At 38.2% G+C, this 123163-nt stretch overlaps 3 protein-coding genes, 1 long non-coding RNA gene and 1 pseudogene across 6 annotated transcripts; 2 read left to right on the top strand and 3 right to left on the bottom strand.

Annotated features, from left to right (window-relative positions):
- Positions 1 to 16815: 16815 nt before the first annotated feature.
- On the top strand, positions 16816 to 20197 carry LOC143885019 (scarecrow-like protein 6 pseudogene; annotated as a pseudogene). Its single transcript, XR_013253114.1, has 2 exons — positions 16816 to 19710; positions 19901 to 20197. The product of XR_013253114.1 is annotated as a scarecrow-like protein 6 pseudogene (transcript).
- Positions 20198 to 53402: 33205 nt separating this feature from the next.
- LOC143885018 (phosphatidate cytidylyltransferase 4, chloroplastic-like) lies at positions 53403 to 85969 on the bottom strand. Of its 2 annotated transcripts, XM_077388963.1 has the most exons (7): positions 85151 to 85964; positions 78382 to 78677; positions 76537 to 76724; positions 73851 to 73975; positions 67634 to 67767; positions 65679 to 65794; positions 53403 to 53818 (listed from the first exon to the last, which is right to left on the bottom strand). In XM_077388963.1, the coding sequence occupies exons 1-7, from the start codon at positions 85418 to 85420 to the stop codon at positions 53727 to 53729; spliced, it is 1221 nt and encodes a 406-aa protein (XP_077245078.1). In that variant the 5' UTR covers positions 85421 to 85964; the 3' UTR covers positions 53403 to 53726. The 2 variants fall into 2 exon arrangements, with proteins under 2 accessions (XP_077245078.1, XP_077245079.1); XM_077388964.1 differs by lacking the exons at positions 53403 to 53818; positions 65679 to 65794 and adding an exon at positions 66147 to 66312 and having other exon boundaries at positions 85151 to 85969.
- A 3748-nt stretch (positions 85970 to 89717) lies between these two features.
- Positions 89718 to 94965, top strand: LOC143883517 (uncharacterized). The gene is made up of 2 exons (XM_077386862.1): positions 89718 to 89993; positions 94581 to 94965. Coding segments are annotated over exons 1-2 (171 nt in total). The 5' UTR covers positions 89718 to 89823; the 3' UTR covers positions 94582 to 94965.
- Positions 91457 to 92501, bottom strand: LOC143883516 (uncharacterized). Its single transcript, XR_013252403.1, has 2 exons — positions 92260 to 92501; positions 91457 to 92097 (listed from the first exon to the last, which is right to left on the bottom strand). It is a non-coding gene; the product is annotated as an uncharacterized LOC143883516 (long non-coding RNA).
- A 574-nt stretch (positions 94966 to 95539) lies between the features above and the next one.
- LOC143883515 (uncharacterized) lies at positions 95540 to 97785 on the bottom strand. Its single transcript, XM_077386860.1, has one exon. The coding sequence runs from the start codon at positions 97712 to 97714 to the stop codon at positions 95840 to 95842; it is 1875 nt and encodes a 624-aa protein (XP_077242975.1). The 5' UTR covers positions 97715 to 97785; the 3' UTR covers positions 95540 to 95839.
- Positions 97786 to 123163: the final 25378 nt, after the last annotated feature.

The raw sequence follows: 123163 nt of genomic DNA, 5'->3' as shown, positions 1-123163 counted from the left end.
TTGGAGGAGGATGGGGTGGGGGGAGAGACAAATGGTCTTTACACTGCTTTTTGATAGTCAACATTATCCGCTTAGCCAGGAAATAAAATGAGGTGAGAAAGAAGGGAAGAAAACGGGAAAGTGTATGAGAGAGGAGAGTTGCATGTAATTGCAGTGTAGGAACAGGTAATCATACTTCAAACTTAAAGAAAGGTTTGTATCCTTTATATTTCAGTTGGACGTTCTTTATGACTAAAAAGTTAATGGTTCCAACGACAGCACTACCCAACATCACGCAAACAATGAGAAAAAGAAAAAGGAACCTCTAATCTTACGTTACCCATTAATTGATTTGATTACGTTAAGATGTGACTCCTAAGAAATGGCAAAAGAGAACTTTATTTGAGGCTCCGTAAAATTTGTTTTATGTTGTAAAAATGAAAACGTAGAACAGTTATACATTGTATATTCTTTCAGCCAACCATCAATTCTGTTGAGAAAATCCATCCGATCGTATACAAATAAACAACAAGGTAAAAATAAACACAAGCGACGAGATCCATACCGGATCAATACCGAAATTATAAGTGGTTAGGCAAAGATGTCTACTCCCATGACTGAGAACCTGATCTTCACTATGGCTCTGTTCACTTGCGTTCCTGGGAAAGCAAATCCCAGGAAAACAACCTCTTTTTTCCTTGACAAGACATAATTTTAGTGTTCACTTGCTTTCCTGAGAAATTAACAAGCCTAGGTGGAAAATGTCAAATAATGACATGGAAATTACCAAATATATGTGGAAATGTCTCATTTTCCTGCACAGTTCCTGCGCACGTGAACAAGCGCGGGAAACCTTTTCCTACACAGTTTCCCTGGATTTATTTTCCTCATGCCACGTCAGATTTCCGGGAAACCTTTTCTTTTCCTTTCCCGGGAAAACAAGTGAACAGAGCCTATGAGAAATTAAAATACAAGGATTACAATTTGAACACCAAGATTTTAAGTAGGACACCCACTGTACAATTTGCTGATAGGGTATACGCTGACGAAATCAGTTTTGTTTATAGTATTCTTCTTTCACATTGAGGGTTGATTTTCTTAGCACTTTTCTCTATTTTAAACTTCCACATTTTGAACCCTACTCATAAAAATATAGGAATTTATTGGCAAAAGTTTACACTCCGGTAATTTTAGGTGATCTGTCAATGGCAATGATTGCAAATAAATACATTAATATAATAATATTAAAACATAAAGTCTAACTAAAATAAAATTTTATATGAAACTGGCAATACATTATGATAAAATGTCTCTATAAATTATTAAGGGAAATGTTATCAGCACTAATGTATTTTGATGAGGGCACTCCTTACTTTATTAAAAGTACGGTATGGCCGGCACCATAGATGATCCAAACTGTCCATTAGATGGGCCACAGCCTAAATAGGTTGTGTTCCAAAAATCATTTCCATAGATTGATCATAACCCTCCGATCTGAATATTAGAGGGTTGATTCTAACCCTCAATATATCGGAGGGTTGATCCTATGGAAATGATTTTTGGGGCACAACCTATTCAGGCCGTGGCCCATCTAATGGACGGTTTGGATCATCCTATGGTGATGGCCATACCGTACTTTTAATAAAGTGAGGAGTGCCCTCATCAAAATACAGTAGTGCTGATAACATTTCCTATTATTAAATATCATCGATGTATGTATGTTATGATAAATAATGCCTTTGAAATTTATGACATTTTGGCAATAACATTTTATAAAAAATGTTTACATGTTTACACATCACGCATGTGTGTGTATTTCCGCACCTCCTTTTACCATTAGCGTGGTCTTCCCACTATTATACTTTTCTAATTCTAATTAATGAGCTGTTAAAAGTTATTATAATTGAAAAAAAAAAAAAGCTATCATCGCTCAATCAAAAAAGTGTTCGTCAAAGAGAGGATTGTCATCATAAATAAATGGGCATAAAAAAAGTGTTTTGCACATTGATTTTTGCTTGCCTTATTTAAGTCTCTTTTCGGCTTTGGACCTCGAACCCACCCACCCACTTGGTCGACTGATAATGATGGTCCCTATCAGCACATATATACCTTGCATGCACCAACATGGTTGGGTTCTCCATTAGTTTAGGCCTGGTTTAATTTACCTGGAATGGGTTCCCTGAAACGAGGTCTATTATCACCTTGCAGAGCTTGCCCTGAGCATGCAAAGTTTAGGTCATCCTTCTTCAAGCTTTGAATTCCATGAAAAAAAGAGTCTTAAGAGGTGTAAGTTTAGCAAGGCATTAGGTAGGGAGGGGAATCAATTCGATGAGGATGGATTCTGCTGAATATTCATCATGTGTTATATTCAAGGTTTTAAATTTTGGTTTCGGCTCTAATTTCGGGATTCACTTAAACTGAAATTTCGGTCGAAATTAGGTAGAAGTTATCGAAACTACAGGCTTTTCTCCTGGAAATTCGCCCAAAATTTCGGTAATTTCAACTGAAATTTGGTACGTTTCTGGAATTTTGGTTTCAGAACGTTTTGGTCCGAAATTTTGGATTTCGGTCGAAATTTAAAACCTTGGTTATATTGCACTGTTGGTTTCTCCTTGCTATCTTCTCTATGCATACTCACCATGTGTTTTTTGCATTGTTGGTACCAAGATCTATGTCACAAATATTGTTCTCGGGAATTTACGTCAGGATATATATATATATATATATATATATATATATATATATATATATATATATATATGAGGAAAGTGAAGCTACACCGCCGGTGTAGCTAACTTAGCTACACCGCCGGCTTAAAATATAATGAGCCCACATTATTTTGGTGATCCAAAGAATTCATTTGATTGGCCCTCACATAGATAGGGTGTCCACCAAAAATCAGCTCCATAGGATCATCCCAACCCTACGATTTGTGGAGGCAAAAATGAACGTGTAAAAACCTTCACAAATTTGTTCATTTTTGCCTCCACAGTTTTGAAGGGTTGGGATGATCCTATGGAGCTGATTTTTGGTGGACACCCTATCTATGTGAGGGCCAATCAAATGAATGGTTTGGATCACCAAAACAATGTGGGCCTATTGTATTTTAAGCCGGCGGTGTAGCTAAGTTAGCTACACCGGTGGTGTAGCTTCACTTTCCTCATATGAGGAAAAAAATATATATATATATATATATTTATTCGGGTTTATATCAAGCAAAAACGATAAAAATAAAATTATTTGAAAAATACATAAAACTATAAAATTTAAGAAAAAAATATAAAATTAAAATATAGTAAAAATATCGGGATAATATCGCGATATTTAACAAAATATAATGAAAATGTTGCTATATTTTTTAAATCTCAGGGTTATTTCAAGATTTTGTCATTTTATCAAAATGTCGAGATAAAAACACGATATCTTATAGGCAGATTAGGAGGCATATATGCTTGGGACAATCTTAAAATTGTTTTAGTTTCTCTTAAATTGTTTGGAGTTGCCTCATTGGTTCTGTTTATAATGATATTGCCACGTATTTCAAGCATCTATTTTAAGAGATGCTTGGATCATCCCATGATCGATGTGGTCCAATGGAAATGGTTTTAATGAAAACCTCTATAGATTGGAGCGCTAGGAATATCCTATGGAAATGATTTTTGGGGATCGGAGGGCTAGGAATATCCTATGGAAGTGATTTTTGGGGAACAGCCTATTTACATTGTGTTCCATCTTATGGACGGTTAGGATCATCCCATGATGTGGTCCGTACAGTACTTTTTGAAAAATAATGGATTATAAGGGCTTACACCATATAAAAACCTATCTAAAGTGTTTCGAAGCAGGTATTACCCCACCCACCTCCTGTTTTGGTGTGTTTCCAATATGTACAACCAAACACACCTTTCCAAGTTTCACTCTCAACACCACACAAAGTTTTGGGGCGAGTAGTTTCATGTCAGTCGGATATAAAATGAGGTATCTATATGTAATCCCTTGCTGTGTAAGAGTGCAACATCCTTCTTCAAGGATTCCATCTAGCATCCAGCAACAACAAGGACTAATACTAGCACTACCATATTTTGATAATGCCACTATATATACAGCCACGATTTGTAGAGACCACCTTCTCCTCCACAAGTTTTAATAAACACATGAGCATGTTAGTGGTCTCATAGAAATGATTGTAGGGCATTTTCTTATTTGAGTGAACCGGCCATGATTCACGTTGAGCTCAACCCCTTATTTTTGCATACTATTACCACCTTCCACGTGATTTTCCGTATAAAACCAACTTTTGTGTTCATATATAAAGTTTATAAACATCCTTTTTCAGTATATGAAAGAGACCAAACAACATTTCCTTGTGCCATGAAGAAGGCTAGTCCTTGTCTAGTTTGTTGTGGGGGTAACAAACTAAGATTGGCAAGAGGGAAAGCATTTTTGGGCTGCAATTTGGTTGGGTTGTAAGAAGTCTTGAGAGGAGAGGAAAGAACATGTCACCATCCTTATTTTTTTGGACAACTAACGAAGAAGAGAAGAAACTTAATAAAATAGAAGGAGATGAAGAGAAGAAACAAAACAAAAGAGAAAAAAAAAATACTAAAAGGGGGTGGAAGGAGCAAAAAGATAAGAAAAAAAAAAAAGTAGAGGAAGGGAGCAAAGATGGGGGATGTCATTTCCAGTTGATGGAATGGTGTTGTTAACCATCATCACATGGGGGTTGGGATAAACAAAGGCTCCCTTCTGACACGTCAAAATCATGGTTTTCCTAAACAATTCATAGCAGAGCTAAGCCTGTCCCCTTCCCCACCTTCTTCACATACACCAAACTCTCTTTTGGCTTAGACAAGCAAACAGTCCTTCTTTGGAAAAGGCCTTCACCAAGCTACCCCTAGGTATTCTTTTTGTTGCTTTATTTATCCAACTATGTCCCCCCACCCTATTGTTCATCCTTTTATGTCCTTCATGGGAGAGGGACTCATTTGTTGGCAATTTTCAAAATAAACGAGGTTTTTTAAAATGATTTTTGAAACTAAAAGTTTTTATTTTTTAAAATGTGTGTTGTTTTAAAGAGGAGTGAAAAGGCTTGTTGGAAGCCTAGAGTTTAATCCCACAATTAAAAGTGAGAAAAGTGAAGAGGGGTTAATAAGTATTCTTCCCTTTTTCTCTCTTATTTTAAAATTCAAATGAATTGCAAATGACCAATATTGCGTTGTTGCGTGCGGCATGAGCAGTGGGTTGTAGGACGATAGTGACGCTTTTTACCAAACTTTGCACATACGCATCGTCGTGTTGAGCGATTGGACCAACGGCTAATGATCAATCGGATGTGATCTAGAATGTAGGATTGTGTGGTAAGGGTTGGTGCTCGATCGGCTGCGATCCAACGGTCAGATGACCATTACGGGAGAGGACAATGCTTTTACTAAAGCCAATAGTCACTCTAGTGCCAATCTGGACCATAGAATAGCTATCCAGTGCGATCTAAGTTTCTAACAGTCCGATAAGCAACATATATTGATTAGCTGTATCACAATGAAACTCACCATTTGCAATTAATGTAATTGAGGTTCCATTGTGGTAATCATATTCTAGTTATTTCCAAAGCTTTCTTCATCTTTAGAGATTTATGAATTCTCTTTTATTCCATTTTCATTTTCTTTCTCACTTGTCATCTTTCCATTGTCATTTTCATTTGTTTCTCACCGACTTTGCAATATCCAAAGATATTTTGGGGGCCTATTTCCGTTTGTGCGTAGCGTCAACATACATCATTTCGGTAGATTGGGTCCACTGGACTTAATTGTATCTTCGAAGCAAATTCACATATCCTAACGCACATCAATTATTCAAGTTGTTATGGTGAATAACTGAATATTGTCTTGAAAGTGACATTGTAATGCGCCTTGGAGCATCATTTCTTTCATATCTCCACAAAAGATTGATCATCCCGTACCAAGATTTTTCAACAATATCATTTACTACTTGGATGGCCATTGATGAGAGAGGCATGCATTCCCACCTCGGGTTGAGCTTGGCCATTGGTAGAACTGACTAAGTCGACCTCAGTCGAAGGATAGCTTGTGTGTGTGTGTGTGTGTGTGAGAGAGAGAGAGAGAGAGAGAGAGAGAGAGAGAGAGAGGGAGGGAGGGAGGTTGGGATCAATGGTGATGTTCAATACTAGGATCCCACTAGACATGTAGTGTAATCAAGATCATTGATCTCCTGGGTGACCCAGTCTTTGTCCCATACCGAACAGACATCTCATGTGCAATATAAAGAACAAAAATCAACAGTTTAGCTTTTGTTGGATGAACCCTAATAGAAACTCCATGGATTAATGACCTTGGATCATCAGCATAAGGTGTTCTCAATGACATTTGGCTAAGCTAGGGGTCGCAAGTTGGGGGCACCAGCGGGACCCAGATAGTCTTTGACATAAGCATAAAATCTACTGATTTGACTGACATAAGCATAAAATCTGATACTTTCTTTGGATTTTACTTAGCAAAAAACAAATGTCATGGCACAGTTTAGGCGCAACCATTAGATCATGATCTAGATTTCATTTTCACCTGATCTTCCCCGTCCATGGTAACTTACATTAGGTGCTTAATCCACTTGTTATTGAGGTATATACATCCATTGAGGCAAGGACAAGTGTCTGATGACATGGATCATGGGATCACTTGGACTTTATAGATTGTAGGTCATGGAATGCTAGTAAAAAGGGGATTAATGTTAGGTATGCTAAAGATTAGTAAGTTGAAAGCAGAGAAACCTGTACTGTATATAAAGTGAAAGATATTTCCAACCGCTTTTCAAACAATTTTACCCATTTTGTTTGTCTTTTGGTTGCACAATGTCCCAGGTTTACTAGGAGATTAATGTTAGGTACGGTAAAGAGTAGAAGTTAAAACCAGAAACAGTACTATCTATCGTGAAATGATATTTCCACCCCATTTTCCAACATTTTTACCCATTTTGTTTGTCTTTTGGTTGCACAATGTCCCATATTTACCAGGTATTTTGACCGGTTTTGGGGGTGCCTGATCATCAGAATGTGGTGTTTGAACTTTGATTGCTTGATTCGTGTTCTCATTGCCTTCCCATTGTCTGCATGTGGCGTATTAGCAAACTACCAGCCAAAAAACACCAAGTCTTGAGATTTATGCTCTCTTTATCTCTGTCCCATCTCTAAATCGGTAATGACATCCCCCACTGCCCCCCCTTTAGTGCACCAAGAAACTACTTCAATTAAATTCCAAACACTACTTACCACTACTCTACAAGGTAAACTATGAGGTTACTTCTTGGTTTATCTCCTCTCTGTTGACTACTTTGGTTTTCACCTACGAGATTAACTACGTGCAGCTAAACTGACTCAAGGCTCTGTGTGTTTTGGATTTTGAGAACCAATTGTGAGTCCAAACTGACTGACGGACTCAAAATTTATTGGACTAACAACTGGTTCTCAAAATCCAAAACAAACAAGGGTTTTTTTTTTTTTTTTTTTGAAAGTTTGAAGGAAAAATATTTCTAAATTTTTTTACTTTTTTTAATATATAAAAATAGATAACTTGAGCCAACCGTATTCAATTTTTATTGAGAGAGACCTTCAATTTACGATAATATACCTGTAAATTAACAATAATTATAGACTACTGATATTGGCACTACTATGTTTTAATAACTGCACAAATAATTTAGCCTGTCTTTTTCTTTTTTAATTGGCTTCAACAGGTTTTTGGGAACTATAATAACCTTTGACAACCATTTAAGTAATTAAAGACAAGATTAGCTACTGCAATTATAAAAAATGGTAGTTACAATATCATTAGCCTAATTTTCGTCGGAATTGTTTTTCTTCCTATCCAAATTGCGCGAGATTGAGGCATGCAAAAATTTTTATATTTCCATATTCGAAGGGTATGTCATTGGTAAGAATGAGTCATGAAAAAATCAACAAGGAACAACTTTTCATCTTGGTTGATGAAAGGTCTAGAATCATCCGATGAGTGTGGGAAAGCATGCAATAGATCAGACTTTTGATGGCCAACAATATCAATCATCCGATGGGAGTGGATTTTGATTCATGGTTCATCCATAGCAAGTTCTAATGTACACATGGCATATGTGGATGGTGATCTGGACCGTTGATCAGACGACCACTTGGATCCAAGTCTGATGTTGAACATAGATCTCATTAATGATATTGAGCCATGAAACAATCAACGGCTTAAAGACAACCATAGAATTCCTTTTTTTCGTCGGGAGCGAATATATCACTTCCTCAACTCCTCAAGTATGCTCTTCTTAAAAGATATTTCTAACTTGGGATTTGGAAGGGATTTGCTAGGGACCATCGCAGAAGGCATTTCTCGGAACGACTGTTGCATAAGAGAGCAACCACCTCAATGAATAAAATGAATAAGCCAAAATCTGAGCCAAAGTGGCTGCTCTCTTATGCAACAGCCTTTCCAAGAAATGCCTTGTGCAATGGTCCCTAGAAAATCCCTTTATTGTTGTTTAGGGGATGGGTTTTTTTTTTTCATTTCAATATCAACATTGATAATAAAGCTTAATCTAAGAATTCATCAACCATATGTTAAAGGAAGCTTGTTTCCTCATCGGCTTCATTTGATACCGGCACCTCTCTCTCTATATTACACTCTCTCCGAAAACCTGGTAAAGGTACGGGGAGGGTGTTTTGGTAATTAAGGAGTGGCTCTCTGTGATTTGTCCAATCAAATTCAGTGCACCTTGATTTGTTTTTTCCAACCCTCCTTTATTATCTTCTCGCTCAAGAACTAAAATTTATATTAAAAGAAATTATATCTCTCGCCCGACAGAAAAAATCTGGAGCGATAAAATCGTTCTCTCTATGCACAAAAATAAAATGTAATGAGGAATGATAGAATGAAGGGCACCCTTGCAAAAACCAGCTTCAAGGGTGCCTCCATTGGGCTTTTTCAACAGAGTGCATTTATCGTGGCACTGCTTTGACGAATATAAATTTGAAGGAGTCATAAATGCCCTATGCTGAAATTGTCCAATAGGAGAGCCATTGAAGCTGGTTTATGGAAGGGCGCCCTTCATTCTATAATTCCTCAAATGTAAAAGCTATTAAAAGGGAACTGATAATCTGATATCTGCACTACTAGGCTGCAACAGGTCGGATTTTTCGAAACCCTAGCCCAACCCTGGATCCCATTATCTCGACCCTGACCCTGAGTCAGGGCCGGAAAATCTCAACCCATTACCCGCCCTACAGGGTATTGTGTTGGCCCGGGCCGGCCCTAATTGACCCTAGTACAAATACCTGTTAAGAGTGCCAAAAATAAAGCAACCACTTATCATATGGAACAAAATGATCAATAAACAGAGAAAAGGAACAGAATAAGACAATATGAATTCAACAACATGCGGGCAGCAGAGACAATTAATAATAATAAGCTAAAGAAACATCAATCCAAGATAATAGAAAACATTAGCAAAAGAAACATGCACAGATGGTTCAATCCTATAATAGAAAACTCAGGGTCGGACCGGGTCAAGGTACCCCGAGGCATTAACCCAAAACCCGCTCGACCTGAGTCAAGGTAAAAAAAAAAAATGAACCCTGACCCGCCCTCAAGGTTAGAAAATCCAGCCCTGACCCTGTTCAGGCTCAAGGCTGACAGGGCCAAACTTGTGGTGTTTTCTTTTTCTTTTTTGGCTTTTCTGAGAGATTAACGTGGTTTATGTTAACAGACGAGCATGGTTTTGAGCTTGGAAGGCGATTGTTGATCTTCGAAGGAACGGATTTTCTCCGGTAAGTAAACCATGTCTTGCTAACATGTGCAATGTGTGCCGTTTTCTTTTGCGGGAGTGGTTGATGAGTGTTACACTATGCCCGTGCTAACATGCGCTAGGGGGGTAATGTTTCTTGGGTGCGCCTTAGTCTCACTGGAGAAATTAAGCACCCCTGCTAGTCTAGGCCAAAAGTAACAAATATGTTTCTTTGCTTATCAATTTTTATTTTCCGCTAACGTGCGCTCTATAATACCTGGGCCATTTCTATGAGATCCAGGCCGTTCCCTAAAATCCCAATTAATACTGGCAATAACAAAAAAAAAAGGGCAGTGATAAATCGATCCCTTAAGATATATGGGGAGAAAAAAGCAACTAATTTGACCCTAAATTTAGAATTTTAGACAGTTAGGATTGGCTAATTTATCCTGATTATGGACTAAATATATTATGGAGGTTTATATATATATATATATATATATATATATATATATATATATATATATATATGAGGAAAATGATTGTGAGCTTGAAGCTCATATAGCTTATATGAGCTTGAGGGCCCAAACACATGTGGGCCCACATTGTTAGGATGATCCAAAGCATTCATTTGAAAGGCCCTTACATAGATAGGATGTGTACAAAAAATCAGCTTCATAAGATCATCCTAACCCATCCAAATGTGGAGGGCAAAATGGACAGACACCGTTTGCCACAAATCTGCCCATTTTTGCCCTCCGCTTTTGGAAGGGTTAGGATGATCCAATGGATCTGATTTTTGGTACACACTCTATCTATGATGGGGGCCTTGCAAATGAATGGTTTGGATCACCACAAAAAATGTGGGACCCATGTGTTTGGACCCTCAAGCTCATATAAGCTATATGAGCTTCAAGCTCACAATCATTTTCCTCTCTCTCTCTCTATATATATATGAGAGAACGGTTCCTACACATATGTGTAGAGAGTTCTCTACACACTAGCTTAAAATACAGTGGGGGCCCACATTGTTTGGGTGATCCAAGCCATCCATTTTAAAGACCCTCACATAGATAGGGTGTCTACAAAAAATCAGATCCATAAGATCATCCCAACCCTACGATTTGTGGAGGTAAAATGGATGTCTTTAAACCTTCACAAATTAGTCCATTTTTTGCCTCCACAGTTCGAATGGTTAGGATGATCCTATGGATCTGATTTTTTGTGGACACCCTATCTATGTGAGGGCCTTAAAAATGAATGGTTTGGATCACCCAAATAATGTGGCCCCCACTGTATTTTAAGCTAGTGGGTAGATAACTTATCTACACATGTGTGTAGGATATATATATATATATATATATATATATATATATATATATATATATATATATATATGAGAATAGAGTTCCTAAAGTGTCACCTCATATAGCTTATATGAGGTGGCGCTCACAAAACATAAAAGGGCCCACATTTTTGGGGTGATCCAAACCACTCATTTGAAAGGCCCTTAGATAGATATGGTGCCTACAAAAAATCAGGTCCATAGGATCATCATAACCCTTTCATTCTTGGAGGTTAAAATGGGCAGATTTATGGAGGTTTATACCTATCCATTTCAACCTCCACAAATGAAAGGGTTATGATGATCCTATGAAGTTGATTTTTTGGGCACACCCTATCTATGTGAGGGCGTATCAAATGAATGTTTTGGATCATCCAAACAAAGTTGGCCCCTTATGTTTTTAAGCGCCACCTCATATAAGCTATATGAGGTGACACCTTAGGAACTCTATTCTCTATATAGCTTATATGAGGTGACGCTCACAAAACATAAAGGGCTCACATTTTTGGGGTGATCTAAGCCACTCATTTGAAAGGCCCTTAGATGGATATGGTGCCTACAAAAAATCAGGTCCATAGGATCAGCCTAACCCTTTCATTTTTGGAGGTTAAAAATGGGCAGATTTATGGAGGTTTATACCTATCCATTTCAACGTCCACAAATGGAAGGGTTATGATGATCCTATGAAGTTGATTTTTTGGGCACACCCTATCTATGTGAGGGCGTATCAAATGAATGTTTTGGATCATCCAAACAAAGTTGGCCCCTTATGTTTTTAAGCGCCACCTCATATAAGCTATATGAGGTGACACCTTAGGAACTCTATTCTCTATATAGCTTATATGAGGTGGCGCTCACAAAACATAAAGGGCCCACATTTTTGGGGTGATCTAAGCCACTCATTTGAAAGGCCTTTAGATGGATATGGTGCCTACAAAAAATTAGGTCCATAGGATCAGTCTAACCCTTTCATTTTTGGAGGTTAAAAATGGGCAGATTTATGGAGGTTTATACCTATCCATTTCAACCTCCACAAATGGAAGGGTTATGATGATCCTATGAAGTTGATTTTTTGGGCACACCCTATCTATGTGAGGGCGTATCAAATGAATGCTTTGGATCATCCAAACAAAGTTGGCCCCTTATGTTTTTAAGCGCCACCTCATATAAGTTATATGAGGTGACACCTTAGGAATTCTATTCCCTGTATAGCTTATATGAGGTGGCGCTCACAAAACATAAAGGGCCCACATTTTTGGGGTGATCTAAATCACTCATTTGAAAGGCCCTTAGATGGATATGGTGCCTACGAAAAATCAGGTCCATAGGATTATCCTAACCCTTTCATTTTTGGAGGTTAAAAATGGGCAGATTTTTGGAGGTTTATACCTATCCATTTCAACCTCCACAAATGGAAGGGTTAGGGTCAAGCGGTTAAAGAGCCGCTTGAACCTACTCTGGTTGCTAATGGATAAAAATCCTCCTTGTTGGCAATCATTAATATCCAAGATCTTTCTAGTAACTAAGGTTAGAAGAGAATCACTATTTAGTCGGTTGCTCTCCTTTTTCTTTTTGGTTTAGTTTCCTCCTTAATGAGTTACCTTCTTTAACGCTACTAATTGTGTTTTTTTAGTTTCAATAGTTTTCTTGGTGAGATCGGTGATATTTTAATGCTTTTCTTTCCTTAACTTGCACAAATTACTCAGGATCATTAAAATATCAGTGTTACTGGCGATTTCAGTCAACTACAAAAAATAAAACATCTCTCATGTGCACCCTCAAAAACAGTAGGGCCCACATTTTTGTGAGTGATCCAAACCGTTCATTTGTTGGGCCTGATGTAGGTTGGTGGGCCAAGAAAACGTTCTCCATAGGATGTTCCTAACCCTTCGATTTGTTGAAGTTTAAAATGGATGGAGCAGTATGTATAAAAACTTCCCTATTGAGAAATTTTCTGGGCCCCCTATCTACAACAAGGTCCAACAAAGGAACAGTTTGGATCACCCAAAAAATGTAGGCTCTGATGTCTTTTGGAGTGGGGGTTGCACGTGCATGCCCTAGCCGACACCATATAATTTCTCATTAGAAATCAACTTGACTGTCAATCTAGACCGTTGCTTCAGTGTATTCTCACTGCCCATTTGACAACCACAAGTTGGATGGTTAGACTAGTTCCCTTGGGAGCAAAATTTTATCTTCATGGATTCAGATCTTTACATGGAGTTTGTTCTTTCTTCCTCTTCTTCTTCTAGATTCTTCAATCTGTTCCTCTCAGTCGTATTCCAGCATGTATTTTTCAGATTTCGTTTTTAGTATCTTAACTTTGTTTTGTGAGAGAGAGAGAGAGAGAGAGAGAGAGAGAGAGAGAGAGGCTACACACTCGTGTAGCTAACTTAGCTACACCGACGGCTTAAAATACAATGAGCCCACATTGTCTGGGTGATCCAAACCATTCATTTGAGGGGCCCTCATTGATAGGGTGTCCCTAAAAAATCAGCTCCATAGGATCATTCCAACCGTTCAAACTGTGGAGGCAAAAAATGACAGATTTGTGAAGGTTTTTACACGTCCATTTTTGCCTCCACAAATCGTAGGGTTGGGATGATCCTATGGAGCTGATTTTTTTGGGCACAACCTATCTATGTGAGGGCACCTCAAATGAATGGTTTGCATCACCCAAACAATGTGGGGCCCACTGTATTTTAAGCCGTTAGTGTAGCTAAGTTAGCTACACGAGTGTGTAGCTATATATATATATATATATATATATATATATATATATATGAGGAAAGTCTTGGTGAGCTTAAGCTCACCAAACTTATGGTGAGCTTAAGCGCCCAATCACATTGGGGCCTACTTTGTTAGGATGATCCAAAGCATTCATTTGAAAGGCCCTTACATAGATGGGCTATGTACCAAAAATCAGCTCCATAGGATCATCCTAACTCATCCATTTGTGGAGGTCAAAATGGGCAGACATTATTTGTCCACAAATCTGCCCATTTTTGTCCTCCACAAATGAAGGGGTTAAGATGATCCTATGAAGCTAATTTTTGGTACACACCCTATCTATGATAGGGCCTTGCAAATGAATGGTTTGGATCACCACAGAAAATGTGGGACCCATGTGATTGGGGCGCTACTTATGGTGAGCTTAAACACTTTCCTATATATATATATATATATATATATATATATATATAATTAAGAGGAATGCTAGATTCACGGGCGCCCTTACAAAATAAGAGGGCAAAGGGCGCCCTCATTGGTCAAATACAGTTAAAGATGGCACAGAAAATTACAATCATAACTATAATTAATGGTTTTTGAGCAATAAGGGGCGCCCTTTGCTCCTTATTTTGCATGGGCACCCTTCAGTGTAGCATTTCCCCTTTTTTTATTAGCTTTTTGTTGCTGTTAAAATACTCAACAACCTATCAACATCCCAACATCCAAACAAAAGTCACATCCAAAAAAAAAAGTGTAAAACAAAGTTAGTGCCATCATTAGAATATGGTAGTGGGGATATCAGTTCCTTATTAAAATTGTAAAGAAAGAAAAAGATCATGTACAGCATGGATGCCCTGCCAAGTGTACCATGACGATCGGGTTCTTTTATATTGTTGGCTATCTTAAAACCCTGCCTATTGTTTTCGGTCCCACTCTAATAGGACATAGACCTAGGGGTGGCAATGGTTCGGTTTCGGTTCGGTTCGACCCCCAAACCGAACCGAACCGAAATTTGAATCGGTTTGGTTTTACCAAACCAAAACCGAACCAAAACTGAATTTTCGGTTCGGTTCCGCCAATTTTGCCACCCCTTACTCATAATAATTGGAAATATTCAGTTTCGGTTCGGTTTGATCCCCAAACCGAACCAAACCGAAATTTGAATCGGTTTGGTCAAACAGAAACCGAATTTTCAGTTCGGTTTAGGCTCGGTTCCGGTTCGGTTCGGCCAATTTTGCCACCCCTACATAGACCATTGATTTGGCCCGATAAAAAGAAAAGAAAACTTTACATGTATTTCAGCTATCCATTTTTGAACGTACGCCTCAATTCTGACTGATAATTCTGTTCGGAACCGGACCTGGACCCACTGGATCACCATATGATGCTCCCATCAGATGAACGGTCCTGATCATATCACTATAATTAGAGTATAATTCTTGTGTCGTATGAATTCCATGCAAAACAGCCTTTTTTTCAAAGATTGAGGTTTTTTTGTAATATGGATGCTAAAAAGGGTCTTGTTAGTAATTTAATAAGATATCTCTTAATCAGGGCTAAATTGTACGGTCTCTTTGAACCATGGTTGTTGTAGAATTCTATTCACGCAGTCCACTGGACCTCCTAGTCAATTAGCGATCTGCAGCAATCCAAACTGTTCATCTCTCTCTCAGTCAAACTTATAGGCACTAAGTCGGACTTGGGACACCACTGTACAGTCCGATTTGCCTGTAGGCCAAAACTCAAAAGACCACATTGGCTGTCTCATGATGTTCTACAAGATCGATGATCCTGATCTCACATAAGAGATCGTCGAATAGATCGCCACCATTGATCTTGGTGGTATTGTGCCTAATTGATCTAATAGATCAAAATTCATCCTTATCTTTGGTTGTAGTTCATCCAAAATGGGGCCCACCAGATGAGGTAAAGATCATCAATTCGGGTGATCCCCACATGCTACCTTATCCCTTTCATCTTTCACTATCAGTAATGACAGTGTAAGACGCATCTGACAATAGAGATTTTATATATATATATGTTGTGTGGTGTCCTTATAGAAACCTCAAACCTCTATATAGATTGGTGGGTTAGGATTATCCAAGGTATATCACTGTTGTGTCCCATACAAATGAACGGTGTGGATCATCTTCCAAAATGGGCCCTACTGTACTTTTTGAAAAGCGCTCACACATCAAAATGGTAACAAAACTCACAAAATAGACTCCACTTGATTGGCCTTGTAAAAAGGGCCCACTTAAACATCAGTACTTTTTTAGCAAACCGATCACAATGAGTCTATTTTTTTCTCAATCAGACGAGGAAGGACCACCGTGTACAAAAGAGCCCCAAATCATCAAAATGACAGAAATATCCCTAGTTTAGACCGTACCCTCATGGCTTTGTTACTTGCTTTTCCGGTTTGAAAAAAGGACGGTCAATCGAAAAACAGAAACGAGAAGGCGATTGGTGGAGAAGCCACAAAAAAAACCCTACTATCTTTTCGGAGAGTGTTAAATTCGCCCCCTTCTCTTTCCTTCTCACCCTCCCTTAGTCTAAAAAGATAACAATAAGGGGGTTGGTCCGGGAAAGAAGGGGGGGGGGAGTAATTTAACACTTACATTTCTTTTTATCTCAGCCATCTTAATCTCGTATATCTAAAAAACTACTATCCACTGTCCTTAGCCCTCGAGATCTTCTTAGGCTCTTTCAATTTTCAAAAGCCCTGGAAAAAAGCAGCAGATAAAATGACCAAAATTACCCTCAAAAGCTTCCCCACAAGAGTGTCCTTACGAGGGTATTTCCGTCATTATTGAAAATGACTCTAGATATTTTGGAAGCATACCTTTTCCCTTTTTTACGACGTTTTATTACCATGTACAACTCAATTTTCGGGCTCTGGGACATGTAAGAAAAGGTAGTGCTGTGGGGTGACAGTAGCTCGATAGATAGATATACAGCTTAAGTTAAGAGTTAAGACCAAGAGAAAAAAAAAAAAAAACAGGAAAAAAAGCCTAGAGAGAGAGAGAGAGAGAGGAGTAGAGAGAGAGAGAGAGCACTTTATTACCTTTTTCATGTTGCACGCATCCATGGCAGAATAGTGAAGGGGTACAGGGTGCTACAACGACGGTATAGAGAAGAAGAACAAGCAAAAGGAGAAGAAGAAAAAGCCCGACAAAGTTGTAATAGAGAGAAAGAGAGGAGTATTCTAAAATGGGGGGGTTGTTTTGTTCAGATGCATGTGCCTAGCAAAGTGTTTTGTGTCTCAAGTCCAATAGAAGAGTCCAATAGAAGAGGAGCTGAGATCTGGTTCTCTGTTTCTTTTCCTGCTTTTCTTGTTGGTGGATAACAACTCATTTCATTAAATACTCTTTATCCTGGGTTTTTGTTTTAGATGAAGGGGACGGTATTTTTCTTGTTCATGGATAACAACCCATTTCATTGAATACTCTTTATCCTGATTGGAAAAGGGTTCAACCTTCAAAACCCAGATTTATTTTCCCCTGTTCTTCCTGGGTGTTGTTGGGTTTGTGTTTTAGATGAAAGGGATGATATTTTTCTTGGTCATGGATACCAACCCATTTCACTGAATACTCTTTGTTCTTATTGAAATAGGGTTCAAGCTTTAAAACCCAGATTTATTTTCCTCTGTTCTTCCTGGGTTTTGTTGGGTTTTTGTTTTAGATGAAGGGGGTGATATTTTTCTTGTTCATCGATAAAAACCCACTTCATTGAAAAAAGGGTTCAAGCTTCAAACCCAGATTTTATTTTCTGCTGTTCTTCCTGGGTTTTGTTGGATTTATGTTTTAGATGAAGGGGATGCCCTTTAATTTGCAGGGGAAAGGGGGTGTGGAAGTATCAAATAGTTCAGTTTCAGTTTCAGTTTCTTCAGAAAAGTGGGCTAAAGAACCAACCTCTGTTCTGGATAATCAAAGAAGCCCAAGTTCACCAACCTCCACATCAACCCTGTCTTCTTCCGGCGTGGCAGCTGTCTCCGACAATCCGCCGGCGGCCGGCGGCCGGAATGATGAATGGGCATCGGATCTGCACCCGATTCCGGCATCGTTTTCCGGTGAGAAATGTGGGTTAGGGATGGAAGAGTGGGAGAATATCATATCGGATCCTGGGTCCTCACCAACCCATGAACAGTCCTTTTTCCGTTGGTTTATGAATGATTTGGAAGACCCTTCTCAGGGTTTGAAACAACTGTTACAAAGTGGTTGTTCATTTGATTTCGAAAATGGGACTAGTTTCGGATCCGAAGTGGATCCAAGCTTTGGATTCGAGTCCGGAGTTTCAGCCCCGATGGTGAGTCTGAATGCTGTCAATCCTGTTGATTTTACTGCTTTGAGCCACAACAGCAACAGCTTGGTTGCAGCCCCTTGTTTTGGTAATAACACTCCATCTAATCATCTTCCCTCTCTACCTTCAAACTCTTTTTATCAACAACTTGAATTCATGGACCAAAAGCCCCAGATTTTCAATCCTCATACAGTACTAAACCAGCAACAAGCTCATCCTTCTCAAAACCCATCATTTTTTCTACCTTTATCTTATGCCCAACAGGAACAAAACCCTCCTCTTCCTCCTCAACCCAAACGCCATCAACCCTCAATCATAGACCCAACTTATCAGATCCCCAAAATCCCGTTCTCGGATTCAGGCCAAGGCCTTTTACTCAGGCAACACCAGCATCAGAACCAGAGTTTTTCGCAATTACAACACCTTCCTCATCAGCTCCACCAGAGGCCAATGACAAAACCAAGGGCTACGGCCGAAGAACTAGCCCATCAACAGGCCATGGTGGACCAGCTCTTCAAGGCGGCCGAGCTGATAGAAACAGGGAATTTAGTTAACGCGCGAGGGATATTGGCGCGGCTCAATCACCAGCTCCCCCTTGGCAGAAAGCCCCTCCAGAGGGCAGCTTTCTACTTTAAGGAAGCTCTGCAACAACTCCTCAACAACACTAATCAAAACCCATTAACCACCACTTACCCTTTAGACACTGTCTACAAAATCGGCGCCTATAAGGTGTTCTCTGAGATCTCTCCATTACTCCAATTTGCGAATTTCACCTCTAATCAAGCCCTTTTGGAAGCCCTTGATGGCTTTGGCAGGATTCATATCATTGATTTTGATATTGGACTAGGTGGGCAATGGGCTTCTTTTATGCAAGAACTCTCGATCAAACGCGGTGGCGCCCCATTGCTCAAAATAACCGCCTTTACATCATCCTCCCACGACCCCCTTGAGCTCGGCCTCACCAGAGAAAACCTGTCCCAATTTGCCGCCAATCTCAACATCTCATTCGAACTCAACGTTTTAAATCTCGACACAGTCGACCTGCCTGCAATCCTCACCATGTTCGAAAATGAGGCAGTTGCAGTGAATTTCCCAGTTGGGTCATCAATTCCATCACTCCCCTCTCTGTTAAGGCTCATAAAACAGCTTTCCCCAAAGATTGTAGTCTCAGTAGACCGCGGTTGTGATCGTAGTGATCTTCAATTCTCCCACCACTTCCTCCATTCCCTCCAATCATACACTGTTTTAATCGAGTCACTCGATGCCACGAACATGAACTCCGACGTGGTACAAAAGATTGAGAGGTATTTGATCAAGCCAAGAATTGAGAGCATAGTCTCAGGGCGGCATAGGGCAGCCGACAAAATGGTGCCTTGGAGGACTCTATTTGCTTCGGCCGGGTTTATGCCCCTACCCTTCAGCAATTTCACAGAGACACAAGGGGAATGCCTTGTAAAGAGGCATCAAGTGAGGGGTTTTCATGTTGAGAAGCGCCAGTCATCGCTTTGCCTCTTTTGGCAGAATGGAGAGCTTGTCTCAGTATCAGCTTGGAGGTGCTGAGGAGCAGCCTTTTTTTACAGGCATGTTGTTATGTACCCTTGCAAAAATTTCTGTTTTAAGGTGCCACTTGACTTATTTTACACTCTCTAGCTTTAATTGAATAAATCTGAAACCTGTTGTTGTTCTTTAGTGGCACCTGTTTTTTTGTCTGCTTTCCATTTTATTGCCTGTGGTGGCTCTGCTCTTCTCATTGTCATGTCTTTTTGCCAGATTATTTCCGAGTGAAGAACATTTGAGAAACTGGGAATTACAAAATTAGTATTGTGGTGTTTCGATGTTGTCATTTGAGAAGCACAGCACTTGCTTTGTGCTATGGTGGTGGTGGATTGTACACTTAACATGAAGGAAAACAAATGTAGAATTTAATGTCTCAAAATTTGGTTTACTCTTGTGGGGGTTTCTGTGGATAATTCTTTCTGATATCAGCTTGGTTTGATTTCTACTCTAAATGCATGTGTTGCTGACATGTTTTAATTCATATGAATATCAGTTGCTTCTGATTTGCTCTTGGTTTTGTTTTTGGGTACTCATTTAAAGAGAAAAAATAATAATCTTGTGCTACATTTTGTTTACTTCCAAGTGACGATGGAAAATATTAACTTAGAAGAAAGAACCTTCTGTCATACTTAGTTGAATGGTCATAACCCCACCTCCATGTAGCACGTCTTTGTGAGATCTTATTTGGGCAATCATTGATCTAAGATTGACAATCTAGATTGATGAATGAAATTACATGTGAAATTACTGGAGTTACCCGTTAAACAAAATGAACAGTAAAAAGTATAAGGGTATTCAGTGCAACTCATCCTTATTGAGACATGGATGATTAGTGTAGCCCTATTCAACTACATCAAAATTAGTGTTTGGTTAAATGGATTGTGGGAGGAGCTCTATAAGGTCTTTTTCTATAAATAAAGGGCTTGGTCTCTGCTGCCATCAAATTGACTAAAGGAGATCTCCCCCACCAGAGATCACGCAAACCAGAGAGGCAATAGAAGATCCAGCCCGTTCGATCATCTCTGTGGCCGATCGAGACAAGTTTCTTAATCTTTCCTATCTATTCTAGTTTATTTCCAGGGTTAGATAATTTTATATTGATTTGTGATATTGTATTGATTAGATCAATTGTGTTTATGATCATGGCATATTCTGCATGTTGGTTGAATACCATCATCCTAGGTTCACAGTCTTGTCCTAAAAGATAGAGATTGTTGTGCCATGCTAGCCTTGTTTTGTTTGTTATTTGTTCTCCTTTGTTTTACAAATTGGGTTTGACTCAAAACACTTTATACAAGCTTATAACTTGCTAGGTTACTGAATTGGTTACCTGAAACTCTTTTTCTCCATTCCATTGTTAATAACTTAATATAGCTCCCTCCTTAGAATCAGTTGGTAGTGGTGGTTGTATAGTAAAACATTTGAAACAGAAACATCAAATTCATGTTTCTAAGCTGTTTGATTTTGTTCATGGTGCTGGAAATACCTAAGAAATTTGGTTTCATATGAATGGCAATTACTCTATATTTTCGCGTTACTACCTATAAGACCAGTTTAAACTGGAAATGAGGTGTAAGACATGGCTAATGCAGCCATTGGAACTCAGAAGTATCTGAGTGGCAATTACTTTATATATTCGCATTACTTGCCTAGTCAATATGAATATTGATATTTGTGTGATGGTACCTTTAAGACCAGTTTAAACCGGAAATCAAGTGTAAAAAAATTGTCTGTTATGATAAACCAGAGGGCGAGCCTTGGCGCAACGGTAAGGTTGCTCCATTGTGACCTGGTGGTCACGGGTTCGAGTCACGGAAACAGCTTCTCTGCAAAGCAGTGGTAAGGCTGCGTACATCTAGCCCTCCACAGACCCCGCTATGGCGGGTACCTCATGCACTGGGCCGCCCTTTTTTTCTGTTAAGAAAAACCTCAAATAGCAATATGCGATTTCAATGGTAAAGCAAAACAAGCACAAAGACACAAAGATTTACGTGGTTCGGCAAAGCCTACATCCACAACAGAGGCGACGAGAAAAATCCACTATAGAAATAGGAGATTACAAGAGAAGATCAGTATCTCTCACCAAACCCACAAGAAACCCTAATACACCCATTGTACCCTTTTGAGTTCTAAACCCTCTTCTCAAAGACTAGAATGCGAAAATAAGCCCTAAAACCCCTTTATATAAAGTGGGCCATAAATTATTCTTATCGGGCTGGAAACACTTAAAACGGACCGGGCCAAACGGTCTCATCCGGTTGTACACAATATTACGGACTGAATTCAAGACACCCAACTCATTAGTATCTGATTTAATTAGACCTCATTCTGTATCACTTTCTTTTGTACTTTTTGGGTAGTACAAAACTTTGATCAACAACCAGGATTTTGATCTCCCAAGATTGGTGGTGTTTAGATGCCCCGCTGTAAATCATTTGGTGTCGTTGGGCTTATTTTGATCTAAGGAATCACTTGTGTTCTCTCTGTATCTACTGATCTAATACTGCTTGATCTGATTGACATGCATGTGTATTGTGGTATAATTTCTGGGTTTAGGCTAGGGGCTTTTGTCAAGCCTGTCATCTTCATGTAAACTACAACATAACTAGAGATTAGGTGGTAGAGTAATTGCTATCTTGGGGTTTATATTAGTGCTCCATGACGTTAATAATTGTATGTTTGCAAGGCTAAAACAGTGTCTTGTTTGTAACATCTATCAGTTCTTTGCTTAAGGTATACATCAGTGGTAGGTAATATCATGTGTCATTGTCCCCATCTTTTCGAAAGGCGGTGTTGCATTGAAACGACAATGGAATTTGATGCTTGAACAGTTCCTTTTAAGGTTTTACTTGGGTAATGGTGGATTGATGGTGATGCCCATGATAGAAACTTTGATTCGGTTCCTTGCTTTTCATGAAGCGGGTTCTTTCATTTCTACTGTTTACTCTTCTCATTTGATGGTATTGTAGCAACTTCAGTGGCTTGAGCAACAGTTCTGTGGTTTGTAATATTTCCATATGCCATATTTTGGTTGGTTGATGTGAACATGGGGTGGCTTCTTTTATCTTCACAAATATTACTTGTGTAAATTGAACGAGATAGAATTTCCTTGTAATCTTCTGTAAGAGTTAAACCCAGAAATGTAACCCACCAATCTGCTTAGGCCCAGTTTGTTTTGGATTTTGAGAACCGATTGTGAGCCCAAAACTGATTACTCAATTTTATGTTTAGGCCCTATTTGTTTTGGATTTTGAGAACGGATTGTGAGCCCAAAATTAATTATTGGACTCAAATTTACGTTTAATTTTGAGTCCAATAATCAGTTTGTGACTCACAATCTGTTCTCAAAATCCAAGACAAACAGGGCCTAAACATAATTTTGAGTCCAATAATCAGTTTTGACTCACGATCGGTTCTCAAAATCCAAAACAAACAGGGCCTACACGTATATTTGAGTCCATAATCAGTTTTGGACCCCCATATAGGTTCTCAAAATCCAAAACAAACAGGGCTTAGAATATAGGGCCGTTTTAGATACCTTATATTTTGTATATGGAATTGAGTTTTGAGTACAAAATGAATAGATCTGCCAGCTCATGTTGGGGGGTACACAGAGAGAGAAGGGGGCGTACTTCCTACTACTAGAGGGGAGATGTTGGGAAGCAAAGAGGGGGGAAGGAAACTGCCAGATCTGTGGATTTCCAATTACTTATTCCCGCAACATATTTGGAAATCTGATTTTTTTCACTGTCAGTCGCTAATTTGGAAATCCAAGGATTTGATCCAAATCACAATGCAAAAAGGGCTGCAAATGTGAGAAATCCAAATCAAAATCTTCTCGGCATCCAAACGGGCCCTTAAGGTATTGTCATGGATTGAAGCATCTGAAGAGTCCTGATTTCAATCTACCAACTGTGAGTGAATCATCATCTCCTCATTTCTTCACTCTCTGGTGCTCTTTAGGCCTGTCATTACATTTGCTCCTCCATTGTTGTCAACATTAAAAAATTTCATGGACAAATTGGTTGCTTATTTTCACCTTTTATTCTTATGATTGAGTAATCTAAAAAAGAAGCCCACCTCTAGCTCTGAGGCAATACACATCCTCAAGATTGGTGGGTACAAGAAATGTGTTTTTTATATTAACTTCTATTTCATGGTGCTTACACACTTCTCTTAATCAAACCACATGGGTCTATCTTCATCTTCACATGTCAGAAATAATTTTTCATTCCTTCATTCTTTTTAAAAAAAATTCTGGGTAGGACCTTTCCATCACTAGTTTAAAGTCTTCTTGTTTTTTTTTTCTTCAAGAGATCAGAAGCTCCTTTCTTTCCACCAGAAACATAAACAAAGAACTACAAGTGGGGACAAAGCCTAATATTATAATTTCAGAGTTGAAATCTACATCTTTTGTTCTTTTCTTTCTTTCTTTTTTTCTTTTTTCTTCAGTTCAATAAGGACATCATCTTCATTTAAAAAGAACATCTAAATCCTGCAACGAACCTAGGTAATGGTGACGGATTTATTATTATTATTGTTCTGTACTTTTGTTTTATTTCTCTAATCTGGGTTTCTAACCACCATTAAAGAAATGGGTTTTTCTTTTCCTTTGTTAAGATTTGGTGGTTGGAGATGATTAATAGTAATACCCTCTTTGGATTGCAGGAATTGTTGGGAAAAGTTTGGAAAAGGAAAAATATTTCTAAAACATCTTTTACTTTTTTTACACACCAAAAATGAACCAATCCTATTCAACTTTTAAGTTGAGGGACCTCCAATTTAAGCTATTATCCATTTAAATTAACCATGATCACATAATTTTCCTCGTAATTGTAGAAAGAAAATCTTTTCCACCGGAAATGTTTTCCAAGATAGGACCCAAGATAAGTAAAAATTCTACTAATTAGTATTTAAAGGTGGGTTTGGGCATATGATTTGAAAGTGACAGAGGTTTCTTTATGCCCACTTGAGTAGCTTGTTTAGTTGAGTGAACTGTCGGCTTGATTTAGGGAAATGATATCTTTTGATAATGGCACTCGTCAGTCACTAATTAAATTCTTCTTGGATTGGTTGTTGATAGCTTTATTGAAATTTAATACCCCTTAAGGCTATGTTCACTTCTTTTCCCCGGAAAGGAAACCTTCCTTTCCAGGTGACATGGCAAAAGGAAAAGGAATCCAGGGAAATTGTCAAGGAAAAGGTTTTGTTTTCCTTTTAAAGTCTCTTTCTGATATATTTAATCGGAAACCAAATCTCGAGCAGCAGGGAAAAAGTCAATTTCCACATCATTTTCAGCTTTTAAACAAGAAATTTCACATCTGATAATATTTTCCCTGGAAAAGAAGTGAACGCAGAAATTCTGTCTTGTCAGGGAAAAAAAAGGCTGTTTTCCAGGGAAAACAGCACTAGGGAAATGAAGCTAACACAGAAATTCTGTCTTGTCAGGGAAAAAAAAGGCTATTTTCCAGGGAAAACAGCACCAGGGAAAACAAGTGAACAGAGCCTTAACAAATAATTAGGAAAGTGTAAAATGAAAAGAGAAACTCTATGTTATTTAAACAAGTGAGTGCCGATATAAATTCCCTTGTTTTATATACTTATTTTGAAGAGGATTGATTGCTAGTAGTCTTCGTGCAAAGACAACTTTTCCTGATAGTATACCCACTTGGTGTACACCTGGAATGTGTGTGGCTATGATATCATCAGGACCGTTCATCTTGTGATCTGCAATAAACCGGAAGGGAATGTTTTGTTCCACGCTGAGTAGCCAATGATAAAGGTTGATCATGACCGTTGATCTTATGGATCGCACAAACATGATCATCTACAACATAGAAGTGCATAAGTGCAGTGATGGAGATAATATGCAACTGTCAGATGACATCTTAACGGTAGGGATACCACGGATAAACTTTGGATCCATCCAGAGTGATTTCGGATCCTACTTTCTGATTTTGGGTCACAATCCATTTCGAATTGGACGGTCCATAGGAATGTCTATATCCTAGGTCCTATTTACATTGTACACAATTAGGGCTCAGGGTTAGTGTAGGGAGAGGGAGAGAGTTATCATCCGAGCAAAAAGAGAAAAAAATAAAATGAAATGTTTGTTATATGGGTATGGTTTCTAAATATTACAAAAATACCCCTTATTTAGCTATAAATGAACAAAAATATGAAGGGTATTTTCATACATTGGTGCCCTCCATTGGCATCTAGGATGCAAAATATTTAGAACCTCAGGATATGGATCCAATGGACATGGTTCGGATCTACCAGTTGTGCCCAAATCATGTGTTCATTAACATTTATGACTACTCTTTTTACACTAAAGGGGTGTCTTGGGGAGAAAACAGGGCAAATATATCATTTCCCTTGCATGGATGTGACCATTACACAATCTATCTGCAGCCCCATCCCCCTATTTTTATCGTAATTTTTAAAATCATAGGGTTATTGTTTATTTTTTTTGTAGTTGGTTGGATTAGGGTTGACCCTACTCGACCCAAGGCTCGGGTTATGTCGGCGTAGGGTTAAGGTAATTCTACCACAGATTAGGCCAGTGGAATTCATAGGCTTTTTTTTTTTTTTTGGGGGTAACGAAGGGTGTCCCCACCCCCTTCGGGATAGGACTATTTCGCTACGGATGCGCGCAATCACCCGGAAACCGCGCACATTGGGTAAGCAAGGGGGGATTCGAACGCTCGTCACTAGGGAGCAAACCCATGACTTTACGCCAAAGAGCCACACCCTTCGGGGTTTCTTTCACCCTATTTTATAGGCTTTTTATACAAAGAAAAAGGGGAAATGATATTATCACCCTATTTTATATCTGTTTTTCAGAAAAAGATGTTACTCAGATAAAGAAAATCACAGAAAATTGTAAGTTGAAATATAGTCACAGAAAATGATGTTATTAGGCCACACTTTTTCTTTGTTTATGTGATCAGATCCATTGATCCGAACAACAACCACAGGGCAAGCCAAATGGCATTGAGATCACCTTGAACTGATGAATCTTGGCCCTTGAATGATCAAGCCACATTTAAGGATCCACGAAAAATCTTAGCGGTTGATTTTCGTAGTCCTGTATCTTATACATCAGATTTTTGTTAGAGATGGTACCACAACAAGGTGGGTTGGCTCATGATGTTTTACAAGTTCAATATGGTCTTGATGTCACACACATGCTGCTTGTAGGATCCAAAAAATTGCTTACCATAGATACTAGAAGTGACATTTTCACATATACTTCCCCAGCAAATCCATAGAAAGAATTCATGGAAATACGATATATTAATTTGAGGAGTGACCTAGACCTTTCATCCATGGGGTGAGTCAACAATAATTTTTCAGTAAGGGATGGACAAAAATCCAACCTGCTATAGCCAATGACCCTTGAAACACTTTGAGTACTACAAGCTTCAACCATCCTAGGCCACATACATGCTTTTCACTCTTATAGGATAGCAACTCAAAACAAAGAAACTTCAAATAAAGCTTGATAAGGGATGAGATTTGCTACCATGACTCGCTAGTGCCAAACACAACCATGGCTCGCTCTCCCTACTTTCATCTTCAATTTACTTGTAGCCCAAGCATACAAGTTACTGTGGCATAGGGGTTGAGCCTCTAGCTCAAGGGATTTGCTAGGGACAATTGCATAAGTCATTTTGCGGACCAGTTGTTGCATGAGAGAGCAGCCACATAGGATGAATGAGACAAAAAGTGAGCCTATATGGCTGCTCTCTCATGCAACAACTGGTCCGTGAAATGCCTTCTGTGATGGTCCATAGCAAATCCCTTATAAGAAAACTAATAACTATGTCTTATAACTCCAAAAACAATTAAGTGTACAGTCTTATCCCCATTAGACTCACATACCAAATAAACAAATATACATCAAAATTTCACCCTAAACTTAAACAAAGCCAACCACTAATTAAACAACTACCATCTATCATTGCCTTTCTCACTAAACTCTGATATCCCTGAAATAGTCATTAAGGGCATGTTTGGCTGCTAGGAATTTTTTTTCATGATAAATCGGCATCTCCCTAGTGCTGATGAGGGTGAAGTCGCTAAAAATTATGAAACAAAATCCCTGAAACTAGTGTCTCCCGTAATGAGAAGTTGCTAAAAATCTGGAAACAAAAAATTCTACTCAAAACCAGATTGACCTTTCCAGATTTTTAGCAACTTCTCAACACCGAAGACACTAGTTCCTGGGATTTGGTTTCCTAGTTTTTAGCAACTTCACCCTCATCACCACTTGGAGACCCCGATTTATCATGAAAAAAAAAAAAAAAATTCTGACAGCCAAATGTGCGCTAAAATTATACTAACTCCTGCCATTGAGATGTTGAGGGTAAGTACATCTCTAACTTAGTAAGAATCACATGCAGTATTAAAGATTAAATAGACATATACTACATTATAATAATCTAAAACATTTAAAGAAAACCTTTAACATAAAGATATTAACCACTTAATCAATTAAAAAATAAATAATAATTGTAATATTAAGTTAATTAACACGGTAAACGGGATATTTAAATGAAGTTGTTAGTATCTAATAAGCTCACACCTGAAAACATACCAGCATACTAACTCACATGATGAAGCAAGCGCTCCCAATGCAGACGAGCTCACCATGTTGTCTCATACCAGCACAACTAATTCACATGTGCATGTGAGCTCACCATGTCCTCTCATACAAGCAGTTAACATTTAACGAGCTCACACTTAAAAACTTACCAATGTGAACTCACTTACCCGTGAATTTTAAATGCACATATAAAAACACACATATCATTCAATTTCAAACAAATATGCAAATGTAAATATTTATTTATCATTCCAACCTTTTGTTCTTTTGTTTTTCTTTTTTACAACAATCTTCCCTACACGGGACAAGAGCTTTTACTACCAATTTGGCTTGTGGAGTTCCATTACCAATTCGGCCTATGAAAAAGTTGTTGCTATGAGTCCCTCCCCAATTCGGTCAAGGGTTAACATCGGAGCGGATCACGCAGGTCCTTTAACAATCAAGGTCCCATATCAATTCAGCCCAGGTCTCACCACCAATTCAATCCATGAGTCTACCCCGTATCGTCTCACCACCAATTTTGCCCGTGAGTATACTCCATCCAAGTATTGTAGATAATCTTGTAATTTTATCAATATTCATTACATTTCTCAAAGGATCTCACTGCCAATTTGGTTTGTGAGTCCATTCTCTTCATACATTAACATATTTATTCACATGATTATGATTTCACTCATTAATATAATCACACATGCATCATATTTTTATGAATCCATTACATTCACAAAAAGCTCATTTCCAATTTGGTCTGAGTCCATTCCATTCATGCATTCACACATTCATTCTCATGCTCATGATTTCACTCATTAATATGATCACACATGCATTACATTTGAATGAATCCACCTGCATAAACTCATGCACCCCATTCATACGATTCTACATGAATCTCATTCTTACATTCAATTTCCCATTTTATTTTCATCTTCCCACATGAATCTCATTTCTAAATTACCAAATGCATTAAAATTCATTATATATCCCCACATATAATCTTCATACAGATATATCATCAAATATCATGTCTTTATAAAGTATATACAATTTAAAGTTTTACAACATAGGGGCAGATTGACATTCAATCAATGTAAAATCCATATTAAATCAAATTGACTCAAACCTACTTGGGTTTGAAATCTAACACATGATTACGGAACATATAAGTTTTCTAGAATTTTTATATTCTTTTATCATTGGTTTAATCAGTTGGCAATCAACATCGAAATTCAGGTTATAGATAGAATTTTTGTACAAGGCAGTTTTGAGTCTTTAGTATAAGATTCATAATCATGTTAATTTAGCATCAAATTTATTTGAATCAATTGCATATGAAAAATATCTCCCCTGATATATCACATACTAAAATCTTACAATTAGATTCCACTTCGAACATAATCAATTTTATCCAGTATTAGATAGGTAAATTACATAGTTCTGTTTATGACAGAATAGATAGACCAATTTTGAAAGCTCATATCTTCCTCATTTCATATCCAAATTGGGTAATTTAAAAGGAGATCTGAAGAGCAACTCATATAGAATAAACCCTCTAAAATTCGATTTTTTTTTAGATGATTACATGCGTCAAATCCATAAAAAATTAAGGTCAAAATTCTGGTTTTACAAATTGCTTAAATAATATGATTAATACTAATCAAAATATGATACGATCACTTAATTTCTTTTAAGAATAAGGTAATCAAGAGAAGAAAAAAATTCAAATATGCATTATATTCTTCAATTTTCACTATTCATGAATTAAATTAAATTAACTACATAGAAATCTATATAAATCAAGAATTTGCATGTAAATCTTACCTTAATTTAAGCTCAAATTCAATTAGATCTCTCCCCAAACCCCTTTCCCTCTTTCTCCTTTCCTCCTTTTTCTTTTAATTTTCTCTCTTACAGGCACTGGGTTATTTTTCCCTCACCCCTTCATTTTTAGCTTTTATTAGCGATTAATATGATTAAGTTAGACAATTAGATGACTAATTTTAATGGTGGTGAGATGTGATGATTAGCTTTAAGCCAGGAGTGCTGGAGTTTTCTTTACATGGCCACCTAGCTATGAACACCCTAGGTGTTACATCGGAGGTTCAATCCCAGCTTACCTCCAAAAAAAAGTCACTGTCGCTCCTAGATGGAAACCCTTGACCTCGACCTGAGCTGTTGAAGTTAAATTTTGATGGTTCTAGCTTGGGCAATTCAATGCCGAGGCGTTCTTAGAGACGTTCCACCAAATGGGACTTCTCTGGGCCGATCGGAATTATGGATTCAAAAATAATTGGGCCACACGTGCGGGGGAGTGTTGAAGCATAAATGATTAAATAACACTAACTCTAACAGCTCAGGCTTATCGAGTAAGATCTTCAGGCTTATCGAGTAAGATCTTCGACCAAGTAGAGGGTCACCTAGTCCAGTTCCACCATTTTAGAAGATTGTAGAATGGAGAGGCAAATCGGCTTGCTCGGACTGGAGTATTGAGAGTCGTGTAGAGATTTTTGTTTTTTTACCCCTTGAGATTTATGGTCCTAGTACAGTTTTCCCTCTTTCTCTTTTTAATACTCTATGTTCTCATGACTATCTCGGTCGTGGTCATGCCTTTCTAATAAAATCTCACCATTTAGAAAACAATATTTTGTTTTCATTAAGAAGATACTTCTTGTGTCACAGTAAATTTGGCAAAGTCACCATTTGGGTGAAATAAAGGAAAGACATAAAGAAACAAGCTTATGGGGCAAGCTGCCAGGGACCGCAGACCATGAACCGCAAATTGACGCATGAGGCTCACTATTCAATTGGGAATGGACGGGAGAAATATAGCATGTCACATGACCGAGTTGAAGGAGACACTGTCTACCGTGAGAGCGATGCCTCGGGAAGGGACTCACTCTTTACTTGGGAATGAAAAGGAAATATAGCATTTCACATGAGCTAGGTGAGGGGGGACACTCTCTAAAGCGAGAGGGACCCTCGAACATGTACTTATTTTAAGTGCCAATTTATTTTGGGACATGTTATCTGCACTACTGTATTTTGATGAGGGCACTCCTCACTTTATTAAAAGTACGGTATGGCCCGCACCATAGGATGATCCAACCCGTCCATTAGATGGGCCACTTCCTAAATATGTTGTGCCCCAAAAATCATTTCCATAGGTTGATCCTAACCTCCGATCTAAATGTTAGAGTGTTGATCCTAACCCTTTATAAATCGGAGGGTTAGGACCAACCTATGGAAATAATTTTTGGGGCACAACCTATTTACGTTGTGGCCCATCAAATGGACGGTTTGGATCATCTTGTGGTGCGGGCCATGGCGTACTTTTAATAAAGTGAGGAGTGCCCTCATCAAAATACAGTAGTGCTGATAACATTTCCCTTTATTTTCTTCAGGCATTTATGGATTTCATCACAAGCTTTAGTTATGGCTAGAGAACTTATGTGTCTTGATCCTATACTACTGATGCTGGAAAAAAGTAGGTATACTGCTTTTTTTTTATGATGAATCACACATTTCTACTAGGGAAATGACTTATGTGCTCTAGTGTTTTGATAAAAATGGGCTACACTTGTTTGTCGTTTAGTATTTTAAGGGATGTCAGAGGATATCACGGTTCTCATAAAGCTCTGAAAACCCTTTAAATACTACATGACAAACAAGTGAGCGCATATTTATCAAAACATTGGAGCGCTGAAATCATTTCCCTTCTACTATTTATGTTCTAATAAGTCGATAACATGAGGTAATAACACTTGAAATGATCTACCATTTGTATTGTCATCTTTTACATTGAGCTGGGGGTATCACACCTGGAAAATGGGGTGACCAAGAGATGAAATGGGGGTATCACACATGGAAAATTTTGGGTTGATGTCTGTTGGGCCTGGAAGGGGTTACCAGCACAAGGAAAATGGGGGTATCACATATGAAAATGGGGTGACCAAAAGATGAAATGCAGGTATCGCACCTAGAAAATTTTTGGTTGATGTCTGTTGGGCCTGAAAGGGGTTACTAGCACAAGGAAAATGAGGGTACCACATATGAAAATGGGGTGACCAAGATATGAAATGGGGGTATCACACCTAAAACTTTTTGTGTTGATGTCTGTTGGGCCTGGAAGGGGTTACCATCACAAGGAAAATGGGGGTACCATATATGAAAATGGGGTGACCAAGATATGAAATAGGGGTATCACACCTGGAAAATTTTGTGTTGATGTCTGTTGGGCATAGAAGGGGTTACCAGCACAAGGAAAATGGGGGTACCACATATGAAAATGGGGTGACCAAGAGATGAAATGGGGGTATCACACCTGGAAAATTTTCGTATTTTGTATCCAAAACTCAAATCCAAATCCAAATGAGGTATCCAAATGTGGCCTAAAGGTACATGAAGATCTTATTGTTGTTTTCATACTCTTGGAATTCACTTTCTGACATCCAATCCAAAATCCTTTTCCACATGAATTATGTTTTTCATGTATTTGACTTCCGAGATTTGTTTCTCTACGTCCATTATGGATTGCAAAGGCCCAGAAATCTTTATGAGCAGTCCTAACCATTGGATCCATTGCTTGCAACTAAAGAGTTAAAACAAATAAATATTCTTTTTCCTAACCATTGGATCCATTGAGATTTTACATGGTGCAAGTCCCTACAGTTCAATATTTTGCCAAAAGGAATTCATGGCCTAGACCATAGATAATCAAAGCCGTCCATTTTATGGGCGACAATGTAAATCGGTTGTGCCCCAAAAATCACTTCCATAGGATGATCCCAACCCTCCAATCTATATAGGTTTCCATAATATACAATTCCTCTATAGATTGGAGGGATCAGATCATCCTATGGAAATGATATCTCGTGAGTGTGCGCGCGCGTGGGGGTGTTCTTGGTTCTGATTTATTATTATAACAACCATTGTTTGCCCCCCTGTGCAAACTCCTGGCTCCGCCCCTGTTTGGAACCATCATAATTAACTCCCGAATCTTCAACAATAGTTACAGCTGCTAATTTTTGCTGATTTTTGCTGAAATTATATGCTAATTTTTGCTGAAAAGAACCACCACAAAAGCTTCAGCATCTAAACAAAAAAAGATAGAAAAAAGTATAAACCTATAGCAAGAAAAGAGTATAAACCCAAAGTTGTAATGTCAATAACATCAGCATAATGTTGAACCAATTTTTTGTGATTCTGGGACCTGGAGGATAACATTAAGTCTACACTTCCATTAATGACAGAAGATGAATACATAAACTGTTGGAATGGATGAAACCGTCATGATCACTATCTTTAAACTGTAGCCATGAAAGGATATAAAAGCTCAAATTTTAAACAGTCAACTGCAGCCATGAGAAAATAGTTGCTACTTGCAACTTTACACCACATAGTTGCAGCCCAAAAGTTTGTAAAGATGAATCTTCTTACTGTGCATCCACACCTGGAGACTCTCCTCGGGAAAATCAGCAAAATCTGTAAAATTGATTCATAGTTTGTAAAGATGAATCTAGTTCTGGCAAGTGCTCTGCTCCTACAATCATTTGGCCATACATTCCCCCACTTCCAAATGAAAAAATGGTCACAATCTCCCCATTCCTCTAGATTTTCACTACTCCAGAGCAAGGATCTCCAAATTTGAGTGTGAAAACAGCGACTGGATAACGGTCAAGGCCAAAACATGTCTATAAAATCGAACCAAAACATGTATGATCGCTTTCTATTCTATCCAACACCAGCAGGCCTGCAAAAAAAGAGCAGCCAATCAGACACTCCATGATTTACAAATGAAAGCTTAAAATTCTCAGATTAAGTTTGAATACATAGTGCAGTTTTATATGGGCTACGAATAACAATGTGTAACAAACTAGGATCAAATTGATCTGAATACTTGAATAATCACGATTCCCTATCCATCCTCTAGGCAACCATATAGTGATTATATGTATCCAACTCCTCCATTAACAGGCTGATAATTAACAACGTGATAAATTGATAATGTGAAAAGAAACAAGAAATATGCTAGTACATCTGTACATGGGTTGATCAGCTGATAGGATAAAGGCACTCTGGTAGGTTACAAATTTCCAATCATTATGAACCATGCAAGCTAACAACATGTTGGATAAAAAGAAATGATTAAGAGGAAACTCCCCCTACATTCAAGAAAATGTTGGATAAAAAGAAAATGTTAGCTTTCCTTAACTTCTCCTTCTCCTCTTCAATCCATAGCTTTTCTCTATTGATACCCTCCCATGCTGCATTTATTTTCTCCAATTCTCTAACTATCCTTCCTTCCTCACCACCATCACCATCTACACTGTCCCTTTCTACAAATGCATGAGAGGTGGACAGTGGGGTGTTTGTAGGTGTCTGGCACAAAGTCTGGAGCCCCAAAACGGCTCATGTCTCCTCCTCTTCCTGATATAAGATAAAGGAAAGCATAATGAGTTTGGTTATATCAGGAATTCTAATTAAATAATATAGACGTGCCCTATTATAATATATGTTCGTCGAAGTACTCGACTTCCTCCCCTACCGGCGTCAATGGCACCACCACCTGATGATTGAGAAGTTAAGTAGTTCACGAGATATTGCAGAACTTATGATAGGGTATGCAGTTTTATGTCTACCTCAGAATCCTCTATCTTTCCGTCCTCAATCAGCTTATACTTCTTCGACTCCTTCGCTGTCCAGTCCCACTTGAGCACACGTGGACGGGCATCTGGTCTAGTAGGAGTCCATAATTTGGTATGCTCATATAACTAAACCTGCATGGAAGAGGCATACTTTGTTATTAGTTTGTTAAGAATAAGATAACAATGCCAAATTATTGAACCACCTCAGCCCATCATACCTGCAATACCATCGCACAACCACCGAGGTATTTCCCACCGTCTTTGCTTCATCTATTCAAATATTCTACAAGCCATTATTACTACACGGTAAATCCCCAGTTGTAGTTGCCAATATTTTTCAAATTGTCGACAAATGGGCAGAATAGTTTGTCGACCTGATGGGCAGCCTAGGTGAATAGGACGGTGCCAAATAGGTGTAGAAGAATATACTTGATAGTCTTCTTTATGGTTGGTTTGTCCTCCTCCGCAACTAAACCACTAATCTTCTCCTTAAGAACACGTGCGATCACAGAGGCTTTATCAAATGGCCATCCGGCCACTTTGGGGGGACGCTTTTTCTTGTCCATATCCCTCGCCACCTTCATTTTCTCTCCTGTGAGAGGGAGTCCTATCGCTAAAGCAACATCATTGGGAGTAAAAGGAACTCGTACTCTCCCTAGTCTGAAAGATCAAGTGGAGGGATCCCACTTCCCTTGTAGTGCTCTAATGAGAGGCTTGTGCATCACAATCTCATTTAGGTATGTGCGGATCAATTTATTAAATGGAGTCTTCTTTAGACCTTCATAATGTCATTCTCGCAATACCAAACTACCCATAGCCTTGGTAAAGCACGACGATGAACATCGTGCAGGGATGTAGGAAGCCTGCAAAACAAATTACTTAATCAAACTATAAAAATAGAAAATAAATTTACCATATTTGAAAAAGACATGCACTTACATGTTGCTTCCTGCTCGCTTTCTTTTTCCCCTTCTCCTTCTTTCCCTTCTTTAAACCAACTGTCGACTTCCTTAAAACCTTCTGTGTCATTTTTTCTCTTCGCCTTCTTTGAAGACTTTGCCATGTTAGCAATAACTTGTAGTCCTAATTTAAGTGCCTTCTCTCTGTTAACAAAATCATTTCGTTAATTATGATGATATGACATTGAAAAAATGATTGAAGGCAATTCAAACTGTTTGATTCAAGCCATTGAAAAAAAATGTGCTATCCTTTCATATATATGAAGCATTCTAAAATATCTCAATGTTAAGTGATAAAATAATGAAGAAATGTCATTTTTAAAACATGATAAGTTGAAGTCTCCACCATAAACAATAAAAAAACAGAGTATGACACCAAATCCAACGGCCATGTCTACAAATTATTAGGCCACAAGACCTTCATGACCATTATACAAGTTACAAAATGCATCTGCCAAAATTCAGAATACATGTGTCTTTGATATTCAATGCACCTTTAAAAGCCCCAGGTAGCATGTATATAAAAGATAACAATAGCTAAAAGAGTAGCTACTCTTATATAGCATCAAACGCATCAAAATAAATGAAGAGGTTGAATTATTTAGTCCAAATTAAAGGATGAAAAATTCAAAGCTTTTCTACTGTATTTATCACTACTTATAGAACCATCCATCAGTTGTTACAACTTTCTAAATAGATTGACTCAAAATCTTGTCACACACATTTTTTATTCGATTATACAAGTATTCTCTTTATGAGGAACAAAACAACACATGGAATGCAAACCTGAGTTTAAAGGACAGCACCCAGAGAACAATAAAAATTTAAAAGATCAACCTTATACATGGAAAACCTAGAAATGATAAGACATACAAAGCACAAAATCAAAATTTCTCAAATGCTCACATCTTGTAAGGTCCCAAATCCTCAATTAATTTGTCAAACATAAGCAGCTAACAAGTATAACCTGAATAAAATCATGGCAATGCACACATACTAAATCTTTCCTTCACAAATACAATAAAATACATTGTAATTCAAATCTAAAAAAAAATCACATAATCTTAATTCATTCACTTAAAAATATCACTATAATGATCATAGCTCAAACCAAATACTCACATGCCTTATATCTCTATTTTTTAATGAAAGCATCTGGAATAGGAAAAAATGATTGGGTTTCCATCTATAAACCCTTGGAAATTAACATTTTCACAAGTAGTTGATGCTCTTGAAAACCAAAACACTCATCCGCAATAACTACATAGAAGCATATTAATAGGGCATGAATTCAACAATCTCACCTAATCGAGAGCATTCCCAGGGTCCAATGATATTGAATTAGGCTATCAAAATCCTTGGTCTACAATCTACCATCATACAATTACAATAATGCAAGCTGAAACCTGACCCCTTCACATTCAATTCCTTCCACAACTTCAAAGTACTCTTGGATTAAAATCAGCAGGGCCTCTTAAATCTATTTCGGAGGATTTCACATACACGACAGATTGAAGAGCAGAACACGTGAAGGAATTACCTTAAATGGATTTCTCACAAAATAAGTACTCTAAAAAGAGGGTTATCAACACTGACAATGAGGGTTACAAACGGTTTATAGATGGGTTTTAACACTGTAAAAGGGCTTTAAAACAGTGTGTGATTAGGTTTTCAACAGTCCAGAAGCCCATTCTCAACATTCTTACAAAACCTAGATTTAAAAGGGGTTTTACTAAAAAGGATGAAACCCTAGCATATTTACAAACAAATCCTACCAATGGAGAGGAGGGAAACTCATACCTCTGTTTTTGGCTGACGATGGAAGTGAAAAACTCGACGGAAGAAATGGCGGATGGACAGAGGAAGACGACCGTCGTCCGTCTCTCTCTCTCTCTCTCTCTCTCTCTCTCTCTCTCTCTCTCTCTCTCTCTCTCCTGCTGTAAAAAGAGCAAGTAAAAAAGGCTTGTAAAAAAAGAAGTAAAGTAAAAGAGCCTCAATGGTATTTAGGTAGAGAGAAATGTCTTGAAAAGTAAAATGGACTCATTTCAAAAGTTTTAATAGTACCATCCTCATTTCACTATTTCACCTATTTTTTGTCCCCATATGGCAAATTTTCCTTTCTTCTTTTGTAAAGACATTTCATTTTGACTAAAAAAGCTGCCATGCGTATCTTGGTCAGAAATTGATGGCAGAAGATATTTGCAAAATGCACTCATACAGTCATACTCTATTCGAAAAGTGGAAAAATTGTCAAACTCGATGAACTCTTTTTCCAAATAAATCAAAGTAGGAAAAATTATTAAAAAAATGCAAAGTTTTGTCTAAATTGTGAATAAAGGGTAGTGACTTGAAATTTATAAAAAAGGTGTTGTCAGGTGAGAGAAGATGGCTTTTAGGACAAATATACCCCTCCTACCTCTTTTATCTCTCTACCTTTTTGCATCTATCCCTATGCACTTATTACCTTCTCACCTACCACCTTCTTCTTCCTCAAAACTTTTCTAACGTGGAAAACTCCATGGAAGGGTTTTGAAGGTTGCAATTTACAACATGTTTGGTATTCATGAGGGTTTATTCTTGATTAAACTTATCAAAGCAGTGTTACAAAATGCAAAGAAAATGAATTTTAAGCCTAAAACTGAATTTTGTTGTTTTTCCCATTTTTAAGATAAATCCATTTTTTTGCATTTTTTGGATTCCAAAACATCAAAACCAAGCTTCAATTTATGGTTATCTGCATGACACTAAGATCACAATGTCTATCCATATTATCCTTGGAATTAGTACTCAATTGAAAAGAAAAATCTTTGGAATTATCCATGTTCTACTGGCTTCCGTCGGAAGTCCGAACAAAACTTCTGGCTTCCGTCGGAAGTCCGAACAAAACTTCGGACTTCCGAATGGAAGCCAGTATACGTAACCAAAATACTGGTTCCATTCGGAAGTCCGAAGGTTTGTTTGGACTTCCGAGTTGGACTTCCGAACAAACGTTCGGACTTCCGACGGAAGACAGTCAGATTTTGTAGTTCGGTAATTGTCATATGTTAGTGCATCATTTTGGTATTTTTTTCGTAATTTTACTGCTTTGCTTCCATTTTTTCGTAATTTTTCATTTAAAACTTAGACTTCAGCCACAAATCCCTAATGATTACTATTTTTTGCAATTATGTTTTTGCTAGCCACCTTTGCACCCCCCCAATCTTTGCATCAAAGGATGGGCCACAAGCCGAGAAGTTGCCTCAACGAAGGTGGCTAGCAAATTCCTAAACAAAAAGAGGGAAATGTTATCCACACTACTGTATTTCGATGAGGGCACTCCTCACTTAATTAAAAGTACGGTATGGCCCCCCCATAGGATGATCCAAAGCATCCATTAGATGGGCCACAGCCTAAATAGGTTGTGTCCCAAAAATCATTTCCATAGGTTGATCCTAACCCTCCAATCTATAGAGGGTTAGGACCAACCCTCTAACATTCTGATCAAAGGGTTAGGATCAACCTACGGAAATGCTTTTTGGGGCACAACCTATTTAGGCCGTGGCCCATCTAATGGACGGTTTAGATCATCCTATGGTGCGGGCCATACCATACTTTTAATAAAGTGAGGAGTGTCCTCGTCAAAATACGGTAGTGCGGATAACATTTCCCAAAAACATCTTAAAAAATACGGCAAAAATCCGGGTGACCCGCGGGTCGACCCGGCCCGTACGGGCCCGGCGTGGGAACCACATTTTCTACCCCGGAACCACTAGGGAACCACATTTTATACCACAGAACCACTAGGGAACCACATTTTATACCCCGGAACCACTATGGAACCACATTTTATATGCTGTAACCACTAAGGAACCACATTTTATACCTCGGAACCACTACGAAACCACATTTTATACCCTGGAACCATTACGGAACCACATTTAATACCTCAGAACCACTAGGGAACCACATTTTCTACCTCAGAACCACTAGTGAACCACATTCTATACTCCGGAACCACTAGGGAACCACATTTTATACCTCAGAAGCACTAGGGAACCACATTTTATACATCGGAACCACTAGGGAACCACATTTTATACCCGGAACCACTAGGGAACCACATTTTCTACCCCGGAACCACATTTTATACCTCGGAACCACTAGGGAACCACATCTTCTGCTCCGGAACCACTAAGGAACCACATTTTCAACCCCGGAACCACTACGGAACCACATTTAATACCTCAGAACCACTAGGGAACCACATTTTATACCTCTTAACCACTAGGGAACCACATTTTATCCCCCGGAACCACTAGGGAACCACATTTTCTACCCTGGAACCACTACCGAACCATATTTTATGCCTCGGAACCACTAGGGAACCACATTTTCTACCCCGGAACCACTAGAGAACCACATTTTCTACCCCGGAACCACTAGGGAACCACATATTATACCCCGGAACCACTACGGAACCACATTATATACCTCGGAACCACTAGGGAACCACATTTTATACTCCGAAACCACTAGGAAACCACATTTTATGACCCGCATCCACTACGAAACCACATTTTCTACCCCGGAACCACTAGGGAACCACATTTTATACCCCAGAACCACTAGGGAACCACAATTTCTACCCCGGAACCACTAGGGAACCACATTTTATACCCCGGAACCACTAGGGAACCAGATTTTTTACCCTGTAACCATTACGGAACCACATTTTATACCTCGGAACCATTAGGGAACCAAATTTTATACGTCGGAACTACTATGGAACCACATTTTCTACTCCGGAACCACTAGGGAACAACATTTTATACCCCGGAACCATTATGGAACCACATTTTATACCCCGGAACCACTAGGGAACCACATTTTATACACAACAACCACTAGTGAACCACATTTTATCATCGGAACAACTAGGGAACCACATTTTATACCCCAGAACCCCACAATTTCTACCCCGGAATCACTAGGGAACCACATTTTATACCCCGGAACCACTAGGGAACCAGATTTTCTACCCTGGAACCACTACGGAATCACATTTTGTACCTCGGAACCACTAAGGAACCACATTTTATACCCCAGAACCACTAGGGAACCACATTTTATACGTCGGAACTACTACGGAACCACATTTTCTACTCCGGAATCACTAGGGAACAACATTTTATACCCCGGATCCATTAGGGAACCACATTTTATACCCCGTAACCACTAGGGAACCACATTTTATACTCCGGAACCACTACGGAACCACATTTCATACCCTGGAACCACATTTTATACCACAGAACCACATTTTATATCTCGGAACCTCTATGGAACCACATTTTCTACCTCAGAACCACTTCGGAACCACATTTTATACCCCGGAACCACTAGATTCTACCATGTAACCAAACATGATTGTATACATAGAGAGAGATAGAGAGAGGTCAAGATAAACATTGCAACCAAACAAAGAGTCTCATAAATAGGGTGAAAAAACCAAAGCACAAAAAATATGAAAACATGAAGAGAAGATGTTAAACCTAACCGAAGCTATGTTTATCACCCAAATAAGCAATGGAGATTTTTTTTTCCAAACTACAATGGCAATGGAGCTATATCACGTTGGCAATGGGCTTTTTTCCAAAAGTACAATGGCAATGGACCTTTATCACGTTGCAAATGGAGTTTTTTTTTTTCAACACTACAATGGTAATAGAGCTTGGAAACATTGGCAATGGAGCTTGGAAACGTTGGCAATGGAGTTTTTTTCCAAAACTATAATGGCAATGGCAAGCTTCAAAAACCTTCCATGAAGCCTTGAAGAAGAAGAAGGTGGTAGGTAAATGGCAACCTTCAAAACCCTCTCATGGAGTTTTCCACGTTAGAAATGCCTTGAGGAAGAAGGTGGTAGGTGAGAAGGTAATAGTGTATAGGGATAGGTGAAATAGTGGAGGGAAAAAAGAGGTAGGAGGGGTATATTTGTCCTAAAAGCCATCTTCTCTCACTTGAGAACACCTTTTTTATAATTTTCAAATCACTACCCTTTATTCACGATTTAGACAAAACTTTGCATTTTTTTAATAATTTTTCCATCAAAGTATAAGACTTCTTTTGCAAAACCACCCCATAATATATTAATATCCACTAAGGCTTTACTTCATGGGAAGATGTGATAGTGGGGACGAGTGTCACGTCACAAATAAGCAATCAGCTTATGGGTCACCATTTATTGAACACATTTAATACCTTTGCTTCTAATAAAGCTGTAGAGGCATTTATTTGACATTGAAATTTTGTATCACCTACTTTCCCAGCCATTATCAGGCCTTTTGTTTTTTTTGGGAGATGATATTTTCACCCCCGCATTACGTGCACACCCCCCTTATAACCTGATTTGACATGAAAAGTGGGCAACTTTATGTCAAATCACGTTATCAGGTGTGTGTGCAAGTACTGCTGGGGGGTGAAAATATCATCAATCTTTCTTTTTCTTTTTTGTCTTTCTTGAAGATGATCTTAATTTCAAGTAAAGACAACACAAATAAGGGTAATTCAGTTTAGAATAATCTACTCATCCTATAACAATTTGTGTGATTTTTAGTGATTTTTAGGATCTCATCCTATATTGATTTACCCTTGAATTATATTAATTTGTGTTGTTCCAATATGTGCGGGGTAGACTTAGGGGGAATTTGATTTTAAATATTCATAGGGGGTAAATGCCTAACTTTCCTACAGTGCATTTTACAACAATTAGATCAGAGGACGCGATCTCGAGTTTGAGATACAAAGCCTCAACCAGTTGAGCTACATGCCCAACCCCTTAAAAGAGACGGTTGCAACACAGAGACTTCTCATGAGGTCACCCATCCTGCTACTCTAACCCAAGCGTGCTTAACTTCGGAGTTTTAGTATGATAGAATACATTTGTACTGGTATGATCACACACCCTTATTGTATGATCCATTTAAGACCATTTGAGTTGTTATATAGCCATATATGATATATAATAAAAACTAGGACCCACCGAACTATCCATTTACCACTACTTAATCCATTTTGGTTTGGTTTCAAAAAGGGCAAAGCTCCAATAATAGATACTTGTTTCTTCTGCATTTTTGGTTCTCTTCTTTAAGTTTTTCAACTTCAGGCTCCAATTCCATCATATAAGCCTGGTAGAAGCACAAACCCTCTCCACAACTCCACTCTTTTTCCTTCTCCAAAGACATCAACGGAAGACAAAGAAAATGTATCCCCATTACTCTTCCCAAGTTCATACCGTTCCCCATTTGTGATAGTTAAGTGATTTGCATCCCTACCATTTATTCTCAAATTACCCCCGCCAAGAAATTTTATGGAGTTATATGTGCATCCCAAATTCCAGCGCGTGTATGATAGATTACTACAATTACATTTGGGCCCAAAGGCCCATATAAAAAGTTTGTGAGGATTCTACGAGTGAAACTATTGTATTGGAATAAGGGTTCTATATTTTATAAAAGGGCAGTGATAAATCGACTCCCAAATATCTTAAATCGACTCCCCATGTTTCTATCCCTCCTCTTTCTCTCTCTCTAACCACAGAGGAGATAGAAAGACACATGGGGGTCGATTTATCACTCCCCTTTATAAAAGATAAGAACACAGACCTTTTGAGTATCTTGTACTTTGTAATCTTCGCATACATTGTAGACTCGTGGATTGCCTTCACTCGTGAGCGTAATCACAAAACGTGACAGACCACGTAAATCTCTTGTGTTCTTGATTTGTGCTTTTCTATCTAATTTCTTCTTTTATTTGTGCTTCCATCGAAACCTAGATCTTCACCTCTAATAATTTATACCCCTATCCCAAAGCAAGGTTTTAAATTTCGGTTTCGGGGGTAATATCCGAAGTTAGGTAGAAGCGCTCGAAATGTCGTATTTTTGGGCTGAAATTTCGGTAATTTCGGCTGAAATTCTGTAAAGGAATAAAAATTAATATTGTATCAAAAAATTCGCCGAAATTTCGGCAATTTCGGTTTTGGAATGTTTCGGTTTCAGTCCTGACCGAATCCGAAATTTCGGATTTCGGACGAAATTTAAAACCATGTCCAAAAGTAGCCATGTTCGCCTCTCATCAAGTTTCATAGTTCTATACCTTTAGGCCCTGTTTGGATGGCAAGAAAAATACTTCTGATGGAAAAAAATTTCTCCGGACATTTTTTTTCTTTTCACGATTTAGAGAAAAATGATATGATTATGATTAGTTTAGAGGGTATTATCATAAATTGAAGGTCCCTGTAACTGAAAATTGAATAGGGTTGGTTCAAGTTATTTTTTAGTGTGTAAATATATGAACTTTTTACAAATATTTTTACGTTCCTAACTTTTCGAGAAAATTCCTGCAATCCAAACATGGTCTTAGTTCTCCATATCCCCCACGCTATAGATTGCAAATCTAGAACCTTATTTAGAGTTGTTTTATGGTTAGTGTCTACAGGAAAAAGGTAGTGGCAATTGTCAAATGACCCAAGCCATTCACCTGTTGAGACCCATTGTTGGTGGGTCATGGCATCCATCAATCCATAGTGTGACAAAGTAGGGAGCCCACCAAATCTCTGCTCGCCACATGGCCTAGAGAGCAGTAAAAGTTAGTTGCAGATAATCTTCCATGTAAATGGTTTCGAAGTTTACTATGATTATGTACAACCAATGTAATAATAGTTGTAAAAATGATATAGTTATTGGCTTCAAAAGTCCTTAATGTCCCGTTTGAAATAAGGGTCATTCTTTGGCATCCAAAGAGGCATTTGGTGCTGTTCGGCAACCATTCTCTGCCCTCATTCTTCCATGTGGTGAATAAGAAATTTTCTGAAGATGAATTTCAGCAACTGGGCCTGTCTGCGGTGGCTAAATGATGCGGATTAATGAGATTTTTTGAAGCGACTCTAATCCGCTTTGGAAGATTCTCATTATCCCATCAGGCGAGAATGAGAAACCTTGCCGAACACACTAGATCTTTGTTCTATCGCGTAGCTGTATTGCTGACTACTTGTTTTAAGTAGATTTTTATAGTAAGAATCAATGAAATATTTCTACATAAAGTATTACAAAAAATGTGAGTATCATTGCCAGCTACCATCTGGATTCAAGGAAGCATATAAAGTTATGCATTTTCTAGACACGAATGTGATATATAATTAGCTGAAAGCAAGAAAAAAGTGTATTTATGTTGGAAAGAAAGAAGGGTTTTGTTAGGGCACTCGTTAAGGAGCATTTAAAGCGCCTATTTTCATTCACCCCCCACGCTTATATCCTCAAACACGTTTATTACTGGAGCAACGATTGTAATCGAGACTTTATTTCCACAATTACAATTTCAACAAAAGAGGCTTCAGAAGGCGAGGGTTTGGTTTTTACAAAAATACCCCCACCATGACAAAATAACAAGAATATCCATATCTCATAAAAGATAACGAAAATACCCCTACTTATATCTCATGAAAAGTGACAAAAATACTTATATCTCAAAGTGTTAAATACACCTATCTCTTCGAATATAAAAAAAATACTCATATATCATGGAAAATAAAAAGACCCTTCTCATAGAAAACGATCAAATTACCACTCGCTCATAAGAAATATCAATATACTTATATCTCTTAGAAAATAATAAAAAAGACCCTATCTAATGGAAGAGAATTTATATGGTGGACAGCTCTGCACGTACATGCAACCCGAAAAAAATACTGGTGGCCGCATTTTTTTGGTGATCCCACCATTCATTTTGTTGGGCCCTGTTGTAGATAGTGTGGGCCTCTCTAATTCAGATCTAATTTTATTCTCTAATAAAATCTTCTCCATAGAATGATACCCTATGATTTGGGAGGTTTAAAATGGACACCGCAGTATTAAAAAAACTACATAGATCGGGGGGTTAGGATCATCCTATGAAAAATATTTTCTAGGCACACCCCCAACAAATGAAAAAAATACTAGTGCCGACATTGTTTGGGTGATCCAACCATTCATTTGTTGGGCCCTGATGTAGATAGTGTGGGCCCATAAAATCTTCTCCAGAGAATGATCTTAAGTTCTTAACCCTTTGATTTGAGGAAGTTTAAAATGGACAACATAATATATAAAAATTGCATAGATTGGAAGGTTAGGATCATCGATCCTATGAACAAAATACACTATCTCATAAAAATGACAAAAATAAACCTATCTCATATAAAATAATAAAATATTTCAATCTCATGGGAAATGGGTTAAGGTACTTTGGCTATTATCTTTTATGAGATAGGGGTATTCTTGTTATTTTCTCGTAATGGGGGAATTTTTGTAAAAACCAGACCCTCCCCCAATGCACATACCTCTTATGTTGAAATTGTATTTCCGGCATATAAACAACAAATTTAATGTTTCCTTAGATAAATGAAATTGTGGGAAACGGTTCTCTAATAATAAATGTGTTTTGAGGATAAAAGCGTGGGTACATGAAAATAGATGCTTTGAATGCTCCTTAACGGCAAAACCCAAGAAAGAAACATCAAAAGCTACTTATTATTGCACAACAACCTTTTCATTCCCAAGAATCATTTCTAATCATACATTTATTTATCTTTTGGGACTCTTTAGTGTAAGACATATTTTGCCAACATCAAGCACTTGGGTTGAGGGAGTTTATATAGGGGGAAAGCAACGTATATGGCCGAGGAACAAAAGGGATTTTTCCTTATCCATATCTTTGTATTCTTAGAAGGAAATCATGGGTCTTTCAAAAACTTGGAAGATTTGTATACAAAAATGAGAAATAAACAAAAGGGAAAAATACACTTAGACCCCCTGTGGTTTCTGACACATTCAACTTAACCCTTAATGTTTAAAAAGTTTCAAGTAGACCCCCTATGGTTTCAATTTATGTAAGGTAGACCACCTCAGTTGACGGTTCGTCCACAGATTGAAGGGTTAAGATGATCCTATGGAGCTGATTTTTTTGGCACACCCTATCTATGTCAGGGCCCATCAAATGAACCCATTGGATTGTTTGGATGATCCAAAGGGTTCATTTGATGGGCACTACCAAAAACACAGTGGGCCCACATTGTTTGGATGATCCAAAGGGTTCATTTGATGGGCCCTGACATAGATAGAGTGTGCCCAAAAAATCAGCTCCATAGGATCATCCTAACCCTTCAATCTGTGGACGAACTGTCAACTGAGGTGGTCTACCTTACACAAATTGAAACCACAGGGGGTCCACTTGTAACTTTTTAAACATTAAGGGTTAAGTTAATGTGTCAGAAACCACAGGGGGTCTAAGTGTATTTTTCCCTAAACAAAAAGAGTGCAATATTTACCAAAGTCACTTGCATGGGTGTAGCACTAGTGGGCAAGTACACCGCTGGCTTCAAGCAAATTTCTGTCAGCCTCAACCGAGCTAAGCAGCCAACCAAAGCAAAAAGATGGAAAGAAAACGATGAAAGAGCAAATGAATGGAAAAAGAAGGTTCCCCTTATCAGTCTCACAAAACCCAATTCGTCTTCTCTCTTTTTTGCCTTTAGTCACCTCAGTAAAGGAAAGAAGATTCGGAGAATGGGAGACAGAGAGAGTGGATGAACTTATATATAGGGAAATGATATCAGCACAACCATGTTTTGATAATGAGATTAACTCACCTTTGTCTTTTATTTAACCAACTGTCAAAAGCAATTACAATTCCCAAAAATGTCTCACCAACCAATTAAAAAAAAAGACAATGTGAGTCTATCTAATTATTAAAACATGGTGGTGCAAATATACCTTATTATACACTTCTCTAAGTCCGGGGAGATCATTGCGAATTTTAATAGCCTTTGACAGCTGTTTAAGGCCCTGTTTGTTTAAGATTATGACACCCGATTTTGACTACCAAACAGATTATTGGACTCAAAATTATGTCTAAATTGGAGTCCAATATTGAGTTTTGACACCCACAATCGGTTGTCATGATCTTAAACAAATTAGGCCTAAATAATGTAAAACAAGGTCCTAAATAATGTAAAACAAGGTCAAGGTTCGTTCGCTCTATTATCAAAACATGATCATGTGCGGATATCAGTAGGATATATTATATAGATATATGTACTCTTTTTCAACATTTCCACCCTTTTGTTTAGGCTACGGATACCAATCCTGACACTACCATGTTTTGATAATGGGGCGAACTCGCTTGTCTTTTATTATTTAACCAGCTGTCAAAGGCTATACAAGTCCCAGAGATATCCCAGCAGCCAATTAAAAAAGAAAGGACAAGTTGAATCCGCCCCGTTATCAAAACATGGTAGTGTGAATATAAATACCTTTCTTTACTCTTTTCAAAGACAGGAAAAGTCTAAACAGAATGGATGGAAAATGCAATCATTTTCAAGAGAACGCAAACAAAAAAACTTTTGTCTTTAAACCCCACTCTCAAACATATCCACCCCTTTTGTTTTGTCCTTTCCTGAAAATGACATTTATTAGGAAAAGTCAAACAAAATACATGAAAAATACAAATATTTTTCAAGGAAAGACACACAAAAGGGTGTGTGTGAGAGTTTGTGCAAGCATATAGAGAAAGCCTTCAGGTGCATCAAAGCTTTTCAGATCCTCAAAATCAGTTCCCATGAAAGTAAAATGATAACAACTTTTCATTAAGGAATAACTAGTGCTTTTGGAATTCGATTCCGGGTGTGGTGGGTCACTAATCTCCTCCTATTTCCACCACCTTTCTTCACTCCCAAGCCTCCACTCTAATACCTGTCAAAGCTACATGCAATTTGTGATTTCAAAGTGTGTATTTAGCCTTTTAGGATCATAAAAAGGAAAACCCACCTTCCCACTTCCCTCAAATAAGCATAAATATAGAAATCAAACCACTCATTAAAGGCATACATAAATAGGTTTCAATATCTCCTTCACCATAGCTGACCCATAAGTGGGGAAAAAGAAAAGGAAACTAAATAAACTAAAGTCTTTATATGAGGAATGCTAAAGAGAAGGGCACCCTTGGATCCACATCAACAGATGCACTTATAATAGTACTAAAAAAAATGTAAAAATAAAAGAATAATAAGTGGACTCTGATGATGTGGATCCATTGGGGTGTCCTTGCGGCTGATTTTTGCAGGGAGCCCTTCAGTTTAGCATCCCTCATATATATATTTATAACTAAATAGGATCTTTATCACAAACTAGACTATAAATAATCTCTACCCTCAATCAGATCATGTGCCCATGATCAAGATGGCCCAATTGATGGGTTATGACCAGAATGCGCATTGATTGGATGTCCATAACCGTTCGATGGAATATCCTACAAAGGCTATCTAAAGTGTGATTTCTGAATGGGTTTTTCTTGCGTGGGCAGCTGAATTTCTTTGATCGGAACTCTTAATTTGGTGTCTATAATCCTATTATTTGTAGGTTGTTTGAGTTGAAAATTCCTACTACTCTTTACATGGGTTAGTTGCTTGGTTTTAAATTTCAACCGGAATTTCGGGTTTCAGTCTGGACCGACATGGCGACACACCGAAACGTACCATACCCGAAACGGTATTTTATTTCGTCCAGAATTTCACAATTTCGGTCGAAATTTCACCCAAAAACCTTTTTTTTTTAATTAATTAAATATTTTACCGAAATTTTGGCCGAAATTTGGTATTGAATAAAATAATGTTTTCATCTTTTCGCCGGATTTCAGTCTAAATTTCGATTTCGGTGGGTCTGAAACCGAAATTTAAAACCATGGTACTTAGTTGTACTCCCCTACAAAACAAGATGAGGCCACGTGACCAACATTAGACCATAGAGTCATACTATAGACAGAGTTTTGGTTTATAATTTATTCTTAACATCATAGCCCATAACTAAATAAGTGAAAATTAAGCTCTTGAGTTACCCAAAAACAAGGAAAAGAGGGGAGAGACTCAAACCAAATATGGAACAAAGCAAAGCAATTTGAGAGAGGACTAAAGTGAAAAAAGGTTGGGGCTAGAGAAGAAAAGTGTGCGTGTGCAAGAAAAGTTAGGGTTATCATCACACAACCTTTTGCTGCCCTCTTTTGTAGATGCTTCTTCAGTTCTTCGCCACCATTTCAATTTTTCTTTTTGTTTTGGTATGTGCGTAAGACCAACGCGTCCTTCCTTCCCACACACTTATTCATGGGCTTCAAAAGCCATATGCTAGGCCCCACCTCTCTCTCTATCTCTCTCTCCCTATTTCTAAGTAGGCCCTACACTTTTCCCTTCTCCCTCAAGACTCTCTCTCTCTCCCTTTCTCTAAGTAGGCCCCACTCTTTTCCCTTCCTTCCTCAAGACTCTCTCCCTTATCTCTAAGTAGGCCCCACCCTTCTCCTTTCTCCTTCAAGACTCTCTCCTTATCTCTAAGTAGGCCCCACTTTTTCCCTTCTTCCTCAAGACTCTCTATCCCACTCTCTAAGTTGGCCCACCATCTATCTAAGTAGGCCTCACTCTTTTTCCTTCTCCCTCAAGACTTTCTCTCTCATGGTCCTCCCATCTTATTTTCCCTTTTGGGTCCAGTTACTGTATTTTCATTTTCACCTTTGGGCTATACTACTAGATAGTGGGGTTTTGGCTCCACAGTCTTTGCATGGACCAATTGGCACCTCCCAAATGAAATGTCTCTCTCATTATTTCTTATGACAGCTGAACATTCACTACCCTACGTCTCTTTCATTGTTTTTTTTATGTTCACTTTCTCAATTAACTTCGGTTATGCTCTCAGGTCAATGCCTTCTAATTATCTATCTAACCTATGTCTCTATTCACTTTTAAAAGGACAAGAAGGGAACTCACCAAGGAAAGGTCACGTGGAGTTGTTAGAAATGTTGCAACCTCTTGTTTGGAGCTACATCCACACAAATTATTGCAACCCTTTTGTTTTCTTTTTTCTTTTTCCTTCTGTAATGATACTGTTAGAGCTACTGTGGAAAATGATTGGTCATTTTCCCAAGGATTTGGCTGACCTTTTTTTCTCTAGTGGAGAGGGTTCCAACTACGTTGACATGCTTTCCTTCGACCTCTCTCCTTACCATCTTGACTGAAATTCTTCTTCTTTTTTACAGGATATTTTAATTAATTTCCTCTTTCTAATGATATTTTTCCTAAAATAGTGTGCATTCAAGGTTGATTTCCTCTGTTTCAACCCTTGAATATACTTGGATCATTTCTTCTTCTCTTTAGGGTTTAGGATTTAGAGTATAGTTCAATTTTTTTTATTTTTATTTTTATTTTTTTGAATGGCCAGGGTAGTTTTCATGGATCTTTTATTAATCATTCACTTTTTCTTTGACGCCCCATCAGATTCAGTTAATCCTAACCCAGTTTTAGCTTTACCAAAAACCCTGTTTCATTCACACAATACAAGATTAGTACTCTTAGATCGATGAATCTAATGATAAATATGTTATAATTTCTTCCTCTCTCTCTCCCTTTGAAAGAAACTTTCCTCGCCATAACGGTTCATCGGGACACAACTCATACTGAATTTCAATGTCTCAAAACCAAAATTCATTCGGGGGCAAGGGTCAATTTTTAATCCAGGAAATCCCAATAGATTTAAGAGATGAGAGAATTAAATGCTGGTTCAAATTCAGCCCGGCCCAATAATTCACCGATCCATGGGGATTATATAACCAATTTGTCCTCCAGAAAAAAAATATACGATCGGACTTACCCGATGACAGCCGAGATCTTCATCAGCTTCTAAGAACTCAGAGATCTGAAAATTCTTCAGTTAGAGGACAAGCATCAAAACAAATTCAAACTTCATCCTTAGTAATGGAACTCCACACTTTACTAACCACTTTTCTGATTGGCTGCCGTGAACATTTTGGTAATTGTAACAGTCTTTCAAAGCTAACTAAAAACGTGTGAAGTAAAGAATGCAGGGTCATTATTGAAATAAACCTATCTCCCTTTATATATTGGATAAAATCATGCAACTTTCATTACTAAGAAAGTTAAATGCCTAATGATGCAATTTTTTACTTTTTTTTGGAGAACTAAAGGAGGTTTGGGAAAGTTTGGTATAGGCTAAGGATCTTGACATTGGAGAAAAATGGATAAGATCTTGGCATTGAGTTGGACAAAAGTGTAGAATATATCTACTAAGCTATATCATTCACAAGTTGTAAAGGCTACAATAATCAAAGGGGAATGTACTGGAATCCTAATTTTCTAACACCTGGGACTTTAGATGATGAGAATAAAGAGTTAAGCATCTGCTAGGGAAACTTCTAAAAAGGAATGTGAAACAGATGGTAAGAATCAGATGGCAAGAATCCCATGGTAGTTAACTAAGGGACTTCTAAGAACTGACATTAAGATGCTTAGATCACTGGGGTTAAGGAGAAGCCCATCATCGAGTAGGAGATGTTTTGAACAGAATAAGAAACAGAGAAAAAGATAACCAGTGAATGGAGCTGTAACCTAAATAAAATGTTAATGGAGCTTCCATTAACCGGTGAATGGAGATTTCATTTGATTCTGATCACATGTTAATGGCTGTAACCTAAATCACTAGTTGCTACAAGAGAATATAAGATGAACCCACAATATGCAGTCTTGCAGACCCCTGTTTTGTAAATTAAAATGCCTTGGCCTTTCTGTGCATTGAAATTGCTTTTCTAATTGATGGATCATATTAACATGATCCAAAAACTATGAAGAAGTATAGAATGCAGTGGCAGATCTGTTCTCAAATCCTTGTGACAAAATTGTTTCACCATGAGTGGAGTAGTAACTACTGCAAGGAACTACATGATGGAAGAAGATTTCTGCATATAACTATTTCATAATCAAGGACACGCCAATGATTTTTTATTTTTATTTTTTAATGGTAAGAGCACGCGAGGTTAGATAGAATTAAAAATGAAGACATACGTAACAAGGTGGGGGTGGCACCAATTGAGGAGAAGATGAGAGAGCACCGCTTAAGATGGTTTGGACATATCCAACGTAGGCCTTTGGATGCTCCAGTGAGAAGAGGAGACTCGTGCCAAGTTGATGGAGTAAAAAGAGGTAGGGGCAGACTGAAAAAAACTTGCGTAGAAACAGTGAGGAAAGACTTGATAGCTAGGAAAATAACAGAGAACATGACCTTGGATAGGATAGAATGGAAGAAAATGATCCACGTAGAAGAACCCAACTAGAGCCAGGATTAGAGGAAGATTCCTTTCACTTTCTTCATGAAATTTTTCTAAATGATTCATTTAGCCGACCCCAACTAGTTTGGGACAAAGGGTTTGTTGAGTTGAGTTGAACGGTAAGGACACGCCAATGGTATTTAAAATGTTATCTAGAAGAGATCAGGGAAGTAATAGGTTCACCAAAAACAATAGTTTTGCTCATGAAAGTTTTATATATTCAACAGACAACTTCAGAGTGGAAAAGTCTCATACCTGGAAGCATGGTAAAGAGATAGATATTACCTTGATCACATGTAAATCCAAAATAAACAGTCACCTCAACCAGATTTAATTCAAAATTAAATAAATAAAAGACTCAGAATTACTATCAACTTGTAAAAGGTACAAATATTATCTCAGTTTCTTGTAGAGATGGTTGAATTCATGGTTTAATCAATTGGAAAAACTATACAGATCTCACCCTTTTAAGAATTTCTTTCCTTTCCGTCCATCTCACTCTTCTTCTTCTCCCACACCCCAAGTCCATGTCCTTTATTGTTTGTCTGCAAATGGCCGCATCTTTTCACAATGAAAAGACAGTACGTCTGTACGTTCTGATTCTGGAATAAGAAAAAAGAAACTGTACATGAAACATTTTCATTGGCTATGTTCAGATTTCCAATTCAAACACCAAAAAGTGGTAGGACAGTTTTGACGAAGGAGTATGCAAGTGCACCGGTGAATATATAGCTGTCCACTCTATCAAGTAATCCACCTGCACAGAAGTGTCCATCTGTATGTCATAACAAAATAAATGCTTTCTATTGATTCGTGGATGCAAAACATACTGGCCAATGTTATTTTTATAGCTTGAAAAAATATGAAGAGAAAAAATATTAAAAATAATTATTAGGAAAAAAAGTTTTAATCTAGAATATTTATTTACACCACAACCAGCTTATCAATTAATGCATCACATTTTGAGAGAGACATCCTGGGAAATCAACACCAGAGCAATAGGAAGAGGACGAGGCAGCTCAGAAAATAAAAGTAACATTTGGGAAGATAACTTCACAAAATATCATGTCAGACAAGATCTACAAGCGAGTGTTTGTGATTTAACCAAAGACAATGATCTGGCAATGCGCTCACTACTTTTTACACAATATACACTCATGATGCATTACAAATATATGCAAATATGGCACATTGTATACATTACTAGGAAAAGACTACCAAATATACAACATGGGAGTTGCTAGCCAATTTCGCGGAAAGCCATTTCTTGGCTGCCTTCTGCATGTGAGAGCAGCCACACAGGTTGACTTTTTGGCAGATTGTGTCTTATTCATTTAATTCATCATAGGTGTTGGTTCTCGCATGCAAAAGCCAGCCGAGAAATGGCTTTCCGCGAAATTGGATAGCAAAATCCCATACAACATGTACATGAATAAAATAATCATCCCTCTAAGGCTAACTAGCGAATGGCAATTTGCCATGAATCGTGTCTTGGTTGGAATGGAAGTGGATGAAACTGATGATGCAGCAATAAACCAGATCAAGGAAGCAGAAAGAAATTATGAACATGCATCAAGTATACAAGCATGATGATGCAATCTTTGATTAACTCATGGTTTAAAATTTCCGCCAAAACCGACACGAAATGACCAAAATGCTTCGGTTTCTATCCCCACTGAAATGCAAACCAAAACCAAAATTGTGAATGCATATATATTACATTATTTCAGTTGAAAGTTGGAAATAATCAGTTTTAGTTGGAAATTTCAGTGAAAATCCTATAAAATCAATAAAACATATGCAAATGATGAAAATATAAGATTAAAATTTAAGAAATGCTAGAAATTTATTTATTTTATTTTAAAATAAAAATAATTATTAAATTAAATATTATAGAAAATAAATAATATTTAATAATAAAAATAGAATAGACAAAACCAATTAGTACTATTGTAGTAACATATACTACATTTTATAATATTGTAACTAAATTTAGTATTTTTATTGAAAAATTTTTAAATCATTAAATTTTTAGAAAAACTAACAAAATAAAGGCATGCACAAATTTAGGCATCCCTTTTATACAGAAAATTTATGCTGTATTTTCTAGCTATTTTCTATCTTTCTTATATTTTCTTAAATGTTAAAAAATTCTTTTAAAAAATATCTTTTTTTGTCTTTTAGGGCCTGTTCAGTTGCCCGTTTTTTACGGAAACGGAAAGGAAACGGACTTCGAATCCGCAGAAAATGACCCAAAGTGGTCGTTTTGTTGGCAGAGAAAGGAAAGCGCTATTGAAGAGGTGGAATCCTTGAAATCCGACGTGTGAACGTATTCTCCGTGAGATAAAATCCGACCAAAATAGACGGATTTCTCACGGATTTGCGATTAAGGGCACGGGGAAACCAAAATTTTCTCGCCTCTTTCGAGTTTTGGTGGAGAACAAAACCCCCGTCGTCTTCTCTTTCGAGACGCTTGCAGAGCAAAGGTAAGGATCAAAACCCCTCTATTTCGTTTTCCCCTTCCTCTATTTCGTTTTCCCCCCTTTTCGATCTAGTTTTTTTTCTTGTTCTATCTCATTTTGTTCTTCGAAACCCTATTTTTTTTGCTTTAATCTGTGTTCTTCTTGTAAACAACGTATTTGCCTTCGATCTGTGTCGTATTTTCATCTTATTTTCACATTTTTTGTTGTCATCCCTCTTTGAACCGCCATTTTTGCCACAAACCCTATTTTCTATATCAGTTTCTACTTCGAAACCCTATTTTTCCGTTCGATCTGTTTTTTTGTTCTATACCCTCATATTTGAAGCTTGTATTTTTCATTTGTTTTGCCATTTTAACCCTCATTTTTCATTTGTTTTGCCATTTTAACCCTCATTTTTTTGTTGTGAACCCTTTGAACTAGCATTTTTGGGTTGATCTCTGTGTTTTGCAGATTTTGGATTAGATCCATGTTTATCAGATTTGAAGCAAAGCAGATTTTGGTTGTAAACCCTTTGAACCAGTTATAAACCCTCTTTGAACTGCCATTTTTGGGTTGATGTCCGTGGTTTTTAGATGTTGGGGTGTTTCATTTGTTGTGAGTTATATTCAATTCATTTTTTCTCATGAGTTACAGGGGCTTATTTGATCTCCCTTGTTTTGCAGGGACACCAATTTCTAATTTTAATTTCTCTGAAGAGACCCTAACTTGCAAGGTAATAAATCTTATGTTCCTTTATCTTTATCTTGTTATTCTAATCATTTATGATGTTCCTTTTTCTTTATCTTGTTGTTGATCCATTATTAGTTTGCTCCATTTTAATCTTGTTTGTATGTGATATTAGCATTGTAGGATGACATTATGGTTGAATGCTGAGATGGGGGTATTAATGGTGGTTTTGTTTGGAGAATATGGTAGTGTTAATGGTGGTGCTAGTGGTGGGTTTTTTGGAGAATTTGGTGGTGGTTATGGTGTTATGGATGGGTTGTTTTTTGGAGAATTTGGTGGTGGTTATGGTGTTATGGATGGGTTATGGATGGGGGTTGGTGGTTTTTCTGATTGTGTTATTTGTGATTATATTGATTGTTTTTTTTTTTTGTTTAAGATGCTTTTTTTGTGATTGTGTTGTATTTTCCATTCAGTTTAGTTCTTATTTAGAGTAAGATGCCTCGTTGACCTACAAGAAGGAGGAAGAAAGAGTTGAGGCGAAGAGCTGAGTTGAAGCGTAGGAATGAGTTAGTTCGGCAAGCAGTCGCACTACTAATGGCTGGTGCTGCTGCCATCTTAGTACTTTGGAAAGAGTACTATGAAAAGTATCTTCTCAGAGCTCCCTATGAAAGCAATTACTTAACGCGTCGTACGTTCATATCTTTTGTCATCGATTCAGATGAACACTGTCATAACTTGCTACGAATGAACGTCAGCTGCTTTCGTCAATTTGTTGAAATATTTAAACGGGCGGGAACCCTACAAGATACAATCCATTGTAGGGTGGAGGAGCAAGTTGCCATCTTCTTGCATATTGTGGCACATAATCAGAGGGTTAGGACTATTAGAGCATGTGCTAGACGTTCAGGGGCAACTGTTTCGACGTATTTCAACAAAGTACTAAAGGCAATTTTGGGTATGCAAGATTTCTTCATCAAACCACCGACAGGTGAGACACCATCGCAGATTGAGGGGAATCCTAGGTGGATGCCATATTTCAAGGATTGCATCGGTGCAATAGACGGGACTTACATACGTGCTAAAGTACGTATTCAAGACAAACCTGCCTACTTTTGTCGTAAGCATTTTATAGCTCAAAATGTTTTGGCGGCCTGTGACTTTGACTTAAAATTCACGTACATCCTAGCCGGATGGGAGGGTTCGGCTTCCGACTCGAGAGTGTTAGCGGATGCATTAACAAGGGCTGACAAGATTCCACTTATTCCAGGTACATTGTATATGACATAGTTACATTCTAGTAAACAAGTTCCCACTTATTATTAGTTGCTAATATAGAATATTTTTTTATTTGTAGGAAAGTTTTACCTCGCCGATGGCGGGTACCCTCTCTTACAACATTTCATTACCCCGCATCGTAAGACCGCATACCACCTAAGTGAGTGGAGTGGGCGGCGTCCACGGACTAGTAATGAGTTGTTCAATCATAGACACTCGTCCTGTCGAAATGTCATTGAGCGCACATTTGGCGTCTTGAAGAAGCGTTTCAATATTCTTAATGAATAACCAATGTACAGTATCGAGAAGCAGATTGACATCTTCTTAGCATGTTGTTGCATCCATAATCATATTCGGCATTTAATGCCTAATGATTCAATACTAGAAGATGTGGACAACTTTCTAGCTAGACAACTCTTGGTACAAACTGTGGAAGATGAGGACATACCACGAGATCCTCCTGAATCAAGGGATGATGACAAAAGAGCAGGAGAGGAAATTAGAAACACGCTTACCACACAGATGTGGAATGATTTCAGTAGACATCATTGACGTTAGAGGATTATAGTTTCACTCCATATATGGTTGTTTTCATGGTTATATGACTCTTTTACTGTTTCGAGTATCTTTATTATGTTCTGATGGTTGTATGTGTGTTTATTCAAGTAACTCTGTTGTTATTAGTGTGATGGATTAAAATTTTGAACGAATATAGTAGCTACTTGTTTTGGATGATGTATGCTGTATCTTTTGATGGTTGTATGTGTATTTATTGAAGTTGTTATACATCTCAGGTTGTTATATGGATGTATGACTCCTAACGAACATATATGTGTATATTGAATCAGAATGACAAGTGCGCCACAAACCTCGCAGAAGAGGGGGAAGAATGTCATTTGGAATGACGAAATGGACAAGGTGCTCGTAGATACCCTTCTAGTTCAAATCGCAGAGGGGTACAAAATCCCAAATGGTTTTAAGGATCATGCTTATGTAGCTGCGGCCACTGCAATGAATGCCTTTTTCAACCTCCAACTAAATAAGGAGCACATAAAAAACCGCATCAAGACTATGAAAGAAACATACAAGAGTGTTTGCATCATCCTGAGTAGAAGCGGTTTTGGTTGGGACAATGAGACCAAAATGGTCACCTGCGAGAGAGAGGTCTACGATGACTACGTCGCTGTAAGAAACACTTCATCTCAAGATACAATCTTCTTATAATAATACCATATCCAATATCTTCTAATTTTTTATGCTCATTCTCACAGGCTCATCCAAAACATAAGAAACACTTCACTACCCATCATGTTTTGCATGACGATATGTGCAAAATCTTTGGAGATGAGTTCGCGAAAGGGGCCGGGGCTAGGACGCGTGAAAATCCAAGCATAGCAAGTTCGCAGCCAGTCAGTCTTGATGACATTGGGGATGACTTTGCAGATGACCATACCCCCATGTCTCACCACCCACCATCTCTAGAAACAGATCCTACTAATGGTGGTAGTGAGATATCTCCCTTAAGACGGGATGGTACCAGACGACAGAGGGCTCGTCAGGGTGGGGCACATTTGGATAGTATGTCGCGTATCTCAACAAGCATGGACAAGGTTGTCGATGCCCTCACAGGTGATCGTCCCCCTGCTTACCTTGCACAGCTTCGCGAAGCTGTTAGAGGGGTTGGGGGTTTTTCGCAGGATATCTTGTTGAGGACCACGGAGTACCTCACAATAAATTCATCTCAGGCGCATCTTTTCATCATGTACGAGGAGGATGAGAGGAGGTCGTACATCCGAAGGAAGATGGCTCGTTTCATCAGGCAACAGATGGATGATTGAGGGTGGTTATGGTGGTAGTTATTGTTATATGAACAATCTTTATTTTATTTTGGATGGTGGTTATTTATTTTGGATGTTCGTAGCTATTGTGGTAGCTTTTATTTTAGATGTTAGTAGTTATGGTGGTAGTTTTTTTTATCTGTATGGGATCTTTGACATTTGGATGGCGGTTAATGGCAGACGGTGCATATTTTCTATTTTGACATTTGGATGATGCTTTGATATCTTTTCATCGAAAATATGTTGTCTTTTTGTTAGGTGAGTATGGGGAAGCAGAAGTACTATGCTGTCTTTAATGGCAGGAGGCCTGGGATTTACTATACTTGGGCAGAGTGCCATGAGCAAGTTGACAAATTTAGCGGAGCATGCTACCGCTCATTTGGGACGTTGGAGGAGGCTCAGTCACAGCTAGACGCATATTTGGAGAGAGCCAGGTATCGGAGCAGCGAAAGGGTTGAGGAGGTAGAGGAGTTGCGAAATGAAAGGGCAGAGGTGGTGCCACAGAGGGTGTTACCATGGGTTTCCCTCCTTCTTGTTGGTTCCATTATATTGCTTTTAAAATCCGCTTCTTAACTTTTTTTGAGTATTTTTTTGTATTAGTTGACTATTTGGTAGGCTTAGGAGACTTAGGATCAAATATTGTGGAGATAGTGTTTTATATGGAACTTTTTTTTTTCTGTAGGCGTTTGACTTTCAGGTATGTAAAATGTGTAAAACTATGGCATCGGGTTTTAAAAAAATGGAATGTTTTTTTCTGTAGGCGTTTGACTTTCAGCTTGTTTTTTACTTGCAAAGATTGGAAACGAATGCAAAAATGGAAACCTGGAATCAGGAGGAAAAAAATGCTACTACTTCTTGTAGATGTAACTGCTTGTACATCACTCTTGTATGCTTTATGCATTTCATATCTCTATGAGAGATGGCTATGACGGAGGGTCTGGTAGAACTTGCATCGGGTTTGAAAGGGGAAACTGTGGAGCTGTTCATCCGGGCACCCTTGTACTTTCCATTAAAGATGCATTTAGCTTGTTGTCATGCTTGCTCATCAAGTGAAATCTGTTGATTAAGATGGTGAATGAGATTTTAACATAAAGTGTGGACCTTCCTTCTTATGTGAGGAAGTTTTAATGGAAAAAATTGTTGCTGTTCCATTATTTGCCACAGTAGTTCTGAAGTTTACTTAGGCTTGTGATTTCCTCAAACCTGTACATTTTATGTTTTTAGGCTTTCAAATTTATATGCCAATGTAATGAATGTTTGGTGTGTTGGTGGCTTGCTAATATTGCCGTGGATATATAAATCACATTTTTTTTTTATGATCTGGATATATAAATCAAATATCTCTGAAGAATGCTACCTGGCGTATTGTTCATCCAGTTCTCACATTGTAAATCAATTTGGTATCTATACCGATGGGTACTCTGTTCCTCACTGTACTGTTTAGTGGTATCCAGTTCTTACACTTGACATGAATTTGGCGCTTGTATCTATGGGTACTTTGTTTTGAAATGAACTTGGTGTGTATAAATATGGCTACTTTGTTCTTCACTGTACTGGTTAATGCATCCAGTTTTTACATTTGAGATGAACTATGGGTACTTTATGTTTCTATGTGAAAAAGATGGCACTTTTCAGATTAATGGATGGTCCTTTAGATGTTTTGTTTTTGGACTATCTTTGTCGATAGTACTTGCATTGCTTGAGGAAGGTCAGTTTCATGTTAAACTAATTTCATTGCCAGAAAGGATAAAAATGCAGATTCTCGCATTCTTCATCTTTCATCTCGAATGTTTGATTTCCTTCCTGTTGAAGCTTCTTCATTTTAGATTTTCTTCATGCAGATTTCTTATGCATTGGATGCCCAACACCACACCTAGCTTATTAAATGGAACAAGGAATTCATGTGCTTGGATAATCTATTTTTCATTGTGCAATAGTCTGCTTCTTAAGGGGAGGGTGGTATCTGTTACTGTCTGTGATTACATTCATTCCGTTGGCTTTATAAAGAAAAAATACCAAACACAACCTGTGGTTTTACTTCGTCATTTTCTGTATCACTCTCATTTGAATAATTTCATTACTGAATCTGAGGTTTATAGTATCTGTATGCCAATCATCGATGACAACAGTGTGAGGATAACGATGTTATATGGCTTAAATATACAATTCTTGCACCAGAATAATACGGATGAAGGGATGGATTTTCTTGTTTCTGCCAATGTTCAATCCATAAAGGACGAAACAAAGTAAGCCCCACCATTTTATCCATTCCTGCACATAAAATTTCCATTCAGAAACAGCAGTAAATGAAAACTACTCCTAATTTTCTTTTTCCGTCACCAAAAAGATCATCGCAGAATGGGATTTTGAATTAACTGAATTTGGAAGAAAGCAAATGGTTTGTTGTAGCTAATGATGTGTAGATGATGCACATCAGCAGGAAGAGAATTGATTCTGGGTGGAGAATATGGCGCAAAAATGGTTTTTTAATGAATGCATATTTTTCTTTTCAGACAGTTTTAAGGCATACGTTTTTTTGTCACCCACTAGGATACATATGCAGGATAAAAGTATAGGCAAACAAGATCAGTAGACATCACGTCTTTGAACAAGGACTTGTGAGTCACCACCAGAATAATACATTCATTTATTTTAGTCAAGAAGTTAGATGCTCGAATTTATTGGCAATTTCTAACAAGGACTTACAATCATCTCAACTTCCTCATATTTTTTAACATCTGTTTATTGATCACAATCCGGGGAAGTTTCTGATTTTGTGTTCACTTTTTTCTTTTCTTTTTTTTTGGTATAATGAGGCTGGGAAATGTACCTCCGGTTCTAGTTGGTTATCATGGTAAAATATAAGGCGGGATGGAGTGGAATGTATCTGTAAGTTTACCTGAAAAAATACAAATTAACTCCGTATAATTTCTCATAATAGAAAATGATATTTCCACCACTTCTGTGATGTTTCTTTTCCGTTTCCCTGCCAACTGAATGCACATTCATGTTGTTTCTTTACTGTTTCTTTTCCGTTTCCTGGCAACTGAACGAGCACTCTTCTGCTATCTTACCAGTTTCTTTTCCTTTCCGTTTCCTTTCCGTTTCCTTCTGCCACGTCATTTCCTTTTCCTTTCCGTTTCCTCCGCGCAACTGAACAGGCCCTTAGTGCATTAGTGATATATTTTACTGGTATATGTTACATAATTATCTTTTTTAACGATGGAAATTTTTATTAATAAAAGAAAAGGATGCGATCGAGATGGTCGAAATGACAAGAAAAAGATGAGAGAACTACAAGAGCAACAAGCAAGAAAATCAAGGGGAAAGCATATAAAAAATCTCCAATCTTATCCTATCAAATCCTGATCGGATGAGACGATCTGCTTCACTGTTAGCCGATCCTGCCATGCGAGAAAGGAAATGGGAATCCATCCACTAGATCTTGGATCTCCTCAATCAAATCCGCAAACATCCTCGGATGAGAATGGCTCCTGTCCATCCACCTGATGACATTGAGGGAGTCACCCTCCACAATTAATCTCCCCATATTTTTGCTATTAGTGATCCTGATGCCTTGAAGCACCGCCCTCACTTTTATCTCGTTGGAATCCTCAATTCCGATGGGCTCAAGAAAGCCCACCTGATGAATCCTGACTCATCTATGAGAATTCCTCCTACTACCACCGGTCCAACGTTACCAACACTCAATCCATCAAAATTTAATATGAGAATTCCTCCTCCTACCACTGGTCCAAGGTTACCAACACTCAATCCATCAAAATTTAATTTTAATAAGCCAGGGTCCGGAGGGGTCCATATAGGGGAAGGTGTTTCAGTCCTTTCCTTGCAAGAGCAAATCTCCCTTCGGTATTATCTGAGATCTGGGCTAGAGTAAAACTTGAAGCAAGGCAAGATCGTCACCCAAGATATAATGAGCAAAACAATCTTCATGTAGATAAAATACGGACCTTTGGTTCTGCTTTTGAAAGTTGTTCCACTCCTTCCATAGAACTCAAATAGTGGCCGAAGGCACAAAAGACCAACAATACAGTAAATCAGGCAGATAGAGATAGAAAACCCGTTATGTTACCTAGCCAAACCCGCCACCTCATGTGCCAAAGTCAAACGGTTGTTCTTCCTTCCCCGCTCCCCGCTCCCCGCTCCCTCTTTTTCTACATATGCGACACCTGAAATCTCCCAAGGATACGGCTCCACACTTCTCTAGTGATCATGCAGTGAAGAAATAAATGATCTACTGATTCACTTGCCTCCACGCATAGGACATCGTGATCTACAATGAGAATCTTCCGATTGCGTCAATGATCAATCGTCAAAATCTTACCCTGAAAAGTTGTCCAGCCAAATGCACAAACTCTAGGAGGTGCAAGGATGCTTCAAAATCTGATCAAATGCGAGTATAATGGGCTGGGAACAATACGATGATAGAAGAATTTGACACTAAAACACCCGGTTGGGTTCCAGATCCAAACCCTTTCGTTACTACCAGTTTTTTAATGTAAATGCATTCAAGCATGTCTAGAAGCTTGGCAATCATTTTTTTTATAGGCAATCCTATCAATCTCTCTCAAAAAAATTTGGCCTGCAATCTAATCAACCATGAAGTCCATCCCCAACCCGTCCCCAACCTACTAAAAGCAATCTTGGACAAATGGTTCTTTGTTAGAAGCAAAAGAAGCACCCCCCCCCCCCCCCTCCCCCCCTTCTTTCCCCTTTCAACACACACACACACACACACATGAAAATGATTGTGCGCTCGAGTGCATATAGCTTATGTGCACTTGAGGGCATAAAACCCATGTGGGCCCACATTGTTAGGATGATCCAAAGCATTCATTTGCAAGGCCCTTACATAGATAGGGTGTGTACAAAAAATCAGCTCCATTATCATCCTAACCCATCCAAAAGTGGAGGGCAAAATGGACTGACACTGTTTGTCCACAAATCTGCCCATTTTGCCCTCCACTTTTGATTGGTTAGGATGATCCTATGGAGCTGATTTTTTGTACACACCCTATCTATGTAAAGGGCCTTGCAAATGAATGGTTTGGATCACCACAAAAAATGTGACCCAGCGCACAATCATTTTCCTCTCTCTCTCTCTCTCTCTCTCTCTCTCTCTCTATATATATATATATATATATATATATATATATATATATATATATATATATATATATATATATATATATATATATATATATATATATATATGTGTGTGTGTGTGTGTGTGTGTGTGTGTGTGTGTGTGTGTGTTAGAAATGGAGCTAGGGTAGAAGAGAGGAAGCAGAAGATGAATGGGGAGATGGAGAGCCTCCACTAGGGAGCTCCTCATGAATATGATGTATATAGGCCCAAACTAGGGCAACAATGCACAATGACTACAGTACCCCTAACTACTACAAGTAATGTCTAAACTACCCTAATACATTATTCAACACTCCCCCTCAAGCTGGAGTGTATATGCTATGGAATTCCAGCTAGGTACGAAGAAAACTACAACAAACAACTAGAAATAACAAAAAGTACATAATCTCATACACACATCCAGCTTGGTATAACACTCCTCAAGCTGGTGTGGTGAATAAATAAGGAAAGCATAACAAAAGATAAAGGCCACCATGAGAGTACGGTCGTCGAGATCAGCGGCCACCAAAAAAGAATAGCTCCCCCTGAAGTAGCACTACGGTGAGAGCAGTCACAATCGGGTCTCCCCCTGAATGAGAACCCGGCAAATAAGTTTGGAACCACGAAGCATCGAACTGTGCACCTCGGTAGGGGAATAACAACGATCCATCGAGCAGAAAGGCACACCAAAGGTGCGCAAGTGAGCAACGGCGAAGCACCACGAGCAAGAACACCAGCTAATCAGCACCACAACAATAGAAGATAACCACCGATGGGAAAACCATCAGAGACAAAGTAGACGGAGAAACCGTCACTTGGAGAGAGGAAGAGCATTTAAAGAATCCTATTGTTCTTGTCCTTTCTATTCCCACTATGTTCTGGTATGCTATAGATGTAAGGACATTTGGTCTTTTAATCTTTTTCCTATGTTTTCATTTGTATATTCCGGAGTTTGTAACGATGTTCACGGTTCACACTTTAGCTCACCCATTAATTGATATGTTATTGTACAGAAAATCTGAGCAATGCCCTAATCAACTTATCCACCATCTATGTCAAAAAAAAAAAATTAAGTTGCATAAATGTTTTATAAAATCAAATGAATGAAATAAGCAAAGACATTCTTACACCAACTAATTCCAAAAGTATCAGGTCTATATATTTTCAAAAAAAAAAAAAAATATAGTAGAAGCGAAAAGATGTTTACCATGTCCAGGTATGAGGGATCCAGAATCCTTGACTCCAGCATCCCGTTTAATCATAGACTCAATAAGATCCCCAAAAAGAGAGCCAGTGAAATTCAAAACTCCAAAAGCTGACGCACTGATCAACATTCACCAATTAAGTTAACGAATTATTACCATTCAAAAACAAATTAAGTTAAACGAATTATCACCATTCAAAAGCAAATTAATTAAAGAATTACTAATATAAAGTTAAATAAGAAATAATAATAATAAATTAATAGAGAAAAGGATGCATACTGTTGTCCACGTAAAACAGATAAACAAATTAAATCCATACTCGCGTACCAAACAGAACTAAAGTGGAAAATACATTTATCAGGCTCCAATATACAACAGATAAGTTCGCTGACAACTCATTCACTGAAACCAAGCAAAAGTTCCTATGGATAAATTAGATTGGTAAAAACTAAAAAATCATAAAGATGCATGCATACATACAAACTTCATCATAAATATATCATGACAGACTGCATTTATCATCATTCACATGAACATTGCATGAATATACAAATACAAGTATATACAAATACAAGTCATATGTCTAACACCTACATGAATATCCTGCAATAACAAATCAATGGGGGATGAATCAACCTCAAACACACGAAAATCAAACATCAAAATGAAATTGTCCTGATTCTTCAATAAAGAAAAATGGACTACAAAACTTTAAGCATAACAAGGTTGTTTTGCAGCACTTTTCTCATCTCTCCAAAAGAAAAAAACAGCAAGGCATAGTGATATATTGCACAAGCATAGGGAAGGATTTGAATGGAAAATAAAAATTTGCTTTGCCTGGACGTGTGACGATTGTCTGAATTTAAACAAGCACTATTTAAAAATCCCCCGAATCAATCACTGACTTCCCCAAGTTGACTTGATTTTGGCCGTACGGAGCCATTAAAAAATCTGCTCACTTCCCGAGTACTTTTTAAACATTGATAAAAAAACACTAGTGTGGTGCTTTGTATAGCGGTAGAGTGCATTTACTAGGGGGGAAAAAGGTCGTGGGTTGGATCCCCACTATCCTTCTTTTCAAGGATTTATATATTTTTTGTGTGTGAAATTTTCAAGGATTTATGATTTTTTGCATGATATTTGAATTAATCGTTATTTATTTATTACACTTTCAATGTATTCAGCGAATAATTCATGAATCTTTAAATAATTAGTGATTTTTTATGACAAACAAAAGCATGAGAATTTTGCATATAATTCATGATTTTTTTAATATTAGCTGAATCAGGTAACTATGATCAAAATCACTTAATAGTACTATGTCGAAAGTCTTGTCAAAGAGGAAAAATAATCCTTTTGAAGGTATGAACCCATATCTAACCCACCAGTATAAGCTGGCACTCTAGGATAACTATAATACCCACAGTAATGACGAAGAGCTTATGCTTCTACCATAGCTGCAATCATCTTCTACAATGACCAATACTTGTGAAGTTGATAGAAATGATCACATCATGATTTAATCTATATGCCTAGAAAGGCATTGTTTCAACTATGTTTCTCTCTGGAATGGCACTTTCGACACAATCCTTTCAAGGGTTTCTTTAATCATGACAAGAAACATTTGTTTCAATTTCCGGTTATAGATACCATTCTAGAAAAGAAACATATGACAACAATTGCATAAAGTAGCTATAGCAAGTTTCCAAAAGAAGCCAGGCCATTGCCTAGAAAATTACTTTTAGAAGGCTCAACCTGTGTATGACCAACCATACATAGTTGTGGAAGCCAAGCATTATAGTTGTGGAAGCCAAGCATTATCAAATTTAGAAATTACAAGGAAATCACTTTAGCATTGATATCTTGGATACTATCAATCAATTCTTCCCAGTAAATGAATGCCTACGTCATTGTATATCGGTTAAATCAGAACTTAACCAAATGGGCACTATGATACCTCAATAAAGATGTTGGCCACGAAAGAATCTTTGATAATATGAGTGTAGAAGCTACACAGCCACATAAGCCAGCAAAAGCTCCTTCCAACGTCTTCTTCGGACTAATATTAGTGAGCGGTGTGCGGCCAAATGCCTGCAAAGAAAATTACATAATCTATCTCAAGAAAGCCCTTCTGATTGGCCATCCATAAATTATTATTAAGCACATCGGAGCACTAAAAGAAAAATTTTCACAGATTCATTTTTTTTAAAGTACAAAAGAAAAGGATCAAGTCATACCCAGCAATAAAGAAAAAAATCATGAACAAGATTTCCAAATTAAGAACTGATATTGGTAGGTGACCACATCTTTACACGGTCCCAACATGGAAAGCTATTCATATCCCATGCTGAGAATTTTTCAATAGAATAACATTATAAAATTGATAGCATTGACAAGTCATCCTTTGGGAAACTTCCATGCATATGCTTCATCAATGCACATGAAGAAAATTAACGCAGGAAATTCTCCAATTCTAGAAGTTCCAAACAACCAAAATAATTATGTCTGTTGATACTCAACTCAACTAAGCCTTTGTCCCAAACTAGTTGGGGTCGGCTAATGAATCCTTTAGAAAATTTTCATGAAAAAGGTGAAAGGATCTACCCAGCTCAAATTGACTAAGTCTAATCCTGACACTAGCTAGGTTTGTCTACATCGATCATTTTCTTCCATTCTCTCCTATCCAAGGTCATGTTCTCTGTTATGTTCCTAGCCGTCAAGTCTTTCCGCACTATTTCTACCCAAGTTGTTTTCGGTCTGCCCCTACCTCTTTTTACTCCATCAACTTGGCATGAGTAACTTCTTCTCACTGGAGCATCCAAAGGCCTACGTTGCATATGCCCAAACCATCTTAAGCGGTGCTCTCTCATCTTCTCCTCAACTGGTGCCACCTTTTTACGGATTTCTTCATTTTTAATTCTATCTAACGTTGTGTGGCCGCACATCCATCTAATCATTCGCATCTCCGCTACACTCATTTTATACACATGCTGCTTCTTGGTGGCCCAACATTCTGAGCCGTACAACATGGCTGTCCTCACAGCTGTCTTATAAAACTTTCCCTTCAACTTGGCAGGTATTTTACGGTCGCACAGAACTCCTGAAGCATGCTTCCACTTCAACCAACCTGCTCTTATTCTATGGTTAACATCCACTTCAATCTCTACTTTCTTATATAGAATTGAACCAAGATAGCGAAAGATATCCCTCTTAGGTACCTCCGGTCCAGTCATATTTACTACATCCTCGCCCCACCTCCTTACATAACTAAAGTTGCACTCCATATACTAAGGTCCTACTCAATCTAAAACCTTTGGATTCCAAAGTAGTTCTCCATAACTCTAACTTAGCATTAACTCCTACTTTGGTTTCGTCAATTAATACTATGCCTGTTGATATGAATAAAAAAAGGTTAGGTTCACATCAGTTGAGATAATGTTATGAAATCAATCCATAAAGTAAACAATTTTACTCTTCCAATGGTGCCATAGTTCTCTGTATTGGGTATTGGAGATGTCACAGAAACCTCAATATCCGAGACATAACCTAAACACTAGATCTCATAGATGACTAAGACATCTATGTTAAAAGAATCCACAAAGAAATGTAAAAGTAATGTGACCGACAACCAAGTTATTTTATAAGTTTTACTTACATATATCTAATTTTGTGTGCATCTAATTAAGTCCTGATTGCTTGATAACCAGTTGAATTTTATAAACCATCTATTTCTGCGAAGTTCTTCATAATTACATTTTACCAAGATACTTCTATTAGTTCTATGAGATGTCTACTGTTTTCAAACAAGTGAGATTTTGTACAAAAGAAAACGGCACATCAAAGTGAGCTGCAGCAATACAAGAGAAAGCAACAAAAATGAAAACTACAAAATAGGCATCTCATGCCATAACATCAATCCATTGGAGGACACACCAAAATTTGCTAACCTATTAGCTAAAGAGTTTCCTTCCTTCTCTATGGATATGGGAGAAAGAACTACTCAATATTCTCTAACAAATCAAAAATCTATGTTAAATCTCCAGGGAGGATGAGCCGCTCAACTAAGTGAACGGACCATGTTGAGGGAACCACCCTTCACACACAGTTTAACAACTCTAGTCTGAGAAACATGTCGGACTTTGCTCCATATAGCACGAACTTTGGCCTCCGCATCACAATCACCATAAGGGATGTAAGGGGGAGTTAAACCTACGAATTAGGGTTACCGAACCAGGATTAAGCTTATTGGATTTGCTATCCTCCAACTCACCCGGGCCCACCATAGAAGAATTCTTTGTCGTTGCCGACCGCTTGGAATAAAAGTAATGAGCCTTCTCCACAAAGCAACCCTTTTTTATTCCTATTTGAGCTGTGACTCGAGATCGACTTTCTTCCGTGTCTAACAGCCTTAACCCTAGGTGCCACATTACAGCACTAGCCTGAATAGCTAACCGCATTAGAGAATACTGTGCTAGATGGGCTATCCGAAGACGATGCCATTGACACAAGGGAAGATGGACTTTGGAAGGCAGACAGGCAACACAACCCAAATAACATGTCCACAACCTAATCCCCTAGAAAAAGGAACATGTTTTCGCTTGAGACATCTAGGCTCGGTTCAATAATAGCAAGCCCATTATGCTAATGGGATTCTATCAGCTTTGGTTCAAGGTAGAGAGGCATGAATCCATCTCCACATTCCATGTGAGATGGCCCATTGGAGCAGACCCCATCTCCAGTGACTTACCTTTTCCATTAAATGTCACAGGGACCAACAAATATTACACAACCAATTTATCTCTTTTTTACTAAGACTCGTCACCTTAGAAACATTTATAGTCTCAAGTCAATACTTAGAACAGAGCTCCCCACCAACAATTGTATTTAGCAGTCCTTTATCTTGATTTTTGCCTAAATCAAGATGCATTTCTTATCTTGCCATTTAACCTTAACCCTTCTTATTTTATGCACAAGAAGTCAAGAACCATAAAACGATTGGGGATTGATGCATGTACCTTGCATGACTATCTGATGTTGAATATCTTCAATGATCAGATCAAAGCAACATGGTGAGATTTCCAGCGATTGAAAATCACCATGATTTCAGACAATACCACTTGGGTGATGATAAATTTGCACCCCCTGTAGGATGATACTGACGTGAAAGGGGTGAGAATCATCCTACAGGGGGTGCAAATTTATCATCTCCCTCCATTTTTTGACGAAAAATCATCTTCTTTGTTTCATGCTCGACGGACCCATCTTTGTTAGATCATGGCCAAGGTCTACAATGGACCACTCCTTAAAAAAAATAGACTCAACATCTGATCTGCTTGAGTTTCTCACAATGGTAGCCTCCCCAGCCAACGATTTCTCCGAGGAAGGAACTAGAGGATTCCAAACTGCATGAGGCTAAGACACTATATTCTCAATATAGTTACCATTAAATTGCATGATCACCTTCGATATTTGCCCAAAATATTCCAGGACAACCTGCATTTCCTTTGGCCCTCCCCCTCCTGGTTGCAATTCCGCCCAAATCCAGTCTACATCCAGCCTTTTTAATGATGACACATTTTACTGGCTATCATGTAGAGCACTGTCAGAGTCCAATATGGGAGAGGTAGACCCACAATTTTCACTGTCAGAGTCCAATATGGGAGAGGCAGACCCATAATTTTCACCCACTTTTCTACTAAATTTGGTTTTGGAGAAGCCCTCCCATCTTCTAAACACGAGATTGTTTTCCAGATCTCCATACATCCCTTGACAAATAATAGAGGGCATCCTCCTCCGATTGACATTTGAGGAAGAATCCTTGACCATAAGACAAAAAGAAGATCTGCCTCTTCCATCCACAGCAATCCTAGCCGAAGAAAAATATTAGGCCAGGTTTAGATGGAAGCAATTTAGCTAATAGACATTTCATCAGCATTTCTAGCATTGGCTTAAATGCTTCCATTGGCACCCCCCGCATGTCCTTCCCATCTAGGTTAGAAATGATTTGACAACAAGGAAGAAAGGACAACCGGAAACAAATCCACTCCCGTGAAGGATGGGGAACAAGAATCATCGGGATTAAAAACTTTCAAAAACTCCACAATAGACAGTGGTGGGGGTGAAGGATCCATAGGTTGTATGAAATTTCTCTAATAGAATAAGATTTAGGATTAAGGAGGTAGATAACTAAGTATAATTCAATCTTACATTCAAAGTATGGGCTGTAAAATAAAGAGATAAAATGTGAAGTGAGAGATAAGAAAAAGAGAAGTGAGAAGAGGAGGGGAGACCGTGGAAGGCCACTGCATAGAGCTTTGACATGCCTAGCAATCTGCCAATTCGAATGTAGACACTCTAGCAAGAGCTGAGGTATCGAAGGAGTCGTCTATTTCGTTTGACCATCCCCTCTGATTCTTATTGTTTAGTTCCACCTTTGTTAGCTTTTACATTGATTCTCCCATTGTATTTCCACTCCTTTTTGTTTTAGTTTGTTGCACATGAACACCTCGTTCATTGGGCTTCGCCCTTTTCATTAATAAATTTTTACCATTCAAACAAAAAAGAAAAGAGACAAAATATGTTTCCAGAGACAAAACACAAGGGAGAAAACATGCTTCCAGATAGCGCGAGGGAGAAAATACGTTTCAATAAATGACTGGGATACCCTCACATATACCCATTCTATAACACTCCCCCTCAAGTTGAATGTTTCCTTGAAACATGTTGAACTTGTTAATCAAGTGTGTGGGATGTTCTCCAGTCAAGCCATTAGTGAACACGGCTACAATCAGATCTCCATCAGAAACCTATATTGGAATAATCTCCATCTCTACTTTCTCAGGAATGAAGTGAAAATCTATTTTCACATGCTTCGTCCCAGCATGGAACATCAGATTCTGCGACATTATCGCAACACTCTGATTCAGCTTGTTAATCAAGAGCATGGCTTTAAATTTCAGCCGAAATCCGAAATCTCAGACGGTTGGGACCGAAATTTCAAAATTTCGGATTTCCACATAGATTTCAGTCAAAATTGGGTCAATTCAGCCGAAATGACCGAAATTTTAAGAAAAAATGGTTTCCGTAGGGTCCGAAATCAAACCTAAACAGAAACTGAAATTTGAATCCATGATCTAGAGTATGAGAACTTGAGTCGAGATGCAGCTCCTATAATATATGTCATACCATGAAAGTTCTGCAGTGACAAGCACCATAGCCCTGTACTTGGCCTCTGCATCGAACCTGGCAATTTTGTGATCAATCTTCCTTTTTCTATAATAGCTTGTGTAGACTTCTTCTCAATGCCTTCTAATAGAACATCAATGTATTGGCAGTACATAGAGTACATAAAAGATGTTACCTTATCTATCAACATTTTTCCAACACCAATATCCGTAATTATACGAACAAAATTTTCCTCTCCAACTACGGCCATCATCTCATCCATCTATGAAATTAAGTACTTGGTGTCTTTTTAGTTTGTCCAATAAATCCAGACTTCAAGAAACGGTAACTCTGTAGTAGTAGAGGTGCAAATTATTCAATAATTTTTCAGTTGGACCAACAAGGACATAATGGTGAATCTTTTCCACTCCCAAACCTCCATAAATGTCTCAATATACACATTGGAAGAACGCATATCAAGAAAAAAACCAAAGTACTTTAAAATGTCCACGAAGATAAGGAAATACCAAACACCATAGATGCTAAAACAAGCATGTACTTGAAATTGGGATAAACATCCCAATTACAATGACCCATTACTACTATTCAACAAAACGATGCATAAAGAATGTGGGACTAAACATGAGAAGCAAACAATGAAACAAGGAAAATGATATCAGCACAACCATGTTTTAATAATGGCACTAAGTTAGTTTGTCTTTTCTTTTCTAATTGGCTTGTGAGATCTTTTTGGGAAATGTATTAATCTTTGACGCCTCTTAGAATAATAAAAGACAAGATGGGGTAGTGCAGTTATTAAAACACGGCTGTGATGATATCATTTCCTTAAAACAAATGGCAAACATATAAAGAAGACTTACTTCATAGTCTTAACTCTTAAAAAGCAATTTATTATGAACAGCCTCCCTTACCCATAAACTAAAATGTAGTGATGCAACAAATCTAAATCTTTGGTCAAGTCCTATCAGAAAACTCAGAAACATAAATACCTTTCCACCTAGAAACGCAAATGTATCTGCTGCAATAATGCCGCTGACAGAAATCAATGTTGCGACAAGGCCAACAGTCCAATGAGCTTGACCACCAAGAAGAATTGGCCATGTGGCTCCTATTTCTGCCAAAAATAAACTTGTTAAGGACAAAAATTTAGTAAAATTATCAAAAAAAAAAAAAAAACTAGTAGGAAATCTCAAACATAAAGTGGAGCAACAAAGGCCCTCTAAGTAATACTACCTCAAAACTGAGAAAGGAAAAAATGAAAATTCTAAAATCCAAAGACTTAGAAAACAGAAAGTTTTAAGGACTGGCTACTTAAATGATAAGATCACCCAAAATTATGAATAGCAGTATTATGTGTGTTACGGAAAAGAATTGATTAACAACTATCCCAGCTAATCCTTTTCTCTATTTATTGAATTACTAAGAACTTAACTTATAACCCCTTACAAACCTTGATTATCAGCACTCATGCTGTGCACCTAGCACATCAAATCATAAGCCCAATGATTGCACTTTATTTTCCACAAAAAAAAAGGATTAAAATCCAAGAGGGCCAAGACGACTAAAACACCAACAACACACACTCGCTTGAGTAACCCGAAGCCCCCCCTCCAAAAAAATAAATCAATTAAAAAAAAAAAAAAAGAGAGAGAGAGAGAAACAGGCACAGAAATGTGTTTCCTTTTTCCAGCCCTTCCATTTAAGTTTCCCCTGATATTCCTAAACTCCAATAGAAGAACCACAAGATAATGCTTGAGGGCACGGGGGCCTTCGATTGTATCCGCTTCAGTTCCATCCATTTCAATATTTGCATGACACAGAACTTCAATTTTTAACTGATCTTATTTGGTTTTTATGGTAGAAATGTTACTCATGTAGCATAGATCCGAGGTTTTGAGAACCAGTGAAAAATTTGGTAACAAGAATCAACTTTTGCAGAAGTACACAAGTGTATGGGAGCGGATTTTAGGAGAGGGCCAAACAAAGCTTTCAAACAACGATCGGGATACCATCGCCCGGAAAAGATAAGGCATAAAGTCGGAAACTAATGTGTAAATCTAGGCCAAGAGAAGAAATAAAAGAGACTCAACAACGAACAGTGCAAAGAACATGAGGAGAACACAACAACACTACCCCTCGGGCGAGACTACATAAGCCCGGAGATGAAAACACAAGTAAAGTCGACAACAAGACAACACTAACACTCCCCCTCAAGAAAGGACAACAACAAAGAAGACAACACTCCCTCAAGAAGACAATACTAAGAAAAAGACAACAAAGAACAACATGATAACACTTCGGCTCAATTTGAAGGTCGAACTCGAATACCTTCAACTTGCAACGAAAACAAAGACAAACAAGGCTCAACACCACTCTTAGACATTTTATCAAACACTTGGTGTGCACCTAGAAGAAGAAGAAAATGGACGAAGACAAAGAAGACACCACACCTCTTTCGAACATTTCATCAAATATTTAGTGGGCGCCTTTGACATCACACACAAGATATAGAAGACAAGGGAAAGAAAGAGATACAACAAGACAAGCATAAGGCAACAACAAGCCAACAATAAGAGAACAACAAGACAAGGATACAACACACTCCATCGGTAGTCCATCCATGGAACTACATCAGGGTTTCAAGAAAAAAAAAAAGGCACCACACCTCCCTCTCGGACATCTCACAAACACTTGGTGTGCACCTTGAAAAACAACACAAAAGACATAGAAGACAACAAATCGAGAGGAGAAAGAACAAAGATTAGGATGGAGTGGATGGGGGAAGTGACTCAAAACATTAAAGAAAGAAAGGATTTAAAACATAAAGAGAGGTGAAAGAAACTAGAAAGAACCCAAAATGGGTTCTCGGCAAGGATTGCGGCAACTAAGGAGATTCTCGTCCTTTTTTTTGGAGTGTGTGTGTGTGTGGCGGGTGGGTGGGGGGGGGGGGGGGGGGGTGTTACGGCAAACCCAAGGAGTTTGCGCACAAGAAAAAGGAGAGAGAGAAAGAGAGAGAGGCGAGACTTGAGGGATTTGGAGAGAGAGATTTGCAAAAAAAAAGGAAATAGATGGGTAGAGAAATGAGGAGATAAAATTTAAAGGGGGAGATTTTAGGGATTTAGAAAGAGAAAAAACAGGGTTTGTGATTTCGGCAACTCCAAAAAAGAGAAAATAAAACCGAGAGAATGGCATGCGAGAGAGATAAATAAAATGAGAACTCTTCTTCTTCTTTCTTCCCAAGGATCTTTGAGATTAGGGTCAGAGAGAGAGGAAGAAGAAGAGTGAAGGATGGAGAGTCTCCATTAGGGAGCTCCCATGTAAAATGATGTATATATAAGGCCCAACTAGGGCAACCAATGTACAAAGACTGAACTACCCCTAACTACTACAAGTAATGTCTAAACTACCCTAACACATGTTATTCAACAGATATAACTAGCAACTCTGCATATTCCTCATTGTTAATAAGTCTATATAAGTGCTTTGTTTCTTTTGAGCGTAAAAAACAAATATGTCAACTAAAATTTCAATTAGAAAACAAAAATTGAACCACATTGTCACATGAAAGTTTCAATAATAGTAATGTAATCATCAATTTTTCTACCTGTTAGGTGTCAGGGTGCATCCCTGATTCATGAAATATTGATAGATAAGTAGGAATGCAAGAAAACTTACTAGTATTTAGTGCTGGAGCAGCCAAGCCACATCGAAGCTTAACCCAGAAACAAGGAAGGTACCCACAATAGAATAATCCAAACATAGCACTACTCAGCTGTGCGAAACGAGGATTTTCTCTCTGTAAAATCAACGCCATTGCAATTATAAAGGCGGATGACGTCACAGAAACACCCATGTGACCAAACCTATCCAATCATTTCAAAAATGAATCATCCAGAAAATCCCATCAAGCAGTATACACGAGCACAAATAAAACAAAGCAATGTGCCCAATAAGAGATCAGTCAATGTGCCCAACTCTGCATATTCCTCAACCCGTAACCCTAACATGTAGCTTATATATGAACGTAACTACATAGAGAAAATTACCGAAATACCCTTTAGCATTTAGCCGACCCCAACTAGTTTGGGACAAAGGCTTTGTTGAGTTGAATTGAGTTGAGTTGACCCTTTAGCAGAAACACATAAATTAAATTTTCCTACCGGGGCGCTGCCCCGGAAACCCTGGCAGGGGCACACTGTCCCTGCACCCTCAGCGAACTAATCGTGCAACTCGACCCACATGTGCGTCACGCACATTAGTGAGTCAGGGGTTCTGTATAGTGCCATAATATAAGACATCTGCACAACATAAACTATGAGCATGAAAGGTAACATGTATGATAGATTTTACGTAAGTAAAGTTCAACTAGTTGCTATATGTGAGCCAAATCAATAACAATACTTGCATGCATCCTCCAGCCATCAACAGTAGTGTCCTAAACTTTGATGGATGTTCATTTGGTAATCATGTCCCAGCGGGAGTTGAGGGTGCGTTCGATGATCGAATTGTGTCATCAGCCATCCTGACATAGCCCACATTTCCTTGGATGTTTGGGATAAGGATTTACGCAAATCCTTGCATGTTGCAGATCTCGAGAGGAGATCCCCAAGAGATGCAACACGTCTCTTTTTTTAATGATGCAACACGTCTCTACATGCTTTATCTTTTACATTTTAAGCTTTGCAGAAAGAGTCCAAGTATTTTGGCTACTTAATGTTTAGGGTTAATGATAAAGAAATGTTTGATCTTTGTGGATTCAAAGGTCTACATGATCGGCGTCGACGCCTCGACAGTGATCTATGTCGATTTGTCCTTCACGCTTCCAGCTACGCCACATCCACAATAGTGTCCTAACTTTGATGGATGTTCATTTGGTAATCATGTCCCAGATTGAGTTGTGGGTGTGTTTAGTGATGGAATCATGACATCATTAGATCTTTCCCTGGGTCTATTGGTGTGGAAATCCTGACTTTTCTAGTTGGCATATACATCTTCTTAGGCAAATATGAAGGGAGGTCATTGGTGGAGGGTGATTCCTCCAACATGATCTCATCAACTAGAGGAGAGAAGCTTGGTCCTTGGAGACCAGCACGTTACACCAGTGATATAACGGATAGATGTAAATCTGGAGATCTTTCATTTGTTCATATTCCTATGAGTACCAAAATGATTGGCAGATAATCTGGCCAAATGGAGGGTCAGAAGACCTGAACTGTATATAAGGAAATTTCTGCCCACTGATCTACAGTTGCAATCTATGTTCTTAATGAACTCTTGTAACTGTTCTTCAAAATAAAGTGATGATAATATAGCATCCATCTTCCTTTCATATAAGTTGATCACTGGATAATGCATGTGGGCTTAGTGTGAATTATAAAATCCTCATGGTTCCGGTTAACGGATGTGTAACTAATAGGACTGACTGTCAGTAAAATAAATTTTAAAAAAATCATGTGAATTATGATTTAGATATGTGAGAGAGAGAGAAACAGAGAGCATGAGCCTTGTAAGAAAACTCACATTGTCAATATAGGCATGAGAGCACAAATGATGGAGCAAACCCGCGATACATATCTAGGAGGGGGAGTCATTCCTGATGCGATACCACGACTCCTGACAAGCTCAAAATACTCGCGCGCACCAACCAAAACTGCGGATGCCAGTGCCACTGTGAAAAACCATCCCCCAGTCAACACAATGCCGCCTACACAAATACCAATCCCAAGTCCAAATATGATCCGCTTTTTTAACTGATTCCCTTGTTGCTCTGTAACCAACCTCTCTATCTTCAAAGATGAATAGCCTCTTTCAATTTCCTACATCATAACCATCTCAGATGTCTTGATTCAATTCTCCATTCCATGACCCAATATACAAAAAAATGGAATCCAGTGCTCCTCAAGAACACCATGAATACAACAATGCCTTTTAGAACAAAACCGAGACAATAGCATGCAAAATAGTTCGGGAGAAAACAGTTCATAATCATCCGAAAAAAATGCATTTCTAGTACTAGCATCATCAGTAAACTAAAATCGTTCCAAGTCCAACTGCTCCTTCGAATCAAAGTTAAGAACAGAAGAATTAGAATAGAGATTAAAACCCAACGGTAGTTTGAGATTTAAATTCGATTCTAAATTTGAAACAACCAATTACTCCAAAAGCTTAAGCTGAGTTGGCGTTATTTAATAATTTATATTTCAACACTCCCCTCACGTCTGGCTCCTCTTTCTGGGTTGACCATACAAGTGGATTTTCAATATCAAGGAGTTGTTGGATTTTGAACCCAAGACCTGCTGTGAGGCAATAGCTCTGATACCATGTGAAACAACCAATTACTCCAAAAGCTTAATGATGGGGATCGTAGACGTCCGTTGCGGACTTATTCTAGACGGGGCCGCACTCACAAGGCCCCATAGGGATATTACTGGTATTTAATTCCTTGTAGGGATATTTTAGGGTTTTATTTGGGATTATTAGGGTTATTTTGGTTTGTTAGGGATTTTAGGGGCATTTTTACTCTTTTATGATTGTCGGTTGCCTATATATAGGCTAATTTATTAATTTTTGTTTAGTTTTGATGATTAATTGATTGATTACAGATTTGAGTTCTTCTATCTCCTCCCAATTTCTTTTCGTCTACTTCTACTTCTCTTCTTCTTCTTCTTCTTCGTCTACTTCTACTTCTACTTCTCTTGTTCTCTCTCCCTAGCCTACATCAGATTGGTATTACAGCGAAAGAACCAAGGTCATCTTCAACGTCCAGTCCGTCCGGCATGCCGATCATCCCAAACCAGCCTCTTCTCCTAAAATTAGCAGCAGCCCCATCTTATTTTAGCCTACTAACTCACATCCTAAAGCTACCCAAATTTATCCCAACCGCTGCTACCATCTCTTTGTCAATCACCACCCATCCATTAACCTTTCCTCAGCTACTTCTTCCCCTCCTTTGCAGCCACCTTCATCCCTTACTCCACACAAGAACCAAACCCTTCTTTTGCCCTCATCTAAACCAGCCACCCGCCTACAGTATTCTAAAGGCACAAAAACTCCCATCAAAACTGCCGCCCAGAAGTTTTCTTATTCTCAGCCATTAAAGACCGTAAAACTCCTAACCTTTTTCCCTACCAGCCCATCGCCGGCCCTCATACCCGACCTCCGCACACACGACGAGAGGAGGAGATTTGCTGCCCAGAAAGTAGAGAAATCTGCACTTCCTTCCTCGATTGGTTAGCTAACATGGAAGACTACTTTGAGTGGTTTGAAATGTCCGACCAACAGAGCGTGCGGTTTGCCAAAATGAAATTAGTGGGATCAGAATGTCCGGAGGAACCAAGAGCATTTAGGAGAGCCACCCCTGAGACCATATAAGAGGCTTATCATAAGACTCTTGAAATTGAAATATACCTTAGATTCCCCAACCCCAGATGTGGGACTTCCCAAATGAGAGAGACCCAACCAGCTAGATCCAGGTCATCGCAAAGAACTGGCAGAGTTAGCCAGTCAGGGTCAGTTGCCTCGAGAAGCACCAAGGTGTTTCCAGAGGTAGCAACAACACCGGCCTGGCTGTTAGCACTAGTCGGGATAGAGGAACTGTAACTTCAAATTCCTGCCAAGGTCAATCGGGTCCTGAGTATTTTAACTGCCATGGGAAAGGTCACATTGTGTCCCGTTGTCCGCAGTGCACCCTTAACATAGATGAGGAACACGGTGACCCCTCTAAGGGTCAAGATAATGAGCAAGACATCAATTCATTTGACCTCATGGATTCGGGTGAGGAGGACGATGGCGACAATGCACATGATGACCCGCGTGTGAGTGTAGTTAGGTGTGTTTTGTCCAATACTGCAAAGAAAAAGGATTCGCAACGCACTAACATTTTTCATACTTATCTTAAATGCGGAGACAAAGTGAGTAAGAACGTAATCGACGAAGGAAGTTCAACGAATGTTGTCTCCCAAGCGGGTGTTGCTAGAATGAAACTTAAACCAGAACCACACCCGCAACCATATAAAGTTGCTTGGATAGATGAGACATCCTTACCAGTCTCGGAGAGATGTCTTGTCCCCATTCAAATAGGTGACTACTCATACCATTAGGCGTGGGCATTATTCGGTTAAAACTGAAATAATCGACCGAACCGAATCCGGTCGGTTATTTCGGTTCGGTTTCAGTTTTACATCATCCCAAATTTCGGTTTTCAGTTTCGGTTTCAGTGTTCGTTGAAAATTTATTCGGTTAAACGAAATAACCGAATGACAGGTGAAGATGTGTGTGACCCTGTTTGATGTTCAAAAATATTCGCTTCACATGTAATGTATCAGAGCCTTTTTAATCTTCTCTCTCTTTCTTCCATTGCTGGAATGGAAAAGTTACTAGTCAGTAGTCAGTACAGTGTAAAGTTGAACTTGTGTTTACATTTTACGTGAGAATACCGAGAAAGTTAAAAGGAAGAAAAATATCTCAGGAAAGTGGTCTCCCACTACATAAGAGATTTCTCGAGCCATGAGATAGAACCCTAGTTTCAAGAGAACATCAGAGCCTCAGAGGCATAGAAGCATTAAATATCGGTAGCCGTATGGGGCTTGCATTTGTGACTACTGAATAACTTAAAACGAAAGGGGGGTGTCGCGAGTAATAAAAAGGGGGTGAAGTGAATAAGTTGAAACCTAAAAACTAAAGGTTAAAATTAGGGTTTTCTTCTTTTCTTTTCATCTTACCTAAAACCTAAAAGAGAGAGAGCTGCTAGTGTATTTTTCTGCTGTCTCTCTCTCTCTCTCCCTCGTCTCTGCCTCCGTGGCTTCGCCTCCTCGTCTCCGGCCACCTCTCCACGGTAAGAGTCTCTCTTATTTAGTTATTTTCGGTTTTTTTCTTTCTTTATCTTTTTTCATTTTAGGGTTTTGAATCTTTTGATTTCTCTCCCCTCTTTCAGTGTTTCTTTGGTTTTGGTTCGAGAGCACGGCTCCAAGCCTCCATCAGAAGATTCAGAGGTATGGGTTCTTTTCCTTTTTCCTTTTTCCTTTTTCCTTTTTTTTTTTTTTTGCCTTTTCTATTACTGTTTTTCGTCTTACAAAGATTGTGAAGAGTTTTTCACTACCTGATTTGGTTTCCATTTGAAATTTTAATGGAGAAATTGGCTTTTGTTCATCCAAGAAACCTAGTTTATTTTGTCTCCCTGTTTTTCTTTTGTTCATCAGACACTACTTGTCATTATTCGGTTAGTAGAAAGGGATGTAAATGGGAAGAAAGAAAAAGTAATGTAGGGTTACGGGGGGGGGCGTACAAGGGAGAAGGACGGGCTCGGGTGGGTAGGGGGTCGCGGGTGGGTGGGTGGAGGGGGGTGGCGGAAGAGGGAGGGGGTGGCGGACAGAAGGAGGACGGGGGGCGACGGGCAGAGAGAAGAGGGAGCGGGGTGCCGACGGCAGAGAGAGAAGGAGGGGATGCCGACGGGAGGGAAGGGGGGGGGGGGGGGGGGGGGGGGGGGCGCCGACGGAAAGATGGGGTCGGGCTAGGGTTAGGTTTGGGGTGAGGGGTAGGCGTAGGGAAGTGGAGAAGGAGTGGCTAGGGTTAGGGTATGAAGAAGGTGGAGGCTAAGGGTTTTCCCTAGGGATCATAAACCCTAGGGCTCTGATACCATGTTAAGAGAGAAATGAAAGAAAAGAATAGTGAGAGTTAGGGATGTCTCCCCCTCACTGATTTATTTATATATTGAAAGACAAAGTACAATTACTAGAATGCCCATAGGCTTATTCTAACATGAATGAAGAAAAGAGAGTTCCATTGCACCAATGTGGCTACCCGGGCTTTACAAAACATAAAACAAAAAATGTGAGGCTCCTGTCGTCCTAGCTCAGTCCTAGCTCGTCCTAGCTCATCCTGACTTTTCTAAAATCTTTGAAGTTTCACGTGATGCGACGGGAGTAGGTATAAGAGGGGTATTGAGTCAAGAAGGTCACCTTGTAACCTATTTTATCGAGAAGCCTAATGAAGCTAAGCAACGATACTCCACTTATGATAAGGAGTTATATGCTGTCATAAAGATGTTGTTTCACTGGAGGTATTATTTATTGCCTCAAGAGTTTGTGTTATATTCTGACCATGAATCGTTGAAACACCTTCATTCACAAAAGAAATTAAGTATGCTAAATAGATAGAATTCCTCCATAAATGCACATTCGTCCTCAATCATCATGCAGGAGTTGGCAATAAGGACGTTGATGCCCTAAGTCATGTGGTTATGGTCTTACAGAGTGTCAATAGGGTTTGACAGGCTAAAGGACAAGTATGCCACATGTCCTGATTTTGGCATCATCTTTTAAGAAGTCCATGATGGTAACCATCGAGACCACATAAATTTATTAATTCGAGACAATTATCTATTTCGAGGATCTAGGCTATGCATTCCCTGAACTTCACTTAGAGATTTCTTAGTTTGGGAATTGTATGTCAGTAGTCTAACAGGACACTTTGGCAAAGATAAAACAATCGCAAAAATCGATAATCGATTTTACTAGCCATCTTTAAATAAAGACGTAGTGCGCATTATGTCCTAGTATCGCACCTGCTAATTAGGGAAAGCTAAGAAGCAAAACACTGGGTTATACACCCCATTGGCTATTCCACACTCCACATGGACAGCTAGAGGACATGACTCTATCCTAGTGGTAGTAGATCGATTCTCACGGGTGGCTCACTTCATTCTGTGTAGCAAGACAATTAATGCCTCACATGTTGCTAAGCTGTTCTTCATGGAGGTCGTCATACTTCATGGGTTACCTATTTCTATTGTGCCAGACAGATATGTCAAATTCGTCAGTTATTTTTGGAGGACACTATGGAAGCTCTTTGGGATCCAATTGACATTTTCCTCAACATTTCATCCACAAAATGATGGCCAAACTGGGGTCGTTAACCGTAGTCCAGCAGATTTGTTGAGATGTCTAGTAGGGGACCGTCCAGATACATGGGGTGGGATCTCTTGTTATCAACTGCCAAGTTCACGTACAATAGTTCGATTAATCGGACTACTGGTAAGAGCCCCTTCTATAGTATTCATGTTGTCACCCCTCGCAACCCATTGACCATGTGGCATTCCCCCCCCCTCCCCCCCCCCCCCTCCGGATGCCTGTCCAGACTATTCCTTTGCCCATCACATCCGCGACCTACATGCTGATATACGTTGTAGGATTGCTATAAGTAATATTGGCTATAAAGTGGTCACTGATATACATCGTAGGAAGCTTGAATTTATTGGAGAGGACTGTGTTATGGTTCGTCTACGTTCTGAATGCTACCCCCGTCACTCATTCAAAAAGTTACATGCTCGAGCTATTGGACCTTTTCGTATCCTTCGTAAGTACGGCCATAATGCATATTTTATTAAACTTACCTATTAATATGAATATTAGTCCCGTCTTCAACATAAAAGATCTTATCCCATATCAAGGTAGCGTCGAGCCTCCTACTATGCCAACGAATGTTTCCAAATCGATGCTTACATTTGCTGATGAGATTGTTACGTCGCACCAGGATGGATTTCAACACTATCTTGTCATGTGGCATTGTCGACCAGATTCCGGCGCTACTTTGCTTACAGAGGAAGAGCTTCACCTTTCGGACCACGACATCTTGGAGCTCTTCACTTGTCAGAGGAGAGTTCTTTTCAGCTTTCAGCAATGAGAGTTAATGGGGATCGTAGATGTTCGTTGCGGACTTATTATAGACGAGGCCGCACTCAGGGGCCTCATAGGGATACTAATGGTATTTTTATTCTTTGTAATGATGTTTTAGGGATTTAATTAGGAATAATAGGGCTATTTTAGTTTGTTAGTAATTTTAGGGGCATTTTTAATCTTTTATGATTGTAAGTTGCTTATATATGGGCTAATTTATGGCTTTTTGTTTAGTTTTGTTGATTAATTAATTGATTACAAATTTGAGTTCTCCTTTTCTCCTCTCAATTTCGTCTCTTCTTCTTCTCTCTCCCCAGTGTTGCTATTATTTAATTATTTGTACTTCAACACTAAAAGGGCGGCCCAGCGCACGAGGCTCCCGCCATTGCAGGGCAGGTCTGGGGAGGGCTAGATGTACGCAGTCTTACCCCCTACTTTGCAGAGAGGCTGTTTCCGTGACTCGAACCCATGACCACCAGGTCACAATGGAGTAACCTTACCGTTGCGCCAAGGCTCGCCCTCCTATATTTATACTTCAACACTATACTGCTAAAACAAACATATTCAGAGCCATAATTCAGAAACACATGAGGGAGTAGGAATAGAATCACAATTACCTCTTTCATCTCTTCTTCTTCGAACCCATCGGGCTCAGCACCTGAAACGTCCAAGAAGACCCTGCCAGATGCCTCAAAACCAGATCTCCGATCTAGACGGTGAGTCCGAACGGAGCCTCTCGATCTATCAAATATAAACCTCAATTTTAGCTTTGCGGAATGACGGGAAAAGACTAGGGTTTTGGAGAACGGGCGACTTTGACAAGCGCATAGAGATGCAGGAGATAAAGGAATGAGATTGCATCGATAGAGTTCGAGATAAGAGGCCATGAAATTCTACCGATTTGAGAAGTTAATGAGATCAATATTCGTAAGGAGAATGAAATCGACTCATCTTGCAAAGATACTTCGCCATGTCGGAGGGTGATTTTCAGAGGAAAAGACGACGAATAGTATAGAAAAAAGGAGAAATTTTAAGATAGGGAGGAAAGATATAACAAGGGAAGGGAAGAGCGTATTGGGGAAAATAGGAAATGAGAGGCGATGGATTTCGAGAGGCCTCGATAAAATCGAAATCCCGCTTCAACCGACCCCAACCGATTCCAAGAAAAATATATAAAAAAAAAAATTTAATTTATCCGAGGCGTTGTTTGTCTCTTCAGATTACACGAACTAGGTCTCTGTTTCATGACCTTGAAGATGTAGACCGACGGGCTTGTGGCTTGTCCGCGAGTAAACTGGAGCTAATATTCTGAAGCCCAGTGTATATCTATCTCTGACGCCCGATCCATGCACCCGCCGGTTGATTTGGGTGGGCCATGGGGAGAAATTGGACAGATCAAGGGTGGAGGGGTTCTCTCTCCGACCTTGTTGTTTTTGACAGTCGGGCACCATATAAGTTCTCATTATAGAGTAATGGTAAGTAGCGTTTTAGTTGATGAGAAATTATATGGTGGCGGCACTTTGCATTTAAAGGGCGGAGAGATAAAAAATCAATCACGTTGATTTTTTATAAAGGTAAAAGTCAAAAAAGAAAGTTTGACCTGAATCAAAAATCAAGGAGGAGGGTTTTTTCCCTCTGCCCTTGTTGTTTGACAGTCGGCCACCATATAAAAACTCTTAGTTGAGAACCTCGTCCACTAGGGGTTAGTGGGTATCATTACCTATATAGAGAGACAATATATTGAGAGGAGAGAGAGAGAAACCATCAATCCCAAGATTTTTACTAGCAAAAAATCATCGTTTGTGAATTTTTGGTTGGATTTTTCTAGCAGTTTGTGCATTGCTGCAGTGAACTCTTGCCACCGGACGGGCCGCATTGAGACCCAAGCTTAACACGATTTCATGAGGATACATTTGATAGAGCACTTGTGAGCGTGTGGTTGATAGTATAATTCGTGTGGGGCGTAAATAAGATCCGTAGCTCTAATTGGATGCTTAAGCATTCTTTAGGTAGTTAGCTGGTATTAAATTCAAATTTAAATAGTCATGACGGAGTTGACAAGTCAGATAGTCTCTCGTAGTTACCTTATTATAGGTGGGCCCTAGATGATGTGGACATCCCCACGTATAATAATCCTTGAATAGATAAAAATAATTAATGTGTTAAGCAATGAAAATGATGATCCAATGGTCAGATCACATCAATTACCTGAGAAATTTCTTCTTTTTTAGGATATTTCACATGTAAAGAGAAGTGATGCCACATTACCAGACATGCGATTATTACACGTGTTTGTTTTCGTATAGTCTCTATATGTTTTGATTTTAAATTGGCAAACAAATACCATCAAATGATCCAAAAAGTGCATTTTTTTTTTGCTTAGGGGTTGCTTGAGGATCCCTTTCATGCGGCATCCAAGGGAGAAGTATGATTACTGATTTGTCATTCCCACGTGAGGAAGGAAATGCAATTCCTTCGACAACACTATCTTAATATGCAGAGAGGTATAATTTGACAGAAATACGCTCTCAATAGTGGAAAATGCAAGACCCTTGAACTTGTAGGATATCGTGGGTGTCTCACATGGTCTCGGTCCCATGCCGAATGGACCTTCTATGCATCAGATAGAGACCTACATACGTCAAAGTTTTTGCTATTGTTGGTAGAACCCTAAAAGAGGCTCGTGATTATAGGCACAAGTTCATCCCATCTAGGGTGCCGCTAAGAACATCCACATTAGATGAATTAAATGAATAGGATAAGGAAACTTATTTAAAAAATGTGAACATTTACTGAAATTATGAATTAAGGGCAAAGTTCTCAAAATCATGAGAAATGGGTGTCAGGTATGGTCAGAGGTGTTTTATGACAAGAATACCCTTCTCTTTCTTTTCCCTCCACCTTTTATGAACGGATCCCAATGCACTTCACCAACCCTTTTGATCTTTTTGTCTTCTTCTTCCGCAAGCCATTGCCACTACCCTTCTCTATCTTTTCCCTCCACCTTTTATCTTCTTCTTCCCCAAGCCAACTATTTCCACACGGTAAAACTCCACTGCCATTGCAATTGTCATTGCCATTGGAAAAAAAAAAAACTCCATTGGTTATCTTTATTTTGCTTTGGGTAATAAACCTATGCTTGGGTTTTACATGTTCTTTGCATGTTTTCTGTTTACAGTGATATGATTTATTTTCATCCTCTTTACAGTGCCCTCTTTCTTCGCTTACATGTTTGGTTTGACCTCTCGCTCTCTCTCTCTAGAGGAAAACCCGAATGGAACTCCTATCTATACAAACAGAACCACTAATTAAAATGGCTCAAAACCAGTTTTTAAACCTCGGAACCACTATTTAAATCACGGGACCACTATTTATTCCTCGAAACCAATCAATAGTGGTTCCTAGAGTATACGTAGTTGTTATGAGTGTGTAAGTAAACTTATGACCCTATCTAATCAATAAGAGGCACTATTTAAATACTCATAACATCTATTTATACAGTTGGAACCATTATTTAAACATCTGAAGCACTAAATTATGGTTCCAAGAGTGTAAATAGTGGTTCATATATTCTAATAGTATTTCGATGGTTCTAAACAATATAAAAAATCAGATGCACTATTTAAACACTCAGAACATCCATGTATACACTTGGAACCTTTATTTAGACCTCGGAACCACAATTTAGTGGTTCCGATAGATTAAATAGTGGTTCATACATTATAATAGTATTTCATTGGTTCTAAAAGTGATCATGAGTGTATCAATAGTGGTTTAAACACTCATAATCACTATTTAAACACTTGGAACCACTATTTATATGTCGGACCACTAAATAGTGGTTCCGAGAGTGTAATAGTAGTTTATAACTTATTAATAAGGGCTCTAACATTCTAAAGTGGGCCTATTTTGTCCTTGGAACCACTATTTTGATATTGGAACTACTAATTTAAACATAGGACCCACTATTTAATGGGATGCGAATTTTAACTTTTGGATGTCCGAAAAAGTTCTTCAGACTTCTGATAGGATTCCAGTAGTTTTGTTAAAAACTCCTGCACATTCAAGAGCCCGAAGGAAACTATCGGACGTCCGAACGTCCCCTTCGGATGTCCGATCGGATTCCAGTAGTTTTGTTACAAGCTCCTTCACATTCGGGACGTGCTTTCCAGCGAGAGAGACATGTTTTCCGGGGAGGGACGTTACTTTCCGGCTCGAGGGAAGAAGAAGATAAAAAGGAGAAAAGCGTTGGCAGCGGAGAGAGACGTGCTTTCTGAGGGTTTATTACCCAAAGCAAAATAAAGAGAACCAATGGAATTTTTTTCTCTAATGGCAATGGAGTTTTACTGTTTGGAAATGGCAATGGCTTGGGGAAGAAGAAGATAAAAAGGTGAAAAGGGTTACTAAAGTGCATTGTGATCTGTTCCTAAAAGGTGGAGGGAAAAGAAAGAGAAGGGTATTCTTGTCCTAAAATATCTCTGACCGTACCTGACACCCTTTTATGATATTTTGAGAACTCCCTCGATTCATAATTTCAGCAAATGTTCACATTTTTTTAATAATTTTTCCATAATACTTGTTGATGTTTGAATAACCATTGTTTGATAATTGCACGATCTCCTATTGTTTTTGCTTATTTAAACACACGTTACAAGTTACTTTAGCTCCCAAGCCATCGTTGCCGTTGAAATCTGGATGGTGGCTGAGCTGGGTCCCGATGTGAAGACATACAGCCTACACGCATGAACAAATTGTCAGAAAACTGCTTGGAGTTTGGACTCACGATGCTTAAATCAGCAACGACAACAGACAGAGCGGCCGGGTTATCAGAAGGCTCGACAAAAGCAATGAATTGCTTCCGAATCTGTACCTCTGAACCATAGCTCCCTATTTTTACATAGTGAGAGTCCTTGTGGACTCCTTCTAGAGCTGCAACTTTCAAGATTAGGAATTTTGGGGCTTCCATATGGGCTCTAAAATAACCCTTTTGTTCCTAGCGCGCAAAGACAGGCTAAGTTTATGCAATTATTAAAACATGGTAGTGCCATTACCAGTCCCCTAAGACAAAATCTGCTTAATCATATATTTTCCAAAATGAGTATGTTTCCCCCGGATCAACGGTCCCAATCACATTGGACCATGATCGTTTTCATTCGTGAAGAGTCTTGGAAAAGGGGTTTAACGTTCTCCTGCCTATCCGACTTAATTAAAAAAACCCTAAAATCCTAAAAGCAGCTAACGATCAGTTATCTATCTCTTGTCTCTACTACAGTGAAGTGGAAGAGCGAGAATGGGAATATTCAGGAGCAGTTTTCATTTCTTGGCGGGAACAATGTGCGGGATATACCTAGCTCAGACCTACAACGTCCCCAACGTAAAGAAGCTTGTAAATACAGGGATCTTAATAGCAAAGCACATCGAACAAAACTACGGAAAGCCAAAGAAGAGAGACGAAGATTAGTAAAAATTCCCCCCTTTTTTTGGCTTTTTAGAAATATTATTTGCTCATTTGAAGCATGAAAGAGAGGTGAATACCTTTTTTTGTTGAAGATGAGATCTGGGTTCAGCTTATTGATATGAAAATGTTTCTTTTCTCTCCTCCTTTTTCCCCTATACTTGAATCTTGCATTAGAATGAAGTTAATCTCTAAGAATTCTTTGTTTTTCTTTTGGTACTGTTTTTGGGAATTTCTACTTATTTATATCATTTGCTAATCTGCATATTTTTAATGTCGATCTTCAAATTGATGTCAGCAAAGGCAATTGGCGATAAATTTTATAATTCTTTGTTCTATAGGACAGTGCTATAATTAGCACATCAAACACTTTTGAATGAATTCCTATGATGGATTTAGAAAAAAATATCATATCAGGTGATAGATTTAAATTCACATTACGAAACAGGGAATACTAATGAATGGAATACTAATGATTGGATTGATTGGATAGATTTTAGGTTTCAGGAAAAATGTAGGACTGGCCCCGGATAAAGAAATAGAAAGAAGAGAATTCAAGCTATGAACTGGGGTAACAAAGCAAGAATCAAATACTCATGGTTCATGTACCTGGATAAAGATTCAGTATTGCATACGAAAACCCTGTGATTAGATCGGAATCAATGTTCTTGCTAATCATTGAGATTTAAAAACCGATAGGGTTGACCACATTAGATTGGAATCAAATACATGTCAGATTCAATAACATTAGAGTTGGGTTCTACAAATCATAATAAAGGAAAATGAAGGAACCGGAATTGAATACGAAGGAAAGGGATTGATAAAACTGAAGAAAAAATAGATCAAAGAGAATGAAAACAGAAAATAGAATTAAGATTGGATAGAAATCAATAGCAACAATTAATATTAGAAAGACAGCAAGTAATAAAGAGGATAAAGGGTAGGCTTTCCAAAGGAATGCATCTTTGGGTTCTATGAACCCACCTAGAAATCTAGGAATTTTCCCAGGAAATTATGCCATTCACCCACATAGCAGAGTAGTGTTGAAAGCTTTATTCTTTAGCTCTCAAATTTGTAATAATGTTGTGTTCTAGCTAATAGTCCAAAACCCACTTTAAATAAAGCTAAAACTGAAAGAATCCTACTAGAACTAAAGCTCTAATCATATAAGAACCTTGAGTTTTGAAACTTCAAGTCTCCTACCTAAAATCAACAAATATTTAAGTAATAAATTCACGACCAGCATACCCCCTTAAAATACCCTTGAACTTAAGTGACTTAAGTGATTTAGATGGGAAAAGACTCTACTACCCCAGTTGACGTAAACTCACTTAAATTCTCTATTAAAATCCACTTAAAGCCTTAAGAAATGATCTACACGTGATTAGAGAATGATTGTCCTTTCCACAAGATACTTCCCCCGAACCAAATATTTCTAACGGTCACTTCTCCCGATAGATACAACCTGTTTATTTTTTTTTGAAAAATGACAATTATATTCATATCGACCAATTACATTGGGGACAAGAAGTCCCAGCTTGCAATTACAAGACATGAGGAGCCAGATAAACCCAAAAGGGCAGTAAAAAAGAACTACAAACAAAAAGAGTCGTTTTTAGGCATTACAATGATCCTCCTTCCAACGAAGTCTAACCACTCCAAAGCCCAAAAACTTTCTTGAGACACCTAGAGGTGTATCTCTCCGCAGGAAATTGATAAAGACTTCCGCCCACCAAACAGTTGAAATCATTTCAGGCCAGGTCTGATCGAGAAATAACTGAATCCAGTCCACCAGCTTAAGATAGGAAAACTAACGACCCCAAAACTACCTCATAACAAAGCAGAGAAAAGGATAAAGGTGACCTGAATTTAATCAGGCAACTAGGCCGAGACTTTGCACACCTTTTCAATTTACAGACTCAAACATAGGAGAAAGAGTCCTGGTAAAAGTTCCCTGAGCAGCAAAAAAAAAAAGTTCCTCAAGCATACTCGGATATAGCATTAGCGTTCTCCCAATTGCACGCCATGTTGAATCTAACCGGCTAACCGCCATAAGCCCAAACTTTCAAGAGCAAACAACAGCAAGATGAACACACCAAAGAAGACCCTCTGAAAGCCACAACACCCATAGTATAAGCATTTTACCAGAACATAGCTTTCCAAGACGACACCCGATCTCTAGGACGATTCCTCAAAACCCAAAAACTTTTCGAAATCCAAACACCGCAAAAGCAGAACATACGCTAGATACAACCTGTTTATTGATCATACCTTCAATGTAATCTTTGAGTTTTGAAACTGGTGGTAGACAAAAAGTTGTCTCGGTTGTTTCCGTGGTATCATCGGATTCCTTTGCCCCATCTAAAGTTTTCACCACTTCCTTCTAGCAATTTCTCCTTTCGAAGCACATTAAATAGCTATTGTTGCCTTCCTTATCCTCAAGTAATGTATGCGAGCCAACTATCAGTGGAATCTACTTTGGATAACAACTGCAACTTTTGTGATAGGGACCATCCTAGGGCCCTATTCTAATTTTAAGTTCCTTTTAACTCCCTTAAGTAAGTTATATGAGGGGTGCCACGGTCTTTTCCCACCAATGTCACTCAGTTTCTTCAAGTTGTAGGTATTTAAAATGGAGTCCACATGTTTATTACGAATTTCTTAAGTCACATAGGCACTGAAGTCAGTTGTCTTGTAATTTACTTAAGTTTTATGTGACCACAAGAGCCCGCATGACATAAGGTGACATCATGTCACTTAAGTTATTAATAGGACCCACATTGCAACATGAGGGAGTCCTTGTATTTGTCTTTGAAAGAGTCTCATGCGGCATTTTTCTATTGGTTTTTATTTGCAACATTATAATAGGATTATGAGTCTTTTATGATTTCTTTTGGTTTGCATAGCCCATAAGCTGCTGATCATACTCTAGAGACGGAAATACCACATTATTTGCCGGACAGATCCAACATTGAATAAATCGGGAGATAAGAATATTTGTCCATATGTATATGCAAGGTTTATTGGCCCTAAAAACAGTTGAATATGAATGAGAATTGATACTTTATTACGTTGATTGGGTGTGATGCCTTTTCTGCAGTGTGATGCTTCACATCCTAAGGTGTGATGCCTAGGATAACTCTGGCGTGGCTTCAGGTTAAAGAGCAAAAAAAGATAAACAAAAGAAAGCCCCCAAGCCAAGGCCTGAAGCAATGCAACCAGTTGACCATGTAAGAACTCCACAGCCAAAATCCCAACTCTTAATCCAGGTCCAACATCACACATCTGGTCCCAAACCATGAGTTGATTACAAGTTATAGCCAAAGTTGCAACTATATTTATGAACTTGTTTCCTAACCTACGAATATGGGGGAGTGATTCTCCTGATGGTGTATAAAGTCTATTCCTATTATGTGCTAAAGAATTCTCCATGATGGGTTAGAATCCTCCTAAATCAACCCAGGCATTAAGGCTGTGCAAAGGAAGATAGGAATGAGTCATCTTTGTGAAACATGCCTGTTTGGATTTACCCAGTGAGGGGGGTTGAGATAAAGGGCCCCTATGGTGCTAGCTTCAATAATGTATAGCTTCCCTAGGATTAATAAATAATGCAAGGGGAACTAAATTATTGAATAAGATGGTAGTCTTGGCTAAGTTGGGAAGGCTAAGCTTTCAACATAGACTTCACATGTTGCACTAAAGGGTTATTGAGTATCTTGATGTATATACTATAGATCTGCTTAAGAATGCAGGTATTATGTTATCCACGAATGTATTTGTAGTTTAAGAGCAATTCCATAGTTTACCTTTTCATAATGTTCTTTATTATTCCACTTGTTCTATAAATTTCATTTATTCTCTTCCAAATGTATGGGAATTTTGGCCGTGCTGTAGAAGCAAATGTAGAAGCAAATACTGGCTTATTTTTCGTGTTGCAGTCATGGCTTCCGTCTATATGGAGCTATGGTCAATTTATCGTCAAAGTATCTGATCAATTGCTCTTCACTGCTAGCTTCACGTTTGTAGTCATTTTTCATATTTTGTTCTCGTTATGTCAAAATCGTTTGCCATTATCTATATGTTTAATTTTATATTTTTTTACTTTTCTTTGCACTACCATTGTTAATGGTACACACTGGTTATCATCTAATTAGGTAGATACATCATAAGACTTAGAATGGTTATATCTTTATGCTTTTTGAAGTTAACTCCTATATTTTTCGAGTAGGAGATGAATTTCTGGACTTCTTATTCATCTGACCCATCATCTTTATATGCCTTTGTACCGAATTCCGCCTATGATGCGAAGGCCAAATTTTGTTGAGTTGGATCCACCCAACCTTTTCATTACATATCTTAGTTCAAGTCATTGACTTGATCTACATGCATTAATGACAATGCTTTGCAGAAAATGAATCAAATTATGCTATCCACTTCAAACTTACCCTTTGATTGATGTGCATTGATTCTAGGCCTTAGAAAGCATAGATGGAGGTGGCATGATTCATTATTGTTTTTAATGTTAAACCATTGTTCTTGAGTTTGTTGAGACTTTTGCGGCGAATGTGAGTATAACTGAAGGTATTGTCTAGATTGATGGTCAGCCTAGGAGTAATCAAATGGAAGACTAGAAGAAGATCAAGACATGCTCTGATGTAGCAATGCCATAAAAAAGAAAAAAATGGTAATGAGTGAAAAGTTAAGAGGGCAATACAAAAGAATTCACATGCTAAAGCTGGGAAAGACGGGATGCATGATTGTTACATATTTCACAAGGTAAAGGGTTGCAGGTTACTCCTCATTTTCACATGTAAATTTGGAGCATTATCTATGCAAAATGCTTCTTTGAATAATATGCTCCAGGGAGGAACCTCTAACTTCTTGTGAGAATGAATAGTAAGATCACCCAGGCCTCCTTGTCACCATCTATGACTGTACTGACCATTTTGGTCATTTGTTTTCTCAATGTAATTTGACATTAACTTTTGTAAGGATGGATTACTCTGATGGGCATATTTTTGTAATATGATTATAGCTCTGCAGATTATAAATGCAAACCAACAGATACTGTTCTTAACATGGCCAATTGTGTTTTAGTTAATGATTTTTGTAATGATTTTTATAATGATTGTTTAGCACATTCTACACAGGTTAGGTCAGGTTATTCGACTAGTTGGTTTCTAATTTTGGGATTTCTTTCGGCAGACCAACACCTGATGCATGTTTCTTTTTTTCTTTTTCTTTTTTTCTGAAGAGGAAAACCTTATGCTTATGAGTCCAAGAAGACAATGTTATAACAACTGCCCACTTAGCACACCATTAACTTTAGTAATCAATACTGTTTTTCTGGACGACACACGCATACCAGTCACAATTCTGGTACAAAAGAGATGACTGAAACGTACACCATAATTTCATTCAGATTGCACGCGTATGTGTGGCTGAAACCGGACGAAACACTCTGTTTTGTCCAGAAAACCATGCCCAACGACTGCATTCCCAACAGAAATTATTAACTGTTGCAACCAGTTCAGAACTTTCATGATAAAGAAACAAATTCTGATAGATTGGAAGTTGCACTACCTCAAAACCTTGGTCTTATTATATTAATCTACTTTACAAGTTTGTGATGCTACTGCCATTAAAAAAAGAAAAAGTGTGTGATGCTACACATCCCAAACATGTTGAAAGATAGAATAGATACATTACTGAAGTGATTTAGGGACAAGCTACATTAAGGTAGTGACAGTGTTGGCTGCATCACGTAATACTATTCTGATTTCTTTCTTTTTTCTAAACTGGGACTTCACATTCCTATTCAATAGACAAACACAATGCACATGAAGTGGAGCTAGACATGTCTGTTAGTGGAAGCAGAAGGGGAGCATAAAGGGACATTATTGTTCTGCTTGATCGAACGCCATTTGTCAATATCCGCCATACAATCAGGGTCGACGAGCGTTTTCCCTTCAAGATCTGACAAAACCGTCCTACACTCGCCGAGAAGATATGTTGCTTTCCTTACGCTTGCTTCCCGAATTTCAATAGCACTACAAAAGCATTCCATGGATATCACACGTGGTAAATTTGTAAGACAAGCACCCAATATATCAGAAATTGTTACGACTATCCACTCGAGCAATTCAACTGCCCCAGGCTCGTCGTTGTAATCCTTCAGAATAGTTTGAGCAAGTCTGTACATCGAATTGGCTGCTAATACCTCAACAGGCCATTCAAGAGTGTCTTCCTTTTGTCTACTGCTACTCATAAACTCCTTAACGTGTTTCATTCCAATGTTGGCAAGTTTTTCAATTACATTCTTAGTACTTTCGTATTCATGGGCCAATTTGCGAAGATCCTCATTGAGCCAGCAATCATGAAGATCGAGCTGTAGCCAGACAATATCCGCAGCATTCCTCATGTTTACCAACCCTTTAGCATCCAGATTTTTTTCTATGAGTTTGACATACCTGAGGCCTTCATTTACACCACGCAGTAATGATTTGATCATAACTTGATTGTTGCTGGAAAGTGCAACAGCAATGCTTGTGAGTGTTACGACGGTCAGTGACCAACAGTTGGGAGGTTCCTCGAAAACTATAGATTGAATACAGTTGCTATCGAACTGCCCCACTCCCTTAAAATCTTGGGTTGACTTCTTTAAAAGTTCTATCAAGTAAGTTGGTTGATTCTTTATGCCCCTGTGAATCCACTGATTTGTGGCCTCAGAACCCTTTCTCATGATCAAGTGAACCAAATCCTCTTCTCCCTCTAGATGTAATACGCATTTGGTCAAGTCTGGATTCGATTCATGCTCTGACAAAGTGCTTCCGATGGATTTTAACTTCCATGGTAATCTGTTGCAACGGAAGGAGGACAAGAGCTTAATTAGGCAGCTCACCGGCAATACAGAAACCAGCCTAATGAATTTGCTCGTGGATACTACTACCTTTTGCATTCCTATACAGACATCCAATATTAGAGTTTTTGAGACATATGCAATCTTCCTGCATCGTCTACTACTGATGCGATAAGGTAAAGGGTTCTCTTTCCATTCTACCAATCTTTGAACCCAATAGCTCTCTACCCTAAATTCATCTTTGTTGCACCAGATTCGTTTCTCAGGATTCCTGAAGCTAATGGCATTGAACCATCTATAAGCAGGGGCAATAGTACCCACAACAACTGCAAAACCCTGTGCAATGAGAACTAGAGTAATCGACCACTTATAATCAGATTCATCACTGCAAAATCTCAAAGACCCTGTAATATAGGATCTGAGTACAGCTTCTATTAAAATCAAAGCACTTAGGAGACAGAAAGCTCCCGAAGCAGTACATGTCGCTGAACGACCCAAAACAAACTGAGGAGTACAAGTGTGAGCCATTATCCAGAATCTCTTTACATCCTCTTTCAATTTCTTAATCTTATTTGCCTCCTTAATTGAAGGTGAAGGCGCTTGATGTTCACGGCGAGGCATGGAGGTATTCAGATCCACTGGGAGTTTCGTGGCTATGGATAAAAATGTCAAGGAAGTGGCATTGAGCGAGAAAAATTTGCAAGGGAACCAGAGCTTTCGACGATGGAAGCCGAAGAAGGTATCCATTGCCATGGCAAAGGAGCATACCAGAGAAGCTCCTGCAATGTAGAGGCCAATCCATGGCAGGGGCTTGCTGTATTTGGAGTCGTCAAGGCTGCCATTGATGTTGCAACCGTGCAATCCCATCTCTCTTTCTCTGAGTTTGCCTCTGTGCTTTTCTTCTCTATCTCTGTTTCTACTTTTTAGTAGAGCATTGTACACCACTTTTTAGTAAAGCATTGCTGGAGCCCCACCTGTGGGCCCTACTTTGTCTACTAGCATCCTTCTTTTTTATTTGGGAGATGATATATTCCCATTTTTCTTCCTTGAGCCACCCCCTTGTTTTGTAAAAGGTTGTCATAACTTAAAAATAGTTAAATACACTAGGGGGGGTGGCCCAGAGAAGCAAGGGGGTGAATATATCAGTTTCCTTTTATATTTTCACGTTTGTCATTGGCTGTTACGATTCCTAAACAGCATTAATAGCTTTACACACGTGTTCCATGGAAAAGGAGTTATTGGGTGAGTAAAAAGGACAAGTAGGGTGATCCAAACCGTTTATTTTTTGTGCCTAGCTGTAGATGATGCCTACAATTTAAGGCCTTTAAATGGACGGTCAGAACAAAGAAAAGCAACAGTCTAATTTCATCAATGTAAAGGACTGAAAAATTTATAACTTCATCTTCTTAGTCAGAACTTTATATCAGGATTTTTCAGGAAGCCTAATATCTCTAATTTCAATTGGTTTGATATACTCGTCCGGTTTCCTTCCCCCGACCACTCACCCCTCTAGTCTATTTATTTATGACTACTCCTTTTACACTGCAAGAAGGTGGCCTGGGGAAGAAAATGGGGCGAATATATCACGTCTCAGATAAAAAGAGGTCTGCAGACAAACAAAGTAGGGCCCACACAGCATTGCTTAACTAAATTGCTTTACTAAAGTGGAATAATTGAATGGAAGTGGGTACTAATTCTGAGTCACTAAATTCAAATAAGCTCGTCCCCTTTTCTTCCCTAGGCCATCCCCTATACTCCTATAGGCCTATAGTCTATTTATTTATTTTTGGACTACTGCTTTTAGACTACAAGCCGGTCATTTCGGTTCGGTTCCTAAATGTAAAGGTTCGGTTTCGGTTATTAATTTAAAAAAATATATTGGTTTACGGTTTCGGTTTCGGTTTATTCGGAGAACCGAAGTTTTGGGTTTGTAATAAACTTTTATGAAGAAAGTAAATTATGCACGTTTTTTTTTACTTTGGAGTTTGTACAACCCCCAACGACTAAAGACAATTAAATAATAAAAGGGTAAAAGAGACTAGTCAATTCAACTGTGCGTGGGGTACGACTATTTCCCTACGGATGCGTGCAATTAGTTAGGAGTCTGTACAACCCCCAACCACCACTAAAGACAATTAAATAATAAAAGAGTAGAAGAGACTAGTCATTTCAACTGTGAAGATAACTTCACAAAATATCATGTCAGACGAGATCTACAAGCGAGTGTTTGTGATTTAACCAAAGACAATGATCTGGCAATGCTCACTACTTTTTACACAATATACACTCATGATGCATTACAAATATATGCAAATATGGCACATTGTATACATTACTAGGAAAAGACTACCAAATATACAACATGGGAGTTGCTAGCCAATTTCGCGGAAAGCCATTTCTTGGCTGCCTTTTGCATGTGAGAGCAGCCACACCAGGTTGACCTTTTGGCAGATTGTGTCTTATTCATTTAATTCATCATAGGTGTTCGTTCTCGCATGCAAAAGCCAGCCGAGAAATGGCTTTCTGCGAAATTGGATAGGAAAATCCCATACAACATGTACATGAATAAAATAATTATCCCTCTAAGGCTGACTAGCGAATGCAATTTGCCATGAATCATGTCTTGGTTGGAATGGAATTGGATGAAACTGATGATGCAGCAATAAACCAGATCAAGGAAGCAGGAAGAAATTATGAACATGCATCCAGCATACAACCATGATGATGCAATCTTTGATTAACTCATGGTTTAAAATTTCCGCCAAAACCGACCCGAAATGACTAAAATGCTTCGGTTTCCATCCCCACTGAAATGCAAACCAAAACCAAAATTGTGAATGCATATATATTACATTATTTCAGTTGAAAGTTGGAAATAATCAGTTTTAGTTGGAAATTTCAGTGAAAATCCTATAAAATCAATAAGACATATGCAAATGATGAAAATATAATATAAAAATTTAAGAAATGCTAGAAATTTATTTATTTTATTTTAAAATAAAAATAATTATTAAATTAAATATTATAGAAAATAAATAATATTTAATAATAAAAATACAATAGACAAAACCAATTAGTACTATTGTAGTAACATATACTACATTTTATAATATTGTAACTAAATTTACTATTTTTATTGAAATTTTTTTAAATCATTAAATTTTTAGAAAAACTAACAAAATAAAGGCATGCACAAATTTAGGCATCCCTTTTATACAGAAAATTTATGCTGTATTTTCTAGCTATTTTCTATCTTTCTTATATTTTCTTAAATGTTAAAAAATTCTTTTAAAAAATATCTTTTTTTGTCTTTTAGTCATTATTGATATATTTTACTGGTATATGTTACATAATTATCTCTTTTAACGATGGAAATTTTTATTAATAAAAGAAAAGGACGCGATCGAGATGGTCGAAATGACAAGAGAAAGACGAGAGAACTACAAGAGCAACAAGCAAGAAAATCAAGGGGAAAGCATATAAAAAATCTCCAATCTTATCCTATCAAATCCTGATCGGATGAGACGATCTGCTTCATTGTTAGCCGATCCTGCCATGCGAGAAAGGAAACGGGAATCCATCCACTAGATCTTGGATCTCCTCAATCAAATCAGCAAACATCCTCGGATGAGAGTGGCTCCTGTCCGTCCACCTGATGACATTGAGGGAGTCACCCCCTACAATTAATCTCCCCATATCTCTGCTATTAGTGATCCTGATGCCTTGAAGCACCGCCCTCACTTTTATCTCGTTGGAATCCTCAATTCCGATGGGCTCAAGAAAGCCCACATGATGAATCCTGACTCATCTATGAGAATTCCTCCTCCTACCACCGGTCCAACATTACCAACACTCAATCCATCAAAATTTAATATGAGAATTCCTCCTCCTACCACTGGTCCAAGGTTACCAACACTCAATCCATCAAATTTTAATTTCAATAAGCCAGGGTCCGGAGGGGTCCATATAGGGGAAGGTGTTTCAGTCCTTTCCTTGCAAGAGCAAATCTCCCTTCGGTATTATCTGAGATCTGGGCTAGAGTAAAACTTGAAGCAAGGCAAGATCCTCACCCAAGATATAATGAGTAAAACAATCTTCATGTAGATAAAATATGGACCTTTGGTTCTGCTTTTGAAAGTTGTTCCACTCCTTCCATAGAACTCAAATAGTGGCCGAAGGCACAAAAGACCAACAATACAGTAAATCAGGCAGCTAGAGATAGAAAACCCGTTATGTTACCTAGCCAAACCCGCCACCTCATGTGCCAAAGTCAAACGATTGTTCTTCCTTCCCCGCTCCCCGCTCCCCGCTCCCTCTTTTTCTACATATGCGACACCTGAAATCTCCCAAGGATACGGCTCCACAATTCTCTAGCGATCATGCAGTGAAGAAATAAATGATCTACTGATTCACTTGCCTCCACGCATAGGACATCGTGATCTACAATGAGATTCTTCCGATTGCGTCAATGATCAATCGTCAAAATCTTAGCCTGAAAAGTTGTCCAGCCAAATGCACAAACTCTAGGAGGTGCAAGGATGCTTCAAAATCTGATCAGATGCGAGTATAATGGGCTAGGAACAATACAATGATAGAAGAATTTGACACTAAAACACCCGGTTGGGTTCCAGATCCAAACCCTTTCGTTACTACCAGTTTTTTAATGTAAATGCATTCAAGCATGTCTAGAAGCTTGGCAATCATTTTTTTTATATGCAATCCTATCAATCTCTCTCAACAAAATTTGGCCTGCAATCTGATCATCCATGATGTCCATCCCCAACCCGTCCCCAACCTACTCGAAGCAATCTTGGACAAATGCTTCTTTGTTAGAAGCCAAAGAAGCCCCCCCCCCCTCTTTCCCCTTTCAACACACACACACATGAAAATGATTGTGAGCTCGAGCGCATCTAGCTTATGTGCACTTGAGGGCACAAAACCCATGTGGGCCCACATTGTTAAGATGATCCAAAGCATTCATTTGAAGCATGAAAGAGCGGTGAATACCTTTTTTTGTTGAAGATGAGATCTGGGTTCAGCTTATTGATATGAAAATGTTTCTTTTTTCTCCTCCTTTTTCCCCTATACTTGAATCTTGCATTAGAATGAAGTTAATCTCTAAGAATTCTTTGTTTTTCTTTTGGTATTGTTTTTGGGAATTTCTACTTATTTATATCATTTGCTAATCTGCATATTTTTAATGTCGACCTTCAAATTGATGTCAGCAAAGGCAATTGGCGACAAATTTTATAATTCTTTGTTCTATAGGACAGTGCTATAATTAGCACAACAAACATTTTTGAATGAATTCCTATGATGGATTTAGAAAAAAAATATCATATCAGGTGATAGATTTAAATTCACATTAGGAAACAGGGAATGCTAATGAATGGAATACTAATGATTGGATTGATTGGATAGATTTTAGGTTTCAGGAAAAATGTAGGACTGGCCCCGTATTAAGAAATAGAAAGAAGAGAATTCAAGCTATGAACTGGGGTAACAAAGCAATAATCAAATACTCATAGTTCATGTAACTGGATAAAAATTCAGTATTGCATACGAAAACCCTGTGATTAGATTGGAATCAATGTTCTTGCTAATCATTGAGATTTAAAAACCGATAGGGTTGACCGCATTAGATTGGAATCAAATACAAGTCAGATTCAATAAAATTAGAGTTGGGTTCTACAAATCATAATAATGGAAAATGAAGGAAACGGAATTGAATACGAAGGAAAGGGATTGATAAAATTGAAGAAAAAATAGATCAAAGAGAATGAAAACAGAAAATAGAATTAAGATTGGATAGAAATCAATAGCAATAATTAATGTTAGAAAGACAGCAAGTAATAAAGAGGATAAAGGGCAGGCTTTGCAAAGGAATGCATCTTTGGGTTCTATGAACCCACCTAGAAATCTAGGAATTTTCCTAGCAAATTATGCCATTAACCCACATAGCAAAGTAGCGTTTTAAAGCTTTATTCTTTAGTTCTCAAATTTGAAATTTGTAATAATGTTATGTTCTAGCCAATAGTCCAAAACCCACTTTAAATAAAGCTAAAACTGAAAGAATCCTACTAGAACTAAAGTTCTAATCATACAAGAACCTAGAGTTTTGAAACTTCAAGTCTCCTACCTAAAATCAACAAATATTTAAGTAATAAATTCACGACCATTATAACCCCCTTTAAAATCCCCTTGAACTTAAGTGACTTAAGTGATTTAGATGGGAAAAGACCCTACTACCCCAGTTGACGTAAACTCACTTAAATTCTCAATTAAAATTCACTTAAAGCCTTAAGAAATAATCTACACGTGAATAGAGAATTATTATCCTTTCCACAAGATACTTCCCCCGAACCAAATATTTCTAACGGTCATTACATATCTTAGTTCAAGTCATTGACTTGATCTACATGCATTAATTACAATTGTGGACCCCGATCCGGGAGAGAGGCTGGGGGACGAGCCCCTAGTGGCCTCTTCGATCATCCACACGTGAAGGAGAGCTCTACCAAGTAACTCTCGAAACGGATGCCACCCTCATAGCATAGCACGAGTGGCGATATAAAAGAGATACCTTTCGATTCGGGAACAAGTCCGGATTCGAAACGTACCTAAACAAACTCAGAGTTGCCATCCATGGTATACGGCCATGGATCCTTAAACAAAATAGGCTCTGTATACCATGGATAACCAGAAATATATATGGGTTCGTGCCTGATTACGAATGGAGAAGGTCTGAGAGCACCCCCAATTCGTCCGAGTGCAAGCACTTGGTCTCTTATGCCATTTATTATTAACTTCGAAGAATTTCGGGCGAGAATCATATGAAATAGGAACAATTCTCGGAAATCGTCTACCTAACCATGCATTTCCTGAGGATAAAGAAATCAGCATACACAAAATGAAATGAAAAAAATGTGTCACCTAAGCAAAGCTAGGTTATGAGTGACATGCCTAATGGGTGTCTAAGTTCTGGTGGACATACACATGCAGGCTACAGCTAAAGGTATAGTATCAGTATAAGAAAGTAAGAAGACACATCAAAACATAAAACACAAATCAATCCTATATATGACAGGACAAGACAAATCCTAACTCTAATGCGACTTGACTCGGACCAAGATGGCCATCCATCCCAGCTGCTCTACGTATTCCGGCCTTAGGAAGAATCGGAGTCAACGTAGTTCGATGTCCTATTCTAACTACGATGCCTAACCACCAAGAACCGCTATCCTAGACTCGATCCACTAGACTCGACTGATTTTTAAAGCTTTTTGAACGATTGCTTAAATTCAAGTGAATTGTAATTTTTAGGACTCTCTATATGCCCTAACTAATGCAAGTTGGTTAGCCTTAAACTAATGCAGGTGGGCCCTACATCCTATGTGTAACTAGGCTGTGCATCCTAAAGAAAACCACGGGCTGACTATATGCTTCCTAGTCTAGCCATCGGTTCGACTAAATGTCTAACCGATCGACTCGAGGCCTCCTAACTCTAGGGACACTCACACAACAGGACACACCATATCAATACAAATCAGGACATCTTCCTAACTCTAAAACACCCTAAACAGCTAGGACATACTCCTAACTCTAGGGAAAAATCTTTTCGAAAAGGTTTTGAAGAATTTTATATTTCTGAAGGTTTAAAATGTTTATTTTTAAAAGGTTTGGCCTGAGATGTGGATCTCAAGCTGCACTACATACCCTATGGAAAGGGATCAAGCCAACGTAGTTTGGAACATATTCCGAGATAAAGACACTAAACAAGTACACAAGGGTGATTCACAAACAAGTAAACTAGTGTGCTCACAAACAGGTACACCAGCGTGGTCACAAACAAGTAAACTAGCATGATCACAAACAAATGAAACATCAATCAAATGAAACATGTCTAAAAGAGAATATCTAAAAGACTTAGAAAGTCTTCTAAAATAAAGAGAAAGGGATGCTACAGGACTTAAACAAGTCCTTCTAAAAGATGACTTAGGGTGACTCTTGCATCGCCCTGGCAATGATAAGGATTCTAAAAAAAAAGATTAAAACATCTAAAAAATCTGGGTAAGCCTACTAAACAAAAGAGGGGGATGCTATTAGGACCGAGCAAGTCCCTTAAAGATGGGCTTGGGCTATCGCCGTCATCGCCTTTAAAATGATAATTCTAATATCAAATAATTAAAAAAAAAAACATCTAAAAGACTATAAGTTTCAACAAAGAAATTATCCCTATTGTAGTGATTTCCATGTATGTCAATCAGAGAAAAGGCAAGGACAAGTAACATAGACTTCACAACCTGAAACTAGTACCATTTCCTATGACTAATAAGAGGGCTTGCTTCTATGTCACAATATAGTTGAAGTAATATCATTTGCTAAAAAAAAAAAAAAAAATTTAGAATAGCTATATATTGTCCCGAATATTATACTTTCATGCATATCAAGACCTGAAAATTCCAACAAATATATTGATATAACAAAACCATCTTACTCTATCAACTTCATTTTATTTACTACCATCTATGCCATAATCTATAGTTGTTACAACTTCTAATAACTCAATAGGATAATACTAAAGAATTTAATCAAAACAGATGCAGATATGAACCTCACTGCGAGAGTACAAAGACAAGATAGACAAGCATTGAAACAAGGATGTAATCATATGATCTCTCTTATTCTATTAACCCTAACATTCCTATATTTGAATAACTACCCTATCTCAAATAAATTCTTTGAAACATTTAAAATCAGTGAGACAACACAAATATAATAGTGTTCAAATATGAGAAACTAGTGTCAGCACTACCACATTTCAAATATGACATTACCTAGTTAAAACAAAATCAATGAATTTCAAAATTTTTATTTCAGAATATAAGACCTTGGATACAGCTTTAAAGAAAAATGTAGCTATCATTTGTTAGTATCTGTTGAGCAACCAATTAAAACTGAAAAAAGGTAATTACTGGGTTATGAAATGAAACAGCAGTTGTCAACAAAATGCACAGTATTGGGCAAAATAGGGGCTGAGTTGTGGGGTAATAACAAGGGCTGAATCAGTGTAAAAACAGGTGCTGAATTGTGCACTGAAATGTACATAAACAGGGGCTGTTTTGTCTAAAACTGGAGCTGAATTGTGCACTGAAATGTACATAAAACAGGGGCTGTTTTGTGTAAAACTGGAGCTGAATTGTGCACTGAAATGTACATAAAACAAGGGCTGTTTTTGTGTAAAACTGGAGCTGAATTGTGCACTGAAATGTACATAAAACAGGGGTTGTTTTTGTGTAAAACTGGAGCTGAATTGTGCACAGAAATGTGCATAAAACATGGGCTGAATTGTGCATAAAACAGGGGGTGCATTGTATGCTAAAACTTGTACAGAAAATGGGGGTTGAATTGTGCACTGAAAAATGCACATAAAACAAGGGCTGTTTTGAGTAGGATTTTAAAATGTTAAACTATGAAGAGGGAAACTAAACTCATAGTGCTAATAATGTAGAGAAAAGCTGAATAAGTGTAACTATTAACCCTGTAGTACATAACAGTGTAGAGGAGACAAGATAAATTTGCCCTTCTCACTAAAGTTCAAAATATTGAAAATACACCCTATAAGATACAAAACCAATAAGAGAATTATATATGGCATAATTAAGTTATCTTAACATTTAGTCCAATTACTATCATCATCTAATTTGAAATACGAAGACATAATCTAAGACATAATCTGTTCAATTTTGAAATTCAGAATTTACCATGAATAGACAAGCAACATATATGATGCAATCATGAAATTCCATGGTCCATTTGATTTTCATGGATTTTGGTCTTGTGAGAGTACTAACGATGCTTCCCTTCTCTAAAACATTGTAGTTTATTCCTCAAAACATATGGACACAGACATTGTAGTATAATTATCAAAATGCAATTGCGAGGATTATCTACATCAATGGGGGATGAGGGCTAATAAAGGAAATGATGGCTGTTATTATCAAAGGTGTGCGTGCTGTTAGCACCAAGGGTGTAGGGGCTACTGATTTTACAAGGGTATGAGCTGCTACAATCAAAATGGTAAGGGCTACACATTAACAAAAGAGCGTAGGATGTACATATCAAAATTGGTTAGGGGCTGCTGTGGGACATGATCCCGCGAGAGGGGCGTGGGGCGCGAGCCGCCGCGCGCTCTCCTTTGGTCTCTCGTTCCCACGCGATTGGCGTGTGCATTTTATTTATTGATTTGAATTCGTCTTTCCTGTGGACTTGGGATCACTAAGGCAATCCGAATTCCACACGAAAGAGACTGACAGAGTCGCCACCTAGATGTGGGATCTAGGACCCATAATTAACCAGAAATCTAGACTCGCTACCTGGTTACAAGAATGGAAGGTATGGGGAGTTATCCACCACATGCACCATTCCTGCCCGATAATCGGTCTTCGATTCCAAAAGCTAACTCTTTTAAATTTATTTTAAATGGCTCATTCAACTCTATGTTAATGTGCGAACTAAGTGACATGCATCCTAGAATCTAATTTCAATGTGAATCCTAGATGTGTATCTTGATTTATTAATTTGTCTGGATTCATTCTAAGTGAAAGTTCTCCTAGAATTCTAATTTCATGGAAAACCCTAACTGATTTGATTAAGTATTTACAAGAAAATTAATATACAAAACACCACAATTTGTTGTGGTGCCGACTCGCGGGTGGTATGCCGTCAGACATCCAAGCTGCCTACGTACCCAAGCCTCACTGGGATCAGAGTCGACGTAGTTCGGTGCACCTAAGCTAAGCTACATATGCCTAACTCAACTAGGACACCGACTTAGACGGATTTGACTGTTTCAACAGTTTTAAGAGGAATTATTTAATTCAAGTTGAGGATTTTATTATCTTAGGATTTCATCTAAGATGCTATATGATTCTTATCTGAATGCAAGTTGTCCCTTAGACTAATGCAGGTTTTGCCTACATCCTAGTTTACTAGGCTTGTCCTAGGGAAAGATCGGGTGACTAGTGTAACTAGACCTATGGTACGGTTGCTATTCATAGCAAGCGTCCGTGATGAGGCTGGACTCCTAACTCTAGGACTCCCTAAAACCTAGGACACGGCACGACACCAGTGTTCCTAAATTGGGCTCTAATGGTTCTTAGATTGGAAACCATAATCCAATGGTTCCGAAAGACACAAGATAAATCGATTTAAGTTCTCGAGGTTAATGAGTTTCAGATTTCGAAGATTTTCAGTTTCTAGACATTTAAGGATTACCAATGGTTCTAGGGTTCACCAATTTCGGCCTTGAATGGCATCCAAAGGAGGGAATCGTGCGCTCTTTCCTTGTGCAATTTAATACTTAGGTTATAGCATCTTATTGCCTGGCAGAATCTCAGGATTTCCGTGGACACTAACCTCGGAGCCAACAACATGCTATAACTTAAATATTCAAATTGTCAAAGATCAAGTTGCAATTGGGATACGATTATGGATGCACGGGTCATTTTTCCAGGAAAATCTAAAGATCCTAAAATTTCTGTTTCAATGGATTAAGGAGTGAACATGTGACAGAATTTTAAAGTTCTTTAGGAATTTTTATATGATTTTCAATTAATTTCGAATTTTCCATGGATTTTATCAATTTTAAGCATATGAGCGGTTTTACAAGTGAAATTGTTGCAAATAAATTCAAAATGATTTGAAATTTCTACAACAGCAAGATGAAAATGTATGTAGCTTACAGGATGAGTTTTGCATATTTTTACATTAAATTCACATTTAATCTTGATTAAACCATTAAATGTCCAGATTGCACAATTAACACATAAACTAGTAGAAATATAACTCTAAATTCTATGAAATTTCTACAAAAATACTATATGAATCAAAATAGCATGCAGTGAGATTTTCATGAATTTTAGAAATTATTTACTACCAATTTCGGATTTTACAATTTCCAGACCAGATTATAAATTAACACTACATCCCATATTAAAACAGATCCAAATCACACGAAAAGTTTACAGTAACAAGTAATATGGAAGATAAGACTACTGTAAAATTTTTATGAATTTTAATGATGATCTGATGTTAGTAAAAAGTCTCCTAAAATCTGATAAGTTTCAAAGAAAATATTAAATAATATACCAAATAAACTCCAAAAATCTTTATAAATTCATGGTAAAATGAATCAGTAACATATTATTTTCCCACGAAATTTCATTAATTTTAGAATCTGTTTGGTATATAATTTAATTTTTCTTCGTCAAAAGATGTTTTTTGAAGAGTTTTCCATTTTTAAAACACAATTTGCGGAAAAAATCAGAAAAATTCGGAAAAATACAGAAATATTTTGAGAACAATGCACCTACCTGTGGTGAAGATCTCCGCCCAATCCAAACAAATATAAAAAATCCTGCCGCCGCCGATCCGCTCCGCCGTCTTTCGCTTTCTCTGGAGTGTTTAGAGGGAGTGATTGAGGGAGTGAAGAGATAATGGAAGAAGAATATTAGGGAGAGGGATGGAAGAATATATTGAGGAAAGGGATTGGAGGGAGTGATTAGAAGAGATAATGGAAGAGAAAGAGATAATGGAAGATAAATTTCTTTTTTTTTTCCTCCTTTGTTATGGATGGGAAGGGAGATATATATAGGGAGAGAAAGAGAGAGAGAGAGATATGTTGGTGGAGAGCTCATCATGTTGTCCCTCTTAGTGGAGAATCCATCATTATTGTTCTTAGTGGAGGGCCCATCATGTTTCTTAGTGGAGAGTCCATCATTATTGCTCTTAGTGGAGGGCCCATCATGTTTCTTAGTGGAGAGTCCATCATTATTGCTCTTAGTGGAGGGCCCATCATGTTTCTTAGTGGAGAGTCCATCATTATTGCTCTTAGTGGAGGGCCCATCATGTTGTCTTAGTGGAGAGCTACCATCATTGCTCTTCATAAGAGGCCTCACAAGAGGCCCCACTGAGGCCCCACAACGCGGGCCCCACAATGTGGGCCCTCGGTTGATTCGATTTTAAACAAATGTTCAATGCGGGCCCACCAAACGAGTCCAAATTTAATCAAAATGCATCATGCGGCCCCACCAAATGGGTCCAACTTTCTCGATCCAAATTTAATCGAAGCACCCAATGCGGGCCCACCAAACGGGTCCCAATTCTCTCTGGTTTAGATTTTTCTGAATAATCCTTCTCAACATTTAGCGGGAAAATACGAAACACGACGGAAACGACCAAAAATATTTAGAAATGTAACAAACGGATGCGGGAAAGAAAGACATTGGAAAACCGACGGAAAACAAACCCTAATTTCTTTATCGATTAAGGTAGAGCAAAATGGGGTGTCTACAGATGCCCCTCTTTGGTAGAGATGACGTAGTCATCGAATACCAAAGTCAAAATGACAGAGCCATTTTGCGTAGCTTTAATCGACAAAAGACTCTACACAAACAGAACTTAGACGCAAACATTTACTACCTAATGCAAGGCCCTAAATGAAATCCTAGAATTAGAACATAATAAGAAATCCTGATGCGGTGCCGTTCACAAACGGGCAACGAGAGAATGAGATACCACTTTCGAATGGATTCCGAACAGAAAGAACAAAGATCGTTCTCAAGCGGTTTTTTTTTTTTTTTTTTTTTTTTTAAAAAAAGAAAATGAGACATCTTTCACAAGCGGGCTCAAGGAGGATAAGAGACCATTCACAAATGGATTCAGAAAATGAGGTATCGTTCACAAACGGGCTCAAGGAGAAGACGAGACCATTCACAAATGGACTCGAAAATGAGGTACCGTTTACAAACGGGCTTAAAGAGAACACATGACCATTCACAAATGGACTCGAGAAACGAGGCACCGTTCACAAACGGGCTCAAGGAGAACATGAGACCATTCACAAATGGACTCAGAAAATGAGGTACCATTCACAAACGGGCTCAAGGAGAATAAAAGACCGTTCACAAATGGGCTCAGAAAATGAGGTACCGTTCACCAACGGGCTCAAGGAGAAGACGAGACCATTCACAAATGGATTCGAGAAACGAGGCACCGTTCACAAACGGGCTCAAGGAAAACATGAGACCATTCACAAATAGACTCAGAAAATGAGGTACCGTTCACAAACGGGCTCAAGGAGAATAAAAAGACCATTCACAAATGGGCTCAGAAAATGAGGTACCGTTCACCAACGGGCTCAAGGAGAAGACGAGACCATTCACAAATGGACTCAGAAAATGAGGTACCGTTCACAAACGGGCTCAAGGAGAAGATGAGACCATTCTCAAATGGACTCGAGAAACGAGGCACCGTTCACAAACGTGCTCAAGGAGAACATGAGACCATTCACAAATAGACTCAGAAAATGAGGTACTGTTCACAAACGGGCTTAAGGAGAAGACGAGACCATTCACAAATGGACTCGAGAAATGAGGCACCGTTCACAAACGGGCTCAAAGAAACAAGATAGCTTTGATTGATGAACTCAACAACGAAGAATTTAGAGTTTTTTCATGAACTTGAATTTGACATAGGATTGGATTTGATGAATTTTTGATTTTTCAGAAATAAGGCACCGTCCACAAACGGGCTCAAGGAGGACATGAGACCGTAAATGGACTCAGAAAAATGAGACACCGTTCACAAATGGGTTCAAGGAGAAGACGAGACCATTTACAAATGGACTCGAGAAACGAGGCACCGTTCACAAACGGGCTCTAGGAGAACATGAGACCATTCATAAATGGACTCGAGAAATGAGGCACCGTTCACAAATGGGCTCAAAGAAACAAGATAGCTTCAACCACGAAGAATTTAGAGATTTTTCATAAACTTGAATTTGACGTAGGATTGGATTTGATGAATTTTTGATTTTTCAGAAATAAGGCAGCGTCCACAAACGGGCTCAAGGAGGACATGAGACCATTCACAAATAGACTCAGAAAATGAAGTACCGTTCACAAACGGGCTTAAGGAGAAGACGGGACCATTTACAAATGGACTCGAGAAATGAGGCACCGTTCACAAACGGGCTCAAAGAAACAAGATAGCTTTGATTGATGAACTCAACAACGAAGAATTTAGAGTTTTTTCATGAACTTGAATTTGACATAGGATTGGATTTGATGAATTTTTGATTTTTCAGAAATAAGGCACCGTCCACAAACGGGCTCAAGGAGGACATGAGACCGTAAATGGACTCAGAAAAATGAGACACCGTTCACAAACGGGTTCAAGGAGAAGACGAGACCATTTACAAATGGACTCGAGAAAAGAGGCACCGTTCACAAACAGGCTCAAAGAAACAAGATAGCTTTGATTGATGAATTCAACAACGAAGAATTTAGAGTTTTTTCATGAACTTGAATTTGACATAGGATTGGATTTGATGAATTTTTGATTTTTCAGAAATAAGGCACCGTCCACAAACGGGCTCAAGGAGGACATGAGACCGTAAATGGACTCAGAAAAATGAGACACCGTTCACAAACGGGTTCAAGGAGAAGACGAGACCATTTACAAATGGACTCGAGAAAAGAGGCACCGTTCACAAACAGGCTCAAAGAAACAAGATAGCTTTGATTGATGAATTCAATAACGAAGAATTTAGAGATTTTTCATGAACTTGAATTTGACATAGGATTGGATTTGATGAATTTTTGATTTTTTTGAACTTAATGAAATCGAGGATGTTATAGATCGTGCCTGACAAAGATATCGGAAACTAGGACTTTGACGAATGATGAAACGGCAAACCGAAGAACCATTACTAACAAGAATGGATTAGAAACACTTTTATGAAACTTCAACAAGATTTTTCTCAAAGAGACTGCTGGTCTTGTCTTTGGGGATTTGGATGACTGAAACCTTGAACAAGACACTTGAAATTGGTAATCTAGAACAACGGCTCTCTTGGATATAATCATGGAAAAGTGGGACTTGCCTCTTGATAGGTGTTTAGATAAACATTTCTTGACCAGGAAAGTATTTAACTAACTGGAAGGAAATTCTGAATTTTAACGGTTCATCTTTATGAGAAATTGGCTCGACCATCATTGCATCTGAGGCTCTTCCAAGCTTAAGATGCCTTCCTGGGGTATGATCTTTTTACGGAAGCTGGGCTTTCTGATGTTTCTACTTCTGAATTCTTCTGGGTTGATCATCTTTGAAATATAGCTGTTTGACTAGATTCTCGAACTTTTTTCAGGTACAATCGTAGGGAGCTGACGAGGCCGGGCCTCCTTCACCGAGACAGTTGCATCATTTTGGACACAAGGACGACGATTGACTCTTTTTAAAGAGAAAACTTAGATAAAAGACACTACTCAAAGGATTGAGGAGCTCTGAAGGAATGAACATAGAATAACAACGATTGATTAACTACACTGACAGACACAGTAATGCTTCTGACTTAGTTAACGTTTTATTTGGTAAGTCTATCCTTTCAAGGAATATTTTTTTTTAATTGGTAAACACTGGACTTTTTCCTTAAAATAGTAATGCCTCAATGATTTAATTACAACTCCTAGGATTGCTTAGCTCCAATGCCCCCAGTTTTGAGGATGTCACTTGAATTTGCTTGAACTTCAGTTGATCTTCAGTCTTGATACCGGCTGTAGCCTTCTTATATCGATTCTCTTACCGTGACCAAGTCACCTCTTCAGGGTTTTTGACTTGGCGGACCGCGCTAGCCTTAACTTTTGCCTGAACCACCTTTCTAGGTTTTCGATCCAGCAGGCTATCCCCTTAGCTTTTGCCTAAGCCGCCCTTTCGGGTTTTCAACTTAGCAGGGAATGATCTTAAATTTTGCCTAAACCGCCCTTTCAGGTTTTCAGTCTAGCAGATCTTCAAACTCCATTTTTTTTTATTCATCATCATTTTTTTTTTTTTTTCGGGACCTAGATCATTAGTTCTGAACATCGGAAGGACTTTATAGGTAGGATAGGGCTTTTCAAAGAATGGCTTAAGGTTCAACAAAGATTTCGACCGAACCTGTGAACAGGTTGCCTACATATCCCAAGGTAGGAATCAGGTCGTGTGTAGTTCAGGGCGAATGCCCCTAGTTTGAAGATAAATTGTTCGAAAGTTTATTGACTTCTCTTCTTTAGGAACTTGTCCCCTTTTTTTTTCTGAAAGGATTGAATTTTTTTTTTTTTTTTGGATTGATTGAATTGCTTTTCTTTTTTGAATTGACCGAACTCAGTTTAACCGAGCTGCCTACGTACCCCAGTGTAGGGATCAGGTCTCGCGTAGTTCGGGGCGAATGCCCCTAGTTTGATGGGTTTTCAAGAAAATTTCATTTAGGCTCGAAGGGTTTGCAAACCAGTATTCTTTTGACGTTGGGTTCTGATTTTGGGATTTATTCGGCCAAAGGAGGCCTTCCGATGTTCAGATTGGGAGTCGATCTAGTTTACTAGAGTCCCTCTGGTACTGATTATTTATTTTTTTATTTTCTTTTTCTTTTTTTTACGGAGTTTGACGGCATTTCCAGGTAAGAGATAATAAATCTTCTTCTTTCAAGATTCTAATACGTGCCTTCGACTTTCATAGAGCGAAACTTGTTCTTCGACATCCTCCATCTATGGATTTGTAACTCTTGATATCTGATGATCACTTTTCAATGCTTGCTCTTGAACTTCTTATCTCGAATTTGATGGCTTCATGTTATGAATTTGAGAACCAAGGTCATTGATTGGAAATATGAAAGTTGTTTCCACTCCATGCCCCTTGCATAGCATATGATATTCACTTCATTCTTTCTTGAACCTTCTATCTGGGTCTTTCTCTTGGCATTAATGGTAACACTTACCGGACCATCTTTTTATCCTCAAAATGGGTTTACCAATTCTTCACACTTTTCAGAGGGTAATGTATTTTCAATCGGCATTTACTGGATCAAGGTTTCAGTGCCAGTGTTTACCACTTTAATTTCATCTTTGAAAGGCTGAGATTGGCGCTCCTCCTCTTATTCAAGTAATTGCTGTGACTCAAGTGGAGTTTCGTCAATTTTGTCCTCATTTGAGGAGGGAGTCTTACTTTAAGATCAGAAGCAAACTTAAGAAACAGACACAAGTGAATTATTGGACACGACCTATCCTGAACATGCTCAGGATTCACAACTCTAAATAAAAAAGAGAGATGAGTTGCCTGGACTAGGCATTGACCTTGAAATGTAAGACCGGACTCAACAATTGTACTGACCATGATGACTGATTCGCATAGGGGAATGCCCCTAGTTCAAGGATTATGATAGTGAACTCTGAAGGACTTAGCAAAATATTCTTGAAAAAGGTTGCCCTTAGAGTAAGAAAGGACCAAAGGTACAAGCAAGATTGGATCATCTGGACCAGGCATGATCAGATCATGAGATTGCATAATCGAAAGATTGTGAGATTCTGCTCCTGCCAGTTAGGGGATGGCATGAAGATACGATCGAATCGTATGACAGGAGAATGAAAGACGCACGATCAAGAGATTAGATGAGATAGTATAAGATTGCTTTCAACAGATAGATCATGAATGACTAATCCTATGAGATCTTTGAAAATGATGGGATTTATATCCTAACCCCAAAGGGAAAATTTTTAATCTTCACATATTTTATCAGTGTTACCTGAAGGCATCAACCTTAATCCTAATCTAGCGGAGTGGAGAGAGGATCTCGACTCATGACTTTGTTTGTGTACCTAGGACCGATCGTAGCCATTGGAAGATGGACTACGGCCTAATCTAGACACAAATGGGTAAGATATCCTAAACTAGGCTCACACATGTGGTGCACATGTGTTCGTATACTGCATGCATGTGTGGGTTAATCTAGGGGTAAGGCCAAGAGTCCCCTTAGCGCGAATCCATGTTCGATATACTGTACCAGTGTCCGGCGTATCAGTACGTGAACAAGAGATCCGTTTACGCACCATAAAGGTACTAGGCTAAGGGTGGAATGCTTCTCTAGCACAGAGGCACCAGGTGATGAAATCCCAGTCAACCAGGCTAGATAACACTCCGGGTTCCTAAAATAGGACGTGTGTGCATGTGAAATGCAAGGGTTTAGATGCAAGTGATGTAAGTGTGTGCAATAAGTTCGCGCAATCTATGATGCCTTCAGGTTTTGTTAAATTAAGTTCGAGTAAAATGTGATGAGAAAATAAAACGAGACAAACTAATCTAACAAGTATAGAGTTTTTATGAGCCAGTTAAATTAAATTCAAATGAATTATCTTTTGAAATTTTAATGAAGTTAGGTGGTCCCCAGCAGAGTCGCCAGACTGTGGGACATGATCCCGCGAGAGGGGCGTGGGGCGCGAGCCGCCGCGCGCTCTCCTTTGGTCTCTCGTTCCCACGCGATTGGCGTGTGCATTTTATTTATTGATTTGAATTCGTCTTTCCTGTGGACTTGGGATCACTAAGGCAATCCGAATTCCACACGAAAGAGACTGACAGAGTCGCCACCTAGATGTGGGATCTAGGACCCATAATTAACCAGAAATCTAGACTCGCTACCTGGTTACAAGAATGGAAGGTATGGGGAGTTATCCACCACATGCACCATTCCTGCCCGATAATCGGTCTTCGATTCCAAAAGCTAACTCTTTTAAATTTATTTTAAATGGCTCATTCAACTCTATGTTAATGTGCGAACTAAGTGACATGCATCCTAGAATCTAATTTCAATGTGAATCCTAGATGTGTATCTTGATTTATTAATTTGTCTGGATTCATTCTAAGTGAAAGTTCTCCTAGAATTCTAATTTCATGGAAAACCCTAACTGATTTGATTAAGTATTTACAAGAAAATTAATATACAAAACACCACAATTTGTTGTGGTGCCGACTCGCGGGTGGTATGCCGTCAGACATCCAAGCTGCCTACGTACCCAAGCCTCACTGGGATCAGAGTCGACGTAGTTCGGTGCACCTAAGCTAAGCTACATATGCCTAACTCAACTAGGACACCGACTTAGACGGATTTGACTGTTTCAACAGTTTTAAGAGGAATTATTTAATTCAAGTTGAGGATTTTATTATCTTAGGATTTCATCTAAGATGCTATATGATTCTTATCTGAATGCAAGTTGTCCCTTAGACTAATGCAGGTTTTGCCTACATCCTAGTTTACTAGGCTTGTCCTAGGGAAAGATCGGGTGACTAGTGTAACTAGACCTATGGTACGGTTGCTATTCATAGCAAGCGTCCGTGATGAGGCTGGACTCCTAACTCTAGGACTCCCTAAAACCTAGGACACGGCACGACACCAGTGTTCCTAAATTGGGCTCTAATGGTTCTTAGATTGGAAACCATAATCCAATGGTTCCGAAAGACACAAGATAAATCGATTTAAGTTCTCGAGGTTAATGAGTTTCAGATTTCGAAGATTTTCAGTTTCTAGACATTTAAGGATTACCAATGGTTCTAGGGTTCACCAATTTCGGCCTTGAATGGCATCCAAAGGAGGGAATCGTGCGCTCTTTCCTTGTGCAATTTAATACTTAGGTTATAGCATCTTATTGCCTGGCAGAATCTCAGGATTTCCGTGGACACTAACCTCGGAGCCAACAACATGCTATAACTTAAATATTCAAATTGTCAAAGATCAAGTTGCAATTGGGATACGATTATGGATGCACGGGTCATTTTTCCAGGAAAATCTAAAGATCCTAAAATTTCTGTTTCAATGGATTAAGGAGTGAACATGTGACAGAATTTTAAAGTTCTTTAGGAATTTTTATATGATTTTCAATTAATTTCGAATTTTCCATGGATTTTATCAATTTTAAGCATATGAGCGGTTTTACAAGTGAAATTGTTGCAAATAAATTCGAAATGATTTGAAATTTCTACAACAGCAAGATGAAAATGTATGTAGCTTACAGGATGAGTTTTGCATATTTTTACATTAAATTCACATTTAATCTTGATTAAACCATTAAATGTCCAGATTGCACAATTAACACATACACTAGTAGAAATATAACTCTAAATTCTATGAAATTTCTACAGAAATACTATATGAATCAAAATAGCATGCAGTGAGATTTTCATGAATTTTAGAAATTATTTACTACCAATTTCGGATTTTACAATTTCCAGACCAGATTATAAATTAACACTACATCCCATATTAAAACAGATCCAAATCACACGAAAAGTTTACAGTAACAAGTAATATGGAAGATAAGACTACTGTAAAATTCTTATGAATTTTAATGATGATCTGATGTTAGTAAAAAGTCTCCTAAAATCTGATAAGTTTCAAAGAAAATATTAAATAATATACCAAATAAACTCCAAAAATCTTTATAAATTCATGGTAAAATGAATCAGTAACATATTATTTTCCCACGAAATTTCATTAATTTTAGAATCTGTTTGGTATATAATTTAATTTTTCTTCGTCAAAAGATGTTTTTTGAAGAGTTTTCCATTTTTAAAACACAATTTGCGGAAAAAATCAGAAAAATTCGGAAAAATACAGAAATATTTTGAGAACAATGCACCTACCTGTGGTGAAGATCTCCGCCCAATCCAAAAAAATATAAAAAATCCTGCCGCCGCCGATCCGCTCCGCCGTCTTTCGCTTTCTCTGGAGTGTTTAGAGGGAGTGATTGAGGGAGTGAAGAGATAATGGAAGAAGAATATTAGGGAGAGGGATGGAAGAATATATTGAGGAAAGGGATTGGAGGGAGTGATTAGAAGAGATAATGGAAGAGAAAGAGATAATGGAAGATAAATTTCTTTTTTTTTTTCCTCCTTTGTTATGGATGGGAAGGGAGATATATATAGGGAGAGAAAGAGAGAGAGAGAGATATGTTGGTGGAGAGCTCATCATGTTGTCCCTCTTAGTGGAGAATCCATCATTATTGTTCTTAGTGGAGGGCCCATCATGTTTCTTAGTGGAGAGTCCATCATTATTGCTCTTAGTGGAGGGCCCATCATGTTTCTTAGTGGAGAGTCCATCATTATTGCTCTTAGTGGAGGGCCCATCATGTTGTCTTAGTGGAGAGCTACCATCATTGCTCTTCATAAGAGGCCTCACAAGAGGCCCCACTGAGGCCCCACAACGCGGGCCCCACAATGTGGGCCCTCGGTTGATTCGATTTTAAACAAATGTTCAATGCGGGCCCACCAAACGAGTCCAAATTTAATCAAAATGCATCATGCGGCCCCACCAAATGGGTCCAACTTTCTCGATCCAAATTTAATCGAAGCACCCAATGCGGGCCCACCAAACGGGTCCCAATTCTCTCTGGTTTAGATTTTTCTGAATAATCCTTCTCAACATTTAGCGGGAAAATACGAAACACGACGGAAACGACCAAAAATATTTAGAAATGTAACAAACGGATGCGGGAAAGAAAGACATTGGAAAACCGACGGAAAACAAACCCTAATTTCTTTATCGATTAAGGTAGAGCAAAATGGGGTGTCTACAGCTGCATATTAACAAAAGAGTGTAGGCTATACATATCAAAACTGGTTGGGGCTGCATATTAAAGCCATAAGAGAGGGTGAAAGTTGCATTTATCAAATGAGTGAATGGGCTGTCACTATAAAAAATGTGATGACTTGTAGGACAACAGCTATATGGTTTTAATCAAACAAAGATCATAACTGATAGTGTATACACCTATAGAACAGCAGCGAGGCATTAAAATATCTAAGAAGAAAACTAATAGTACCAATACTTATCTCAATCATGCTTTGGTGTTCCTAACAATTTTTAATCTTAGGGGGCATTATCATTCATTACAGGAAACGCCTTATAAATATATAAATTATTACAAACAGAGATATATATCTCCTGAATGAAGATATCCACACACAATGCCCAAATAATCATTCTTCCGTATGTCAACGTCCCATAGAATTTGGATTTTCTCATTCACACACAATCTGTTGTGCTAGCCTACTGCCCTAATCTTCACTACCAATAAGACTTTGACCCAAAATAAGCTAAAATATAAGCAATACAGACAACTCATGTTTCGGTCCATAAAAAAAACAAAAAAAACAAGGCACTTACAACTATATGATTTAGCTATTTAATTTCTTTTTTCATCGACACAAAGTTGTCACAACCCTAAAAGAAAAGTAACATATCTTTACATGCAGTCTAATCAAAATATGAAAATGATAAACACACAACAACAAGTATTTAACATAAAAAAAAATATGCTAATAAACTCCACAGGAATACTTCACAAATGGGTGTTATATGCAAGAATATGTACCTCTTGAGTGATAAAATAGTCAAGAAAATGTATAGCCTAAACTGAAAATATACATAGTGCTTCTTGCCCAACCTCTGATAAATTCGTTGGAATATTTATCTCATTTTCCAAACTGATTTTGGGGTGATAAACAAATTAGTAATAATATGATCATTACCACAAAGAAAGATATATACAACAACTACTCCAAAGAAAAACCTGAATGTAAATATTTACATTATTTTAACTTTGGCTTAAATCAAGTTACCCTTATTAACTAAAAGAAAACCAAACAACTCTATCCTCTTTAAAAAAAAAATCTTAAAATCCTCACAGATCGATGACATGAGAACACCCCAAACTGAAGACATTATTTAGGAAAATGAAAAATATGCAGGGGCTGACAAAAAATAAAAATAAAAATTCACACCATTGGATACACACGGCCTTCTCAAATTGTTTGATGATTATATTAAATTCACAATGTCACTGCGTATTATAAACTGAAATTGCATGATTGTCATACCACAGTGATATCAACCTAACTCAATTCACGCCCTCAAAGCAACTTATGAAAAGCATTTCAACCCTATCTAATCATCAAGGACATAAGGATGTAATGACAAGACATATTCGTGATCTCATCCCCTAATTCTTAACCAGGCCATAACCAAAACAAATCCTGTATATAATCAGCCCCACGCACCTCTCGCGGGATCTCGCGGGATCATGCCCCTAGTTTGAAGATAGACTGTGGGACATGATCCCGCGAGAGGTGCGTGGGGCGCGAGCCGCCGCGCGCTCTCTCTTTTGGTCTCTCGTTCCCACGCGATTGGCGTGTGCATTTTAATATTGATTTGAATTCGTCTTTCCTGTGGACTTGGGATCACTAAGGCAATCCGAATTCCACACGAAAGAGACTGACAGAGTCGCCACCTAGATGTGGGATCTAGGACCCATAATTAACCAGAAATCTAGACTCGCTACCTGGTTACGAGAATGGAAGGTATGGGGAGTTATCCACCACATGCACCATTCTTGTCCGATAATCGGTCTTCGATTCCAAAAGCTAACTCTTTTAAATTTATTTTAAATGGCTCATTCAACTCTATGTTAATGTGCGAACTAAGTGACATGCATCCTAGAATCTAATTTCAATGTGAATCCTAGATGTGTATCTTGATTTATTAATTTGTCTGGATTCATTCTAAGTGAAAGTTCTCCTAGAATTCTAATTTCATGGAAAACCCTAACTGATTTGATTAAGTATTTACAAGAAAATTAATATACAAAACACCACAATTTGTTGTGGTGCCGACTCGCGGGTGGTATGCCGTCAGACATCCAAGCTGCCTACGTACCCAAGCCTCACTGGGATCAGAGTCGACGTAGTTCGGTGCACCTAAGCTAAGCTACATATGCCTAACTCAACTAGGACACTGACTTAGACGGATTTGACTGTTTCAACAGTTTTAAGAGGAATTATTTAATTCAAGTTGAGGATTTTATTATCTTAGGATTTCATCTAAGATGCTATATGATTCTTATCTGAATGCAAGTTGTCCCTTAGACTAATGCAGGTTTTGCCTACATCCTAGTTTACTAGGCTTGTCCTAGGGAAAGATCGGGTGACTAGTGTAACTAGACCTATGGTACGGTTGCTATTCATAACAAGCGTCCGTGATGAGGCTGGAATCCTAACTCTAGGACTCCCTAAAACCTAGGACACGGCACGACACCAGTGTTCCTAAATTGGGCTCTAATGGTTCTTAGATTGGAAACCATAATCCAATGGTTCCGAAAGACACAAGATAAATCGATTTAAGTTCTCGAGGTTAATGAGTTTCAGATTTCGAAGATTTTCAGTTTCTAGACATTTAAGGATTACCAATGGTTCTAGGGTTCACCAATTTCGGCCTTGAATGGCATCCAAAGGAGGGAATCGTGCGCTCTTTCCTTGTGCAATTTAATACTTAGGTTATAGCATCTTATTGCCTGGCAGAATCTCAGGATTTCCGTGGACACTAACCTCGGAGCCAACAACATGCTATAACTTAAATATTCAAATTGTCAAAGATCAAGTTGCAATTGGGATACGATTATGGATGCACGGGCCATTTTTCCAGGAAAATCTAAAGATCCTAAAATTTCTGTTTCAATGGATTAAGGAGTGAACATGTGACAGAATTTTAAAGTTCTTTAGGAATTTTTATATGATTTTCAATTAATTTCGAATTTTCCATGGATTTTATCAATTTTAAGCATATGAGCGGTTTTACAAGTGAAATTGTTGTAAATAAATTCGAAATGATTTGAAATTTCTACAGCAGCAAGATGAAAATGTATGTAGCTTACAGGATGAGTTTTGCATATTTTTACATTAAATTCACATTTAATCTTGATTAAACCATTAAATGTCCAGATTGCACAATTAACACATAAACTAGTAGAAATATAACTCTAAATTCTATGAAATATCTACAGAAATACTATATGAATCAAAATAGCATGCAGTGAGATTTTCATGAATTTTAGAAATTATTTACTACCAATTTCGGATTTTACAATTTCCAGACCAGATTATAAATTAACACTACATCCCATATTAAAACAGATCCAAATCACACGAAAATTTTACAGTAACAAGTAATATGGAAGATAAGACTACTGTAAAAATTTTATGAATTTTAATGTTTATCTGATGTTAGTAAAAATTCTCCTAAAATCTGATAAGTTTCAAAGAAAATATTAAATAATATACCAAATAAACTCCAAAAATCTTTACAAATTCATGGTAAAATGAATCAGTAACATATTATTTTCCCACGAAATTTCATTAATTTTAGAATCTGTTTGGTATATAATTTAATTTTTCTTCGTCAAAAGATGTTTTTTGAAGAGTTTTCCATTTTTAAAACACAATTTGCGGAAAAAATCAGAAAAATTCGGAAAAATACAGAAATATTTTGAGAACAATGCACCTACCTGTGATGAAGATCTCCGCCCAATCCAAAAAATATAAAAAAATCCTGCCGCCGCCGATCCGCTCCGCCGTCTTTCGCTTTCTCTGGAGTGTTTAGAGGGAGTGATTGAGGGAGTGAGG

Source organism: Tasmannia lanceolata, unplaced genomic scaffold, assembly GCF_043159265.1.
Source record: "Tasmannia lanceolata isolate RefF3 unplaced genomic scaffold, GAP_Taslan_0.1 ptg000008l, whole genome shotgun sequence".
In the NCBI taxonomy this organism is placed as follows: Eukaryota; Viridiplantae; Streptophyta; class Magnoliopsida; order Canellales; family Winteraceae; genus Tasmannia; species Tasmannia lanceolata.
This window is presented reverse-complemented; position numbering and strand designations above follow the sequence as displayed.

Excerpts from the sequence above, each read along its gene's own strand:
- LOC143883517 (XM_077386862.1), top strand. The coding sequence starts at position 89,824 with ATGGGAATATTCAGGAGCAGTTTTCATTTCTTGGCGGGAACAATGTGC.
- LOC143885018 (XM_077388963.1), bottom strand. The coding sequence starts at position 85,420 with ATGGCCTCTTATCTCGAACTCTATCGATGCAATCTCATTCCTTTATCT. Across the intron at positions 76,725-78,381 it reads CTCATGCCTATATTGACAAT|GTTTGGTCACATGGGTGTTT; the intron begins GTGAGTTTTCTT and ends ATGATTGGATAG. Across the intron at positions 53,819-65,678 it reads ATCCCTCATACCTGGACATG|GTGGATTACTTGATAGAGTG; the intron begins GTAAACATCTTT and ends ACTTCTGTGCAG.
- LOC143883515 (XM_077386860.1), bottom strand. The coding sequence starts at position 97,714 with ATGGGATTGCACGGTTGCAACATCAATGGCAGCCTTGACGACTCCAAA.